The sequence below is a fragment of the Pieris brassicae genome, chromosome 10, assembly GCF_905147105.1.
Source record: "Pieris brassicae chromosome 10, ilPieBrab1.1, whole genome shotgun sequence".
Taxonomy (NCBI): Eukaryota; Metazoa; Arthropoda; class Insecta; order Lepidoptera; family Pieridae; genus Pieris; species Pieris brassicae.
In genome coordinates, this window is record NC_059674.1 from 18,906,715 (window position 1) to 19,010,021 (window position 103,307).

At 35.1% G+C, this 103,307-nt stretch overlaps 3 protein-coding genes and 2 long non-coding RNA genes across 9 annotated transcripts; 4 read left to right on the top strand and 1 right to left on the bottom strand.

Moving 5' to 3' along the window:
* Nucleotides 1-8,824: 8,824 nt before the first annotated feature.
* LOC123715523 lies at nucleotides 8,825-9,271 on the bottom strand. Its single transcript, XR_006754438.1, has 2 exons — nucleotides 9,157-9,271; nucleotides 8,825-9,065 (listed from the first exon to the last, which is right to left on the bottom strand). It is a non-coding gene; the product is annotated as an uncharacterized LOC123715523 (long non-coding RNA).
* A 14,664-nt stretch (nucleotides 9,272-23,935) lies between these two features.
* On the top strand, nucleotides 23,936-48,366 carry LOC123714929 (G-protein coupled receptor moody). The gene is made up of 9 exons (XM_045669612.1): nucleotides 23,936-24,207; nucleotides 40,707-40,780; nucleotides 41,688-41,828; nucleotides 42,535-42,705; nucleotides 46,337-46,464; nucleotides 46,798-46,951; nucleotides 47,368-47,594; nucleotides 47,876-48,016; nucleotides 48,121-48,366. Exons 2-9 carry the CDS (start codon nucleotides 40,716-40,718, stop codon nucleotides 48,234-48,236), a joined length of 1,143 nt encoding a protein of 380 aa, XP_045525568.1. The 5' UTR covers nucleotides 23,936-24,207; nucleotides 40,707-40,715; the 3' UTR covers nucleotides 48,237-48,366.
* A 4,468-nt stretch (nucleotides 48,367-52,834) lies between these two features.
* LOC123714928 (zinc finger CCCH domain-containing protein 14) lies at nucleotides 52,835-59,342 on the top strand. Of its 4 annotated transcripts, XM_045669609.1 has the most exons (12): nucleotides 52,836-53,083; nucleotides 53,499-53,541; nucleotides 54,047-54,214; nucleotides 54,300-54,925; nucleotides 55,474-55,778; nucleotides 55,862-55,942; nucleotides 56,027-56,132; nucleotides 56,202-56,329; nucleotides 56,407-56,559; nucleotides 57,214-57,812; nucleotides 58,877-59,038; nucleotides 59,110-59,342. In XM_045669609.1, exons 1-12 carry the CDS (start codon nucleotides 53,045-53,047, stop codon nucleotides 59,307-59,309), a joined length of 2,610 nt encoding a protein of 869 aa, XP_045525565.1. In that variant the 5' UTR covers nucleotides 52,836-53,044; the 3' UTR covers nucleotides 59,310-59,342. The 4 variants fall into 4 exon arrangements, with proteins under 4 accessions (XP_045525563.1, XP_045525564.1, XP_045525567.1 ...); XM_045669607.1 differs by having other exon boundaries at nucleotides 52,835-53,083; nucleotides 56,027-56,329; XM_045669608.1 differs by having other exon boundaries at nucleotides 52,835-53,083; nucleotides 56,027-56,329; nucleotides 56,410-56,559.
* A 3,286-nt stretch (nucleotides 59,343-62,628) lies between these two features.
* On the top strand, nucleotides 62,629-84,785 carry LOC123715483 (arylalkylamine N-acetyltransferase 1). 2 transcript variants are annotated; one of them, XM_045670506.1, is made up of 5 exons: nucleotides 62,629-62,712; nucleotides 79,018-79,145; nucleotides 79,606-79,786; nucleotides 81,779-81,984; nucleotides 84,183-84,785. In XM_045670506.1, the coding sequence occupies exons 1-5, from the start codon at nucleotides 62,707-62,709 to the stop codon at nucleotides 84,364-84,366; spliced, it is 705 nt and encodes a 234-aa protein (XP_045526462.1). In that variant the 5' UTR covers nucleotides 62,629-62,706; the 3' UTR covers nucleotides 84,367-84,785. The 2 variants fall into 2 exon arrangements, with proteins under 2 accessions (XP_045526462.1, XP_045526461.1); XM_045670505.1 differs by lacking the exon at nucleotides 62,629-62,712 and adding an exon at nucleotides 73,291-73,544.
* A 12,784-nt stretch (nucleotides 84,786-97,569) lies between these two features.
* LOC123715486 lies at nucleotides 97,570-97,993 on the top strand. The gene is made up of 2 exons (XR_006754434.1): nucleotides 97,570-97,661; nucleotides 97,753-97,993. It is a non-coding gene; the product is annotated as an uncharacterized LOC123715486 (long non-coding RNA).
* The last annotated feature ends 5,314 nt before the right edge of the window (nucleotides 97,994-103,307 follow it).

A 103,307-nucleotide genomic window follows, 5' to 3' on the forward strand; every position in this document is an offset into this window, starting at 1 on the left:
TGTGTTTTACTTACATTACTTACTTACCTAGTTTATTAAGATTTTTCTAGTTTAAGTGTGTATTTTTTGATACAAAGAGATAAAAAAATAAAAAAATATCTTAAATAAGGCTTTATAGCTTCCCTTTTCATTACTGAACGATTTACACACTTGTGAATGCGTAATGTAAAAATAATACTTTATTAGGTTCAAATAAAATTAAATAGCGGCACTAAATGGTGTTTCTTGTTATTAATATGAAGGGTTTGTGAGAAGCTTCAGTTAATTTTAGGTAACCTAACCCAATGCGTATTATTACTGATATATTATAAAATATACGTGCAAGTTGGAACGTCATTTTAATTCGAGTCACGAATAAATGTTCAAATGATTGTGCAAAAGAAAGATTTTGCTTAAGGTAACTGTTGTATTTCCTTGCGAATGTCCGAAGTAATTCAAATTTCCGCTGACGTGATCAGAAAGATAATTAAATTGATATTTTGTATTCATTTTAGGTATAATATAGGGACGGTGTGTCCATTTATACGTCCGTGGAACTTATCAGTTGTTAAACGAGTAAACAATTGTGATAGTTAATTTTAAATGAAATAAATAACATCTACCATTGCTTCCGTTTAACACATTGACTTTGAGTATACATACTTAAAATACCTTATTATGTTTTATAGATATTTGTCAGATTTACATTTAACGAATGATAATGTAAATATAAAAAAAATAGTCGTAGTCACTTAGTTATTTGTTCAAATGCGTAGATTTATTGCGTCAATTGGATATTTATACCCTGGTTGAAATGTATATTTTGTTACCGAAACTGGACTGTTGTCTTCAAACCAAGAGGTAATATTGAATTAAATACATAGCGATAGAAAGCGAGCTAAGTCAAGGAGAAGTCAAAAGTCAGATTATCGCATAAAATTAGCGATTTGATACAGTTCGATTTCAATCAAATTTAATTAATCAACGCACAATAGCAGTAAATGTTTGTGATACTAATTAGGTGCAGCCGTGTGCGTGCATAATAATTGTAGGATTTCGTGTGATACGCTTTATTTTCCCGATTATTGCACTAATTATGAAAACCATGAACGATCTATAAACGGGAGTATTATGCAAACCCCAGAGCTTTTTCAATTCTTTGATTTGATACAAGATTTTACATTTTAAGGCACCGTACCTAGTTTTCGCTATTTAATTCAGTTTTCAATCATTTTTCACTTTAGTTTTTACACTTTCGTGCATAAGATTATATTGATTGGATTTGTCGTTGAGTCTAATGCATCTGCATCTCATGCTGTCATTTTTATTTAGGGCACACTCAAAGCCTATTATTAAAATTTTTCATCATCTCTCATTAACGTCTTTGTCATCATCGCCACCAACCGACGTCAACTTATAATGTCCTCTTTATACTAATACTTCTTCAGTCGTTAGTTCAACGTGTTCGTAAATTAAGCATTTTTATTAAGACAGACTAAATTAAAACGATTCGAGTATTGACCTGAGATCGCATGGAATACTCATGGAAATAATGACATATATGTTGGTAATCCTATAAACAAAAGGCAATAAAAATTGATCCGTTCTAAGACAATGAATGCGCAATATAGCGTTTTTATGTTGAAATTGTATCTGTTATCTGTTTCATATATTGCCAAAATCTCTTTGTTGTAATCGAGGCTTACCCTCGGGAATATTCCTGACAGCCTTAGACGTAGGACATAAGTTCAGTACACGATGGAATTTATTCACATTGTCACAATGTCGAAACATTTGATTGCGATTCAGGATTCATTTATTTCGCAGTTTGATCTCGGAGATTGCAATTTCACGCTCAATATAATACAATTTATATCATTTGAGATTTACGGGTACCATTTATTTATCCCGTATTTATATAAAACGAGTTAAAACAATATACATTTAAACAAATAAATATAAATCTAGTCCTATATCAAATTAAAAATATATATATAAGCGTCGGTAAAGATTATGGCACCCAAATAAATGGCGTTAATATTAATATTAACGTAATTAAGGATCAATATATATTTTACATAAATTTATAATGGTTTCCTAGCTTTTAATCTTTTGGAAGTGGAAGTTATACGGAAACTTCTCTAAATGCATAGAGATACAAAAGACACTCATAGTAGAGTGTCTTTTGTATCTAGGCTATCAAATGATGGCTATCTATGTAGCTTCAATTGACTTTCAGTTGTTTTTGCGTAGCATTGCAAATGGTGGAATAATAATAGAATATTTTATTGTAATATCAACATCTAAATGTAGATTTTGTTAATTGCTTTAATTATTAATAAAATCTAGAAATAAATCAAGTAAAAAATAACTTTTCTTTTAATGTTACAGGAGGCAGACGGGAAGGAGGCTGGCAAGCGCCCTGCCGGCCTTTGTAAAATTCGTACACTCTTTTCTGGAAGGACCTTAAATTGAAATGGTTCGGAAGTACTTCATTGGGCAGCTGGTTTCACATAGGTGTAGAGCGTGGCAGAAATTTCCTTAAGAAACGCTCAGTTGTGGAACGATGGACGTCAAGGTGATACGGATGGTATTTTGGTTTCTGCCTTGTCGTCCGATGATGAAACTCAGCAGCAGGTATTAGACCGAACAACTCCTCTGAACACTCTCCTTGGTAAATGCGAAGCGTAAGTAAACATAATTTATATAATATTATATATAAGTAAGCCCATAACCGATTAGCAATAACAGTGGATCGATTACGTTGTATTATTCCCATTCGGAACATTAATATTTGCTTTCTAACAATCGTCGAAGGACAAATAGCTTTGGAAGTAGTCTTAGCAAACACGGACGATCGAACTTTCGCCATTGTTCATCAAATTTAAGGCACCTTCGCCATAACATTGCAGTGAAGAGTGATAGTATTACTTAATAGTTCAAATGGATCTTAATTGTAATAATCTATCTGCTTCAACGTATAAACATACTTACGCCTTATACTACGCCTATACTTAGAAATATACACAATTTATTTCTATTTGATTATCTGTTGTAGTACTACTAGTTTATATTAGTTACATTTCTTTGTTTAGGAACAGACAGACGTAAACAATGGTGCTCAAATGGCTAATCCACGATTTCGCAGATAGATCACAATCGTGTTAGGTTCGTTTTTCATGTTTTTTCCATCGCGAGTATCAAATTTCTACTTACTGAAGTGAAATTTACGTTTATGAGTTAGCGTAAATCCTTTTTTGTCATGTCTGCGTATAATTTTATGGGCAATTTCCGTTTTATCGACGACAGAAGCTCATATTTGTAAATTTGCTCACCGCAAACAATTTGCTAGGTTAACTACGTCTACCGTAAATAACAATAATATATATGTATAGTAAATATAATATAATTAATAATGTATTATTTTGTAATCTTTAAAACGATGGATATTTTGCTAATCGTTATTTGAAAAGTTTAAAACTCAGCTAGGATGTCCTCAATACATTCTAAATCTTCGCTTACTCGCTTAAATCCACTCATCTGACCGCCACCCATGGACATTCACATTGCCAGAAGGCTCACCAGTGCGTTGCTGGCCTTTTAAGGAATTAGTAAGTGCCCTCTTTCTTCCGTTTCTTGAAGGACCCTAAGTCCATACCCCGCACGACCACCTCGGCGACACAAACAACAACGGCATCTGGAGTACCCGACGAAAAGCAAATGGACTCCCAAGGGTAGGAAAAAAAGGCCGCATCCGATAGCAATCTGCTGACTTGTAGTGCCACCCACATGCGGCGACAGGCCGCGAGGCGAGGCCGTGGAGGGCGCCTCCTAGAGCATAGAATAAAAAATATATAGTTTTTTGACTTGTTAAGAAGTATATTAAAAGCAGTTTAAAATTTTATGCTTGAAAGACACCTACACGAGCGACTGAATTTAGAAGATAAAATACTTGCAATAAATAACAATACGAACAAACATCAATAACAAGTGAACTGTCGTTGAACTTTGACAATAAAGTTTATTTTTCACTTATTTCATCAAGTCCAAAGAAAATTCAAAGGCCTCCCAGATTCATGTAAACAATTTTATTCAGGACGCCATTAGAAAGAAAAACCGCCGCTCTAAAGGGCAACGACGTTTTTATGTCAATATTTTTCAGAGTTTGCCCTCAATTATTATTTTTTAGACTTTATCCATCTACAAGCAAGAGCATTATTTTACTGTTGACAATCAATTATTCAATTTAAGGACCTTCGACATCTTTATTTGTTATGTATCACAACGATATATAAAAACTACTGAGCGGCAAAAGCTCATGCTATAAAGACTTTCACATTTTCAATTATTATGTTAGTCGATGCTGACAAATATCGAAAACAGAAGTCGAGATTAACCAAAACCAAAGTTATATAAAAGTTTTTAATTTTCTATCTTTTTGTTTTCAATCAATGCGACATACCTCATATTACGCGGGATATATATTAGTATATTTTAAAATAATTTCCTAACACAACGTAGGCAAATAATCACAGGACATATAATTTGGAACGCTTTATAATTGGCACGATGGTTGGCTTTCTAGAATAACTAGTAACCCATCATAATTATGCTTAGTGCCTAATTAAGTCAAAAGCCTACAAATTAATGTCACCTACTTCATATGGAAAAGGGTGAGAGCCTTTAAATATAAACATACCTTTGGTTTGAAGGAAAATTTGCATCATCTAAATAAATTCCTTTGTACTTTTTTTATTTTGACTACATTATGGTTAAAATAGGAATCATTGTTGAACGTACATTTTCATATTTTTTATAAGTTTTTGAACCCCACGTTTTAGATATTTTGATGGAGAAGCAGTATATTTTTGAAGAATATGATCATTTAGTAATAACAAATGCTATTCTAGTAAATCGTGAACAAGTTTTCCTTTATGTTGTATTATGATAAAATATTTTTTCTTCGCAAAGACAGCGATTAAAATCAAAGGATTTTCACATAGTTTTCCAAGATATGCTTTGAAGGAAATCGCAGTGTTGTTGAGATCTTGCTTTGAACTTTGTTTTATTATACCTTTTTGATACTTAACTCGGATTCAACTTTTATTTTATCTAAATTTGATTCATTCGAGATCTCTTGTAACAACATTTCAAGTTATCGCTTGATTTCATTTAAAAGTTGCTCAAGTTCTAATTTTTGTTTGATATGTTAAAATGAAAGTTAAATATTTAGCGAAAACTTTTTCGATAAAAGGGGTTTCACTTGAACATATTTAAAAAGTTTAAATCATTTCTTCAAATTGGATGGACTGAAGGCTAGATCTTTTTTTTCAGTTTGATAGGAGATTTTTTTAGACTTTTATTGCCTAAGCCTATAATATAAGTAGATTTATGATTTGGTACTTAGGGCTAAAAGGCTTTTAAAGTTTGGGTATTTGGGCTGGTTACGCAAGTAAATAAAAAACTGGTAATTAGAATAGTAATAATTGTCAGAACGAATGTTATGCGTGATTCCGATTACTAATCAGTCGATCATGATCCCCGTAGATGAGCGTTGGGCCAAATCACAGTTAATCCATTGGGCGGCCAATTATTCCGCCCTGGCGCTCCGAGATGAATGCCCCACGAATCACACGGACGCACTAGAATTACCCTTTCATACCACACCCTATTATTCCTAAAACTTTACGTTTGTACAGTTTTTTGTATAGTGAGATGACTAAAACTAGTTTTTAATGTATTTTTTTCTCATTCGAGCGGTGCATTACATTTATAATGGACTCTTAAGTATAGGCAATAATAAATATAAAAACAAAACTTCGCCAAAAACTTAAATAATATACGTAAAATTGTAATTAATTAAAAGTATTGATAAATATATTGTTACGAATACGGGTCGACTACAATGTTTCTAGGTTTTTCCACTACTTAGAGAACTTTTCAGCAGGCTGTAATATGATTTCTGACCGTTTCAGGAGAGGGTCAATCACATATTAGAAAATTGTAATTTCCATAATGTTACCCTAGTTTTCAGGAAGCTGAAACATTTTTTCAGTCAGTTTCAGAACATGTGTAGTCGAGTGGTGCAGTTTTCAGGAGACCCGTTTTCAGGCGTTTTCAGGCCTAGGATACCCCTTTGATGAAGGAATATTCTAGACCGAACTTTCTAGGTGTGAGACAAGGACGAAATGATACGAGAGAGAGAGAGAAGATCAGAACTTTCTCGAAACTAGACTGAGCACGCTAGAACGCCGTACGACAAGGACGGAGCAACGTGCGAAAGAGACAAAGAGTGCGGACGTTCTAGAATTGTGCAACCGCTACTCAGTAGCAAGCCCGCTTAGAAAGTTCTCGAATATTGTTAGAATTATTCCCAGGGATATATAAGCGAGCCCAACCGCGACTAGGCGCCTTTAGTTTGGAATGCGATAACAAGAGCGAAACACCGAAGCGATAAAGTGCGAATAAAGTGAATATAAGTGATAAAGTACTGTTGTGAAGTGTGCATAATTGAAGTAATTAGTGACTGTGTTTTTGTGTGTTATAAGGGCATTTCTGCAATCAATTTGTGCTCATAAATTCCTCATTGATTTATCAAGAAATAAACCTTTGAAGAAATCTACGGCATTTTCTATCCGATCTCCTAGCTCGTAACAATATTATAACTTGTCTTATGGTCCTCGATTTAGGCTTTAGGGGCAAACAATTTTAATACAGTAGCAGAGACTGGGACTGAGATAAATTAAAACAAGTTTCTTAGGACAAGGAACTTAAACAAGTTTAAGTGCCGCTAAAAACCATCTGAAATCAGATTGTTTCCAATGGCCTTTATAACTCCCCCGAGAGTGTTAAGACAATCAAATTTGTCGAGGAAACGGTCCCAGTTCGACGCTAAACTCTCATTCTAATAGATAATGAAACGTTAGGAACAATTACAAAGCCGTGAAAACTCATTGAAACTGAAGTTGTACAGCCTGAAATAATAGGATACTATTGAAAGGATCGTGATTTGGTCTTTTACGGCCAAAACTAATATTCAATCTCAATCCCATTTTAGCCTACTTAGATCGACAATTTAATACATTTCTACAGAAAAGCATGCCAATATTCATATCATAGATTGAGTTTCCAATTTATTTTTTCAACCAAATCTTCAGAGGACCGATCAGAGATTGAAGATTGCCCTCTGTATGAAAATTAGTGTTTACACATGCCAATAACCTGTATGTCCATTTTGACAGTTGCTCAGATTGGCCAAATCAATTCCGGATAGTTATCGGAGAAATTTGTAGGTTTATGGCTTATGGATCGGTATTACGATCATCCAACTTTATATTCATTAGTAAAATGTGTTCATTTTCGTCGTCCTCCAGTTCTCGTGATAGTGATTTGGAAGTTTTAATGCAATTACCCGATTGGGATAGTGAAGTTGTTGGTGATATATCATCTGCAAGTGATAAGCTAGCTTACGAGTATGTTTTTATACACCAACAGAGTACAGAAAAATAACATGAAATTGCTGGATTTCTTAGAATTGTTGCCATTGATTGCACTCATTTACGAATTCAATCAACATGTAAGTAATTTATATATTATTTAACATTGTACATTATAGTATGAAGTTGTAATAATAATAAGCAGCATTATTTTCTTTAGGTGACGTAATTGGTGAATAATATCGTAATTGAAAAGGATATTTCTCTTTAAATGTACAGGCTGTGTGTGATGCAGAAATAAAATTTATTAATGTTGTGCCCCATGGCCTGGTGCCGCTCATGATGCAACAACTTTTGTAAACTCAGTTCTACAAGTTAATTCAAATTGATTGATAAGAAGGTAGAACTTGATAAATGTGCCAACTAAATTAACAGGTATATTTGTTTATAGCTTAATATGATACAGGTCTATTGAGAGATCACTGTATGGTTGGTAATAGTGCTTACTCAAATATACCATATTTATTAATACCATTTCTCTGGCTGACCAGAGATATGATGAAGTACACATTAAGAATAGGAATACTATAGACAGGTAAATATATAGTATAATTTAGAGTATTAATAACTATACTATGTCAAAAAGTTGCAAGATATGTGACCCAAACGAAACATGATGTAAGGTTAAAATATTTGTCTTTTTCAGAACATTTGGAGTATGGAAATGTCGCTTTAACATTGTATTTATCACTAGCTAAAGTTCAAGCTATTATTATTGCCACAGCTGTTATGCAAAATATTTGTAAGGATTATAATTTTTAGATATACCGGCAGAAGTTTTAGTTCCAACACTTGATACAATTTCAAGTCAAGAAGTTAATGAAGGAAATCAAGACATAACTGAAAGAACAAGCCTTATTCATTATTATTTTGGGAAAATTAATATAATTCTAGCAGAAACAAACATGTTGTATTTAAATGTCCTTTTGTGCATATAAAATACTAGTACTTATTTTTCTTAGAAGAAACTCAGTTAAAATTTGAATAATTTATGTAGTTAATCTACCTATAAAATTAAATTTTTATTTATTATAACCATGTAATGTGATGAAATATTAGGAAAAATAAATAAAAACATAACATAATATAAACTTTATTTCATTATATTCTTATATGTAAACCAAACCCTATAAAATAGTAAACTATACTATGCTAATTAATAATATTCTCTACAACCAATTACTTCCTTAACTTTTCTATTTTTAATTAAAACATTTCTAACTAAGACTAGTTTTTCATTAGTTCTAAGTTCTTTATTTCTTAATATTAAATGTTTGTTTTTAAAATTTACATTTATTAAATTAGTCTATTAATTTTTGTTTAGGCATATAATATTATTATATTTCATTCTTTGCTAATTCTCTTACGAGCATTCTTCTTTAAATTCTTTCATTTTAGACGAAGTTGCTGCGGCAATATCCTGGGACAAGTGGTAGCCGTGGCGTTTAGTCGCTGCGCCAAGCAAATCCACTCATCGTTTTTTCATTTATAGCTAGTGGCGTTGGTGGCTTTCTTATTAATTGTTTTACTTTCTTGTATTAGGTTAAGTTAAAACGTGCATTGCTTCTTAGACCGAGGTCGACCTTTTACCTAATAAAACACATTTATATAACATTAATATGACAAAACACTCAAAGGCGGGAAATCAGCGTCATGCAAATAAAATAAACCAAATACTTACGGTTTCAACATCCATTACGACAGAGATTATAGTTGTATAATTTATAATATTATGTTAATTTGTACTTAAAAACAAACCGCACTTATATTTAGATTTTAGAAAATAGCGGGCACAAAAATTCATGAAGCCATGTGTTGACATTTGTCAGTTGTCACAAAAATGAAACGTTCCGTTCCTTACTAAAATCATATTACCACAAAAAACATAAATTATCATATTTAATAATATAAATAGAGACCTTAAACGTTTATATGAGTAGCTATAACCAAAAATATTTGTTACTATAGATACATAGTCCTACTTATTTTATTTTATTCCAATAACAGCAACCTTTTAGTATGCTTGAACAAACATATTGCGTTTAACGAAACGCGGTCGAGAGGGAAGGATCACGAAAAAGATGACGTGCAATCTATTGTCGAATAAACAAAACAGTCGGGTAGCAAATGTGTTATATTGGCATGCAGATTGGAGATCGATCTTTAGATATGAATTAATCCAAGATTAGATTTAGCCTTAGATTGAGGATACATTATTAATTTTGGGCGTAAGAGTCCAAGAAAAGGGTGTACAAATCCTTAAAAGGCCGGCAACGCACCGGCAAGCCTTCTAGTAATGTGAGTGTCCATGGGCATGGGTTATCGCATGTATATCATCCGACTGAGACAATCAATTTTTGAGATACGAACATAAGGTTAATCGCACTGCCTGTCGGAGGAGGCCTGTTTACTGATATTGTCCTAAAATAACGTATTTATTATGAATAATAACTATTTAATTTCATAACACCCACTTGTGCTAAAATTGGTCAACCCTCATGCAAATTACATTAAGCGTTTATGAATATTTATCAAAGTTTCGACTTGTACCAGAAATATTTGCCCTATAACCAATTTTACAAGTTTTGGGAAATTTGGGATTCAGCCAGCCAGGAAGGAGGATTTCTTGGCCGCAAGAATTTAAAATATGTCTCAACAATAGGCATCGTTAGGGATGATAGTCAGGGCGTTAGCCTGGTCTCATATGAGGTTACGTGATACAGCCGCCAGATATACACTCACTGCCAGCATAAAAAAATTGGCACGCTCTTTTACTGAAGGACCCTAAGTCGAATTAGTTCGGACATACATACCAAAGTGGGCAAAAACTGCCGTAAAAAACTCTCAGTTGTTGAACGATTGGCGTCGAGGTGATACAGATGGTATGATGAATAAAGGCTGAGCCATGTTTTAAGCCTGTAAAGTCGTGCTTTAAATTGAATTATGCTTGTAAACTATTGTTGTTTCTAAGAACATTGTTTTGAATTGTTTGACAAATGTTAATTTAATCATACCCTGACCAAGTTACTCCACGTATTTGTTCCATAGAATGTTTTCGACTTATTGGTACCTAGTAACGGATCAATTAATATAATCCTTCGTGCAAATTAGGAAACCTCTTATACGTCGAGGGAAAAGTTTTCCTAATTGGATACTTCATTATGTGTAACTCACAAATGGAGGATTTATATGAGAAGACACCGCGTGTAAGATTAACGGCTTTGTTTACGGAATTGGTTTTCTAAGCTTTTGTAAATATTTCTTAATTCTTAGATTGTTTTTCTTAATTACCACTGTTTGACATGAAACAATCATATATTTTAAAAGTCTCTTCCATCAGCCTTCAGCCCTCTCTTTATAAATTGTTAATGTAAAGTGAGCGTTAACTTCAATAATAAAAAGGCAAAAGGCGATTCGTGTAAAAATGGTTAAACCAAACATTTTCCGACATTTTTGATATCTTTTCAACCCCGTATAATTTTGTTGCATTTGCCATTTACAAAGTCAAAGTCAAAAATAATTCATTAATATAGGTAACACATAATTACAATGTACACTTATGAACGTCAAAAGCGTCGCTGTTTTGAGACACTGGGTTCATGTACATGCCTCGAATCAACGGAGTTTTTTTTAATTAAATGTTTTAATGTTTTAATAATTTTGCTAACATAGTTATAAGTATCTCTACTAACAATATATGGATTTATAATGAATATAATAAATATATGAATAATTCTGAAATAAATGATTTTTATTTTTTTTTTATTTAAAAAAATACTCAAATCAAGGGCGTAGAACGGAAGAGAAGAAATGGCAATAAACTCTTCGCCACTCTTTTTAATCGCAGGAATCAGCAGGAAGCATGGTGCACGCACTTACATTCTCGTGTGGACAACATGCAAATACATAGTCGAAATAACTAACATCACCGCATACACGAATTCATGTACGACCAGTTACCACAAGTAGCATCCGTTCACGAGTATCACGCATGGCCATCGGCTCCCTCGCTATATTTTAGGCAGAGAACAGCCCCCGACGCATGGACGCCGCCGCAAGCAATGACATTTAAGCGAGCATGACGATCCTTGAAATTTGAACTTGGCTACATAAGAAAATAATAATAATACTAATTTTACTGAAATAATTTGATACCACTTGGAACACGGATTGTTCCCACTTTGCATTAAAACAGTCGTGTATGTTGACGATCGCCCCAGAGTCTGGAAATGCAGCCGAGAGATTCAGTCTCGTTACCAACTTTTACTGGAGCAATTCATATCTAGCACTAGGATCGTTTAAATATTCATTTATAACATAATACGCCTTAGCAAGCAGTTTTACATTAATGTACGATTTAAATTTATTTATTGTCAACACTTGTATATCACTAGGGATTTTGTTTTAAAAATGTATACAATTGCCTTGGAAAGAATTACTCGTTTTATTCAGCCTTGTGGTTGGTGCGCTAATTTTGTCTTTATTACCAGTACTATAATTATGGAAGCTACTATTATTTTTAAAGATATCTATAATTTTTCCGCACATACAAAATATTCTCATAAATGTGTTGACTTGCCAAAGTCAAAATATGTAATACCTTAAACTTCCTTCGGACTGACTCCCGTGGGGACCACCCACAAATCGCTCTTATAGCCCGCTTTTGCACTACAAATATCGATTGATTGTCAGCTGCATTACCCCACAAAATAACACCATATGAAAATAACTGAAATAAACGAGCTTTGCTTTTTCACTACGAATGCTGCAGAACTTAGCCTATTCGAAAGACCTTCTATGAGTGGCCTACACACTGGTGTTTACTATCTAAAGTAATTCCCAAAAACGTCGCATTATCACCAAGTCTATTTGCTCATCTTTAATTATTATTTGAGAATTACTACTTTTTACATTTGTAGTTACAAATTTAATACATCTTGTCTTCTTTTCGTTTAGCTTAAGATTATTTGTATCAAACCAGTGAACTTCACTGGAGATGGCACTGTTTACATTCTCAAGTGATGGATTTCGTTGTTTCACTTTAAATAAAATCGAAGTGTCATCAGCAAACAGTAAAATCTAGTGAAGATCCTTTACGAGAAATGGTAGGTCCTTTAAATAGACGAAGATCAAACGATCTGCTGAGGATTATATTAGGTATGACAAAAGTAATTTTTAAAGTTTATAGATATTTTTAACAATATTTTTTTGCAGTAAACAAAAAAATTGAAATACCGTGCCGTGTTTTTTTCTGTTCAATTCAGTAAAATTATATAATCACAATAAATAAATATATACTATCCGTTGTTATTAAAATGATTTTATACTTTTGTTATACTTCGAGTTTCTCACCCATCTTTTTTAATTACCATTCAGAAACCTTCAAAAGAATCACAAAGGGAATAAATCAGAGATAATTTATTATTTGATAAAATTATTAATAAGTTTATATAAGATAAGCTCTGTTAGTTTCAGGTTACTCGTCTAAATCTTCCTCTTTAACAAACTTTACGTGTTCCTTATAATAAAGCTATTAGTAAAACGGAGATTACACTTGAACGGTTTCGATTATCATGCTTACATCCCATTTTCACATTTTTATTAGCCCTTAACCTGATAGAAACGTCATTATGTACCGTTATTATTTTTGTATACTTTCATAATGAAAATAGTAGTCAGTACAATTTTTAGTAATTTTACGATATCATTGTACTTATGGTAAATTTTAGTTAACATTGAGTATATTAAACACTTTCACCTGCACTAGAATACCAACAGTAAATCTTTTATTGCCTTGTTTCGTTTATATCTCAATGACAGAGACAAATAAAATTTGCATTTCTTATTTAAATCTTTGAGATAAATGTATTCTAGCTTAATAAGGAGATTTACATACATGATCTGAGTTCTGAAACCATTGAGACAAAATTTCATAAAGCTGACTTCGGGCTTCTTACATTCTATACCTCTGTCAATTGTCTATTATTGTTAGTTCTTTTTGTCCGTCAAATACAGTTTATGTTAAAATTTAAAAAGCTTTACTGCCAAGAAATGTATTTCTACATAATTTCTCGACGTCCGTCGTCCCACAACTGAGCGTTTTCTAAGGCAGTGTTTTCCGCTCACCACTGCGCTGTGCCCACTGAAGTAATTTCGAACCAATTCGATCAAGAAAAGACCGTCCCAACTCTTGTAAGGCCGGCAACGCAATTTCGAGCCTTCTGGCAATGTCCTGGGCGGTGGTATCACATAACATCAGGTGAGCCCGTTTGCCTCCTATAACATTTAAAAAAAAAACATAATTGTCTATTTATACAAAATCAACAACTGGTTAACTATTTGTACAGTAAACGATTTGTAATAATGTTTGAGCTTTAGCAAATATCAATTATAAAAGGAATAATTGAACAAAGACCACAAAACGTAGTGACTGACAGGATGTTTTTTACGAGATTGTGGAGAACATTTCTTATAATCGTATGATATTTTCATTCGAATAAAGTATTTTGATAAGACTCCATGATAACGAGTTTAATGAATCTCATAAAATCCAGAGATGACTTTGAAACATATTAAGAAGTAATATTCTATTTGATAGTCATTTAGTAATTACTGCCATCAACTTGATGAAGTTTTATAACGACCCAGAAGATTGAATTGCGCACTTAAAACTTTCAGCGCAGACGATTTGTTAAACACTGTTTCCATAAAGCTGAAATTGATGGCCGATTGCGCTGTCTTTATACGAAATATTAAAATAAGGATGGCTTCAGATCACAAAATTTCAATTATACGGTTACTATATTATCGCAATTATGCACATACTATTTCTCGTTAATTATACAAGGAATCTATAGAATTAGTTTGTTTGCGACGCTTAACCCAGTTCAAATAATATTTAATTCATGAAAAGAAAATAGGTAACTTAACATAAAATAAATATATCATTAGCAATGATATATTTATTTTATGCAGCACAATTATTCACTACGTAATTAATTTTACGCATTTAAAACCGTCGGATAAACAGCCTAAAGTATGTGAAATCCCTGAAAACTCAATAAAATAACGATTACGAGAAATGATAGTGACTAAACGTACTGTGGCGTGACTATTCTCGTTTGGCTGCGAGTTTGAGAATTATTTTCTAAAATACTGTGATAATAGAGAATTAAATATCAGTCGAGCCCACGTCCACTGCATTCATTCGTCTTCTCATTTTTCTTTACAGCACTTCAGTACATAAGCTTAAGTTATAGTTAAAGTGTACTAACATTGCATAAGTGGCGGTCGGCAATTGATTTAGCTTTAAAACGATCTAGAAGTTAGCAGTTTGAACAGAAATATGATTGCTTACCGCCTCTGTACCAAAATATATGCAAATAGGATTGAGACAAAGCTTATTGAAATCAAAACAAGTGCCACTCCTAGATGAAAAGGTTTGTAGTACCGATTGTATTTTATTACAACCACACACCTTAAAATGTACATTAATGCAATTTCAAATTATATTCTTTAAATATATTGTTATTTGATATCATCTGTAGGTTTGTAATGTTTTGTCATCTTGACGCAGCGTTGAAGGATAAAGCGTATTCCTTAATTGATTTACAATAATAAAAACATATTATAATACTACAACCAGTTGGAGAAAGTATTATAAAAATGATAAAGAAACATTTTCCTAATTCTTAAAAATAAATATAAAATTGTGAGTAGAGTTGATGTGAGGACAAGGCACGTGGCGTATTGGCGCAATTCTTTTAAATACGATCACAAATGGAACAGCTGTTCCATGGATATTTTTGTAAGACTAATTGTTACTCTTGCGGGTCTCACTTTGAAGATTGTGGAGCAAGCTGTCAGAGCATTCCTCTACATTGCTATGGCTCTCTCATCAATAGGATTTGTGGCGGCCTCGGGTGCTATTATTTGTTACACCATTGTGAGGTACGAAATAAATCTGGACAAATATGTAATTCTACAAGTTAATGCCGACAATGACAAGACTATATTATATTGTAATGAGAGATGATATTTAAAGCCACTTACGGCCGCTTTCTATACTCAATCCCAATCCAATTTTTACTACTTTAGAGCACAAGTCAAATAACAAAACTACTTGCTTCATTATTAACCATTTCATTCATTCATTACCAGTATCCAATCTCACGCTTATGCAATTTTTGCAAGAAGATTCCTTAAAGAAACAAACTGTTGTATTCATTCACAGATACGGAACATGCAACGAAGAGACATGTTTGACGTCTCGGTCGTTAGGCGGATTGGTATTAGTGGCGGGTTGGGCATTTGTTGCCTATGTCACTGTCCGGAATCTACTTTAAATATTTAAGTAAATAAAAATGTCGTAATTCTTTCTTATATTACATATATTATATGACTTAAGAAATGTATTTATTTTCTTTTAAATAATATTAAGCCTGGCTTAGTGCTCCCAAATATAAATGATACGCGATAACATATTATGTAAGTTTTCGATCACATGTTTTATGTTGTCAGATGGACTAAATAAAAGGCTTTTTTTTAGGTTACGTTTCTCACCATATCGCTCCAAAGATATTGATATTGATTTGAAAAGTTATTGGTGCGCAACGAATATTCCATTTTCGGATATACATATATAACGCTTTCATATTACCCCATTTCCGCCTTTAGTTCCGGCTTCCTTCCTCGGTGTCTCGTCAAGCCCAGACTAATTTTCTTATATCGGAAAAATTTGTACATCGATCAATTCGTATCCTTGTTTAGACAGGGGAAATGACGTAGACTCTACTGAGAATATAAAGATTTAATCTTATTGGTGTGATAAGAATGTATATAGAAATTATTAAGACTGTAAACGTTTAAATTAACATCAGATCCCTGCTGGCAAATAATAAACTGTTTCCAATTAAAGTTTAGGTACATGCTAAAACATCAGCAATATTATATTTTTATAGGCAATAGATGTTGACAAAGAATTGTATATGTTTACGATAATTTTACGTGATAACGTCAACATTGAACAAAAATTGCATAATTTTATGAATTGAATTATTATCAATAAATTATAATTTAAAAAAATCTATAAATTAACATATATACTCGTTGCTTATTTTTTTTTAATAATCAAAGGACAAATATTTGAGGTTATATTGCTTATTAAATTATTAAAATGCAAGAATTATTTACTTTTTTTGCTGCAATTGTTGTTGTAATAAACTCGGACGCGTCCGACCTTTTTTAAATGGAATTTCACTGTTGGCCTGAAGGACCTTTAGAGATTAGTCGGTGTCTCCTAACGGGCCCTTTTTTGGTAGGAAGGGGTAATAATTGATGCTTTTACCAACGGGTTGGGATGACAACTTCATCCATTGGGCTATGGTAGGTCGAGTGGAGATCGACGTTCCTTACGTAAAAGGGCGATTCTCATGAATAGCGACTGCCTTTAGCCGATGGATATGGGAGGACAATGCGCGATACTTCTCTAGTGTAGTAGTAGTAGTAGATATAGGCCTTGTACAGTATCACCTTATGTCTAAGGGACACGTGACTACTTTTATTTAGGAGGTAATAGAGGCGAGGGAATACAAAATAGGCCTTCTTGCGAACGGCGGCTATCTGCTTACGGAAGTACATAAAGCTATCGAGGCTGACTCCTAGATATTTCACGGACTTTTGGCACGGGATAGCTTACCCGAATAGAATTGCGTGTTGTTTGAGGCAGAATATATCCCTGCGAGAATGAGAACTGCGACGCTCTTCTCGGGATTTATTTGGAAGTCCCATTTTCAAAATTATTCGCCTAGTGAAGTGGCTGCTGTCTGGAGTCTGTCCATGATCGGACATCGGCATCGGCAGAAAGGGTTAGCTCCGAATTGGGAGCCCTAGGGATGTCGCCGGTGAACAGCGTGGACAGGAGCGAAAAAAGTTTACAATTACTGTGACAAGTGAAGAGTACTATTTCACGTACAATACATATACATTCATTAAATAGTATTATTCATTCACAGGAAGCAATAAGAATAATACTTTCTATCGTTATAAGAGTAGGACAAGTATTATCAATAACATATAAAGATCTCTGTAATCTCATCTATTTAGAGCTGGAGTACCATGTTCCATTCATTCATCGCCTTCTATTTGGAGAGAGAAGCTTTTTGGTTAAATAATTTAAATTAAACAAAAACATTTTTCATATGTATAGAGCACCCTTCCACGATTTTTAAGTCCATATATTTTAAATGGGAATAGTTGAACTTTCAGTTATAGTTGAGTTTCACTGGTTCCAGACCCGCATCCCGTGTACAGCTCGACGCACCTTTATGCATAAGAAGTTTTCACTGACTGACTTCGTAACAAGCATTTGAAGCTTTCACAGATACTGCAATTACATATTTCAGTTCTTTGTAAGAAATATGATATATCTAATTCATGGTATATATAGTAAAAATATACCACATCCTAAACATAATAAACTTTCTGATATGTACCACACGATGCTTGCTTTAATTAAGTAGTTGTAATTTCAGTTATGTTCAATATTATTATGACTTCATTAGAGCGATACAAACCGGGTGTAATTAGAGATTAGGCGAAATAATTACTAACGTGTTAATTAGTTTCATACTAAGCAATGCGTTGCAACAAATTCTTTATCTTGTGGAGCCTATACAGCTAAGAAATGTAAGAAATGTTTGATACTGAGATTTCGGAATGAGTTTTGCACAAAATGGGAATACTGCTGCCGCGCACTCGGGTCTCGATCGTTGTCCTTTGGACTGATTTATTTATACGAGAAATGCAAATGCTTTCCTATTTTAATTTAAACCTTTCAGCGGAAGTTTACAGATAAATGTTTCATACACAAACAGGAATATCTAGGAAGACGAATAGACATTTTAACAAAGCTTTGGCTAAGAAATTCAATTCTTGGTTCTCGAGTAAACTATGAATCGGTTACAGCTCACTTGGATGTTTAATATTTAATATTCTGTACATTTTAAGCAGCGAGCTAAGCGAAACGCCTCGTGGTATATTGAGTACTTGAAACGTAATTTTAGCTTATTAGTTCACAAGATTTATAATTAGTTTCTTTTGTTATGAGGTACGAAGACTGCTGCAAAGGCCAGGAACGGTAAAGGTATCTGGGTTCTGGGGTAACTGCAAAAGATTAATTAAAGTTTCTGATAGAAATTGTAATTATAACATAATTATATTATTGTAATTTTCTCGCAGGCGCTTTGGATTTTCTACTTAAAAGGTAAAATTTCCTGTTATCTAGTGTTTTTAACTTTACTACAAATATTGCAACTCATTTTTTATACCATCACAATTAACGAACTAAAGCAAAATATTATAAGATTTATATATTCTTGGGAAACTAGCTCTTCTAATTATTAAGCTTAGCTATCAAATTTTAACAGGCGCATTATTTTCTACTCAGAAGATATGCTTTTGACATAGGCGATAATACTTGTATGCTTTGAGTCACTTGCTTGTTTTACCAAAATAATATACCTTCTGTGATACAAGTTATATGCTAGCGGCCTTATATTATATGCCTTTTTACTGAAGTGAAAGAATATGCACGCATGCATGCAATATTGCACCAGACCCTGTCGCAAAGTATTTTCAAGTCATGGGTTCCACTGCTACCACATCTCGAATACTGCGACTAATATCACAAACAAACAAATTCCAATAATACAGAAAAATAATAAAACACAATTGATTTTGTGTCTGGATAGAGAAAAGGTTTTCTAAACACAACTTATTTTAATTTTATTCTACTCTAATACGAAAGTAATATAAAATTATTACAAGAACTTAGCTCATTGTTTGTAAGGTTATATCGTGTCTTGACTGAACAGAAAATATATTGCCCTTAAACGTTCCAGCGTATGAAAACCTTCACAAAAGAAGTAAATTATGATCCTTTCTCTACACACTTATTACTGAAATAATATACTACGAAAGACTAACTAATGTGTATGGTTTCGTCGGCGTAGTAATATATGCCACATAGTAATATATGTTGGCAATAAGAAATAATTATCTGGTTAAAACCTACCAGTATTATTTATACGTATATAGAAAGTATAATTTATTCAGAATATAAACTCTAAAGAGTTCAAGTAAATTAAACTGTTTTTTTTAATCTCATATATTGAAAAATATTTCGCAAATACACACAAATAGATATACAAAAATGTTTCTCTATAAATTAAAATTTTCTAAATAGAAATTTTCATTTTAGCTCGTCTACGTCGCGAGAAGTTAAAGGGACGACCGATAAAGTTTTTTCTGGCACTCACCAAAACATCATATATCATAAAGAATTATTGCTCATATGCTCAATATAGATATGATTTAACTGGCTCTAGGACGGTTTAAACACGATTTAATCAAATTCTGTCTCAAAGCAAAAGAAAAAATCTTGTCTAATAGATTTTCGGATTCATATGTGTAAATTTATGTTAATAATGTTATTACGAATACAATTATGGGTCATTACCCTCAACTGGGTGTTTTAAGCACGAAAGGGAAAAATGAAATCGTGATCAGAAACTATTTCTTATAGCTGATGCTGAGTGTTGGTAAATCAGAGGAAACAATTTGAAAATAAAGTATTCAACGGTTATCCAATGCTTAGTCCTGAATTGAATCGGCGCACGCTTCCCCATTCTTCATTGGAGGACGAGAAATTCGCTGCTCAACCATTTTCTGATAAAAAACCTTTATAAATTCCCCAGCGCCTGTAACTTCCTATTACAGTTACAAATTACAATATTTCATTTCCTTTCGCAAGCTTAATTTGTTAGCCTAAAAAATTAACAAAAATCCTCCTCGAACATTAATTGTATTTTAAGGGAAAAATCTCTGAAAATTCCTATAAGTAGGTATTTTTGACAGATTACAAGTAAAAGTATCAAAATAGAAAATTTGTCTTAGAGTAAGTTTCTTCGGTAAAAAGTCATAATACACAAAAGGTAGAAAAAAAAACCGTTATCCAGAATACAATAAAAAGCACGGCTTAATATTCAGAGTCATTACCGCTGGAATGGCTCCGTGTATCTACGATAAGTTGGAAGCATTTTGTTTTGCAGATACAAATTCCAGATCCTGTTACAAATCAACGCTGGAGACGTTGGCGGACGCGAGACGAATGGAACCATTAGATCTGTTATCCGAGGTGCGAAACGGAAAGCGTCTGTTGATATCTGTTTATGTCAATTTAGGACAGAACAAGCAGTAGATTATATCAGAGATAAATGTGAATTCTAGTTCTTTTGCGTTACTAAACGTGAAGGTTTGTGAACGTTTTCTACTTTGATTTTGGAATATTTATAAAGCTATCAATGTTGCTTTGGTAATCATAGTCTATTGTCTGTATGAATGGAACAATAGCCAAATCGTGATTCAATGTCCAGGCATTCAGGTGAACCTACTTCGGTAAATCTGCTCGGAAAATGTGACTCTTGGTTATAAAGATTAATTTGAATTGAATATTATCCTTTCATAGAAATACCAAGAGCTAATTAATGTGCGCATCGGCAGATCAGGCCCGATTCTCAGGCCTGTCACTCCCCGCGCCCTTGAATCAGTGTTACCCGCGATCTGTTTACAGTCCCCCCGGTTTTAATAAGGATGTCAGCGTTATCCGTCCATCATAACACGCCGATTAACTCGCGCCCTTTTGTTTTGGAGAGATCTCATTAAATTTGCTTTTTACACCTTATCCTGCGATCTTCCTTTGTTTTTAATATCATCCCCACATTCATATTCTCTCAAAGGAAAGTTTTTAAATCAGCCGTTGGATTTATTTGTATCATAATTTAAAATCAAGTAAAGTATCTCTAAAATTAAAAGAATTCTTCGTAAACATTTTATGAGTTAAAGGAACAAATGAATATACTATTTTCTTAATAATGTTTGTACAAAACACAATTCCTTAACTAATTTACCAAGATACTGCGTAAATCTAAGAGAAAATTAGATTTAGGAAAGTTCTACGAATATCTCTTACAGTTTTAGACTGTTGTTTGAAACACGAAAGGGTTCAATTAGGCTATTTCGATAAATGTTTTGTTTCTCCGTTACCCAATATGATTAGGTTTGCAAAAGATATTGTTAATGTAATCAATTGCAATCATTGCAACAGAATAATAAATACTCCGATAAAGATTGCGAGTAAAGTTAAAAGCATCTCCGAGATTTCATTTCCTTTTGGGTTATTAAACGACATTTTTAACAACCTACGCTCTTTATGAGAATGAAAGTAATAAACATACGAAATGACAAAATTTAATATTTCCGACTTATGTCATAAACTTGTACTTAGCTTGTTACTTGATGTTTAATGTACAAAATTGTCTCACGACAGCTTGCTGGCCTATTCAGTCAGTTCAGTTGCAAGAAGGTTCCTGGAAGCAGTAACTCCTTTTAGACTCTATTATAATTATGCTAAAATAATAATATAGAAGTTGAAATATTGAATGCTCTATAACTCTCAATAAAATCCTATACTATTTGTCAACGTTGTATTTATTCTACTCCTCTCGTCCTCTACCTACACAGTAGGAAATATTTATATCGAAATGCCAATAAATCAAGCAACTGACGAATGGTGGAAACTTGTATTCTTCAGTCTGCCAATAAATCAACTTTGTCTCACCTTGGCAACAGATTTATGACCTACGATCAAGCTGATTCAGAAACACAACTTGCAAGTTACGATACCACTTGTTATAAGGTTGCTTCCATACACATTTTCCTCTATAGTACAAATTGGATATAATTTTCATAATATTTTTTGATTTCTAGGGGCTTAGGTGGGGATTTATAACCAGCTTATATGTGTAGCTACTGGTTTATAACCAAATTTCACCACCGAGCTTTGAAAAATAACTGACACTGAGACTAAAATTATCTCTATATAAATGTAACAAGCTTTTATAACGGAGCTAAAATAGTTTATATTGCCACCTTTTTGACGAATACAAAGGCTATATTAATGCACTAATTTGGAACTAATATCGAGTTTAGCAACGTATCGAAAACGGGACTCCCACAGATAAAAAGACACATGCGATTCCCCTTGTTTTGTTCACATTTACAGAATGAAAAGCATTTAATTTAATTTCCAGAAAAATTGTCACTACCTTTATTTACAACTAGGGTTCTGTCCCTGCCAAGGACGGCTTCATATTTATTTCATTAAATATATTGATGTCTTCAAAGCTGTATTAAAGCCCCTTGCTCTATTGTCAATAGTTTCGACATAGTACGTTCCACATCTTTAAGGTATTTTTTTAAATCTTAATTTACGTTATGTGTGTAATATAATATACACATACATTCCTATACTTGTATTTATCAGCGTATCTTACATTACGCTCTAGTGGTGGCAGAGTTTTTCAAATTGGTTTTCTAGGCCTCTTCAATGCAGAGAAAAAACAAATCTTTCCTCTTTATAACCTTTAGTATCGATAACGAATACGTTTTGTCACTCAATATATAAAACACTATCAAATACTCAATATATAGAAGTAGATACTTATCGCACGTTTGAAATTTTATAATGACGTATCATAGAGTCACGACACTGCTTTGCCTTCTGATGTGCTAATAGGCTTTACCAAGAATAATGACGTATCAAGTAAAATCAAATCAAACAGAATATCCGTATCTCTGTACAAATTGTTTTGTCTACACTCAGGTGGAGTGACGTCATCTCTCGATAATATAAATTAAACTGGGTCTATCAGTGCTTAGTTCCGTGAGTTAAATTTATATAACCAATGTCGTCAGTATTAGTGGCTTTACTATTTTTTGTTTTTGTTTTCTCTCCTAACTTTGTTAACTAACCAATGTGCTCTCTTGTATGTAATAATATATAGTCTACAGTATTCCTGCAATATTAAGATATTAATAAATATTTACAAATCATAATAATAATAATTGTATTCTAAGTAGGTACTGATTAATTATGTAATATAATTACAATTAGACTAGAATTGAATAAGATTAGAATTAATTAAAATTCTAATTCCGTAGAAAAAGTGTTTATGCTTATAGAAGTTAATGCGTCACATTCAAATTACGGTAGTTATATAATTATAGAATATGCTTAATTTAAAAAAAAATATCGTCGTAATTACTAAATGACACAATCATATCCTTGTTAAAAGCACTAAGGTCTTAGAAAAGCTCAATAATAGCTAATAACAATTACCAAACTCTAGATGCTCTTATAAGGTTCATTATCGAACGATTATTATTTTCCATTTTAATGGTGACATTGTTTTAATCATTTAAAAATGTTGCTTATCGCAAACACACAGAATAAAAATTTCAATGTCTTGGTTTTATGAATGACGCAGCCGTTCCTATGAGTGAGTCATCCGTCCCTCTTACTCGCGGTCGTAGATTGTACAACACAATGCCTGCGCAAGCATTGTGCGCTACCGAAGCGCGCGAAGTTGACATTTCAGTCTGACAGAAGGCGCGTTAACGCATGCGTGTTTGATATAATGCCGAATATGTTTAATAACATTGCACGTAAAAGGTTTTTGTGATGACAAATACTGTAATATATATGATACGTGTTGTAGTAGTGAGTGTATTATATTACGGATTGCTGGATGTTTTAAAAGTTTTAAAAAAATATTTTAATAACTTGACAGAGAGTTGATAATATTGGATATAAATTTGCTGGCAGCCACCTAAGGTAAGACGCATTCGTCCGTCTAATTTATTAAATAAAAATTGTAACAATTAATTATGTTAACGTGTATGACTTACGCTCACATCCGAAATGATCTATAAGTTAACGTTTTTTAAGAAAATTATTTTTTCTTATCTAATTGAGATGATTCAATTATGCTAAGCGGGTAGTTATTTTACTGTAATTTATTCAAAGATAAACAAAAGCTAAGTAGAATTCCTTGAATATATTTGAAAAACTTGATAAACATCGTAAATAGTAACTGAACTTCTTTAGTTACGTATACAAAGAATCCAACAGTTTTATAAAAAGGGTGTTTATTAAATTTTTAATTAGTTTGCCATTCGTCTCTGGAAGCAACGAAACTCGTTAAATTGAAGTTACCCTCAGTTTGCACAACAATGAGATATCCAAGTTTATAATTGTAGCTTCGTACCCCGAAACTTTATCATATTAGGCAAAAAGATGCTTTGCTAAAATACACCTAATAGGAACACGTCAGTTGACAAAGGTGTTCAATTCCATTAAAAATACCATTTCAATCAATCATCTACCGTCATTCTACCTTACATGCGAACGGACTTATGTATGACTAAATACAAAAAAACGCGATGAAATGATGATGTTATGCAATCGCAGTTACGAAAGATGTGAGTGGCTTCCTCATTTAACGTTTAATGAAAATGTGTTATTTCAACACTATAAATAATAAATGGCCAGTCCCAATAGAATTGAGCTGCCGCGACCGTTACTGAATCGTCCTGGAGAACATTCTGATATTAGTAGTTTTAAGCATACATTTGCCTTCCAGACAAGTTTTATTAATAATCCTAGCCTCCGCTGTGTACACATGCATATAAACAAATATTCTATACAAAAATTATTATTCATAAATAGATAGAGAACTTGCCTTTTCAATGTCTTGCTCCGTCAAATAGATAATGAAGTATATATATTATAGGTACTTAAATTATTTATGGAACTGTTAAACGAATTTATTGGATATCCAAATAGAATTTGCAATGTACAGTAGAGGTGATGACAATGTTCGCTCTTAGCGTCACGAGCCTCCCATACAACACAATTTACTTTATAATCTAACTTGATAAAACGTGTGACTCGAGACAAATTACTACTGATTTATACGAAGAAAATAATTTACGAGGGCATAATTTAATGTAGATATGACTAGTAAAACATACTATCTAACGTAAAGTCTAAATAACTATACGTAGTTTTATAACATTAAGTTTTCCCTTATACTACATAGAAAATAAGTCATTATTGTATATCAATAAATATAGGATTGACTAAGTACGTGGAACGACGTTAGTTCCGTATTTGTTTTCGCAAATATCTATTAGAATTATGTCTCAGCGGAGTCATAGGTTATCAGAGTGTCTCTTTTAATAGACTTATTTATTTTAAACTGATTCAGTAAAATTTTCGTAAATCCAAAGAGTCATTTTGTATGAGATACCTTCAATAGCGCAAATAGCCATTTGTACTAAAATGTTATTGATAGAAAAGTGGACATTGAAAAACCCCATTCGCTTGCCATCAGACATGAAAAGTGTTATGGAATATTGTCACTGGTCCGATACTAATGTTTTAGAGCCAGACATCGTGAAATAAAATTTAACGTTCAAATATAACCTGACACTCAAGCATTAGGTGCATGGATGTCACAAAACAAATGTATAATCATACACCCACATTCCAAAACATTTGACCATCTCTTGCTAGTTGGTGCCCTTAACGACGATACACGAATTTATGTTGGAAAGCTATGAAAAAATATTCTTTAGCTTTTAAATGGTCAGGCGTAAGTGATATATTTGATCAATAGTGTTTGAGCGTTTGGCAGGAGAATTACGCTCAACTTTTTCAATGACAAAGACGAGTCACTACGCGACTTTTTCAATTAAAAATAATTGACACTTTAAAATGAATATGTTTTCCGTAAGAAACGCTAATTTATCTTCTTAAAATAAAAACCATACTTCTAAAATTCAGATTACTGCCCCAACAAATAATGTGAACTATTTGTGACAACGGATGTTAAAAGAAATTCTTTGTTTCGTTTGATGTTAATTTAGTTTCAAAGTTCTGTGCTTTCTTTGTAACATCGTGTGTGGCGCATGTATATAGAATATGAATATTATCGATTGTATTACAAGACTTGTTTGTTCACATTAGTCATCATTATTATAAGAAGGTTTTTCGTCGAGGTTTGGTGGTCTAATTTCATAATAATATAGTTAGCAATTAGTTATGTTCCAAGATATTAAAAATCAAAAACCAAATTAACGCTAAAATATACCACCGAGTAGAAAAAGCAAATTTAAATCTAATTCATGCATAGATCAACGTCAAAATTTTATCTTAAAGCGCGGCCTCCGAAATGTCCACAAATGTTATCTAGTGGTACCAGGGCAAAATGAGTCGGATTTATTCATTTTTTATGAAAATTTTGTTCCTCTTAAGTTTTGGTGCTAATATAACGAAAAACATTCATTAAACCGTAACTTTATATAAAAAAATCATCAACAAACATAAAATTAAACGCCTTTTAGTCATCTCAGACATTTACCACCGTAAAGTGGCTTTATACAATATAGTGTTAGGCCAACTTGCCAATTGCCATTCCCTGACCGTATTTGCTGTGTTTTGTTGACCTATTTGTGTTTTAGAAGATGTATGATAATGTATTTCTATTATTTCTTCATCAATCCAGTTTTAACATCAATGTATGTTATTCGTTTCATACTTGAGATTAATTGTTGTTAACCTTGTTTTGTAAATTGAAGCTTTTAAAAATGTATTATCAGTATATAACCATAACTCGCATTTATCGTATTATTCCGTGTCTACTAAACGCTTATGAAGAGATATTGAACATTCCTTATAATAGTGGACTCTGAGATATGTTAAGTGGTTAATATTGGAGAGGCGCACGGCCCCCACACTGCTCCCAATTACATGTAATTGTCAGCTGCATCGCGCGACAGGACACGCAACCGCTAATTAAGACTGTCCCTAAGTCCAGGGACGACTCTTTTCCAATGACCTTAATATTAAAAATATAATAACAATTCCCACATCATTTTAATAAGAGCTAATCACGTACATATAAGCTCCCTCGACATATAAATACATACATTTTGGAATACAGTTCCTAATTAACAAAAATATGGCAATATGAAGGTACATCACTTAATTTAGGCACGGTCGTTACGCAGAATTACTGCTTAATAGCGTGCGAAATTACAATTCTTTTTGTAATACGTGTGAGTATTCTGATGTTATTTTTGCTTACATTACGGCGTTATCTTAGGAGAAATTACAATTATTTCTTGGCTCTCGTTGAGAGGGATTTAACTATTACATCTATGGCTACATCTTGCCTACTTACGAAAGTAATGTTTATGTATACATGTACTCTGACTCTTACCAGAAACAGGAGACGTAAGTGGGAGCATAATAGTTTTAACATATAACTCCATATTTTGGTAGTTAAACATTAAGTACTTGTTTGGTAGTAAGTATATACATATTACAGTTCCGTATTTCCGAAACAAAAATAAATCGGGAAGCTATTCAGTTATGAAATAGGACATCAAGAACATCAATCTTTGTTAATATGTTATGATTTCCGTAGTTTTATCCTCGGAACTGGGTCGGAACAGGTAACCGCAGTGTAACGGAAACTGTTTTATGTCTGTAACCGATATACTGTCCTATCGTAATCTTACATATGTAAGAGGAATACATGTTGTTATTATAGATAGTTATAATCGAAATTGTGGCACAAAGGGTGCATTATTGATATTTTTAAAAAGCAACAAAATGCACAATATGCAGCCTTTACCGACAAATAGTTCTAGCTTACTTTATTTCGACTACGCCTATTTTAAAGAAAAACATCCACAATTATACTCAATATAAAAAGCTGTACAGTAGATACCATATACTTAATACGGTAATGTGTATTAAAACCCGGTTTAATGAATATTCATAAACAATAGACCGTAAACTAATAAATACACAAGATTATTGAAGTAGAAAGCAAGAAAACAGAAATACTTACGTTTATAATAACATCAAGTGGGCAGCGGTGCGGTAAATCTGAAAAACGATTAGCATTCGTCCAATAACGACGCTTATCAGAGCGAGAATTGAATGGCTAATAAATTGAAAGACCATTGAACATTCAAGATGAAAACTGTCTGTGAATACACAATTTAATGCGGCCTTGTACATCGGTTGTGTATATTCTGAACCTCCGTCGATCTCTTCAAACAGTGCTTCAATAATTTGGCTGTTACCTCATAAAATACCTCTAATTTGAATTGAAGAAAAGTGTTTTCCCTAAAATTTATTTCGATTTTCATGATAAAACTCTAAATTTAAAAAAAACATCAAAAATGACTTTTGTTTTATGTAAACGACTGATACATTAACTACTTTTAAATGTTGCAGACTTTGTAATAGACTCATGCCAAAAAAATAAGGTAAAATTCATTGGATCTTTAGTTGACGTTTTTAAATAATGACCTATTTCAGGCCCCCCGGTTAATTTTATTGTTATCTACTTATTCATAAAAACTAAGTCAGAATTGTGTGGAATAAAATGTGGCTTAACAGATAATTCAGCCTTCTGTTTGACTCTTTAACAAACATTTACATCCCATCTTATCGTGTAGCGGTGACACCTCGATTAATCGAAGGCTGCGTTGAAAAAACCTTTTCTTGATCTATCGCACCCCGAGGGATTAAAGAGAACCTTTTGTGGTAGAATGTTGACAATTTCGATAGCCCCACTTTGGGATATTATTCTTAAATGGAGGATATCTTAAATATAAAAGCAATTTTTGGTTGTTTCACAATCAACCCAGGAAACGCAGAAAAATAATTAAATAAATATATTTAAACCACATTTTTTTTATGAAAAGTATAAGTACTTCTAAATACAAAAATCAAGTAAACACCACGAACAGAAACGTATTTAAGTAATAAAAACTAGTTAAGTAATAATAGCGAATCTAATCGATAGAGTGTATCAAATCAAATTTATAGAAGTAGGTTTTATAATCAAGTTCATTAGACTCATGGTTACTACAGCTTCTAGTGCAAAGAACTCTGCGGGTTGCCAAAGTACCCCATGTGAGGTCGGACGTTGGGGCTTGGAAATTATCCAGCTCAATTTCAACTAACGGAAAGTTACTCACAGCCAAGTCTAAATGATAAACCTGCTGCGACATTTGCTATTTAAAAAAATATTTTTTAGCTTTGTTTTTTAGTAAGAAGTTTAGGAGTCTTTGCCGTATGTTGTTGTGGTACAAATGTACAGGTAATTAATAATAATTGAAGCAGATATTGACGCGTGATTCATTGATGTTTTCTTATGACGGGCATTAGTCACGTTTGTACATTTTATATTATTACTACCGTTACAACTTAGACCCATCGATATACTTTACAAGGAATACCTAAAGTATAGCGTAGGCATATATTATGTTCCAAACTGTTACCCCGTTTTAAAAAAAAGATATCTCCGTCATATTACAAATATTTCTTAGAAAACATGGTTTTAATTAAAACCCCTAAAATCAATATAGACAAATGAACTAAATTGTGATTTGTGGAATAGTGCCGAGCGTTTTGTATACGTACCTTTTGAACTGAAATAACCATAGTTACCGCGAGAATTTGACGAAATCTAAGGTCTCACGCCAGCAGAAGTGATAATGTTATACAATGTCAATCCTTACAAATTGCATCAGCAATATCAGTAACTGTTCTGTGAACTGAGTTTAAATAAATAAAATATAGCCTTAGACAGCATTTCTTTTGCATTGAAATAGAAACCCCTCCAAGTCTTTGTTTTACTAGTTTTCTCTACTTTAAAGAAAATATCCATGCTTCTAGCATACGGGATTGTAGTAATTTGTTGTGATTTATTTTATTAAAAAAAAGACACAAAGTATTGGTTCAAGGCAATCGTTCACGATCCCCAAGTCCTTTGTTACTTGTATTACTTAAAACCATGAGTAATCTGAGGAAGTTTTTGCTAATTTTTATGCAAAGGCCGACTTTCAAGACATTCACAAGAATGAGTCATTGCAAATGACTTGTAGCAAAATGTGTCACGGTGTTGGTAGATAGCGTTTAAACGCATTTTTGATTCAAACAAATGGAATTTAATGCTAATAGTCTATTGCTACAATTTAATTATATAACGTTAACGGCAAGATGGCTTCTACGCAAAATAGGTTGACGTAACTAAATTACAAAATCAATTTACACTCGTTACGTGCCTTTGCGCTTACGATCCTTAATTAAAATATTGGTATTTTCATTTCACGCCCTTCAACTTCCACAGTATTTACTGCGTCACTTAATACGACACGAACAGGTCGGAGTCAACTAATTTAATTTATTGCTTATTATTTTAATTTTAAAATTATTATGAATACGTTTTAATTCAAACAATATTTGTTGGCCTGATCCTTGCTTTTTTGGTAAATTTGGCTAGTGTTCATCATAGGTGTAATGTCTCGTAAGGTAATTACTCACTGATGCCTGGTGATGCACATGTCCGCCTGTGAATATGATCCCGTTTCTACGAGGCGGTTTTTTCTAATTATTAATAAAACAATCTTATTTAGAGTATTATAGTCCTAATTTCAAAATGTGCCGCAGGCCATTACGAGAAATACAATAGTGAGCGGTTCAATAGAGAGACAATAAAACGCATTTCACCATGACATCGTTGGAGTTTTATGGGTACGTTGATACAGTGACTCCACTGCACTGCTTTTATATTCATTTTATATTCTCTCATGTCTTGGTGGATAGAATTATGTTTATTGTTTCCGTTAGTCTAAGGATATTCCGTTTGAATAATGTAAAATCAATTATCCACCATACTGAAGGATATACGAGGATTACACCTTCATTAATGTCACGGTACACTAGACTTTTTATTGAAATTATTACTAATATTAATTAATACTATTAACCATATCGGGGCGGATTTTATTTATACAATTTATGTTTCCGTATTTAAATGTTAATATTATTTGCAAACGATTTGCAACCATCATGTCGCTTGATGAAAATAATGCCACGGCCTAAAGATGTACTCACTTAATGGCTCGCAGAAGACTAATCACTTACCACCCCGAAGAGAATAACGATCGAGGAAATTCAAGCAGCATAATGTCCCACTTACTCTTTTTTTAGGTCATTTTACAGCTTCTGTATCGAAGTAATATAATATTACCAGGGCAGATAATTATGAGTTTTCCTGCAATTTATAAGAACATTACCTTAAACTTTATATTCCACTACAGTAAACTTTATATTTATCTTTAAAAATAGTAAACTGCCCCTGCGCCACACCATTTATTTTAATGTCGCCTTCCGATTGATGTAATACATATTGGGCAAACACTAACAACTACGTATATCGTAATTTTTTCATGTATTAATCGGGCGTGGCGTCCGTCGAAGGTGATCGAAACTTAGTTGCAATCTATTTTACTACTCTGATATTTTACACACCATAAACAAGGTTTCAAAGGCGATGCTTACAGAATCTTTTGTTGATAGAATTGCTTAAGAAAATTGCTGAATAAAATTGATTCTAATTTAAGCGTCGTATGAAACTTTTATACGTTCGTAAATTGCCAAAATTATTATCGCTGTACTAAAAAAAACGTAAAAACCTTGAAATAAAGTAGTTACTATAGCTTTGTATGCAAAGTTGTCTCATATATATGACGGATCTGTATCTGACTATCACAATTATCATTTATTTTGCCAAAAGCACAGCTTATAGCCACCGTGGCTTTATTTCAAATCGATTTAAGTCGGAAAACTTAGCAGGTTTACACACTTTAGGAATTATGTCATACGTGTTGAATATGATAGATATTGAAACTGTATTGTTTCGTGGGCGTTTCCTCCATTTAGACAATGCTTTATCCACTTGGCCTTTGTCGTGCTGAATTGGTTAATTGGTCCATGCATTATGCCAAGACCGATGATCGCTTGTAAAGGAAATTATTCATTTCATACTTACTATTACTTTTAATAATGAAAGATTTTTCTCTTACATATTTCTATGTAGATATTGTTATTGAGAAACTTAATCGATATGTCTAACAATATGTTGATATGGATGAAACTCATACCAATAATATTTACTTTATTATTAATAATAACTACCCTAATAAGGTAATGTAGTTAAGGTAATCCAAGCGATAGTGTGTAATTTGATACAATTCTCTTAAAATTGTAAATATTTAGTTTAATTTAACTTATTAAAAATACATTTATTAAGAGGGATTGGTGCCATACATTATTTCTTGTCCCACAAACATGTGAGGCGCGAGCAATCTTTTGTTCTAATTATATATAGAAGCACTCGGAGGTCCGACTTTTAAATGTATAATTAATTTGTCTCTAAAAAGCACTATTAACTTTAAATAATGTCATTCATATAATATAATAAACGCTTTTTCTATCGCACCCCGAGGGATTAAAGAGAACCTTTTGTGGTAGAATGTTGACAATTTCGATAGCCCCACTTTGGGATATTATTCTTAAATGGAGGATATCTTAAATATAAAAGCAATTTTTGGTTGTTTCACAATCAACCCAGGAAACGCAGAAAAATAATTAAATAAATATATTTAAACCACATTTTTTTTATGAAAAGTATAAGTACTTCTAAATACAAAAATCAAGTAAACACCACGAACAGAAACGTATTTAAGTAATAAAAACTAGTTAAGTAATAATAGCGAATCTAATCGATAGAGTGTATCAAATCAAATTTATAGAAGTAGGTTTTATAATCAAGTTCATTAGACTCATGGTTACTACAGCTTCTAGTGCAAAGAACTCTGCGGGTTGCCAAAGTACCCCATGTGAGGTCGGACGTTGGGGCTTGGAAATTATCCAGCTCAATTTCAACTAACGGAAAGTTACTCACAGCCAAGTCTAAATGATAAACCTGCTGCGACATTTGCTATTTAAAAAAATATTTTTTAGCTTTGTTTTTTAGTAAGAAGTTTAGGAGTCTTTGCCGTATGTTGTTGTGGTACAAATGTACAGGTAATTAATAATAATTGAAGCAGATATTGACGCGTGATTCATTGATGTTTTCTTATGACGGGCATTAGTCACGTTTGTACATTTTATATTATTACTACCGTTACAACTTAGACCCATCGATATACTTTACAAGGAATACCTAAAGTATAGCGTAGGCATATATTATGTTCCAAACTGTTACCCCGTTTTAAAAAAAAGATATCTCCGTCATATTACAAATATTTCTTAGAAAACATGGTTTTAATTAAAACCCCTAAAATCAATATAGACAAATGAACTAAATTGTGATTTGTGGAATAGTGCCGAGCGTTTTGTATACGTACCTTTTGAACTGAAATAACCATAGTTACCGCGAGAATTTGACGAAATCTAAGGTCTCACGCCAGCAGAAGTGATAATGTTATACAATGTCAATCCTTACAAATTGCATCAGCAATATCAGTAACTGTTCTGTGAACTGAGTTTAAATAAATAAAATATAGCCTTAGACAGCATTTCTTTTGCATTGAAATAGAAACCCCTCCAAGTCTTTGTTTTACTAGTTTTCTCTACTTTAAAGAAAATATCCATGCTTCTAGCATACGGGATTGTAGTAATTTGTTGTGATTTATTTTATTAAAAAAAAGACACAAAGTATTGGTTCAAGGCAATCGTTCACGATCCCCAAGTCCTTTGTTACTTGTATTACTTAAAACCATGAGTAATCTGAGGAAGTTTTTGCTAATTTTTATGCAAAGGCCGACTTTCAAGACATTCACAAGAATGAGTCATTGCAAATGACTTGTAGCAAAATGTGTCACGGTGTTGGTAGATAGCGTTTAAACGCATTTTTGATTCAAACAAATGGAATTTAATGCTAATAGTCTATTGCTACAATTTAATTATATAACGTTAACGGCAAGATGGCTTCTACGCAAAATAGGTTGACGTAACTAAATTACAAAATCAATTTACACTCGTTACGTGCCTTTGCGCTTACGATCCTTAATTAAAATATTGGTATTTTCATTTCACGCCCTTCAACTTCCACAGTATTTACTGCGTCACTTAATACGACACGAACAGGTCGGAGTCAACTAATTTAATTTATTGCTTATTATTTTAATTTTAAAATTATTATGAATACGTTTTAATTCAAACAATATTTGTTGGCCTGATCCTTGCTTTTTTGGTAAATTTGGCTAGTGTTCATCATAGGTGTAATGTCTCGTAAGGTAATTACTCACTGATGCCTGGTGATGCACATGTCCGCCTGTGAATATGATCCCGTTTCTACGAGGCGGTTTTTTCTAATTATTAATAAAACAATCTTATTTAGAGTATTATAGTCCTAATTTCAAAATGTGCCGCAGGCCATTACGAGAAATACAATAGTGAGCGGTTCAATAGAGAGACAATAAAACGCATTTCACCATGACATCGTTGGAGTTTTATGGGTACGTTGATACAGTGACTCCACTGCACTGCTTTTATATTCATTTTATATTCTCTCATGTCTTGGTGGATAGAATTATGTTTATTGTTTCCGTTAGTCTAAGGATATTCCGTTTGAATAATGTAAAATCAATTATCCACCATACTGAAGGATATACGAGGATTACACCTTCATTAATGTCACGGTACACTAGACTTTTTATTGAAATTATTACTAATATTAATTAATACTATTAACCATATCGGGGCGGATTTTATTTATACAATTTATGTTTCCGTATTTAAATGTTAATATTATTTGCAAACGATTTGCAACCATCATGTCGCTTGATGAAAATAATGCCACGGCCTAAAGATGTACTCACTTAATGGCTCGCAGAAGACTAATCACTTACCACCCCGAAGAGAATAACGATCGAGGAAATTCAAGCAGCATAATGTCCCACTTACTCTTTTTTTAGGTCATTTTACAGCTTCTGTATCGAAGTAATATAATATTACCAGGGCAGATAATTATGAGTTTTCCTGCAATTTATAAGAACATTACCTTAAACTTTATATTCCACTACAGTAAACTTTATATTTATCTTTAAAAATAGTAAACTGCCCCTGCGCCACACCATTTATTTTAATGTCGCCTTCCGATTGATGTAATACATATTGGGCAAACACTAACAACTACGTATATCGTAATTTTTTCATGTATTAATCGGGCGTGGCGTCCGTCGAAGGTGATCGAAACTTAGTTGCAATCTATTTTACTACTCTGATATTTTACACACCATAAACAAGGTTTCAAAGGCGATGCTTACAGAATCTTTTGTTGATAGAATTGCTTAAGAAAATTGCTGAATAAAATTGATTCTAATTTAAGCGTCGTATGAAACTTTTATACGTTCGTAAATTGCCAAAATTATTATCGCTGTACTAAAAAAAACGTAAAAACCTTGAAATAAAGTAGTTACTATAGCTTTGTATGCAAAGTTGTCTCATATATATGACGGATCTGTATCTGACTATCACAATTATCATTTATTTTGCCAAAAGCACAGCTTATAGCCACCGTGGCTTTATTTCAAATCGATTTAAGTCGGAAAACTTAGCAGGTTTACACACTTTAGGAATTATGTCATACGTGTTGAATATGATAGATATTGAAACTGTATTGTTTCGTGGGCGTTTCCTCCATTTAGACAATGCTTTATCCACTTGGCCTTTGTCGTGCTGAATTGGTTAATTGGTCCATGCATTATGCCAAGACCGATGATCGCTTGTAAAGGAAATTATTCATTTCATACTTACTATTACTTTTAATAATGAAAGATTTTTCTCTTACATATTTCTATGTAGATATTGTTATTGAGAAACTTAATCGATATGTCTAACAATATGTTGATATGGATGAAACTCATACCAATAATATTTACTTTATTATTAATAATAACTACCCTAATAAGGTAATGTAGTTAAGGTAATCCAAGCGATAGTGTGTAATTTGATACAATTCTCTTAAAATTGTAAATATTTAGTTTAATTTAACTTATTAAAAATACATTTATTAAGAGGGATTGGTGCCATACATTATTTCTTGTCCCACAAACATGTGAGGCGCGAGCAATCTTTTGTTCTAATTATATATAGAAGCACTCGGAGGTCCGACTTTTAAATGTATAATTAATTTGTCTCTAAAAAGCACTATTAACTTTAAATAATGTCATTCATATAATATAATAAACGCTTTTGACAACCTTTATTGAATTCGTAAAGGCTTTTACGCATTTTTGTCAATTCGTTTTCACCTCGCCCCACTTTTAAAAAGGTTTCAGCCCACAGCTAAAACAATATTAAATGACGGAAAAATATTGAACTTAAATACGTAATTCAAGTATATCGCCCTATTACAGGGTTTCCTTTTGTTAACGAAAACAAAGCCACTTTGTTTGTTATAAACCGGATTTTCAAAGAATAATTACAACAACACTCCAGTTATTATAGGCTCATTTAATGGCCTTACACAAGATCGCACTAAAAACCCTTAAACGTTTAAATCAACGAACAACAAACTATATCCATACGCCTCCGACTAACTCCGTTAAACTATGTTTCATGTATAATATATAATTTCATTATTATTAGTGTACACCGCAAATAAGACACATTATATCTTTATTCGACTCGACGTTAATTATTGAACTGGAATGAATATGAAACATCCAATATGGTATATATCAAATATCGTATCAGTATCCTAACTCTACATGGACATGGAAATGGAAAAGTTTCAGGGACAGCTATAGAAAAGCTTGTAAGGAAAATCGCATTATGTAAAGATCTTTTAGACATTATTTAACAAATAAAGCCACAAAGAGGTCTACTACTAGTTATTTAAACCGTGGCTTACACTCGTCACTCACTTAACGAGCTTAATTGAGACTTACAATTGCTATTTATCAAGTCCAATTACAACGTTTTAGTCTTCACATTATTGTTAAATTTTCATTTAAAAACAGATTGTAGTGTTTCTGTGATCAACAATTGGACATACAATAAGATGCCTGAAACTAAATACTGTCTTATGTTGGAGCGCAAACAGAACAACTTTACACGTTTTCTTCATTATTTGCCTGAGGCATGGTGGGGTTCAATAAATTAGAAGCAAGACTGAACTTACAGTTGGTCTTGATCCCATATAAGAAAAAAGTTTCGCTTACTGCATGCTGGCTTTTATTATATTTTTTCGACATATAACTGGCAGATAACGAAAAAAAATAACATAATATCCAGAAGCATTATAAAGAGAGATTATCCTTTTCCTGCAGCAGCTGAGCAAACGCAGGCAATAATAAGTCAGTGTGTCACAGCTATTAGTTATCCATGTTTTGGCTTGTTGGCATCGCCAGACAGGTCGGCATTGCCAACTGGGTCACCACCCCCAAACCTACATTGAGGACTTTATACTTTATCTTCACGCATTTTGTTAAATTTCGTTTTAATAAGCTGGAGATGAGAATTATTAGGAAATTGAAATGAAGTTCTGAATGTAATATAAGAGGCTGATACTCAGAAAACATTCACAATATATGATGATGTCTTCTGAATTATGTATAAGGCTGCGAAGCCTAAGATTGATATTAATTCTTAATCAAACTTCGAAAGTGAAAATCCATAAAGTTTTTATTTTATCTGATTTGATTAACTTATCATGTTAATAAAGCTTTCGTTATATTCGGGATTAGCGATAAATAAGTTGCTATTATTTATTACGAAATAAATGAGTCTAGACTTTTTAATAGATCCGGACTTTTAGGACAGACATTTACTTCGCTAATCTTAACGATTAATACTCGTCTCATCATCGCTCTATTTCTTATTATTATGTTATTATCATCAAAAACAATTTGGAAGACACATTACCTCAATAATTTGAGTCACAGTAGTAATTCTTAATTGTTGGAGAGCCTTATTACCAAGGACTTCATGCATTTGAGGAAACATAAATATCTCTGCTCTGAAATTGCAATTAGCCGAAGGTTTTCGTAATGTTACGAGCTAGGGGATCGGATAGAAAATGCCGTAGATTTCTTCAAGGGTTTATTTCTTGAAAAATCAATGAGGAATTTATGAGCACAAATTGATTGCAGAAATGCACTTATAACACACAAAAACACAGTCACTAATTACTTCACTTATGCACACTTCACACAGTACTTTATCACTTATATTCACTTTATTCGCACTTTATCGCTTCGGTGTTTCTCTTTTGTTATCGCATTCAAAACTAAAGATGACTAGTCGCGTTTCGGCTCGCTTATATATCCCTGGGAATAATTCTAAACAATATTCGAGAACTCTCAAGGCGGGCTTGCTACTGAGTAGCGATTGCACAATTCTAGAACGTCCGCACTCTTTGTCTCTTTCGCACGTTGCTCCGTCCTTGTCGTACGGGGTTCTAGAGTGCTCAGTCTAGTTTCGAGAAAGTTCTGATTTTCTCTCTCTCTTTCTCGTATCATTTGGTCCTTGTCTCACACCTAGAAAGTTTGGTCTAGAATATTCCTTCATCAAAGGGGTATACCTAGGCCTGAAAACGCCTGAAAACGGGTCTCCTGAAAACTGCACCACTCCACTCCACTACTACACATGTTCTGAAACCGACTGAAAAGAGGTTTCAGCTTCCTGAAAACTAGGGTAATATTATGGAAATTACAATTTTCTAATATGTGATTGACCCTCTCCTGAAACGGTCAGAAATCATATCACAGCCTGCTGAAAAGTTCTCTAACTAGTGGAAAAATCTAGAAACATTGAAGTCGACCCCCTCTTCATAACAGTAAATATTGCATTAGCTAACTGGCATCTTTTCTTTTTGGATAAATTCAAAGGCTTAACGCCGTAACGAATACCCAAAATGGTACTATTTATAAGGATTTCCTGTGACGTAAACCAATCTTACTTTAGGCTCGAGTAACCCTTCGTAATAGAAACTACTGGTAAGCCTACAATTTGTCACTTACTCAAACACGTTACGAGTTGTATTTTATAAAATGATGTGAAGGTTAAAACTTAATTTATTTAAATTTAAATAATTATATCCCATACATCTGACGGATAATTCGATCTGTGAGATAAATAGAAGAATCCTTGGTTTTTTAATACTGCGATTTAATTTGATATTTTTAGTTATTTTAGATAATGGTAGATGAAATGGTAAAAAAATTATTAACACCCAGCCAATTTGAACTCGAATAGCGAAATATTCATAGGCACAACTTACTTTCAAAATCGTAGTATTAGTCTATAGTAGAACTGTACAGTACCTTATCCTTGACACGATCGTGATGGGTCAGCCGACATAACAGAACTAGGAAGTGAATATTTAAATCGAGCCAACTCCTAACGGAAAATAGGTCACGAATGGAAAATATATATAAAACAAGGTACTTCAATTCAAACACCGTACAACACCCTCAAGTTATATACTTTAATTTATTGTCTGTTATACAAAGGACGTAGAAAGGAAGTATCATAGTTTCCCTAACAACTTCGTTTCAACAATTTATACAGTATTTTGATATTTTTTTTTATTTCTGGTTTATTTGTTTATGTAAAATCAAATGTATCTAAGCAACCTGTTATAAATTTATACAAAAATGGCTCATTACCGTCACCTATCCTGTACTTAACAAAAATATAACGTAGATGCAGTCTCTTCCTCTATTATTATGATTAAAAAACTTTTTTATGCCGTCAAACCGTAACCATCAAGAGATAAAGACAAAAGCGATCGGCAAAGTTTTCGCCAACAAATGCCGCAGTAGAATGCGATTGGACCAGTCATGCTCCTGTGATCACCGGCCTATTGAACATGCTCATTCTATGATGAAGCGAGCGTACAATTTACACGGCACATTGAGCTCGTTCGGAAATGCCACTATTGTGATAATCTATGTTGATGGATTACAAATGGAATACGTATTCATTATTATTAATGGAATAAGTCGTTTGAAAACTTATTATATATATAATAAGCTAGGACCTCTCCGAAGTAAAAAAAAATAGAAATGCCACTGCATTGCAAATCTCAGTTATGGCTACTGTACGTTTGAATTATGCCTGAATGGGTTACGACATCTTATTTCGGACATCCTGTCTTCGACAGAGCTAATATTTGTCTTTGCGTTAAAAAACGACTTGGCGGAAGTAAATTGTACACGAGCATTGCCTGAGTCACAATTTACCAGATTAATACTTTACAAATGTTCATATGATTCATATACATCTATAACAACTAATATGTTGTAACGATATTTGAAAATTGTAAAAGACAGGGTGTGATATTGAATTAATCTTTTGACTGTAGACACGTGAATAACTAGCGCATATGCTCTTCATTTGTCTTAGGTACCTTCCAGATAGCAATATATATAATATTATGTTTGTTGCAGATTGGCAGTATGGCGGATGATTGGAATGTCACCGAAGACTTAGCATCCAACGTCATACCTAGCGAATTATCCAAGTGAGTGATTTTATCTAGAATTAAATGTCTCTATCTGGGTACTATACACGAATGCATTGATTTGATGAATGTTTTGTTGTGACTTGGTTAGCCATTGGAAATATATTCACACAAATATGTAACTTTGTAATGTCCCGCATAACGACAACTAAAGACGTGACAGAACTCTTTAAATTATTTTTATTTTCGTAATCCTTAAGTTGTCGAATGAGGTCACATTTTTTATGATTTAATGGAAAATACAATCAAAGAACGCTCAAAGATTTGGAGCAAATGCAAATTTCCTATGACCACTATTATCCTGCTGCCGTTTAGGTATTTTAAGCAGTTTATCTTGCATGCAAAGTTTTTAACCACCACAACAACACAACCAAACCGAAGAAAAGTATTGTGAATCTTAATTGTGATCGGTACTTATTTAGCCTTTCTAAGAGTGGAGGAAGACCAGCATCTACCTGGTTATAAAAAAGAATTGTATTTCTTAAAAGGTGTGTAAAACTCATTATGCTCGGCTCTTAAATGCACATGAATGAATGCGTATGTATTGAATTTTTCCCAATTATTTCAACCGTATTAATAAAGTAAAGGAAATGTCTTATTCAAACTGAACCGCGAGCACAATACACGTTTGTGGTGTGGCTGTCAAAGGAAATCCTGCACTTTTGTTTGCATTCATGTTCCAGTTCCCCGGAGACCAACATACAACGAATGATCTTTAGCATAAGTACTGTGACGAAATCTGTAAACTCTTATATATCTCTTTTAGTTATTTATATAATTCAGTGTATTAATTACGTAACATCTGTTATGCTATTGATATTATCAGAGACAACAAGAAAAAATGCATTTTTTATCTACAATGGCAGCGTATTAAAGTAATGCCTAAAAATACTTTATAATGTTCCAGATTTTCACCAGGTCTTCTCACCTTCGCAGCTGTGGTAACAGGCTTCATATTGCTTGTGGGTCTCTTTGGAAACTTACTCACCGTGGTCGCTCTCCTTAAATGTCCTAAAGTGAGGAATGTCGCCGCTGCTTTTATTATTAGGTGAGTAATTATTAAATGATTTAACTACGATATATATTTGTTTATTATTACTAATGTACTCGACGGTAATCAGCTCCTTTACATTATAAAGAGACTGAAAACTCCTCTAACTTTATGAAATTGTCACATGCCTCTGGCAGAAATGGGTCAAACATGACGAGCTGTAATTAAACATTTTTGAAGGGTGTCTAAGTGTTTGTGGGACGTTTATTGTGTACGCACGTTAACATTTGTCGCACACTACACCGCGTGAGGAGGAGCTTTTGGCCTTTTATTTGAGAGATTTTGGTTAAATTTCTTGGTTACTGAAACTTTCGAACGCTTAATACTTTAGGAAAAGATTGATTAAAAATAAGGTCTTGTATTAAGTGGTAAATAGCACAAAGGAAGCTTCTTTGTGCAAGTATATGTCATTGTCCCTCCCAAGTGAGGCATTCGTATAGTAAGAAACTAAGACAATGTGTCGTAAAGTGTTATTTACGAAGAAGTTCACCTAATTGTTTTAACTTAATTAACATTTGTTAGTTATTAGTGGGCGTGCAATATGTTCAATAGAGGAAATCTAATACATTGGCTTCAACCTGATATAAATTACTTTAATTGAAGGTTTGGTAGGTATTTGTATTACAATTAATTTCAGATATTATTTTTCTGTGTCAATCGTCAAATAGAGGCACTTCAGTAATAGTATACCTTTAACTTTCAGCCTATGCATCGCAGACTTCCTGTTCTGCGCCATGGTGCTACCCTTTGCTATTTCCGGTTTCTGGACGCGCACGTGGTCCCACGGAGGTGCTCTCTGCAAACTGGTGCCCTTTCTACGCTACGGGAACGTCGGTGTCTCGCTTCTCAGTATAGCCCTTATTACTCTGAATAGGTGAGATGTAATACATTTTAAATTCCAAGACCTAAAATGATAAAAAAATATTTTTTTTATATTATGTCCTTACATATGAAATTGGCGTTTTGTCATACTGGCCACTTTGACTCAAATATCTCCTCTTTGGTTAAGAATTCCAATTTCAATTATTTACAGCTATTTAATGATGCATTTGTTTTTCTAAAACCTTGCTTTATTTCATTTTTCCGTTTTATATTTTTCTTTGCGTCACTCTATTTATAAAACGGTAAACATGAAATATGCAATTATTTACGAATACGAGTTCCACCGTGGCACCAGTGCTGCAGAAACGCCTCTAACGAATAATTATGTATATAGCGGCGGTGTATGTTAAACTAACACCTACATATACAAAAAAGTTTTATACTCAATAAACAACTACGCATTTTTATTTGTTTATAACGTTTCTGTTTAAAAAATGAATTCTCTTTAATGTTTAACGTCGATAACAATACTACATATAAACAATATTCTTATCACAACTGTCATACGTCTAGCAATGTGATTTTCACTTACATAGTGTGAATACAGCCTTCTTAATAAGGCTTCGGTGAGTGAGGTGAATAATGTTCTTACGACTTACGAGTATGTCAAGAGCGTTGATAGGTCATATTAAAATCATTGTGTCATCGCAATGTTTCTATAACTTTATATTCATTTAATAAATAGGCTTCGATTTCCATATTCGAATAGCTTCATGTAATTGTTGGATTTTATATTTCATTTCAAATGATTTGAAAGATAATTGATATGTTAAAAGGCATATACAGTGTAAACTCCATGTAACGTCCCTCGATTTAACAACGAAGTTCCTAAACCGCCGATAAATTCGTTCTTCTGTTTACAAATTGGGATTGCTTGCATATGAAGACTGTTGTTGACCTTGACTAATAAGTAGGAGTCATGGATTATCTATATGTTTTTCTTCTCTCCATTTAACGACAACTCTCCATAACGCCATAAAATGCACAGGCCCTTCAGAGTTGTTATATAGAGTTCACACTATATATATACAAAAACGGGTGTTACTAAGGTTAATTGTGTTTTTGTCTGACATATAAATGACAGAGCTGATGGACAGAGAGAAGAAAAACATTCGCAAACAGGCGAAAGAAGACAAATTGCGACTCTCATACAATGGATTTTCTTTCTATGTGCGCATTTAACATTAGCTCGAACGATGAAGGAAAACATCGGTGAAGGAAACCGGCCACAAAGTCGACGTCGTGCGTCAGGCACATAAGGCTGATCACCTATTTGCCTATTCGATTAACAAATTATCATGAAACAGATACCGAACTCGGAGGCCCAGACCTAAAAACTTGTATTGTTTCCATTCGAAAATAAAAAAAGTATAAGTTATTATTAAGTAATAACTTATAGTTTTATAATCGTAACAAAGGAAGGATTCGCAATTAGTGAGAAATGTGTCGTGATGTTTGATATATTAAGTGAAACAACTGGCTTATTAAGAATTTAAAGCCTTGAAAAAGACACATCACTAGAATAGGCCACGCAAAATTTGTCTTATAGCATTAGAGGTTCATATAGCTGAGGGCTCATAATATTGTGGGTGAGGTATAATATGTAAAGTGCTAAGAAAACCTTGTTATACTTTCACACAAAAATGTTCTCGACAGAGCTGGTATTCGCCTTTCATCTAAAATTATAAAACAGTTTACAAACTACGTTCCGTCTGCATACCTTTGACATACAAACAACTTTACAAAATTTTAGACCTGGGATTTATAATAATTAATAAGAAAAAGAAAAAAGTATTGGTGTATAATCAAAGTCCAGCCAAAAGTTCTGTTGCAAATGAAAAAGCATCTTTTTTTATATCTACTTATTCATTAATGGCATTCGAAATGTCCACCTTTGGCTATTATGCAGGCCTTTAATCTGTTTGGCCACGAATCTATGGATTTATGCACGCAAGGGTTGAGGTCTGGGCTAGACGAGGGCCAGGTTTCACCTCTTATAAAGTCCGGAACGTATTGGTAATTCGTGTCTTGTAACCAGACGCAGAATCTTGCTAGAAAGGCCGAGGTATATGTTTAAAAAGTGTATTGCTGAGAGGTTTCACAACATGACCCAAGACTGTATATTGATACACTTTGGCTGAAGTTTTTACTCCTTTTTCACGAAAATGTACTTGACTTGTGACTCATAGATAAGCCTCACCAAACCATCACTGACGCAGGATGATAACCACCTTATTTTATCTTTCGACCACTTCTGCAGGTTTTTTAGAACTGTGAGCGTACACTTTATTATTTTGCTTATTGTAGTGTTCTTAATCATGAAAATTTTTCAGCTGCGTATCGCGATGGAAGGCATTTTGATCGATCGATTCTCTTTAATTGTAAAGATTGATTTGGGGCATGCCCTGTATATTGACGATAAGCACCGAGCTCTACATCTTGTTTTATAATACGCGCAGAATCCTAGCGGGAATATTCATTTCACGCGATACGATTATTTGCTTCCTAATGGGTTTTGACGAATTCTGGCTTCAACAACATTAACAGCCTTTGTAGTTCTAACAGAACGCCGCCGCCCCAATGTTTTCTGGTTTTCGACTGACGCAATGTTGTCCTATTCTATATCTATTTATAGTACGACTAGCTGCCCCCGCGAACTTCGTTTCTCCTTAATGTGGTTTTAGTTAGCCTTAATACCGTGACACGAAAGAATAATTTCACTGTATTATCGTCACTATAATTTGAATTTGAATTACACTTCGGTCTAAGTAACACGTGGTTGGCTATGCTAACATAATACATAATACATAGTATAAATTGAATTTATACTTTAGTCTCAATAACACGTGGTAATCATGATATTGAATTGTACCTTATATGACACGATTGTCGGTTTACCATAGCAGTGCCATCTATTGATTACTTACTCAATCCAGTCGAAAAGTATCGACATCTGTTAGAATCTTTTGGAGTTAACAGATAATTGTGACTGTCTATTAATTATAGACAAATAATTTGCAATAAAATAAAATTGCGACAATAAAATGCTCACGGTGTGCCAATTTAATTTAAAATCGTTTGAGTAGTTTAGGGAGTCCATCGCGGACCAACATCGTCACAGGAGATTTATATATATTAAGATATACGAATATACGGCTGATACCAAGCTGTTGAGGTGTCTGGAATATGACCGACGGCTCCATACCCACTTTATGTAAGGCAATCACAGTAGTAATCTTATGTTCTTTATTGTATATTGTAATTTGATAATGAACACGAAAAAATATGTGAAATGACGCAAAATCGAAAGAAGTTAAAATAATACACGTGTTTCAAATGCAAAACAATTAAAGTTGAAGAAAAGAAAAGTTTCTATGTAACAGTATTTCTGGCCAGACTAATTAGATTAATTGTGGAATGCTAAAGCTTCTATATTTATACCCTTTAGCATCCCACAATTATGCAACTAAACAGTAAATCAATTTGATATTATTGAGCTTATTCGTAAAACAACTTACGTCAGGTACTTACTTACGAAGTTTTATCGTAAACGCCAATCGAACGACGTGCGAATTATTTATTGGTCGAAATGAGTAATTTTTGTATTTGGTGTTTTTTTTCAGATATATAATGATAGCACATCACAGCTGGTATTCCCGCGTGTATCGGAAGCACAATATTGCCCTCATGATAGTCTTCTCCTGGATGTTCTCCTACGGAATGCAGATTCCCACCCTCCTCGGAGTTTGGGGTGAGTCTACGGCTATTGTTGTGCAAGAGCCACGTGTGTTATAAAAGTAACCTACAACTCGCATTTCGAGATGCAAACTCCGTAGACCGATAGCGGACGATTAGCCAAAAGCCTATCACGTTTCACTAATTACTTTTAACCCTCGAAGCCTCGGGGACATATTTACATTTCGACGATTCGCAATTTATTCCGATTCTCAAGTGGCGTTCGAGCTGACGCAGGGTTCAAAACTTTTATTAACTTCTAATTACCTTAAGTTGTAATACAAGTTGAATGACTCACCGAAACTCTCTGTCCCACGAGTTGATACCTTGAAATCGTTACCTTTTTTAGGTAAGTTCGACTACGATGCGGAGCTGGGCACCTGCTCCATAGTGGCCGACGAAAGAGGCAGGTCCTCGAAGACCGCTCTCTTCGTCATCGCCTTCATAGTTCCCGCTCTGCTCATCTTCATCTGTTACGCGAGGATATTTTGGGTAGTTCATAGGTGAATATCGCTTATTTTCATCCGGTTCAGACGCGGTGAAAACTTTGTTTGCTCGGGTCGAAAAATGCAGAGTGATGGAGGCTCGAATTATTATTAATATAATGAAGAAAAAAAAGAATTTTATGGATGTCAGACACCTTATCTTTATGGGACCGAAATAAATAGCCGTTGAGGTTTTCATACTTTATTTCATTTTACGGCCTCATAAAATCGCTGAGCTATATTATCTAGAGCGTTGGGGTATTGAGTCCTTTGTCACTATTTAAACTGACGGAATAAGTACACTATACCGTAGGAACGAAGTGCAAAAGATATGAAAGAACAGGCCGTGTAAGTAACAAGAAGAAAGAATTCTTGCCTGTGTTGTTTCATGCGAGAAAGCAACGGTGACGCAAATAGGCCTTCTCCTTCCTCAGCTCTGAACGGCGCATGCGGGAGCACCATAGATCGCAGACCATCCAAGGCACGCTGAACAACGGTGGCGACATCAAGCGATCCACCATAAAAGACTCTCGTGAGACCAAAGCTAGAAGGAACGAATGGAGGATTACGAAAATGGTCCTCGCTATTTTCTTGTCTTTCCTCGTGTGCTACCTGCCCATCACCATCGCGAAGGTGGCCGACAGCCACGTCCACTATCCTGGTAAGTTTCGTCTCTAACCGAACATTTAAATGATTCTAATCCTTGAGATTGATTTGCCTACAGTTCAAGCAATTTGTTTGACTCAAAACCTAGCGATATCTTGTCCGCTCTAACTTGCGGACTGGTAATAAATGTAAATTTAGAATTAATTTAACTTCTTTTCTGATGTTTATAAGTGTGCCTGCTTACCAATATGAATAAAGTTATTTTAGTTTAAGTTTAACGCCTCCTCGTCAGACGAGAGCGCGTCGAACGTTCGCTAAATCGACTCCCTGACGCAGTGTTCCACGTGGCCGGCTACCTGTTGCTGTACGCCAGCGCCTGCGTGAACCCCATCATCTACGTCATCATGAACGCGCAGTACCGAGCAGCGTACGCGGCCGCCCTCTGCTGCCCCCGAGGCCACGGTCGCCTCGCCAGCGGTGCGTATCCCCCTCCGCCTCCCGCCTCATCGCCGGGGGACACCTCCCACCCGCGGACCTGACCTCCGACGACCGACTCGTAACTGGTGGCCGATTCTTTTTAGAGAAATGGAACGAGCGTCACGGCTACAGCTTCAGCAACACGCGCACGGCGCTCAGTCAGGTGTCGCTCGGGGACTCCAGGGCGGAGCCTCGAGGCGGCTCCGCTCGGACGGGATAGGCGTTCGGCAGTTCGCGTCCCTGGGCGGCCGAGGCGACCCCACCGATCTGTCCGCCCTTCCCGATTTCTCTCCCAGACTCCAAAAGGACGGAATCGGACTCTCGTGACGTCTCGTGGGCCGAAGAGACGAAGACCGAGTCAGTTTCCGTGGATCTGTCCTTCGCGGGCGACGAGCCGCTCGCGCTTCTCGGTGAGTGTTTGGGCGCAGCCTCAGCATTTACCATTCCAATTATATACCTGCACATTCCAATGTGACATATACAGAGATTTATATAAGCCAAAGAGTAGATTTATCATTGTGAGTGTGTGTGTGTGTTAAACCCGTTGGTTAATTGTGTGATAAATATTAATAACTTTTTAAATATGTTTAATCCCTCTCCCGGCTGTATATTGTTTATATCTTTCACGTGGATTCAAGTTGTTAGTCGAACGTATGTAGATAGAGTAGAGTTAAGAAAAATTACCAATAATATTTATATACAATTAATTTATTTTAGTGTCTATTTCCATTAAAGTGTGTATGTAATTATGTTGTAGATGTGTATACTTTGCCATAATATTACGACGTGACCTACATATGACATATATCTATTATTTACATTGTCGCTTAAGGCAATTTCAAACAATGTTCAATTATTAGATAAATTATAAATGTTAATTTGACTCTCTATGGTTGTTTATTAAATAAACTGAGACAAGTTTTGGCCTTTTTCCTAATACACATCTCCCATAACAAACTGAACAGCACCTAACCTTAGTGCTGCATAATACCGCACTTCAACACTGCTCGGTGAATGTAAATAAAATAAATACAAAGCCTTGAAAATAATGGAAACCATTATCAACGGCCAGCTCCTGAGGTGTCTAGAGAGCCACTAGCTCATTAGCGATTAGAACGGTGTTCGTCGTGGTCATTCAGCGGATGACCTTGACAAAATCCGTCTTGTATACCTTACACATAGATGGGCAGACGCAATTGAGTCAACGGGGGAGGCGCTAGCGGTAAGTTTGGATATAACGAAAGCCTTCGATCGGGTGTATAAAGCGCTTGACTCGAAAAGGCTCTTCGAAAAATTATGCAACTGGATTTCCAGCTTTCTCACTGATCGGAACATTAAGGTCGTTGGGCCCTGTTTATTCTGCATATAAATTATATGTTTCCACATAGCAAAATTCATTGATATGCGGACGACAGCAACCTACGCAAACTCGGTCCCATACGGTGTATTGTTGTCACCTCTGGACGGGAGCTCCCCGGTACCAGCTAAGGAGCGGAAGGCCGCTTGACCGTATTCAACGAAGAGAGATTCGAATCGTCGACGACCAGTCAGTTTCCGAGCGGCTTGATCCCTTGACGCTGCGTAGAAATGTGGGGTCGCTCTGTGGAGAGACGTATGGATTGTTTAGAGGAGTTATTCGGACTATACCTGCAACTGAGTTTCATCATCAGACGTCAAGGCAGAATACAAAATACCATTCATACCTCGACGTCCATCGTTTCCTCCTTTATGTGTAAATGTGTCTGATTAATAAAACTCTTTTATTTTTGAATAATGTCTATTAATTTATTTATTTAGGATTAACAAAACGCACCCTGATTTTGAAACCGTTATTAAACAAAAGAACTAAATTTTACAGGAGAAATAATTTACGATTTTTGCATCATTATTTACTTCTCTATGAAAAAGTGATTGACTTAGAAGAGATAATTTTGAAATTATTTGTTAAATGGTCGGCTTCTATTTCAGGTGTGCAGTCGTTTAATTTAAAATTTTCTATGATTACTTTTTATAGTAACTTTAATTTTTATATCAACACTTTTGCAATAATTAATTTTTCAATTATGTAAAGTTTTGTTTAAAAACAATGTTACTACATTTAAACCGAATACAAGCTGTTATAAGGACTAATAATAAACATATTAATTTATATCAATACATTAAATTCAACTTAAAATGTTATTCCCCTAGCATTAATGTCCTGTGACTAAACTAAAAAACCATATATAATATATATAAGTTAATCTTGTGTGTATGTAGAACGAGCTTTGGAGTATTTGCACACCACCAAGTGCATCTTACGATTTTTTGAAGAAAAGTTTGAGGAAATTTTGTGTAAAATTAGTATTAAAAACAATAAGTATAATATCGTATATGGTGACTTTAATAAAGATTTCTTAGGAAATAAATGAGTAAAAATTCAATCTATTATTAAAATCCTACAATCTTGTAAACTTGTTTCTTGAGTCCACTAGTTCTACTGCTACATCTATAGATAATCTATTTACAGATGAAGCAATGCAAACAAATCGTAGCTCAAATGGTAAAACAACTGACAAAGAGCAGTGTGTTTATTCCAGTAAATAAAAGGCGAATGGTGATATTTAGACATAATATATTGGGCGACAGCGGGAATTTATAAAAGTAGACCACGTTCATACAATCATAATTAAGAATTTACTCTATATGTTCGAAATTATTGAAGAAAGTTTGTTACGTGGCCAAGTCTTAAAATATAAAATACAAGATTGAGAATAGTATTGATAAAATTAAAATGACTTTGAAAATAATTGATTGTGAAGCTGGAAGAGACAAAGATCGCAATCACGACATCCAATTGTGTGTCGATAACTCTATAATCAAATCTAACGAAGAGATAGTGATTGCTTTTGATAAGTACTTTTCTGACATTCCAATTTCTACTAAGCTCTTCTATTCCCGATCTAATGAAACATAGTAAAGTAAATCCATTATTTAAAGCAGGTAGTCCGACCCCAGTGACTTTAGATCAATTTTTGTACTACCTACTTGTAGTAAAATGTTTGAAAAAGCTGTACTAAATCAACTAGTAAGTCATTTTAACGTAAACAAATTGTTACATAATAATCAGTTCGGTTTTACCAAGGGTCGCTCGACAGGCGATGCCGGTGTTGAGTTATATAGATATATACTTAAGGCTTAGGAAGAATCGTATGACGCTATTTTTAGGTATTTTCTGCGACTTATCCAAAGCATTTGATTGTGTCCAACACGAGACCTTAATCGGGAAACTGCGGCATCAAGACATAAAGCATACCGCACTGAATTCTCTAACTTTAGACACGGTAGAACTCAGAAGGTTGAAGTGAAGGTTGGTCCTCTGGGTCGGCAGTAAATATAGGGGTACCACAGGGTTCAATTCTTGGCCCTTTCCTCCTTAAATGTTTATATAAATGATGTACCTTTCTTGGTAAAGAAAAAACATCAGATAGTATCGTTTGCTGATGATACATCCTTGATTTTTAAAATCAAACGAAAAGTAATGAATTTTGACGATGTGAACAATGCTCTCTCTTCGATTGTACATTGGTTTAGTATGCGAAAAAGCTTTTCTGCTTAATGCGAAAAAGAACGAAATGTAAGGGTTATTGATTCTATTGACCTATTTATATATGATGAGGTATTGAATATGGACAATACAACTGTATATTAAAGGGATACTAATATATTTTTTAATTAAATCCCAGAGGCTCTTTTGTTTCTGCTATAAAGAAAAGCTGTGTAAAGAGGCTTACTATAAAGTTAACGATTATCTAGTCTAGTCTAGTATCACAGCTTTTTCTGGGACTACCCCAGGTATTTTTATCTACTAAACAAGCTACTTCTTTTAAATCTGCGATATTTGTTTTACAATAAGTGTTGATAGTTGATTATTTGCTATTTTAAGAGTACCGGGAGTTTTTTAGGCCGGCTTTTTCTCTCGGCCTACACCCTCTGTCTTCTTTGCCGATGAGTAGGGACGTCTGCGATAAAAATTGAATGACGTGGAATAAGTGATACCTGTATCTTATATTTACATTAATGTCAAAATCGGCCGTAGGTAAACAAATACTGTATTATAGACTTTTAAGTCAATTCCGTATGTGCTAGGTGACAACTTATGTAGTAACAGTTTTGCTAATAACTATGTTTTAAATTTCAAAAAATTCAGTTTAATAACGTTTAAATTTAGCGCCATGTACCAAAATACTGGCAAAGCAAATAGACAAGTTAAATTCGTTCTATAGATTTTGACGACTTAAACAAAATAGCATTGATATATTTAGTAAAAATTTCGTTAACGATTTTGAAATAAAAGTGCGAAAAGCTATTTCTAATAAGCTATCTAATCGTTTCGTATAAGTCTTCTTACCGTATTTGTTGCCTATGTACGAGCCGAGAGCAGTCCTTAGATGCGACCGGTGTCTGTGTTAGACTACATTAGCGAAAACAGCATGTAAATGCATATTTTTGTTCTTAGTGGTGGGCTTCGATTCCTATCCTAGCTGCAAAATAGATAAAAGTAAATCTAATTCGACCACGTTGACACCTTAACTCCCACGATTTTATTTCATCACAGTTTCATGACACGATACGATTTCGATGGCAGTGCCTACTGCCTACAATGCCAGTAATTGATACTTATTTGTTCCATGATAAGTGCACCTAGTAATTTGCATATTGGACATTAATAACATATGTAATCTGTGCGTTGCTAAGAACGTATACTGTCGGCTATCATTGTCAAGACCGAAATAAATGTTAACTCAGCTGTCTGATGATGTCTGTTGACAAGAGTGTTTACTTCAAAAAAATTACGAATTTTTACTGCAAACTCTGGGATATAATAGTATGATTACCTGTACTTACAAAATAAATATCTTTTGTAGCAATTAGGAACTAAAAAGTAAAACTTAATGTAATTTTATTGAAAAACAATGTGGTTTCTGAGATAAAGTACATTAAGAGTGATATGTTTGCACAGTATTAAGTGTAGAAAAAGTAGCAAAGATGGATGTGGTCGGTAGCGAAATTGGCCAAAAAATGCGCGTAAGTTGCAGAAAGTTTACATTATAATGTGTAATTTCCAACTTTATAAAATAAGCTGAACCCAATAATATTTTCGTAATATATCGCATTTTAAACATAAAGCTTATATCCAATTATCTTCATTTATTGATGATATAAGCTTCATTGAGTTAATTTTAATATTCAAACTATGGTACTGCTCTATCTATTGTTAAAATATCAACAATGGCACAAATTGTTTGCCTAATTTATAACATAGCTCAAGTAGTGGTCGAAGTAGTGTTACATTCATGGTTTAGGGTCTCTGGCATCTGAAGTACTATGATTGAATATAAACTTGATGAAGAGTATAATTTGAATGTGTAATTTTAAACAAATACAAATGAATATATAAATAATTGTTGAATATTTTCATTAACTAAACTATATTTTTCAGTCTGCCATTAAGGCAAAGTTGACCGAACTGGGATGCTATGTCGGTAAGTAAATTATGAATTACTTAATTTTTTTTCTTAGGGTGGTAAAGGATTTTTAGTTCCATATGGAAATTCTGAATTATCAAAAAATAAATAATATTTTGTTAATAATATATTTATATACATAAATATTGATCAATATCAATCAATATCACCATAACCCCACATCAATTTTTTTTTAATTTCACGCTGTAATTTAATAGATGTCATCTTCTTCGGACTCATGGTTATAAAAATAAATGTGATAATGTTGTGTAAATGTACATAAAATATGCAAACCCAACTTATAAAGGATGCTTCCAAAACAACAGGAACAAGCAAATAGACTGAGGTGGTAGAATCTCTAAGTTAGTTAGATAAGATTCATGATTCTTTATTTAAGGCATCATATTTTTACCAAATTCCTTCTGCAATAGCATAATATTACATTATGCTATTACAGAACCATTGTATGCAATAAGAATAATTAATTGCACAATAAATAAAAGATGTTTAAATATTTCTTCAGATGATGAACTTCCTGACTATGTAATGGTGATGGTTGCTAACAAACGCACTCAGATGCAAATGGAGGATGACCTACAACTATTTCTTGCAGATAATACAGAACTGTTTGTGAATTGGTTGCACCAGGTTTTAAAGAAATTGCAAGAAGTTACAGTTGCTGCACCACTAAGTATGTATTGTTATGTAATGTTTGTTGAAGCACAATAGTAGGTTTTCTAATTTAATAAATACATATATTTTATATATAATTTCAGAAATTGACAAAGAGAAAGCCAAAGAAAGATCTGCATCAAAAGACAGAAAATCAAAGGAAAAGAAAGATAAAGACAAGTCCAAAAGGAGTGATTTTTTAAAAAAATCAAAAAAGAAAGAAAAAGAAAAGCTTCTACACAAGAAAGAAAAAAAATTACAAAAGAGCAAGAAAGAAAAGAGAAGCAAGAGCCATGAGCGGATCCGTCCAAATATTCCACCGCTGCTAATGAATATGGAAAAACATTCTGAACCCTCAATAACTGATGTTTTTGCTGGTCAAATCCTCAAGAATCATGGAGTCAACCTCGATAATTACAAAGATGACATTACAATTATGGAAACTAAGGCCTTCATTAAAGATAAGAGGCAGATTCTACCAATAATAGATCCTGCCTCTATATTGGAGACAGACACAAATTCAACAGAACCACAAAATTCTGACTCAAATTCAAACGAAGTGCCGAGGCAGAGTGCATTGAAAGAAATGAATGAAATTGAAGCCAAAATACAAGGGTTAAAGCAGAAATTGGTGGAGCAATTAGATTCTATGTCCGATGATGAAGACTTTTTAAATATAAGAACTGAGGCAGAAGAGTTGATGAATGATTTTGCCGAGGATGTCTTTCAGGTTAGCCGGAACACATATATTTATCATATCGTCTTTTTGTGTCTCAGTAGTAGACGGAAATCGGAAACAATCGCGGATCACACGAGCAATTTGAATGTTTATTTATTTATTATTCCACATTATTATTCTATCTTCACAGTTACTACTAATGTGATGGAACAACAATAATACCCACACCGATGATCCTGCATAAAAACATTAAAAATGTCCTATTGTAATACAGTTGCTCAAAAAGTGTCGTATTGCACACTCAAGCCTTTTCTTTACCTTGTCCTACTAACAATAGAGCATGCAACTCTTGTGTAAGTAACCCAGAACATGAGCTGATGCTGATACACTCCATACGGTCTCCCTTTGGGGCAACGGGTGAATTTATTTTGTTCTCACTGGCGCATTGTATAAAATTTTAACTGCCCTGATATTCGTGAAGTGATAAGCTCTTCGCAATACGAACCCCAGCTTTCCGTAAGCCTTTTTGGACGTCTCATCTACGTAAATATACTCCCAGATCTTTGACCTGTCATATTTAACGCTGTATGACATTCCAGGAAATTAGTCAACCGACGAAAGCGGCACTCGTCGTTTCGGAAGATGCACTGATTCAAAAAAATACACAAAAGTCTATCCCCAAGGAAGGGACGGACCGGCCCGTCGAGATCCCGAAGCTTTCCACGGAACGTTCGAAGGACGGTTCGGCCGTTGAAGTCCCGAGGATGCCCGATGACCCCACGGAGACGTTGCCCCAAATCGAGCTGAATCTCCCCAAACGCCCCATCAGAGAGCGGCTCGGCACTCGAAATCCGGTCAAGGACGCGGAAGTCAAGGCGACGGGAAAACCTTTAAGCCCCGAAAGGTCGTTAGTTGCGAATTCATTTAAGTTTCATTTTTCATTGAAAGTCTTCTTCAGAAACGAGCACCTCCATTTTATCGTTCCAGCTTCACGCCGGAAAGGGAGACGACGGAGCCGGTCGAGACCAGAAAGGCGGACGACCGGAGCGCCAAGAGGCTCACCTCCAAGTAAGCCTTTGCCTTCTGCGGCTCTCGTCGGTCGACTCCGCCCGGAGAGCGCGCCGAATCAGTTCAAAGTGTGTGTGTCCGCAGAGTGTGCGCGTCCGTGGTGCGGGTCCGGCCTCGGCCGCGAGCCGACGCCTCCGCCTCCAACCTGCTGCTGAGGGCCGTCGCCGACGCGCACAAGAGCCTGCTGAACGTGAGTCCGGTCGGCCGAGATCCGTCCGCCGAACGGCGAGAGCGACTGAACTCCGTCCGTCCGTTGCAGATTCCCCCCAAGGTGGAGACGGAGCCGTCCAGTGTGAAGCGGGCGTTGGTGCTGCCCATGCGCCGCTGCGTCGATCCCGACAAGATCGTCATCCGCGTGGCCGCCGACGGACGGACCGACGAAGCGCAGTGAGTCGTCCGGAGCCTCCGTCCCGAAGCACGAGCGGAAGTCTGAGTCGCTTCAAACGAAATCTCTCATGTTCCAGTAGGTTCGTGAGCAGCACCAGGGCGAAGGACGAATACCCTCCGATTGCCTCGAGCGAGAGAATCTCGAACTCGGCCTACGTCCCCACCCGGAGCGCCGTCGCCTCCGCCTCCGCCTCCGCCTCCGCCGCGGACTCGCTCGTGGTGGAGACCATGTGCGTATTTGTTTTAGTGAACTTGTTAAACTCGACATGTACGTTTTAAAATATTTCGTGAATGAAAGTTACGGTTAATGTGAACGCGAGTGAGAATCATCCCGTCGAACCGGAAACCAGCGGCGCCACCTTATTCCGTCCGGGCCTCAGATGTATTTATCCCTGTTACGTTATCATTGTTTTCTTCTAATAGAGAAGTAGGCAGGCCTTCTGTGCCTGACACGCGTCATCGATTTTTTGGGTCTGAAGGATGCCGGTTTCCTGACGATGTCGTCAGCGCAGGAGAGACGGTTATACGCGCACACCTAACAAACGTGCCCGTCGCCCGGCTGATCCCGCGGCCTGAGCCCGATTTTTTCACTTTCGAAAATCTCAATGGATTCTTTACATAATTTAGAGAGATGTCACTGAATTAGAACTTGAATCTACTGGAAACGTTGAAAACTTTTCCTGTACCCGGTCAATAAATTATATTAGATGTATTACGGGCAGACAGATCAGATTTCCCCAATTCGTTTTCAATATTTTGTTAAAAGCTAGGCGGTTTCTACGATTTTATATGTATAGCGATAATATCGATCCTTTATTATTTCTCGCGTATGTGTTCTTCGGCATTACCACACTATACGAGCAGAAAATGATTTTTTGTTCCAGAAATATACACAATCCGACCGTCGACAAAGACAAAGACACACAATTCATAGTAACGATGGACGGTTACCACCCGAACGCGTTCCTGGCCAAAAAGCTTTTGACGGAGGGTCTATTAGATGACGACGACGGTGAATCAGGAAAGCTTACACCGCAAGCGACAAAGGAAAAAGAAATAAACAAAAAAGACAAAAATGGACCCGCGAAGGCCGAAGAGGAAATGGCGCCAGTCGACGACAAAGTGAACGAAAAGAAACCCGAAGTGGAGAAGGAGCCGAAGGAGAGAGGCGGGCCCGTCTCGTCAGCCGTCAGCCAAAAGAAACGGTTGAGCGACACGAGCGAGGACAGCGGAACTCAAGTTATTATAAAACGGGAAGACGAGAAGGTGGAAAAGAGAAAGAGGGGCGTGGCACCGAGTGCGGTAACGACGGACGTACCTGCGGTCAAGAAGAGAAGGGCGTCGCCGATAGTCTTCGACGTGGATAAGAAAGCGGGAGATCGAGACGCGCGAAGAGAGAGGACGGTGAGCGCGAGCAGTGACAGTCACTCCGTCTCGCTGACCACTCTCACCGACGCGAACAAATACGATGCGGTGCCTCCGCGTGAGTATCTAGCATCGCGTCGCTCTATTATATATATATATATATATATATATATGTCAAGCAACCAACTAGCATATTCATAAACAGCGCCGGTTTACTAACGGCCTACGTCTGAATGATATGCAGCCGTTGTCAACTGCTGCTCTTTTTCTTTAGTTAAAATTATAGAGGATGGAAAATCAAATCCATTTAAACCGGCTTTAGGTTCACATTTACAATAAAGCTTTGTATCTTCCAATTAATCGACAGAATGAAGCTTTTTAATATTGCACGGATTTGTTTTTATTCTTGGATGGATGAAGACCACGGGCTCATACTTTCAGCGTGTCGATTGCTTCTTTATTTATAAGTCCTAAAATAACACGTGTGCAAACATTCAAACTAGCTAAGAAGAAAAAAACACAAGCTAATAGTAAGATCTTAAACTAAATAACACTTGTTGGAAGGAAGATTGTTGTAATCAATGATAATATCAATATAATCATTAATGTTAGTCATTACGAGATGCCTGTTAACTGGCGCAGATTTGGCACTTTGAGGACGACACGGTTCCCATGAACAATTCGGCACTCAGGCCGCGTTGCAACTGAATATTTTATTACATTTTCAGTAAATTCACGCCCATTGTCCGATTGCACAATGTAGGGTACATTGTCCTTCAAATGTCAATAAAAATCTTCATCAGCTCAGAAGCCACTTTAACGGCTCGTTTAGCGAACGTAGATTCAATTTTTGTTGCATTATCTCCTTGCTTTAAAAGCCACTTAAAGCCACAATACCTATTCTTGGTGCGTTACTATTATTCAACAAGTTTTCGATCGAAACTGGCTTTCAAAATTAAATTACTCGTGTCGGCCACAACTAAATTCACATTATCATTGTCACTACACTCTTCTATTGTATTTTGCATTAAACTTTAGAACAGCATTTGCCGATGCCACGTTGACAGTTTGAAGAGCTTTGAGCATAGATCATCATTGGCATCAATTGCCGTTTGATCAAATGGTGAAGCGGCTAACTGAGCTAGTCGGCTGCGATATATATACGTGCTCTCCTCTCGATAGTGTCGCAAGCCGTGGCAGGCAGCGAGCGTCGAGGTTTGTGGTGCCGAGCCTTCCCTTCGTGCCGCTTCGGGCCTTCGTGCGCCTTCGTGCACCCTCGCTGCAAGTTCGCGGCCTCCTGCACCCGCCGAGGCTGCGTCTACGCGCACGACGCGCCCTCCGTCGGTCTGTACTTCGCGATCGTTCGTATTTGTTTGACAACTTTAGCTCTGCTAACAAAGTAAATATGATTGCAGCCTCCCACGTGGTCCCCGTCGCGAACTTCAAATCCGTTCCGAGTTCGATTCCTAACCTGTGCAAATTTTATCCGAACTGCGCGAACCCTTCGTGCCACTTCTACCATCCGAAGCCCTGTCGCTTCGGCAAGGCCTGCGCGAACAGGCTCGAGTGCAATTTCTACCACGCTGACGTTCCGGGAAAGATGTACACTCTTTGAAACATTTACCATTAATTATATATATTAGGTGTCGTTTTGTGTTTTATTTTATCCGCTAGGATGAATGTCTTGAGATCCAATGATTAATTTAACTCTTAGAAGTTAAACAGCGAATCGATCCCAAAACCCGGACGTTTCTGATGGATTTGAATGGGATATTTGCCAGCCGTGATAATTATAGCCAGACCTCCATACATATTGTTACGAAGACGGGTTGACTGCGATGTCTCTAGATTTTTTCACTAGTTGAAGAACCTTTCGGCAGGCTAAAATGTCATTTGTGACCGTTTCAGGGGACGGTCAATCACATATTAGAAAATCGTTTTCAATAGGCTGAAACATGTTTTCAAGCAGTTTCAGAACCTGCGTAGTCGAGTGCAGTTTTCACAAAACCCGTTTTCGGTCCTAGTTATATCACTTTGTTGAAGGAATATTCTAGACCAAATTTTATAGGGACAAGGACGGAATGATACGCGAGTGAAAGTTAAGATCGGAACCTTCTCGAAGCTAGACTGAGCACTCTAGAATGCTGTACGACAAGGACGGAACAATGTGCGATAAAGACAAAGAGAATTGTGCAATCGCTACTTAGTAGCAATCCCGCCTCTAGAGAGGCGGATATTGTTAAAGATTATTGCCAGTTAGTTTAGTTTCGAATGCGATATCAAGAGATAAACACCGAAAAGATAAAGCGTAGACAAGTGATAAAGTACTGTGTGAAATGTGCGTAATTAAAGTAATTATTGATTTCACTGCATTTTGTGTATTTCTGCGAGTAATTGGTGGTTATAAATTCCTCGTTGATTTATTTAAGAAATAAACCCTTGAAGAAATCTACGGCATTTTCTATCCGATCCCTTAGCTCTTAACAATATTATGTGATAAATATTTTGTCATTCAAAAGATACACAAGATAGCGTCGATGTGACGACATGGAGTATTTGCCACAAACTTATTATTATTGTTTAATAATATTAAAATTGTAATTGTACTAAAATTTTGAGAATGATTCAACTGTTTGATCCTACCCAAAAAGCCGTCTTGCGTCTGCTCAGGTCCCTGAAACGGAGACAAAACGGATTTTTACTCTTCAGAATTTTTTTTATTCAGTTATATACTAAGTTTAAATAATTAAAAAAAACGCGCCTGTTAAAATGTCCGCAGGTGAATTTTATCTAGCTGTGATAGCAAGTCCATGATTTAGTTACGTGATAAATATATGGTGCCACAAAAATCCAATTTACGGGAGGCACCATTTCTGGCCAGAGCATGCTTCCTTCCTTCCCTTCATATTACAACTCTATGGTTGCGTGAATGCATGTCACTGACTCCTATAAAAAAAATACATTAGCAGAAAAAAATGTTGTACCGCAATAGTGGTTAGGTAAGCTAGGCTGCGTTCGCCCCAGCTGTTGTTAGATATATAAGGAGTGTGACGGTAAGCGATGTGGTGATCAGTGGGGCTTGACTGATGGCAATCTAAAGACACAGGTAATGTAAAAAATTGAGCTTAAGACTTGTAAATCTTCGTCATCAGGTACATCCTATAACTACTAGAACGAGGCAGAAACGCCAATCGATGTCCAAATGGAGATGGATCGGGTTCACTCATCTTATCCCGCAGCATATTCCCAAACGCCAGCTGGAAATAATCGTAAAATTTAAAATGTGGAAAATAATTTTCTACACTCAAAATCATGAAAAACTATTTTGGTTACCGCTTAAAGCTCCTTAAAAAACATCAGTAAAAATGAGTTTATGATTCACAATAAATCATTATGTCACACGCAATTGGAACCAATTGTCTGCCTACATTAGTAAATCGTTTGTAATTTGGCAATAGATATTTCGGCGAAGATCCCACACTACCCATTTTGCCTTGAATTTTTATTATAATAGAAGGTTGTACTTCATATAGGACAGATAGCAAAAACCAACTACACAGTTCGTAATTTTTTTAGTAAAATACAATTTTCGTAAAATTCTTCTTACGAGAATGCTATCCTTTCAAAGGTTGGCGATCAAAATGGCTACTTTAAATTTGGATGCCCTGCATCTAAACAATGACTTGGTGCTGTGACCTAACTATTGTCTACTAAGGTTTACAACGAAGACGTGCGTCTGCGGCCAGGTCTCCTTCTACCTCCCTACTCCTTTTACATGGCAACATGTACGGTTATTTTAAGGAGCTCTCATGATGTTACGTAAGATGCACGCATACCTTTCTGAATCTCGATACGAATACCTAGGTAACACCGACAATTTTTAGAAAATGAAAAATAGCTTAATATGGAAAGTTGCCAATATTTTTATTGTTTTTCGAAGTAATCTCCGTTCCTCTCTACAGATCGTCGCTTCGATGGAACCACTGAGAAAAGCAGTGGGTCCATTCTTCCTTAGCGGTCTCTTCTATGGCATTTTCAGATTCAATTGTTCAATCTCAATTTGTGAAGACCTATTTTTCTGGATTGAGGATGACGGCAAACTTGCTTAAATTTTTCGGAGATAATCGCCACGACTGGATTGTGGTCAGAACCTATTTCTGCACCAGGATATGTTTTAGCTGATTTACTGCTATTTCTTTACTTTTTTTAAGTAATTCATTTGATTTGATTAATCGATACCAGAGTAGTATGTTGTAGCATCACCAGATGTTCAAGTCCCATTTCCATACCATCTTAAGTCACTTATACCGAGTATAATCCAATCCAATCTATTTATTTCGTGTAAAATATTATCCATTTTCGTATAATATGCGGACGTTCCAAGTGGCTATCTTCGTAGATTCCTGAAGATTCTTCGCCCCGTAAGGTCTGCCGGGGATTAAGAACCATAGTTTGTTTGTGTAATCGCAATATCTTACGGTCATTCCACTATCCGCCACCTGTGGAACCCCAGTAGTAGATCATACCTGAGCCCTACCATTACAGGAGTAAAATAATAAAAACCGTAAGTAACCGGGCTTAAGCCAAGGCCCAGGCAGATAGTAAACTCGTAGTGAAGATAATCAAATATAGACATTGTGTAAAAGTTGCCTGCAATTATTTCGTAGGGACTCTAGCTAATTTCGGTAACAATTACATGCTCATAACATGCCTAAATAAATTTAAAAAATATAAATCTTCACCAAAAGTTGTAGATACATATATTTAAATATTCGCATACACATTGCCAATGATTTTTAATGTGTATTCATATCAAAGTCCTCAAATGGATTCTTATTTGCGAACATTACTCGAGTGCTAACATCACTGAACTAATAAAATAATGATAGACTGCGAAATATCCTCGTCTCCCTTTCATCCTGCTATCACTTATAGTCCAATTTCAGTACGGGCATATAGCTCAGTGATCTTTTGATTATTTGATAAAGCAAAATTAAACCTACTTACAGATTATGGGGGTAAGTAGTTAGTTAGTATAGGATATAATTTTTTTTAATGGTTGTTTTGCATTGTTAGAGAGCGAAGCTTATGTTTTTAAAGTAATCTGCAAGCCAAGTTTCGTAACGTTTTTTTAAGCGCCACTAAAAAGTGGAAAAATAATTAAATGGTATCGTATAAAATCTCGTATTTTTGAATTATTTTGAAAATCACTTTTGCATAATGGATTTGGGATAGATAAAGTTTAAATAAGCGCAAATAGTTACGCGTCGGGTTGTCTCTCTCCCTAAAATATGGCGAGGGGGCCGATGGCTGGCCATGCGTCATACTCGTGAACGGGTGCTTCTTGTGGTGGTGGTGTGGACTGCTCGTACTTGAATTCGTATATGCCAGTTCTTATTCGTGTGTTAGTTTTTTTGACTATGTATTTGCGTGTCGTTACCACGAGAATGTAAGTGCGTGCTCCTGTTTCACTATGCCTAATGATAGAGGATCTTTGTCAACCTGAGACAAATCTTTGTTTTTATTTTATTTAATTATTATTTATTACTTAAGATGTCACGTGGAACATAGTGTAATGGTTGCAGCTCCTTACAAACGTTGTGTAAAACAAAAAAATCTTGGCGATTAAAAAGAGTGGCGGAGAGTTTATTGCCAGTTCTTATCTTCCGTTCTACGCTCTTGATTTGAGAACTGGCAGTAAATGTTAAATGAGAAGCATTTAATGTATATTTCTTTAATTTTTGACGTTCATAAGTGTACATTGTGTTACGTATATGAATAAATGATTTTTGACTCTAACCTAATGGGAATAGGTCAGTTAGCCTATTGGACAAGTGAGCGTTGTAGAAACAAAATATTTAACAGCTTTTAATTATTTTGTTTACGTTCTATAGATAAGATACAACTACATATTAACTAAGCTTTTTGGCTTTAACACGTTCTAGTTTTAAAAGGTGTCATGTCGCTTTACAATAAAACAAGACTAGGCTTTAAGTGCACTACAGAGGTCGTTATTAAATGTACAATGGAATGTTCTTATGCACCTTTCACTGTCTAGGATTGTAGGCGGGATAAGGCTAGCTTGCTTTGCTTGCATTTGCATTGCTCGGTGACACCTCAAATTCGATAAGGCTCAGCGTTCAAGGCTTTTAATGTTAGCTTATTGCGGAAGCGGACATTGCCATTCAGGAAGGTGTCGTAAAGTACCAATTAAAATGAATCCTATTCATTTTTCTAGAACTGCCCATGTGTCGCACCTACTAGGTACATTGCTGACGTCTTATTTTCCTGCTCTCGTGGACTCAGAGGTGATTCGCATCAATCTATTCTAGCCGGCACTGAGTGCCTTCTTAAAAAGCATTAGATTCTTCACTTTAAAATATCGGCTTACAGTCAACCATTTTTAATATGTTTATTAAAAGGGGAAGTTAGCAAATGTCAAGGGTAAACCTTATTTTGTCGTGAACTATTCGAGAGTCGCGTTAAAAATAAAAAAGTTTAATTACGTCAACTGTTCGGGTTTATACATAAACAAACTCTACGTTACCTTCACTTATGACGTGGCTTCATGAGCAGTGGACGCCGCGACTTCACTCGCAATCTGCTCCGCTGTGGAAGCTTCTTAACTTATAGACTTGCGTAAAACTAATCAATTTATGAACTACCCTTTTCTCTTGGATTTCCCCATTCAAGTTCCGATAGCTACATCTACCTACAATACATCCGTATATTGACAGCAGCCGGATCAGCGTGGGTTTTCACTAGAAGTGGCTGCAGTTTTATACCGTTCATTAAATGCGGGTATTCCTAAGTTGTAAACGAGGTTCTCGAAGAATGCGTTAATATTTATTTAATGATAAACATCTTGGAGAAACCACACATCTGAGAACATGTCAGGTAACAGAAATAACTTGCTGCCGAATGAAGACAAAATAATTAACTATATTTAATTATTATTAGTTATTGCATTTAGTTATTAGCAAGTAACTAGTCTGGCCACAAATACTGTTACATAAAACCTTTTTTTCAACTTCTTAATTATTTTGAATTTAGAACACGTATATTATGTTAATTTCATTTCATTTGTAACAGTAATTATGACTGGACTAGGTATATTGACTGGTAAACAAATTATATAAAACTAAGTTTGATCTTAATATAAGCTTAATAAAAAAGCTGCTTGTAATGATATCTTTTTTTTATAAATGTATAAACTTTGTGTAGGTACTAAAAAGATATATATGAAAATAGCATGGCAGTCAGATAATATGTCTGAGTTTGCGTTATATATATGAAGCAGATAGGAGAAGATTTTCCATCACCATATGAGTAAGTATTATATTTTTTGTATAAAGAATCAGAGTTTGAACCCACATTCTCCAGGTTAAGAGAGAGAGAGAGAGTGTTCACGAATAAGTGGCTTTGCATTTATTATATAAAAATGGAGATTCTCAATGGCGGAAAAATGACTTGAATAGGATTGGATAATTCAGAAAAGCAATGTATTGATACCCTCTGTTTTATCCTCGTGCGTCGCCCCTTAGTTCTGTTATTTTTTGTCTATTGTATGGGTAAATCAGATTAGTGTAACATGGCCTACATAAAGAAAAGTAATTAACTTCAAGCTATACTCCTATTACGTCATTGAAAGTTAAAGTATCGGAGATTTGTGGACGGATCAGTATACGGTATACGGATCAAACCATTTTACGTGTTAAAAATTTACGCGACTAATCACAAAATTGTAGTTCTCTATTAACAACTGTGTTACATGGTTTTCTACCCCATTCATTAATCTCATACGCCAGGATGTGGATGAAGGAAGTTGAATAACAAGAGTTTTTGAATCTCTAGGTCAAGGCAGGATCCCATCGGGTCAGGAAAACGGGCAAGAGGCTCATCTGATGTGAAGCGATACCGCCGCCCATGGACACTCACATTGCCAGAAGGCTCGCAAGTGCGTTGCCGGCCTTTCAAGAATTGGTACGCTCGTTTCTTGAGGGACCCTAAGTCGAATTGATTCGGAAATACTTCAGTGGGCAGCTGGTTCCACATAGTGGTGGTGCGCGGCAAAAACTGCCTTAGAAAACGCTCAGTTGTGGAACGACGGACGTTGAGGTGATACGGATGGTATTTTGTATTTTGCCTTGACGTCCGATAATGAAACTCAGCTGCGGGTATTAGACCGAACAACTCTTCTGAACACTCCCCATGGTAAATGCGGTAGAAGATGCAGAGGGATCAAGCCGCACGGAAAGTGATTGGTCGTCGACGATTCGAACCGCTCTTCGTTGAATACGGTCAAGTGGAAGGAGCTGGTACTGGGGAGCTCCTGCCCAGAGGTGAGAATAGTATTCCATGTGGGGCCGAATTTGCGGTTTGTAGAGTTGCGAGCGGAAGCCCAGAGTGAAGAACCGTCTCGCCATGCTGAGCACACCAAGCTTTTTGGAGGCTAATTTAGCCTTCCCTTCCAAATGACCGCGAAACTGGACTAAATTAATTATATAATCGGCCCATGTGGACGTAAATCGTAGTAAATCAAGTCAATCATAGTCCGCCTTCATGAAATCATAAACAGAAAGTTATTAAAATCGGTTCACAAAATGTTGAAGGTTAGGTGAGAACGTAAATATTAAAAATAGCAATAAGTACTTACTCGTGCCGAAACATTGATTTCTTTAATAAAGGTAGGTTGAAGTAATCAAACGTTTCGAGTATTGATCATTGAAAGCTTGTTTTGTCATAAATCTCAGGCTTTGTAGGGCAAAACTTAATGAATTTATCGTATTCAATGATTCTTGAAGCAAGCGTGGCATTCCACGTGATTCGATTGAGACAATTATTTGCATAATCACAATTACTTCATACAATATTACATTATTAGTTGCATATTAAATTAACATCCGTTTGTATTATAACTTGATTATCTTTGTATATAATATGATTTGCTTGTAGTACAATTAAAAATTAGAAATATTTTACAATATTTGGAGATCCCTCAGACCAACCAACCTCGTGAGGTTACTATTGAAGTTACGCGTTTGATGAAGATTGTATGTTTTATATTCATACAAACATATTTATAGAATTAAGGCTGCTTTATAAAACAACAGGTTAAATATCATTTACGTCGTGTATTTAAGGAAACAATTAAAGTTTATCAGTTTTATTTATAAATGTACAGTTATATTATTAAATGTCACTAAAAATAAACTACATAAATATACTGTAATTAAAATATATGCATAACACAACAACAACAAATTATACTTTTTTAACTTCTCTTGCAAATAAGAAACTTAGTTTTTATGTTAAAATTATTTTTGCAAAGATTAGTACTAATTTACTCAAAAGTTATAAGAGAAACAAAGATTTTTATTGTATTTGCTTGTTATGAGTAAAAATAAATGGTTAGGGTTACAAGTATCGTTCAATGCCGAATGTTTATTCTAAATGCAGACTAAATTTCAGGAATGTATTAACGGGTCTTCCATAATATTGAAATCAAAAGCACATCTATTGCTCATGCACATGTTCCTCTCTAGCCTGACGAATTCTTGAGGTTGTTGACATACACATTTCCTAAGAATGATCACATTCTATGATATATATTAATATATTTTACACAGAATGTCTACTGAGACACTTTGCGAATAAAACTGTCAAAACCTTAGCACATAACTAAGGTTATAGCATAATATTAAAAATCTCGGAACGATTTTAAAACTTCTATTATTATGTCCTAAGTATACAATTCACAGTTCTGTTTGAACTTACATTTAAATGTGCCCGATTAATCTGAATAAATAATTTTCCGTAAACATATGTTTTGCTAGTCGATATTAAATATAACCGTATATTAGAATGTTACAGTCATATCGAATAATCTGTCGATGACAGGTTGTCATAAAGCATGTAATTATGCCACTTACGTTTAGATATGTACTCATTAACCTCTTAATAATCTAACCTTCTGTTGTATTTATTAAACAGATTAACGTCAGTGGTTTTGCATAATTAAACTGTTCGTTTAGAGCCTGTGTTTAAAAAAAATGTGGCGCTCGTTCTAACGTCAGGTCTAACCACTTTGCATTATTTGATAATTAATTAATAAATGCAATATTGGACACTGGTATCTACGTAATCGGCCCCGAGCTTAAGAATCTTTCTGTGAAAATTTTTTTTTGTAAAAATAATTCGTAAAATTAATTGCTTATAATCTTTCACTTTTGGCGTAATGCCACTGATTATTCATTTATCAAAAACCTGTTATTTTTAATTTGCTATAGAGGAAATAATTTCGTGAATCGAAAAATAGCACAAAGGTCTACGGCTCGATATATAACTTCCAGTCATTTATATGAGGTATTATTAAAATATTTATTTATTACAGAAATACATACATTATCCGTACAGACTATGCCAATACGATAATGTCGAGAAACATTAAATAATTAAAATATAATAAAATACGTATATAATATGAAACACATAATATACACAATATCGCTACTGTGCATTTCCACTGCGAACATATAAATATGTCGATAGTGTCGGAAGCAGCATTCAGAAAGTGCAACGTCTTGGATAACGGGGATCTGTGCAACAGCCTGGTTCTTGGCCTTCGCGGTCTCACATATCCCATAGGTACCAAGAAACCCAGTTCTTGGAGTATTGTACAGTAATTAATTGTACCCCACTACCCCTAAGACAAATAATGTTGGGTACATTAAAGGATAATAGGGATAGAAGCCATATAGTCTTTTATAGAGGTATTGTGTAAATTTATTCTGTATGCGCTCCAACATAAGGCAGTATTTAGCTTCTTGCTGAGCCCAAACAGACGAGTTACACTCCAACATACTTCTAACCAGAGCGTTGTACAAACTCGAGATGGCTTTAATTAGTGAACGTTGTTGCCCGTCGAAGCACAAATCAATAATATAGCCACCGGTCTATATGCTTCCACAGAGTCTTTTCTATCGCTCTTGGGTATAGGAATCACTCTTGTGATTTTCCAGCAATCTGGAAAGTAACCGTGGTCTAGGCATAGATTGAACAAATAGGTAAGGGTCTCAGCCAGTATAGATCGGCAGTCCCTCATAATATATGCTGGTATGCCATCTGGGCCTGCTGAGCGCTTCGGCTTTAGACGGACATGAATTTATGAAACTTACAGGTTACAAATCTCAAAAAAAAAAGGTTAATTAAAATTTGCAAAAAACTAAAATAGCGACGTCCGCTGTTTATGTTATGTAATTTCTTTACTCTAAACGAGACTTCGACTTAGCGACGCGAGTTAACTTCACGAATACAATAACGAGCTAAAACTTATTATTTGACTTTTGTATATAACCTTACTTATTAGTATCAAAATTATCTTGTAGTTTAAATTACAATGATAAAATATACTTATGGAAAGCCGCTAAAAGGTTAGATTTGCCACGATTAATGTTATTAAATTGTATTCAAGGTTCGCGTATTTGCTGCAAGCTATTTGTTAAAGATAAGATAAAAAAGTTTTTAACATATTACGTTGTCGAAACTGTAATTAGCACTAGGAAATGTTAATTAACCTTTACTGTGTTAACAAAGAATAAAGTAATTGATGCTTTTGAACGGTTTTATTTCAGAAGTTAGTCGATCGAATTTCCTTTTAAACCTTGAAAAAAACGATATCTCTCAATAGGTCCTGTGTAATTTGATAAAAAATATTACTGTATCTATTTTAGCAATACTAATAGACAGACATACATAACATATAGGCCGGGAGATAGTGACACAAAATAGTTGGTCATTTGTACGAGTATGGCGGTTCTACAGTCTTATTACGAAATGAAAAAAAAATTATGGGCAGAGCGCTGCTACGGCGGTCGAAGCGCGTGGGCGTTAGTTGAACTCGTCGGATTAATTACGACTTTCAAACGATTTGTTCCACAAAAATTCTAGTATTTTCCGATAGTCCATAAAAGATAAGAGGCGGCAGTGTTATGCCATACTTCCAATAAGACCTCCGAAGAACCGCCACACTGGTACAAATGACAAACTATTTTGTGTCACTATCTCCCGGCCTAATACATTGTACTGTTGTATTATGTGTTGCTTACTTTGTTATCTTTTTCGTTAAAGGACAGTATTATTTAGAATATGACCTTTGCTGGCATCAAACCTATGTATATACATATAAGTAAGTATAGATTTTGTTATATACGTTATCGTTACAAACAAACCAAAAAAATAGACCATTTTTGTATTTGTCATCTGTTTAAAAATGTTAGATTTCCTTGGTTCAAAGCATTTGAATAAACGCCGTCATGAGGTCTTTGTTAAATGTAGGCGATTCAGAAAACTCGCTCGGCAAAACAAATATATTTCGATTCAAAACAAAAAATTAAATAAAATCAGACTAATTACACAAGCATTTTTTGTATATCTGGCAATCTAAATACATTATGAATAATATGCATAATGAACATTATTAAATATTTCGTATATAAATATTATATTTGAATTTGAGTAATCGCCAGTGACCTAGGAAATCAAATAATTAATAAGTCGGTTGTATTAGGCAGCTGAGGCTAACCTGGACACCTATTTAGACGTTCTAAAGCCAATTCTAGCTAAGGACAACGACATTTACTCTATGAAATCTTTTTGAGTTTACTCATTGTAATCGAACATTATTACAGAAAGTAGAAGCTGCATAGTAGATAATATTAGACGTCGTATTGTGATGACGATCTGCGTCCACGTGACACCAACATAGACCCAGGCAGCGGACCGCGAGCGTCAATTGCTCATCATGAATTTATATTTTATTTATTACCTGTCTTAAAGTATTGTAACGACTCTTCTGCTCTAATTGTAACATTTCATGTTCGTTTCATTCTCTATTGGACCAATTATGATACTTATTGACATGAAATTTACTTTATAGGCTTTGTACTACTAATTACTAACGACAGGCTAGCCATGATAGACGCAGTAGTTTCGTGGCACGTGTATTGCGTTGAATTTAAAGAATTATTTCAATAATTTATATACACGAGGGCAGTTTTTCATTTTGTTAATTAATAGTGAAAGCGGATTTAGCACGAGTCCAGGAAATATATGTAAACAAATTGATTTCAAAAAGCAAGGCCGGAGGTATTTTTAGCTTACCTTGTCGGTTATTTTTAAACATGGATGGAATAACATGGAATGCACGAGATTGTTAAAGGGTACTGGTCAGTAACATAACCAATACCTAAAGTTTATTCTCAAGTATTAAAACTCGGAACGTTTAGGTATTCTTCTTTGGCGTATTGTGAAAGTGTACGAGAGTAATTGAACCCTGTGGTCACTTTTCCTCCAGGTCCAAAGCATTTTCTATTAATATTCAGTACTATAGAAGTAGTAAAGTATAACTTCCACGGATTCTGACAAATAAAAGAATAAATTTACATTTAGATGGCACACTAATACTTTATATGGAAACGCTTAGCCTTGTCTGAAGAGTCGTCCAAGGGAAAATAAGTAATAATTTAAAGGCTTCTGTGAAAATGATTCACAAGACACTGACCAAGTGTTTCAATCACGAATAACGTTCAAAATATGCTATTTATTTAATATTGACTTCTAAACCAACTAGAGTATAGTGGTAAGGTAGGTAGGTAAGGTATGGTCGTATTATGGTACGAACGAATATAATCTACCTAAAGTTTATATTTCTTATTATTCCATTCGGAAAATTTTCATTATAAAGACCATTTTGTACGTTTTTTTGGTAGACTTGTGTAATTACACCAAGTAATATACTTAAATTATAAGAAATGCAACGCGCATCAATAGGAAATGTTTTAAATGTTCTCATAGAGTTGTATAGAGTAGAGTACCTACTACGTTACTTTCGTTGCGTACTCTATACGTATATTGTTAAAGTCATGCAGACATCGTCATTCAATTGTTCCCTTGAAATGTTCTTCTACATTTGCACAGCGTATGTATGTCTTTCTCGTAACCTTTTGATATTAATCATACATGCGGATACTGCAACAAAATATTGGTGAAAAAACTGCGCATATATTATGACGAGCACGGGCCTCCAACGAACACAAGAACGAAACTGCGGGAACCAGCTTGTAATGTTATAATATAAATTAATTGTTACTGAAAGCAATTCATATTCAAATAATGGAAAACTGTAATGTATACATTACGAGAATGTTGTCAATTACAAAAAGGCTTGTTAAATCGTGGCAATTTGGTTATTTTGTACGAACAATGCAATACAAGTCTGAGGGATGAGTGTAAATACAATAAACCACTTGCAGTGAAACGTCAATGATCTCGTTTCAATGCCTCGTTTGTTATTCTAATTAGGATTTCGATACGAAACTAATTAGTTTACAATGAGTAGCGTCCGTTTCGTCTATGATCATCGTAATGCATTTTCAAAGATACACTTTTAGAAAAATATGATTTAATGAATAAAGAATCGTTAAAATAAGGTCCTTCTCAGTAATTTCAAGGATTTTATAATAAAAGAGTTATATTTTAAGTCTCCCGGTGACCTCAGTGCTTTAAGGTTGTTTTTGACCTGCAATGTTTAATGGCCAAGTTCTCCTTAATAAGTAAGACTTTTTGGACATTTTAAAATCAAAAATAATTAGTCATATCGATTTCGTTAGATATCTAAAAATGCATTCTGAGTTGAATTTGTGCAGTTTTCATGCACAGACTAGAAATTTACAGAATAGAAATGTTGAAATACAAACTAAACGCAAACTCGTTTTGTTTTTTTTTATAGTTTGCAGCAGTCGTGGTTTTTTAGTGTTCTCCTCCACCACCTCCAACCAAATAAAAACATTGAATTTCAATCTGATTCTCCCAGTTTGGGGAGTGGCGGGTTCCACGTGTCTTGGTGGTGCAACAGATAATGAAAACTGAATATTGTACTCGTAATGGCGACCAATGCAAGTCTATTGAAGGCTTTGAGAGGTCAATAGTAATTCATGTTACTAAGCCAAATGCATTTAAGAGTTAAATTACGTATTAAAATGAAATATATGCAACATATTTTATACCATAAAGGTTTTAAGCTCTTAGTACGTACATCCACAATAACAACGAACTGATAACTTTAATCAAAGCAAAAATAATAAAGCCGAAATGTTTAATATTATTCAGGTAGTCTGACAAAAGGGACATAAACATATAAACTTACTTGACAGAACGAACAATGTCATTGTCTGTTTGGAACACCGTATATTTTTTCGTAAATATATTTCATTATGTCATTAGAATGCGCTTTGCTCAATATAATGCCTGCATAACGCATTTATGCTAATTGTTTGTACCAAATAACGCGTTGGCCTCAAAATTAATATTTTACATTTAAATTAGAAGTGCCTTGTGTTAATGATAAATTTAAAAATTATCTATAAAGCAATTTGAATTTATATCTTGTTATTGGGATATAGTTAACATATTAAACGATTTATTACAATATAATGGTAATTATTTATTTTATGACAAATTTATTTACATTTGAAACTTTCAATAAGATAAAAGTTGTTTAGAGTTGGAGTTGCAGTCCAGTGTGAAGCAACAGCTCATTCGGGCGGATATGAAAGGACTAGGCGAGGGGCGCGTGGAGTGCTGCAGCAGCTTTATATAAAAGAAGCGCGATTTCGCAACCATTCCAATTGCAAAACTCGCCGCGACCCGTCCAGGGAACGATTCTGAAATTGAAGTTTACGCGTGAATAGTGAAGTTGAAAATGGCCGTTACGAGTGCCAGAAACATTGTGGACTTGCAAGAAAAAGGGCATTTCGAACATGACAATGAACGGATTATCGAAAAGTATACGGTAAGCGTTTAAAGCGTATAAATACGTATTAAATATAAACGTACATTTGCAAAACATATTGCAAAACGTAGTACGGAGCCAATTTCCAAACCTATATTTTTATTAAGACATTGTGTTATTTCCTAATACACTAATTACCGTGAAGGAAGTTGCTATTTACGAAATAAAATGCAGGAAAACGGCAATTTTAAAAACATATCGCAATTGATAAGGTATGCAACTTTAGATCTAAACAAAAATGATACCCGCTGTTCTTATAAATAAAAAAATTACAGTTATTATTTATTTATTAGATTATTAGATATAGATTTTTAAATTTAATTTAAGTGGATTACTTATAGTTCCTTTTATGCAAAATTACTAATAAAACAAGTATATTTTAATAGCCAAGGTTTAAACAATACAGCATACATCCAATAATAAAGAAATATAATATAAACAAACAAATAATTTATGTTAGTTCAGAAGTATTTTAAAATAATTAATAATTGTTAAAAATTTATTGCTAGACTACAAATCTACGAAGTTATTAAGTAAATGTAACGTTAAAGCGATGTATATATTTAAAATTGTGTTTAGCATGTCGAGTGGTTAATCTTTTATTTTTCTATAATGTATTTCTTTCTGCATACGAATGCTCCTCTTGCAGCTTACCGCTTGACCGAAAGAGAATTTTCATAGTTGAATTTAAAACCAATTTTACAAAACAAATACAAAGTACCCTTGTTCTACTCTAGATTTTAAAACAGAATTATTAATTCTATAATCTCTGTAACCCAAATACCGCTATCATTTGTCTGGGAAGTAAATAACAGTCTAAACCTTGCCCTCAAATACATTACGCAGTAAATTATATAAATAAGCGTGCATTTATCGTTGTAACTTTCTATTTGCGCATATTGGCACGAGTGCACTTTTAATCTAATCACTTCATGTGTTCGTACTGAACCACATCTATCTGCACTCTATGATAATGGAATGGAAGACATCCTTTCTCTTATTTATGACTATTTATTAGTTTGCTTATTTCTTTAATTTACATATAAAATAAATTAAATAATTAAAGTAATGCAAATGCTTCAAAATCAATCAAAAGTCGTATGTCGTGAATAATAAAACATGTCAATCAATTAAATTACTATCAGGTCACCGATGTACAGCGGACTTAAATTAAATAAAACCAATATAAACATATAACTCACATGGCCTTAATTCCTGTTCATGGGCGACTGACGCTAAAATTGTTCCGATGAATTTGTACTACTTCGCTGTTTTAGTAGGAAAACGCCGGATTTTGTATTCATATGGCATAAGGCCATGATAAGACCTAAAGGACACGGCTATACTTAGGTCAATGCGATTTTATACGAGCCGAGACAGTACAGGTTCTTTTTACTAAGATAATAATTATAGGTATGACCTTTTTCCCGTGTTTTATGTTTTGTGTAATAAAAGTGCAATTACTCACTCATGAGTCTAAACGTGTGGCAGTTATCTGCCGATTCATTAATAAGCTATGGTACGATGTCGGACACGAAACAGATATCCGAGAAATATTATATGAACACACCTTAGAACAAAGTGTTCCTTAAAATAACAACTAGGTCAAGCTGTATTGTTGTACGTGAGATATTGAAGTAGCAACCGACGAGATAGCTCACGATTCACGATTCTGCATCGCTGATTCTTTATCGAACACAATGCATAATACCTAGCACGAGGAGATAGCTCTTTCTTCGAACTAATGTTAAAGAACTTCCTAGGTTGCAAATATGGAGAGTATTTTATAATTATTTGGATTAAACACAATATCATCATTAACGGTGTATTGGTTATAAATGCACATACGAAACGTAAGGTTCTTTCGTTCGTTCGTTCGTTCTTTTACATTGGTAAACATAAACGGTTACCGTTAAGTAAAACAATACGAATATGACACGAAAACATAAGTTTTTTATCAGTTTGAATCTTTAATCGTATTATTAACATTATAACCGAAAACGTTTTGAAACGTGCATGTTTTACTAAAGCTATAATAAAATGACAGCATCAGGAGCGAATAAACATAATTTAAATACAACGTGAAGAGCTACGAGTATCACTTCCGTAGCTTGAGCTGAAGTGCTACGCTACAGTGCTATCGCCCACATGTGTGGAAATATAGAATTTGAAACTTTTACACTATAAAACTAATTATTATATTCATTATGTTAGTCATGTCACTACAATTTATAGAAAAATATTCTTAAGTTGTTGCAAATATATGTCAAACACGATTGGTGTTAAAAGTTGATAACATTCATGTATCTTAAACTGGTGTAATGGAAGAAGTTTCAACTTCGTTCTCATAATATATGTGATTAATTTTCGAATATTGTTTTAAAATAAGTGTTATTGCTTGCTGGCAGTTGCTGTCTTGTGATTGTTTTTTAGTCTTTTGCACTTGCTGCCTTGTGGTGCTGTTAAGCCTGAAGGAAGGGAAATGTGTCACTTGCGCACTGGACTGCGGTCAGTTCGGTATTGTAATTTAATCCAAATAAAGAGTGGACCGTATCTCCCTCCTTTCTGGTATCTTTTATCCATGTTTGCCATATTCATTTAGTTCACCGAGAATTGAATACGCTGGCTTTTATTCTTGGCCTCCACCCTCTGTTTTCTTTGCCTACGATACAAAGTGATACCTGTATATTATATGCCACAATAAACATATTGTATTTTTATTTTAATAACCGTTGCTTTGTATTCATTTACCAGATAATCATTTTATTAATTTGTTACTGTGAGACTAGACGGCCGTGACTGGGACAATGTTGGGTCTTGGCGTTTGCCTCCTGCAACCTAGATTAATCGAGTAATTGTTAACATTTTTAATTTATTCCAACAACATTTTATTTATTAATAAAGCAACAAGTTTACTGATATTTTAACGCACTCGCTTATCTAAAAATATGCACATAAAACCAGCCCGATAGCACGTTCACTGTATGTCTTGTTCACGTATAAAGAATACGTTCACAAGGTATTGAGGTAAGTCTTTTTTACGAAGCTACCAGATTTTTATTGCCTTAACAACTGAAAATGTCAGTTAATTTAGATGATTGGCTCATGTGAACGTTTATGATGAATAAAGCCATGTTTTAGTATTTTTTTATTTTGTTAATATATAAGACGACGCGCGGTCGGCTGAAGAGGCATTTTAAAAAAAAACCGCTATTTCCTTTATGCTTCATTTTATTCGACATAACAATTAGTAGAACAACTTGTAAACTCTCATATTCCGCGAGGTATATTATTCTAAACACTACTAGTAGGTACTTGTATTAAGAGTTCATAATTTGTGCCTTATGCCAAGAAACCACTTCGTGATCTGCTTGATTCACAATCACAGGTGACACAATAATAGTTACGTAATTTATTGTTCAATATTAACGTAAATGATTTCAAACAGATTGATTGCGGTTTTATTATTGTTATTTTCTTGTTAAGTACAAAATAATCGATCTCATAATAATATTTTAATATCCTCAGACATGAATAATTCATATTTTAAAAATTACCTAAATGCTATTATATAGAAATAAATGCTTATTATTGTTACAGATACCATTTTAACCTTGGTAGCCAATGTTGATTTAATTAAAATCAAAATCTCACGAATGTAGAGAAATCGTTAGAGAACGAATCGTAGACATTGAGTACTTAACGAATAAGTGAAGGCACGGAATCGAAAGGCGATCATCGAACTTAGTCCTTGGTAATGATCGTGAGCGAGGTCTCGCACTTTGGTGCGACAGGCGCACGAGTGTTGCAACCACTGCACATTTTCGCATTGAAAGGGCCGATTACTGTTAAATAAATCATAACACAATATGTAAATAAGATAACAAAGGGTTGAGTGAACTTTATTATTATATAATTAAGCGTTAATTGTTACGATATGTAACTTAAATGTAATTTTTTTAAAAGCTTATTGTTTAAGTTTTAAAGACTAAAATATGGTCTTAATGGTCATACACGATCAATAAGATTCGAGATTAGTTCCGGAACTCGCTACCGGGATCGTGAGATATGGTCTCGCGACTTCCGTCTCAAGAAGCGAAGTGAAATATTTAGAAGCCTTTTTAAGCCGAGAACTGTTATAGGTCTTATCTACAATAATATCTTCTGTCCTGTAAATGAAAACGTAATATTAAAAGCGAAATTAATGTCAACAAAAAAAATCGAAACAACAAAAGTTTGAGTAAAATTTCGGGGTCAAGGACGCGCGATCGTCGACAAAAAGCGACGAAGAAAAAATTAACGGGTTTATGAGCATAACAGTTTTTGTGCACTTCCCGATTTTAAATATCAAATTAACTACAGAACTTGTACCCGGAAGGTTCTTATAGCATGTTGAGAAAAAATAAATGGGTAGTTTACGTGTCTTATTATTATGTTAATAGAAACGGTAACGTCAACTATAATTACCGTATATGTAGGTATGTTGCTATGTTGTTACCTTGTTTATTTTATTAATAGTTAGCGCAGCCTAAAAAGGTATAGAATCGTTTATTTCAATCACAGCGCTGAATTTGATCGTACTTACTTCATTTATGTATAATATAATAATTATATCATTAATATAATTAAGTACCACCACCACCACCACCACCACTTTACATCCTTTTACGATTAATAATCTATAAATTAATCGAAATTATATTTATTACGCAAATATCCTTTTGTCATTTCGTTATTCTTGATTAGAATGTTATTCCATTCAGATTTTTATTATTAGAGACAGTATATTTTATTATGATTCCTAGAAGCTTTGAAAAAGCTTACTACTCCACTGTGAGAAGTAATTATGTAGTTATTGTTTCGTGGGAAATATAAATTGGTAACTATTAAGTTATGTATAAAATGCTGACGCTTGACACAACTTGACAATCAAAGCAATTACATGGAATTATATCTAAATAATGACATTAGGTACTTGTGCTCCCGACAGTTCAGAATATATTATGTACTTACCTGTGTTTATACGATTATATGATAATGATTTGTTTCGCACAAAGCTACTTATTTTAAACAAGGGACTTACGCATGACATCGCTTAATTATTACTGCTTAGGATTAGTATAATAAAGACCGCGATATTTAATTGAGTCCAAAGCATGACTCGACGGCTTAGTATTGACCGATATCAGGTTACAGGGAATGACGTGATCCCGTTGTATCGTCGCAATGTCTTCGTACCTTCAGTTTTATTTAGATCGGACCATTCTATGGTTCCATGATGATTCGTATGTGCTTAAAGGGATTTATCTCTTTTTTTCAAGTAAGTCAATCTGAACGTCATTGTTGTCGTCGACTTCAATGTAAGGTTGGCCCTCAACTTAATCTGTGCATATATTATCACTACACAGAAATTCTACACATACTTATGCTTATGAACTTGTAGTACAAAGCAACATGTCGTTTTACTTTTCAGTTGGCAGATAAATTGCCGTCACAGCTCAAAGAGCTCAACCTCCGGCCCCGAAACATCTCCAAGCCCGCTTACAGTCTTCGAAAGCTCACCACCAGTGATAAAGAACCGGTTATCGAATTCCTCCGAAAGTAAGAATTTATTAACCGAACCTAGTTAGCACAATTTAATGAGATAAATCTAGATGTAGACCGCCCTAATATTACGCAACCATCGCATTAGTGGTATTAATTGTAAGGATATGTACCACAAAGAATGGTTCGGACGCAACACACTTGTGGTGACAAACTTCTACTAGAATAATAAGTCCTGATATTATTTCTTACCATGAATAAAGGCACACAATATTATCAGCCGTAAGGATTTGGAGAAATTCTATTAGTTTGGGAACAAAGAGAGGTTAGACTGATATTAGCTACTTTGCCTCGCGATAGTTCTCAAAAACCCAGTAAACACTCACTCAAAATTCTAAATAGTGGACGTAATTATTGTCAATTATAATTACATGGTATTTTATTTTTCTTCTACCAATGTATGTGTCGAGTGTTGTAAGCTTCTGTAAATAAATACTTTAATAATTAAATATTGCAGATTTTTCTTTCGAGATGAGCCCTTAAACCTCACAATTAACCTCCTGGAAACCCCGGAGTCCCGGTGCTTTGAGCTGGAGGATTACGCAGCCAGTACTCTTCAAGACGGCGTCTCCGTTGCTGTCGTGGATGACCAGGGCAATTTTGTAGGAATGGTGATTAATGGCATTGCCAGGAGAGAGGTAAGATCCACCGATATAATAATGCAAAGTTAAAACTAAAAATGTGGGGATTTTGTCCATAAAGTTAGTTACACGTGCGAGTCGACACGTATAACCATGCCTTTCAGTAATTTTACGATCTAGAATGTATTTCCGGTCAGGTGTTGATTATTGAAGTTCGCGCATTGAATTGTTAATGGCTAGCGTTTTAACTGAACGTGCTAAGTGAAATATAAATTATAAATTAGTTTCATGCGGAAAACATGAAACAGCAGAGCAGATCAGCCGTGACCGATGCAAATGATATATTTATTTAATATCAGTAATATACTATAAATGTAGGTATTGTTATGGGTTTTTAACATTAAATAAAACAAATTAGCACATATTAGGATATTTATAAAAGGAACTTCAAACAATTAAACTAGAAAAATACAAAACTAAAATATATTAAACTAAATCTTATAATTAACTTAACTAAATAAATGTGGACGTCAGGAGGATTTTGGTTTATCATACCAAACCTATTATTTACCACATAAACAAATTTGTTAATTTATCATTCAATAATGAACATCTAATTTGAGGGCGTTTCCCAAAGCTAATAAGGAAGAAAACATTTCAAACCAAATCTTAAATAATAATTAGAAAAAACATACAAGGGGTATATATATAGTAACACAGTTATTTTCTAAATAATTCAAAATTATACATCACACCATTTACAAATTATGTCTTAAAAGTCTTAAACTTTATGTCGAAAACACGACAATCACCGCCCGTGTCTCTCGTTTTCTCCCTACCCTCATCCTATTATAGTATGTAATAAATTAATACATAAAAAGTGACACTTTCATTTAAACCATGCCCCGCAAAGCCTTATGTGAAATCTTGAATCTTGTCGTTAGACGCACTTTTACGCATAATTTGAAATAGAAAATAGAATTTGGAATCGCTTCAAATGATGTACACAGTTAAAGTGATGCTGTTTTAAACGAGAAGCGATTTGCTAAATGGGATCACATCAGACCTTTATAAAGTTTGTTCATTCCTATTTCCGATGACAGAAAACTTTTTGTTTATCAAAGAAATTTTTGCTCCTGATCCTCCTTTTATTTATTTATATATAATGTAAATTTTATGGAAAACATTACGAGTTAAAGTATCAGAATTCGTAAGTCTTATGTTCGTTTCCCCTTAGGCCTGTATCACCCGACTACCAGTGCAAGGTAGTGGCAACCGCAATCCATTATAAAACCATAAAACTTTAAGGTCCGCCTTTCACTTGTATTTTTGCTTGTTACCAGTCTGAGTGTTAAGGGTCCTATTTATAGTAGTGAAACAGATTTATATATAGAAACCCGCTTAATAAGTTACATTGTTGATTGGTTTAAACATTCAACTCTTTGCTTGTAAATACGACATGAGGCCTAGCTTCTTCATTTTCCAATCACGTCGACCTGATCTAAAAGTGATTCTTGTAACAACATACAATTGTAAGAAGTTTTCGAACAACTTTACTTCGTTAACTAAGGTGTCACTGAAGAAGGGAATATTTTTAACCTCGTCCCGTTAAGCTTGTCTTCATCGTTACCACCAAACATTAGAGGTTTGCCTTTTTGTTTGTCTGGCCGATAACCTTTTATTCAGAAATAAATAAAGCATTACATTCAGAATGTAATAGCTCAACATCCGTTCTGACTTTTCGCACTTACGACAACATCAATTTTTCCTCTGCATGAAATTTTATCAGATTTATTAAAATATTAAAAAGTAAACTCTATGTATTACTTTAAAAAAAATATTATTAGCTGTCATAATTGAAATTTTCATTGATGCTCCGATCCCAGCCTTAGGCTTTACACCAATACATGGCACAATGTTATAACGCCAACATACTTTCTCGAGAATTGGGGTATCCAACACTAAGAGAATTTTTCAATTAGAGCCTTCAACCATGCAATCATGGCAAGCCAATCTTATTTAAGGTTTATGAGCCAAGTTTTTTTTCAGGAAGTCGACTACACTGACAAATCAGACGAATGCCCTCACCCAAAATTCAAGAAGATTTTGAAATTATTGAGTTATTTAGACCGCGAAGCAGCAATTTGGGAAAAGCTACCTCCTACCTGCAACACAGTGCTGGAGATCAGGATAGCATCCACGCACAGTGACTGGAGAGGACGAGGTCTCATGAGAGTGCTTTGTGAGGAATCAGAGTGAGTTTTTAGCTTAATGTTAGTTGAACAAAAATACAATTAATAGTGGTTATATATATATATCTATAGGTCTTAATCAGAATATGCATTGTTTGCACGGTTTAGTTTAAGCTATGACAGAAGATCGTACCCATATATAAGATAAATGTCATTGGGTAATTTATTCGCAGCAACAATGACAGACTAGGAAATAATTAAACAAAGTTACCTAAGTCACTTGTATGACAAAAAACTGATTGCCTTCAAAAACATTAAATGCAAAAAATGCATGACCAATTGAAATCTAAATTGATTGAAAATAATCCGATAATTCACTTCTACGATAGCGCACTTTGTTTTAAAAAATATTTATTCAGATGGTTTCTGCACAATTGAAATACGTTTATATGACTTGTAATTTTGATACAAAGATGGTTTAATAGTTATCGGGTAACATCCGAGAGCTCTCCAAACACCTGTAAGCATTATGACAATAATATGATAGATATTAAAGATCCATACGCACATCTAGGCCTGATTCCTAATAACTGTTCATAAAAACTACTTTACAAAATGGCTTCCAGTTACAACCTTAGTACGTAATAAACGTGTGCATGTAAAAATGTGCAGCAGGTATTCAGAACAATACCATATAAATTATAATCACATTATCATAAAGTACTGGATACCTTTATTTTTTTGTTCTCAGGGAAGTGAGACAGGCTTTAATAAAACTTAATCGTTGAATAATTATTGGTCGTATTGCGTTCTAATGTCGTGCGGTAGCCGTAACCTATCGAGTGAGAATTACGATTTGTACATTTTCAGAATAACAGCGACATTACGCTAGATTCGTCATTGATACTTATTATCGGTTGACACAAAATTGAAAGGACGCGACTTCGACTCCTTATGGCCATATTATATCGCTAATCTGTTATTTGTCTTTAGTCATAGATCAGTTTCTATTGAATAAATAAAATGCAATGTTATGTATGACATGTTTATTACCGTGCCAGATAATTGCTGCGAATGAGAAGCTGTACGTTGTTATGGTGACGGGAACGACCACTAGCTGTATTAGCATTACCATTAGCATTATTATACAATGCATTGTTGCTCGCTGACTCGTTTTCTGAGTTTCTGTCATCCTTTTGTTATCGGAAAACTTGTTATCCGTAGCCGAATATTCAAATTTAAAACTACTTGCCAATTTTATGTGGATATTAAGCCTCTGCTTGTACTGTGATCAAAAACATTACTTATTAAATATTTGTTATTAGTCTGTTGCATGCAAGCGTTAATCGTTATGATACGAATTATATCTTCCCAACAATTCAGTAATGATCCTCAGGAATGATAAACCTTGATCATCGTGATCGTGGTAGTGAGACATTATTCACCCATACACAGTAATATATTCAAATTCACCAGCTTTTTTCCATAAAAAGGACCCGAGAAGTCATTACATCTCAATCACGAGTCGTAGTCAAGTTTAGGCCAAGGTACGCTGCGCAGATGGCCGCTGGACACTTAATTCATTAACGACCATTTTGGGTCAAGTTTATGAATCTATTTTTATGGTAATAATGGATCTATTGCATCGATTTAATTAACCGAGTTACTTTTTCAAATTTTAATAAAACAGAGGGTCAATATTATTATGATAAATAAATGGAATACAATCTTTACTAATATTAGAAAACTGGAGAGTTATTTAAGGTTCAGTGACTTAATAATATTTTTTGTATCATTATTAATACGTTTGATTAGTCCTTAAATAATACATTATCTATAACAAGTATAAAAATTTGAACAACATTGTTCTTGACGTCATAATATGATTTTATTGAATACCTTTTAGATCTGGACATCAGATTTCTGTATCAATTTTAGGTAGGTATCAGACTACTTTGCCTATCAGATGCCGTCGATTTTCGGTTCTTGCCGGTCAAAGGCAATCTGGTTTCCTTACGATTTTTTCCTTCATCGTATGAGCGAGTGTTCAATGAGCACATAGACAGAAACTCAAATTATGAATTCCTATCATCATTCTTATTCACCAAAGTTAATAAGGATGGCGCTTTGATTAAATAAATTACCAAATAACTAGAGATTTGAAGTGGATTCAAGCATTACTTATATTTAAAGCGCAATAAAAATTAATAACATGAAAACGTATTACGATTTAAAATAAAGTGTTCGTTTTACTGTTACAGACGTATTGCTAAGGAAATAGGTGTAGGCGCCTTACGTATGGACACCACTTCTGCCTTCTCTGCCGCAGCAGCCGAGAGGCTTAACTACAAGAGTGCCTTTAGTGTTTTGTACTCGGAAATTCCTTATGCGCCTCAACCAGAGCCACCACACAGCGAGGCGAGAGTCTACCTTAAACAAATCTAAATGTTTCTCCAAACCTAAGATCTAATAGTAAGCAATTCGAATTTTTGCTTCTTTTCCTACTGTACCTTTCCCTTATTGTACCTTTATTGTAGAGAGCCGTGCAAATAATAGTTTTTTAACCTAATTTTAAATTAATTATAAATACCATTGCGATGAAAAGGATCCGGCAATCCGACTCTTTCTTAGTTTGAAAATGTATATTTTATTTAATAGTATTAATGTAAAATAAATTTAAGCAAGTGTATTTTAATTATAATTTTTCTGTGGTTTTATATAATAGTCTTTCGTTAAAATGCCCGCCGCGGAAACTTACTCTCTGAAGTCAGGGATTGATATTTTTGTTCTGCGTTAAAAATAATACGAAACGTAAAGAAATGTAAATACCAAGTATTATTTAAATAATAAAATCTAACACATAATTTGGTAAATTTTTATTTCTATCCTGTACACTCTGAATCTCTTCAAAGACCACAAAGTACATACTAAGATGATGCGATGTATCGAGAGTTAATACATGTAATGTATGTATATTACAAGGGAGTGCAAAGTTCTTGTGTGTTTTATGTGGTATAAAATCTGGTGTTATGATACTTACGGAATGAGTTTTGGAAGAAGGGCAATTAGAACAAATAATGTAATTACCTAATTACCTCCTTACAATTAAGAACGTTAATATTAAATTAAGAAAACAAGATTAATATATTTTTTTAACTTCGTTAACATGTTCATGTTATAATATAATTAAGTTAATAATAAAAACAAAATAAAATTATGTGGAGAGGATATGTAAAACCTCTTAGGGGTATTTTATACATAAAGATTGGGCGTTACCACCTGACCTTTGGTTGGAGTTTTCTGCTTCATCTTCTGAGATGCACGACGTCCTGTAACGGCGAGACTCCACATAGTAGATCGTGAGGACGTATCTTAAGAATTGTCGAATAAAATGCGTTGAGTATCTCCATTAATGAATTTACATCGGAAATGTTCCGTAAAGAATATATATTATGCAATTAAAATCAATATGCTGACAAACAAATTGACAGAGAGCCAAGAAAATTGGTTTGATGTGTTTCGACGAATCTTTGACAACTTTATTTTGTTGATCCAGTTGATGCTGGAGATGTTCTATGTAGTCAAGTGGAGATGAGTAGTAGAGCAGGCGCTCAGTTGGTAAATTAAGAGCTTGTTCGAATTGTCTTCTTTGATCGGTTGTTATTTTTCGGTATGGGGTGCGAAAGTATTTATTTATAAACAATTCGTTGCACATAATATAAAAATTGAACATAATTAAATTACAAGGAGGGCAACTGGCAGCCTTATCGATTTCGAGCTATATCTCTCTTTAAATATATAAGGAGGTCGTCAATGTAAGAAAACACTATATCATTGAGATTTCAAAAATGACTGAAATATGAGCCGTTGAAGAGGAAGATACCGTCTGCCGCGTCTATATCTATATCAACGGCATTTACTCCAAAACTAGGAAATGGATTAAAAGAATAATATACACCACTACATAGAGTGATAAATGACAAATTTAAAAATATACAAATCATGAAGATTGTTCAATTATTGACTGTAATATTAGCCGTTGAAAAGCAAGAAACCGTCTCCCGCGTCTGTATCTATGTCAATTTCTCAAAAACTAGCCACAGGATTTTTTAGACCACTAGATAGAGAGATAAATAGCAAATCTAAAAATATATGAATCAAGTGGATTGGTCAATATTTGACTGAAATATGAGCATTTATATCTATTTAGGTTAGGTTAGGTTTTTTTTTAATTGTATAGTGGGCCTACCTCCCCGGCGACTTACGCCCCGGGGCCTAAGGGAAGCTAAGGAAGCTAAGCTAAATAATTTTTTCAGTAACTTTTTATTTATTAGATTTGTACACATGTTTGAATGGGACATGGGTGTGGTGGCTGAGGGTTAATTTTGCTAATTGATACAATGATTTTTCCTCAACCACCTCGGTAGAGTCCGCGTCTTAAAACTAATAATTATATAATGTTAAAAATTTTATGTTATTTATAAAAGAGTAAAAGGTAAAATATAGAGTATACTTTTAATACAATGCTAAGGTATCATCTTATCAATTAAATTAAATACAGACTTTCTTAAAGATAAAAGAACATAAAAGAAAATAAACTAGAATAATTAAATAAAACAATGTTGTTATGTGTATGTGGTTACATAGTCATTACAATTATTGAAGTAAAATACAAGTTATACAAAATTAGGTTATGCACCCTGCATTGCGGGTTAATGTACTCCTTGAGAGAGTCAATAATTTTAGTTACAATTTTTAGTAGAGATTTTGTAGTTTTTATGCTGTTGTTTATGAGGGAGGATTGTGCGATTTTCTGTTTTTCTAAATGTCTAAAATGTGTGTACCTGAGATGTTCGTATCGTGGGCATTCCTCTATGAGGTCCTGTAGTGTTTATGTGATGTTTGTGTCGCATGGATATGTGTCATTGTCTGTAATGTGTAATGTGTCGCTTGTAGCGCGGCCATTGAATCGGAGTTTATAGTGTACGTATGTATGTTTTTGTATTGTTCTTTGAGTGAGTGCACGATGGTCCAGTCGATGGCTCTCTTTATCAGCCAACCAACCAACAGCCAACAACAGCAACCAGTTCGGCTTGGAACACCGTGCATGTTGGGTGAAGTTTCCGCTTCCATTTGTGTATTATTTGAGTGTTGTTTGGGGAGTAAGTAACGTACGCGGCTCCTGTTTGCCCCGTTTCTTGCTTACTCCCGTCTGTGTAAATGTTGATTGTGTGACTGATGTGTGTTTGCCGATATTGTTTTTGTATGTGCTGTACTTGATGAGTGGTCTGGAAGCGGGGTGTAAGAGTTCGGTGAATGATGTTGGTCGTTCAACTGGGATGTCATCCGGTATATGCTTACTCACACCTCCGATGCGCGCCCCCTGGATCTCGCGGGCTTCAAGGACCTTGAGGTCCAGTGGGACGAATCCCGCGAGGGCGACGGCGGCGTTGGTTGATACGTTTTTGAACGCTCTGGTGGCTCTTAACGCGAACCCACGTTGTGTTTTTATGAGTAGTTTTTTGTTGTATGTTTTGGTCGCGGCGTGTCCCCAGATCGAGGCACCGTATGTGATTATAGGTTCGATAACCATTTTGTATATTAGTCTGACGTTTTCGGGGTGTGGTCCCCATGTAGGTCGTGTAAAGAGGGTGAGTTTATTGAAAATGTGTGTCGCTTTTGTGGTGATGTGGTCTATGTGCTGTTTGTAGGTTAACTTGTTATCTAGGATTATGCCCAGATATTTGATTTTGTGTGTGAATGTAAGTGGAGTGTTATTGAAAGTGATTGTGCAGTGACAAGAAAAATATAGTCATCACCGGTGATATAAATATAAATCTAATTTACAATGTCGACAACAGTTACCTAAATAACAGACTAAACTATCTTAGTATGCTATCAATATATGGCTTAATGCCGGGACATCTCTTCCCAACTAGAAATAATAACTGTCTTGACCATGTTATGATAAAACAACAAAATAAAAAATTTCAGGCAAAAGTAGCTGTATTGAATACATCAATTACAGATCATCTCATGGTTTTTTTAAGCTTACAGAAATTAAAAATGCATAACGCAGTAGAGGTTAAAAAACTTAAAACCTATACAGATTTTGATAAAGCGGTAATAACATTATCTCATAAAAATCTGAATAATCTCTTACTTTGCGAGGATCCAAATGAAGTCGTTGATAAATTAATAAATAAGATTAAAAAATCCTTAGAAGAAAATACAATAATCACGAAGGTATCTAAAAAACATCAGATATTAAAGCCGTGGATAACTGCCGGTATCTTGCGGTGCATAAGAAACAGAAATAAAATGCAAAAGCGTTTAAAAAATAATGAATACGACGAAGTTCTATCAATTACTTATAAAAGGTATAGAAATTTTTGTAATAACTTAATAAAAAAACTAAAACGAAAATATGAAAGAACACAATTAAATAATTCAGTTAACGACCCAAAACAGTTGTGGAAAAATATTAAAAAGATTACATATATGAGTCAAACAAAAGATAATAATGACGAACTATTAAATCTTAAGGCTACGCCTACAGAGTCTGTAAATGAAGTTAATAATTATTTCACAAATCTTGGCCCTCTACTGGCTCAGGAAATTCAACAAAGCTCGTCACACTCCTCCACATCAGCACTAGCCCCTATATCCAGCTTGCATTCGTTTGTTCTATTTAGTACCGACCATCTAGAGGTTGATCACATAATCAAAAACTTAAAATCAGATAGCGCACCGGGGTGGGATAATATTCCCACACGATTTCTAAAACTCGCTAGAGGTCTTTTAGTACCTTGTTTATGTCATCTGGTCAACCTATGTTTTCAAAAAGGGATATTTCCGACAAAACTTAAGCAAGCTATTATTGTACCGGTACTTAAATCAGGCGATAAAGACAAAGTCAATAACTACAGGCCAATTTCCATTCTTCCAGCCATCTCTAAGGTCTTAGAAAAACTACTAAACATTAGATTACTAAACTACCTTAATAAATTTAATATTCTATCCAGCGCACAATATGGATTCAGGCAAGGAAAATCAACTGAAGATGCCATATCTCAATTAACGTCTCTAATAGTATCAAACCTAGATAAGGGAAAGAAATGCCTTGGTGCATTTCTAGATTTAAGAAAGGCCTTCGATACAGTCTGTATCTCCTCACTTTTACATAAAATGGAGCATATAGGCATTAGAGATACACCCTTAAAGCTATTTTGTGATTACCTTTCAAGGCGAACACAGAGAGTGAAAGTAGGAGATTACGTAAGTGATGAATTGGAAATCACCTATGGGGTTCCGCAAGGAAGCATATTAGGTCCAACACTATTTTTAATATATATTAATGCATTAAGCAATCTAAAACTTGATCACGGGCAAATATTTTCCTATGCGGATGATACGGCTGTACTTTTCACAGGGCTTAACTGGGCAGAGGTAAAAATATCAGCGGAAGTTGGACTGACAACTATTGCTAAGTGGCTTGATTTTAACCTTTTGTCTCTCAATAAAGAGAAAACTAACTATGTATGTTTCAGAATTTCTGATCGAACTCAACCACCTAATGATTTTAAAATTAAAATACATCACTGCGATATGCAAAGAGACAGTAACTGTCCGTGTCTTCCAATAGCAAAAGTTAGCTCTATCAAATATTTGGGCATTCATATAGACGAGCGACTATCATGGTATCCCCATATAGAGTCCATGACTGGTAGATTAAGGAAACTAACATATATTTTTAAAATTTTGCGACACATTACATCGGATATAATACTTAAAAGAATTTACATAGCACTTGTTCAGTCCGTACTGACATATTGCATAAACATATGGGGAACGGCCAATAAAACAAAATTTTTGGAATTGGAACGGGGACATAGGGCTCTATTAAAGGTCATGCTGTTCCGGCCATGCAGATTCCCATCGGAAGAGCTTTATCATCTCAGCCAATTACTTTCCGTTAGGAAGCTGTATGTCCTGAGTCTAATTTTAAAATCACACAGAGCGCTACCATTTGATAGTAGGCTGTTCTTAAAAAGAAATAGGGATGTCGTCGTCGGTCAGACCGTTAGGACTGACTTTGCGAGACGCAATATGCAAGCAGACTACATCTATAATAAATTAAATAGGCTGCTTAACATCTACCCGCTTACCGTCTACAATCTAAAAATACGACTAAAGGACTGGCTCATGAACATACCCTACGCAGAGTTGGAGCTTCTTCTGACGCCTAGTATGTAGTACAGACTTTATTCATTCACTCACTCACTCACACATTTGCACTCACACACTCACTTATGCACTCAAGTGTGTTGATAACAGTTAAAAATCAATAACAAAAAAAAAGTTACTAGAAGATGTAACCAAATTATATATAAAATAAATATTTTAAGGATTGTATAACTATGTTTGTTATGAAAGAGCTGGAAACCCTGACACAGGTATATTTTTTTTACTTAAAAGGGTTCCCAAATCTTACACATTGTAATGAAATTGAACTTAAAATGAATAAACATATTTTATTATTATTATTATAGCTTTGCGCCGGTTTTGTGAAGGCTATGGCCTGTGTTTTGTCGGGGCCGAACTGAAGTTTGACTCCGTCGCCCCATTCTTTTATTGTGTTTAGTGTTTGGTTTGTTTTATGTTCGAGTGTTTTTGTGTCTGTGTCTGTGGTGATCAGGATGACATCATCGGCGAAAGCCTGAATGTGGCATCCTGGAGGGAGTGGAGTGTTTAGTAGTGAGTTGAGTATGATGTTCCAGAGGATCGGACCTCATGCCGACCCCTGAATACATCCCTTTTGTGTGTTGTGCGTGGTGCGTGTGTTGCCCATTTGATGTGTAACTGTTCTGTTTGTAAGGTAATTCTGTATAAGTTTGTAGATGTTTAGGGGACACTTTACTGCACGTAATCCACTCAATACGGCTGGCCACCAAGCGTTATCGAAGGCGGCCTTGATATCAAGGGATACGGCAATAGTGTGTTGTTTGCGTTGTTTTGCGTTACGAATAATGTCTAGAGTGTTTTGTAGGGCGTGTATGGTGCTTGTTTGTTCGGTGAAGCCGAATTGTGATCGGTTCAGTAGTTTAAGTTTATGCGCGTTAAATGTGAGTTATGCGCATTTAGCTTCTCTAGTACTTTCCCGAACACAGGGATTGGGTCTGAAAGAACTTAAATTGGTGTAGTCGGGTTTGTTGGGTTTAGGTATAACCTTTACTATTGCTTCTTTCCACGTGGTTGGAAAGTGTGCTATTTGCAGGCAGCGGTTCATTACGTTAGTAATTAGTTCGGGGTAGTTGCGGGCAAAGACCAGGCAGATGTCGCTAGTGAGATGGTCGTTGCCCGGAGCTTTAGTGTGTCTGATTGATTCTATGGCTGAAATTATCTCTGAAGGAGTGAACGGAGGGTCGTCCTCTGTGTCGGGTAGTAGACTCGAGTTGCTGCGCATGTTTGTGTGTCTGACGTCCGTGTCAGGGGCGTCGTTGGGGTAAAAATGTGTGAGTATAGCTTGTGATGTTTCTTGTTCGTTACTGGTGAATTTATTGTTGACCTTAAGGGTGCGGGGTTGAATGTTATTATTAGTTTTGAGTAGGCGGTTCGTAACAGACCAGACATCTTCTGCGCCTTGTGACTTGCAGAATAGTCTGAAGTGTTGTGTGGATGTTTTTCTAAGTGTCTGTGTGTATAGTAGTTTAGTGTCTTGATATGTGTTTATAAGGTCTGTGGGTGGTGAACGTTTATGTTTAGTATGTGTGTGTATTTGGTGGTGAAGGCTAATGCATTTAGTTTTTAAATGTTCCAGTGTTTCATTCCACCAGGGTGCTTGGAGCTTTCTCAAGCCTGTTTTGAGAGCGAATGATTCTACGCATGCGTTGTTGATGGTGTCGGTGAGAGAGTGAATAAACGCGTCAAGCTGATCTGGTGTTAATGATGATATGTCTGTTCCGAGGATGTTTTGTTTTGATATTAATGTGTGGAGTATTTCCTTGAAAGTGTGTTTTAGTGGTGTTGTATTTAAATGTGCTATTGTTCGTGGCGTGTGGTATTGGGTCTGTGTGGCAATCCAATAAGAATCTTATTGGAATGTGTTGTGTTGATGGGAACAAACGTTGTTTAACTTCCCATTTGTGTGTTGGTATGAGTGTATGGATGAGAGCGTGAGGTCGATGATAGATGACCTCTCCGTTCCGTGTGTGATTGTTTGGAATGTAGGTGTGTTGCCGTTGTTGTATATTGTTAAGTTGTTGGAGTTGATGAAGTCTGTAACGTGCTGACCCCGAGTGTTGCTGCGAGGGCTACCCCAAAGTTGGTGCCACGCGTTGAAGTCACCGCCAATTATTATATTTGAGTTGTTGTGTGATTTTGTGAATGTATCTAGTATGTCTAGGCGTTGTTGGCGTCGGTTTTCGGTTCTACGTAAACCGACGCGATGTAAAGAGTTCTTGTTTTGGTGGGTATAGCTATGACAGCTATATTCCATGTGGTGTATTGTGATATGAGATGAGCGTTTATGTCTGAGCGTGTTATAATGCAGGCTTTCGTTGTGTCCGCCGAATCGGACTGGAACACGCGGTGGCCTGCAATATTTTTGACTGTGTTGCTGTTTGTGTAAGGTTCGGATATGATGGCAATGTCGAGTTTATTTGTAATGAAGTGGTGGTTGAATTCTTGTGTGGCGTTGCGAGACCGGTCAAGGTTCGCCTGTATGAATTTAAAGCTTGTGTACATGTTTAAATATAATTAACTTTGGCCTCTACGCGGGCTCGCATTGCTGTAACTTTGGGGCACTTCTGTGAGTCAGCACGGTGTTGTGTATCGGTTGTTGTTTTGTATTGTGCGTTATGTTCGTGGCAATTGGCACACTTGTGCGTCTGTTCCTTGCACTCAGCGGTGGGGTGTTGTGCAGAGCACTTGGCGCAAGTGGGTGTGGTGGCGGGGTAGCGGCTCTTCGTGTGGCCGAAGTTTAGATAGTTTTGACACTGTCTAAACGGTGAAAAGTTGCCACAGTGGACCCGCTGCATGCCTATGTTGATTCTGCCTAGGTCGGCGAAAGCCTTCCAAGCAGAGGGTGTAGTGCGTAATATTGCGTTGTAGAGTGTAGAATTTCTGTTATTTGCTATGAATTTTGTTCGGAATGTATGTCGGGTGAGTGTAGGGTCTTGGTCTTTGATTGTGTCGATAAGGTCGGCCTCGGGTGTGTTTTTGCTAATGCCTTTGAGGATGAAATTGGATCGATCCTTTTCTCCTCTTGTGTTTGAATAGTTGTGTTTTTTGTGAGTTGTGTTAGAGCGTGTTTTTTGTGCTCTTCTATTTCGAAAACGACCTTAATCTTGTGTTTAACGGAACGGCGGAAGTTAACGGATTTAGTCATTTGTTTTAGCACCTGTTCTGTTGTGTCGAGACCCTCTCCCGAGACTACGATGGAAGGGCCTGCGGGTGGCTTGGGGGCGGCGGCTGCCTTGGCATAGGATTTGTATACCCCGTGTGTGTCCGCTGCCCCTGGCTGGTGGTCTGCCGGCGCAGTTGTTGATTGCGCCTTAATGAGCCTTGAGTGCTCGCGTATGGCCCTGTTGGACTCCTCCAGTAGTCGAGAGTGGGCCTCTAGCTTAAGTGATAGTTGTGTAATGTCGGTAGTGTCTGTGCTAGTACTTGTAGTGGTTTTGGTTTTGGTGTCCTGTGGAGTGGGGGTTTTGGGTGGGGAAGGGGAGAGGGTGGGGGTGGAGGTATCTATTAGGGCGACGACTCCGACGTATATAGCCTCTGTGATTGTGGTTTTTAGGTCGCCTTTGAGGCGACTAGGGCGTTCAGGCCTTTCTGCCTGAAATCTCTAGCCATCTCCATATTTATTGATTCCTTGCTTATTGCTTTACAGCTCAGCTCGGACTGTTTTGGCGAGCGTAGCTCGGCCAGAATGGCTTGTTTTCCCGCGGCTAGCGCAAGGGCATCTCCTGTGAGACTCGAACCTCGGCTTGGGCCGTCGCGGGGTGGTCAATCGCCTGAAGGGCAGGACGGAAGCTCACTGGAATGAGCGAAGGACGAAGTAAAGGTCCTCGCCTTCCCCGGTGAAGGCGGTTTTTTACCCTAATCTGTGTATTTTTATTTTTATTATTATTGGCCGCGCGGGCGGCTTTTAATTTATCATTTGCTACGGTAATTGGATCATCCGGATCCATTAGTATGTGTCGGAGCCTCCTACGAGCCCTTTTTGTCGGGAAGGGGTAATAGTTGATGCTATTACGCACCAGCGGATTGGGATGGTGTTTAGCCTTGTCAAAGTGGCGTGCGGACGCCAACTTCATCCATTGGGCTATGGTAGGGAGCTCCAGGTCGTGGTGGAGATCGACGTTTCTCACATAGAAGGGCGCACCGGTCGCGATTCTCGTGAATCGCAACTGAAGCACCTGTAGCCGGTGAATATAGGAGGGGGCACAATGCGCAAAGACTATGCTAGCGTATGTCATGCACGGTCGGATGCAGGCCTTGTACAGGGTCACCTTGTGTCTGAGAGACATGTGATTCCTTTTATTTAGGAGGAAATGAAGGCGAGAGAGGACAAAATAGGCCTTCTTGCGAACGGCGGCTATGTGCTTACGGAAAGACATGCGGCTATCGAGCGTGACTCCTAGATATTTAACGGACTTTTGCCATGGGATCGCTTGCCCGTATAGGGTTACCTCTGTCTTGAGGTGAAATTTATCCCTAGCGTTAGCACCGGGGTTGCCCCTGGCAAAGAGAACTGCTACGCTTTTCTCGGGATTTATTTGGAAGCCCCATTTCCGAAACCATTCGCCTAACGACGTGGTAGCGGTCTGGAGTCTGTCCACGATGACACCTCTATCTTTGTGAGTGGTATAGAGAGCGGCGTCATCGGCATAGAGGGCTAGCTCCACATTTGGAGCCCTAGGGATGTCGCCAGTATACAGCGTTAACAGAAGGGGCGAGAGGACCGAGCCCTGAGGGACTCCGGCCATGATGGGGCGAGGAGACGATAAAGTTCCTTCTACGCGATAGCGCATTGAGCGGTCGGACAAGAAGTCGTGTACGATACGAGTCTTAGTGGCACATTAAGGTGGTACAGCTTGTAAACCAAGCCGTTATGCCAGACCTTGTCGAAACCTTTCGCTATGTCGAAGAAGAGCGCACCCGTGGCTCTCGGTTTCAGGGAGCTATTCATCCCGGAGGGGATGTGCTCCGTGATTCGATGGACTTGATGAACGCACGAGTGGGCCGGCCTGAAGCCAAACTGCTCATCGGGAATGAGCCCCTTATCTAGGGCAAAGTCTAGGAGGCGCTTTTTAAGTACCTTCTCGTAAAGCTTGCTAAGCATATTGAGAAGGCTGATAGGACGGTAACTGGTGGGATTGTTACGGGGCTTGCCTGGTTTGTGAATACCAATGACATTGGCCTCTTTCCACTGCGCCGGGAAGGTGCAGTTTTCAACGAGGCAATTGAATATGGCCACTAGTAGGCATATCAGATGGGGCGGGAGGCACCGGAGGACCTTGTTCGAGATGGCGTCGAGACCTGGTAATTTACGAGGCAGTGAACTCTTTATTAGGGTTTTGACCTCGGCGATCGACGTAGGAGGGAGCGGCTCGGGAGGGAGGGGCAGTGCTACGATGCGTTCGACCTCGCGGTTCACGTGTTCGACGTGCGCCGGGTCGCTATGATCGAGATACGGGGTGCACTGCTCCACTAGGTTGACGGCTAAGCATTCGGCTTTTTCGTCGTCGTCGAATGCGTCAGGCAGATTTGGACGCTTGAGAGGGGGCATGGACGCCACCGTGTCGGTTTTTAGGGAACGCGCGAGAGACCAATAGGCCGTGTGCGAAGGTGACAGTTCGCTGGTAAGACGGTCCCAGCGTTCGTTTCTAATTTCCCGCATGCGCTCTTTGACTCGGCGCTGCGAGCTTCGTCTTCGTCTGCCGTTACCGCCAGAGCGAATTTGGTCGACATGACCGATGACGGGCGTGAATTTAAACCCGTCTCCTCATCGCTAGCGCTTCCCACTTCAGGGAGTGGTGAGCGCGAGCGCGAGCGAGGGCGGGTAACGAGTCGCGATGCCTTCGCGGAGGCATTTTTCTTCGACTTACGTGGCGACGTCGATGGGGAACGCGGCGAATCCGCGGTTTCGGACTCTTGGAAAGCCCGTAGAGTGTCTGGATAACGCTGTTGAAAAAAGAGCAGCATTTTGCTCATGTCAGGGGGTGGATCCCCGGACGCCATTCTGATGACGGGAAGCCAACAGTTTGACGGTGGGTGTGTACCTAGTTGCCTAAGTGTGGTGAGTACCTAAGCTAATGGTTTGCCCTTCTATGTGGTGTGTCTCCACTGGTGATAGCGGAGGTGAAGTTTGTCACCGACCTAACCAGCCCGTAGGAGTTTGGGTATAAGAGCCCCTACGGATGTGACAGGACCCGTCCAACAGTGGACCTGTGTTTAGCCGGTTGCTAGAAAGTAGTTGGAGTACCTACTCCCCAATACGTGCCTACTAGGAGGCCCGGCCGTGCACAGGACTTGGAGGAAGCGGAGGGGCTGTTACGCGCCTTGAAAAAGGCACGGTGTATGCACCCCGGACAAAAACACTCCCGCACAAGGCGTTAACCAACAGATAACCGTTTGGCACCGTTAGGTGGCTATCTGAGGGCCGCAGCTAAACCCGCGTTCATAAATTGCAGCCTTCAACCCGATGTCCAAACACCGAAGACGCGAAGCGACCAATTTTTAGTTTATTTAAATTATCAATTCCAAATAAAATAACATATATAATCTTATACATGCATACATACATACATACATAATCGACTGTTACGTTTAACGGTCCCTCCGCGACTTATATATAAAAAATAAATAAAAAAAAAGTGAAGTAGACACTACTACACTAGGGTAGAAGATAGATGATAACTTCTAATGAACCTATTGTCGATTTTTATGTGGTGTCGGAGTCGTACGTACGGTACGGTGATTGTGGCGAAGATCGGCGGTGCTATATCTGCTGCTATACAGATTTGTCATACCTAGTGTATATACACACATATTTTTTTGTATCTCTCGTGTGAAGTGCGCGCGTTCAACGAACTGATTGAGATGAGATGTGACGTGATGTGATGTGATGGGATGTACGATCAAGATACAGAGAGAATGTCTATCTATCTATCTATTTATCTATATGTCTCTAATGCCCAAAATTAATAATGTATCCTCAATCTAAGTCTAAATCTAATCTTGGATTAATTCATATCTAAAGATCGATCTCCAATCTGCATGCCAATATAACACATTTGCTACCCGACTGTTTATTCGACAATAGATTGCACGTCATCTTTTTCGTGATCCTTCCCTCTCGACCGCGTTTCGTTAAACGCAATATGTTTGTTCAAGCATACTAAAAGGTTGCTGTTATTGGAATAAAATAAAATAAGTAGGACTATGTATCTATAGTAACAAATATTTTTGGTTATAGCTACTCATATAAACGTTTAAGGTCTCTATTTATATTATTAAATATGATAATTTATGTTTTTTGTGGTAATATGATTTTAGTAAGGAACGGAACGTTTCATTTTTGTGACAACTGACAAATGTCAACACATGGCTTCATGAATTTTTGTGCCCGCTATTTTCTAAAATCTAAATATAAGTGCGGTTTGTTTTTAAGTACAAATTAACATAATATTATAAATTATACAACTATAATCTCTGTCGTAATGGATGTTGAAACCGTAAGTATTTGGTTTATTTTATTTGCATGACGCTGATTTCCCGCCTTTGAGTGTTTTGTCATATTAATGTTATATAAATGTGTTTTATTAGGTAAAAGGTCGACCTCTGTCTAAGAAGCAATGCACGTTTTAACTTAACCTAATACAAGAAAGTAAAACAATTAATAAGAAAGCCACCAACGCCACTAGCTATAAATGAAAAAACGATGAGTGGATTTGCTTGGCGCAGCGACTAAACGCCACGGCTACCACTTGTCCCAGGATATTGCCGCAGCAACTTCGTCTAAAATGAAAGAATTTAAAGAAGAATGCTCGTAAGAGAATTAGCAAAGAATAAATATAATAATATTATATGCCTAAACAAAAATTAATAGACTAATTTAATAAATGTAAATTTTAAAAACAAACATTTAATATTAAGAAATAAAGAACTTAGAACTAATGAAAAACTAGTCTTAGTTAGAAATGTTTTAATTAAAAATAGAAAAGTTAAGGAAGTAATTGGTTGTAGAGAATATTATTAATTAGCATAGTATAGTTTACTATTTTATAGGGTTTGGTTTACATATAAGAATATAATGAAATAAAGTTTATATTATGTTATGTTTTTATTTATTTTTCCTAATATTTCATCACATTACATGGTTATAATAAATAAAAATTTAATTTTATAGGTAGATTAACTACATAAATTATTCAAATTTTAACTGAGTTTCTTCTAAGAAAAATAAGTACTAGTATTTTATATGCACAAAAGGACATTTAAATACAACATGTTTGTTTCTGCTAGAATTATATTAATTTTCCCAAAATAATAATGAATAAGGCTTGTTCTTTCAGTTATGTCTTGATTTCCTTCATTAACTTCTTGACTTGAAATTGTATCAAGTGTTGGAACTAAAACTTCTGCCGGTATATCTAAAAATTATAATCCTTACAAATATTTTGCATAACAGCTGTGGCAATAATAATAGCTTGAACTTTAGCTAGTGATAAATACAATGTTAAAGCGACATTTCCATACTCCAAATGTTCTGAAAAAGACAAATATTTTAACCTTACATCATGTTTCGTTTGGGTCACATATCTTGCAACTTTTTGACATAGTATAGTTATTAATACTCTAAATTATACTATATATTTACCTGTCTATAGTATTCCTATTCTTAATGTGTACTTCATCATATCTCTGGTCAGCCAGAGAAATGGTATTAATAAATATGGTATATTTGAGTAAGCACTATTACCAACCATCCAGTGATTTCTCAGTAGACCTGTATGATATTAAGCTATAAACAAATATACCTGTTAATTTAGTTGGCACATTTATCAAGTTCTACCTTCTTATCAATCAATTTGAATTAACTTGTAGAACTGAGTTTATAAAAGTTGTTGCATCATGAGCGGCACCAGGCCATGGGGCACAACATTAATAAATTTTATTTCTGCATCACACACAGCCTGTACATTTAAAGAGAAATATCCTTTTCAATTACGATAGTATTCACCAATTACGTCACCTAAAGAAAATAATGCTGCTTATTATTATTACAACTTCATACTATAATGTACAATGTTAAATAATATATAAATTACTTACATGATGATTGAATTCGTAAATGAGTGCAATCAATGGCAACAATTCTAAGAAATCCAGCAATTTCATGTTATTTTTCTGTACTCTGTTGGTGTATAAAAACATACTCGTAAGCTAGCTTATCAATTGCAGATGATATATCAACAACAACTTCACTATCCCAATCGGGTAATTGCATTAAAACTTCCAAATCACTATCACGAGAACTGGAGGACGACGAAAATGAACACATTTTACTAATGAATATAAAGTTGGATGATCGCAATACCGTTCCATAAGCCATAAACCTACGAATTTCTCCGATAGCTATCCGGAATTGATTTGGCCAATCTGAGCAACTGTCAAAATGGACATACAGGTTATTGGCATGTGTAAACACTAATTTTCATACAGAGGGCAATCTTCAATCTCTGATCGGTCCTCTGAAGGATTGGTTGAAAAAATAGATTGGTAACTCGATCCATGATATGAATATTGGCATGCTTTTCTGTAGAAATGGATTGAATTGTCGATCTAAGTAGGCTAAAATTGGATTGAGATTGAATATTAGTTTTGGCCGTAAATGTGTTCATTTTATAAATAGGTTTCGTTTATTTATTTCTCCATGGTTTTACGAAAATACTGTTAATAAATGCGTTTTTTCAAAAGATTAACTGTTATTGGCTTTGGATTAGTGAAATTGATTTGATTATTTGGATTGGTGAAACTGTTTATAAATCGGTTTCCTTTATCTATTTCTCCTTGGTTTTACGAAAATACTGTTAATAAATGCGTTTTTTCAAAAGATTAACTGTTATTGGCTTTGGATTATTGAAATTGATTTGATTATTTGGATTGGTGAAACTGTTTATAAATCGGTTTCGTTTATCTATTTCTCCTTGGTTTTACGAAAATACTGTTAATAAATGCGTTTTTTCAAAAGATTAACTGTTATTGGCTTTGGATTAGTGAAATTGATTTGATTATTTGGATTGGTGAAACTGTTTATAAATCGGTTTCGTTTATCTATTTCTCCTTGGTTTTACGAAAATACTGTTAATAAATGCGTTTTTTCAAAAGATTAACTGTTATTGGCTTTGGATTAGTGAAATTGATTTGATTATTTGGATTGGTGAAACTGTTTATAAATCGGTTTCGTTTATCTATTTCTCCTTGGTTTTACGAAAATACTGTTAATAAATGCGTTTTTTCAAAAGATTAACTGTTATTGGCTTTGGATTAGTGAAATTGATTTGATTATTTGGATTGGTGAAACTGTTTATAAATCGGTTTCGTTTATCTATTTCTCCTTGGTTTTACGAAAATACTGTTAATAAATGCGTTTTTTCAAAAGATTAACTGTTATTGGCTTTGGATTAGTGAAATTGATTTGATTATTTGGATTGGTGAAACTGTTTATAAATCGGTTTCGTTTATCTATTTCTCCTTGGTTTTACGAAAATACTGTTAATAAATGCGTTTTTTCAAAAGATTAACTGTTATTGGCTTTGGATTATTGAAATTGATTTGATTATTTGGATTGGTGAAACTGTTTATAAATCGGTTTCGTTTATCTATTTCTCCTTGGTTTTACGAAAATACTGTTAATAAATGCGTTTTTTCAAAAGATTAACTGTTATTGGCTTTGGATTAGTGAAATTGATTTGATTATTTGGATTGGTGAAACTGTTTATAAATCGGTTTCCTTTATCTATTTCTCCTTGGTTTTACGAAAATACTGTTAATAAATGCGTTTTTTCAAAAGATTAACTGTTATTGGCTTTGGATTATTGAAATTGATTTGATTATTTGGATTGGTGAAACTGTTTATATATCGGTTTCGTTTATCTATTTCTCCTTGGTTTTTACGAAAATACTGTTAATAAATGCGTTTTTTCAAAAGATTAACTGTTATTGGCTTTGGATTAGTGAAACTGTTTATAAATCGGTTTCGTTTATCTATTTCTCCTTGTTTTTACGAAAATACTGTTAATAAATGCGTTTTTTCAAAAGATTAACTGTTATTGGCTTTGGATTAGTGAAACTGTTTATAAATCGGTTTCGTTTATCTATTTCTCCTTGGTTTTACGAAAATACTGTTAATAAATGCGTTTTTTCAAAAGATTAACTGTTATTGGCTTTGGATTAGTGAAACTGTTTATAAATCGGTTTCGTTTACTTTTTTCTCCTTGGTTTAACGAAAATACTGTTAATAAATGCGTTTTTTCAAAAGATTAACTGTTATTGGCTTTGGATTAGTGAAACTGTTTATAAATCGGTTTCGTTTATCGATTTCTCTTGGTTATACGAAAATACTGTTAATAAATGCGTTTTTTCAAAAGATTAACTGTGATTGGCTTTGGATTAGTGAAACTGTTTATAAATCGGTTTCGTTTATCTATTTCTCCTTGGTTTTACGAAAATACTGTTAATAAATGCGTTTTTTCAAAAGATTAACTGTTATTGGCTTTGGATTAGTGAAACTGTTTATAAATCGGTTTCGTTTATCTATTTCTCTTTGGTCTTACGAAAATACTGTTACTAAATGCGTTTTTTCAAAAGATTAACTGTTATTGGCTTTGGATTAGTGAAACTGTTTATAAATCGGTTTCGTTTATCTATTTCTCCTTGGTTTTACGAAAATACTGTTAATAAATGCGTTTTTTCAAAAGATTAACTGTTATTGGCTTTGGATTAGTGAAACTGTTTATAAGTCGGTTTCATTTATCTGTTTCTCCCTGGTTTTACGAAAATACTGTTAATAAATGCGTTTTTTCAAAAGATTAACTGTTATTGGCTTTGGAATAGTGAAACTGTTTATAAATCGGTTTCGTTTATCTGTTTCTCCCTGGTTTTACGAAAATACTATTAATAAATGCGTTTTTTCAAAAGATTAACTGTTATTGGCTTTGGATTAGTGAAACTGTTTATAAATCGGTTTCGTTTATGTATTTCTCCTTGTTTTTACGAAAATACTGTTAATAAATGCGTTTTTTCAAAAGATTAACTGTTATTGGCTTTGGATTAGTGAAACTGTTTATAAATCGGTTTCGTTTATCGATTTCTCTTGGTTATACGAAAATACTGTTAATAAATGCGTTTTTTCAAAAGATTAACTGTGATTGGCTTTGGATTAGTGAAACTGTTTATAAATCGGTTTCGTTTATCTATTTCTCCTTGGTTTTACGAAAATACTGTTAATAAATGCGTTTTTTCAAAAGATTAACTATTATTGGCTTTGGATTAGTGAAACTGTTTATAAATCGGTTTCGTTTATCTATTTCTCTTTGGTCTTACGAAAATACTGTTACTAAATGCGTTTTTTCAAAAGATTAACTGTTATTGGCTTTGGATTAGTGAAACTGTTTATAAATCGGTTTCGTTTATCTATTTCTCCTTGGTTTTACGAAAATACTGTTAATAAATGCGTTTTTTCAAAAGATTAACTGTTATTGGCTTTGGATTAGTGAAACTGTTTATAAGTCGGTTTCGTTTATCTGTTTCTCCCTGTTTTTACGAAAATACTGTTAATAAATGCGTTTTTTCAAAAGATTAACTGTTATTGGCTTTGGATTAGTGAAACTGTTTATAAGTCGGTTTCATTTATCTGTTTCTCCCTGGTTTTACGAAAATACTGTTAATAAATGCGTTTTTTCAAAAGATTAAACTGTTATTGGCTTTGGAATAGTGAAACTGTTTATAAATCGGTTTCGTTTATCTGTTTCTCCCTGGTTTTAACGAAAATACTATTAATAAATGCGTTTTTTCAAAAGATTAACTGTTATTGGCTTTGGATTAGTGAAACTGTTTATAAATCGGTTTCGTTTATGTATTTCTCCTTGTTTTTACGAAAATACTGTTAATAAATGCGTTTTTTTCAAAAGATTAACTGTTATTGGCTTTGGATTAGTGAAACTGTTTATAAATCGGTTTCGTTTATCGATTTCTCTTGGTTATACGAAAATACTGTTAATAAATGCGTTTTTTTCAAAAGATTAACTGTGATTGGCTTTGGATTAGTGAAACTGTTTATAAATCGGTTTCGTTTATCTATTTCTCCTTGGTTTTAC

Coding starts and splice junctions, on each gene's coding strand:
- LOC123714929 (XM_045669612.1), top strand. CDS start 40,716: ATGGCGGATGATTGGAATGTCACCGAAGACTTAGCATCCAACGTCATA. Junction 46,465..46,797: donor CACCCTCCTCGGAGTTTGGG/GTGAGTCTACGG, acceptor TACCTTTTTTAG/GTAAGTTCGACTACGATGCG. Junction 46,952..47,367: donor ATATTTTGGGTAGTTCATAG/GTGAATATCGCT, acceptor CTCCTTCCTCAG/CTCTGAACGGCGCATGCGGG.
- LOC123714928 (XM_045669607.1), top strand. CDS start 53,045: ATGGATGTGGTCGGTAGCGAAATTGGCCAAAAAATGCGC. Junction 54,215..54,299: donor TACAGTTGCTGCACCACTAA/GTATGTATTGTT, acceptor ATATAATTTCAG/AAATTGACAAAGAGAAAGCC. Junction 57,813..58,876: donor ATACGATGCGGTGCCTCCGC/GTGAGTATCTAG, acceptor TCCTCTCGATAG/TGTCGCAAGCCGTGGCAGGC.
- LOC123715483 (XM_045670505.1), top strand. CDS start 73,455: ATGGCCGTTACGAGTGCCAGAAACATTGTGGACTTGCAAGAAAAAGGG. Junction 73,545..79,017: donor GGATTATCGAAAAGTATACG/GTAAGCGTTTAA, acceptor TTTACTTTTCAG/TTGGCAGATAAATTGCCGTC. Junction 81,985..84,182: donor GTGCTTTGTGAGGAATCAGA/GTGAGTTTTTAG, acceptor TTACTGTTACAG/ACGTATTGCTAAGGAAATAG.